The sequence below is a fragment of the Phyllobates terribilis genome, unplaced genomic scaffold (genome assembly GCF_046119375.1).
Source record: "Phyllobates terribilis strain yellow unplaced genomic scaffold, ASM4611937v1 Scaffold_12__6_contigs__length_324123572, whole genome shotgun sequence".
NCBI classification, from domain to species: Eukaryota; Metazoa; Chordata; class Amphibia; order Anura; family Dendrobatidae; genus Phyllobates; species Phyllobates terribilis.
In genome coordinates this window covers 290,688,587-290,810,482 of record NW_027362772.1, presented here as the reverse complement: position 1 = coordinate 290,810,482, position 121,896 = coordinate 290,688,587, and the positions used below count along the sequence as shown (strand labels likewise).

General features: G+C 47.7%; 3 protein-coding genes across 8 annotated transcripts; 1 reads left to right on the top strand and 2 right to left on the bottom strand.

Annotated features, from left to right (window-relative positions):
* Window positions 1–5,316: 5,316 nt before the first annotated feature.
* On the bottom strand, window positions 5,317–17,134 carry SDHD (succinate dehydrogenase complex subunit D). Of its 2 annotated transcripts, XM_073657152.1 has the most exons (5): window positions 16,980–17,134; window positions 14,223–14,318; window positions 13,274–13,415; window positions 12,551–12,609; window positions 5,772–5,935 (listed from the first exon to the last, which is right to left on the bottom strand). In XM_073657152.1, the coding sequence occupies exons 1-5, from the start codon at window positions 17,023–17,025 to the stop codon at window positions 5,916–5,918; spliced, it is 363 nt and encodes a 120-aa protein (XP_073513253.1). In that variant the 5' UTR covers window positions 17,026–17,134; the 3' UTR covers window positions 5,772–5,915. The 2 variants fall into 2 exon arrangements, with proteins under 2 accessions (XP_073513252.1, XP_073513253.1); XM_073657151.1 differs by lacking the exon at window positions 12,551–12,609 and having other exon boundaries at window positions 5,317–5,935.
* An 88-nt stretch (window positions 17,135–17,222) lies between these two features.
* On the top strand, window positions 17,223–21,023 carry TIMM8B (translocase of inner mitochondrial membrane 8 homolog B). The gene is made up of 2 exons (XM_073657154.1): window positions 17,223–17,435; window positions 20,726–21,023. The coding sequence occupies exons 1-2, from the start codon at window positions 17,319–17,321 to the stop codon at window positions 20,888–20,890; spliced, it is 282 nt and encodes a 93-aa protein (XP_073513255.1). The 5' UTR covers window positions 17,223–17,318; the 3' UTR covers window positions 20,891–21,023.
* A 2,291-nt stretch (window positions 21,024–23,314) lies between these two features.
* Window positions 23,315–53,181, bottom strand: LOC141172704 (uncharacterized). Of its 5 annotated transcripts, none has more exons than XM_073657146.1 (5): window positions 53,048–53,181; window positions 40,499–40,629; window positions 30,242–30,332; window positions 26,841–27,329; window positions 23,315–25,290 (listed from the first exon to the last, which is right to left on the bottom strand). In XM_073657146.1, exons 2-5 carry the CDS (start codon window positions 40,619–40,621, stop codon window positions 24,599–24,601), a joined length of 1,395 nt encoding a protein of 464 aa, XP_073513247.1. In that variant the 5' UTR covers window positions 40,622–40,629; window positions 53,048–53,181; the 3' UTR covers window positions 23,315–24,598. The 5 variants fall into 5 exon arrangements, with proteins under 5 accessions (XP_073513247.1, XP_073513249.1, XP_073513248.1 ...); XM_073657148.1 differs by lacking the exon at window positions 40,499–40,629 and adding an exon at window positions 39,769–39,917 and having other exon boundaries at window positions 53,048–53,175; XM_073657147.1 differs by lacking the exon at window positions 53,048–53,181 and adding an exon at window positions 39,769–39,917.
* Window positions 53,182–121,896: the final 68,715 nt, after the last annotated feature.

The following is a 121,896-nucleotide window of genomic DNA, read 5'->3' as shown; positions in this document are numbered from 1 at the left end:
TGAAATTAAATGCGCAAAGAAAGATATTTGTGTGTCAAAGCACCACCGACAAGTGCGAGTTGATGTTGGACGGGCTGCCATTGCTTCTGCAACAAGCTGCATTAGAGGACTTCCTGGGAGAAATGACATGCAGGGTAGATACGGTTTCCCTCTATGCCAGTCCTTTCACCGAGCTAAATACAACTCTCAGCAAAAAAAGCTGTGGACTGGCTCCGTAACGTCCCTGGCCATATTCACCTGTCCACGTGTTTGTGGTTAGGCGGTCCTTCCCAGGAAGTGCACTGGGGAGGGCACAGGTAATGTTGTGGGACCCGTGCTTGTAGAAGGCGGAGACGATACCGGGAGAAATAGTGGCGGCTGGGGACCGAGTATGGACACCCGGTCGCCGCCGGCATGAGGTTGTGAAAAGCTTCCACCTCCACGAGCCTAAAAGACCACACTTCAAGTGAAAGCAGCTTTAGAGGACTTCCTGGGAGAAATGACAGCTGGGTAGACATGGTTTCCCAAATCCTTTCACCAAGCTAAAGAATATGGCTGTGGTGAAATACAACTCAGCAAAAAAAGCTGTGGACTGGCTCCGTACCGTCCCTGGCCACATTTACCTGTCCACGTTTTTGTGGTTAGGCGGTCCTTCCCAGTAAGTGCACTGGGGAGGGCACGGGTAATGTTGTGGGACCTGTGCTTGTGGAAGGCGGAGACGACACCGGGAGAAATAGTGGCGGCTGGGGACCGAGTATGGATACCCAGCCGCCGCCAGCATGAGGTTATGAAAACCTTCCGCCTCCACGAGCTTAAAAGGCCACATTACAAGTGCAAGCAGCTGTCAAAAATTTGCCAGTATAGTATTGCAGCCAGTGGGTGGGTGGGTGGCTGGGTGCATACTTGCGCTTGCATTCCAAGGAATGGGGTAGGGACAACTGAACGCTGCACTGGGACAAGGACGTGGACGGTGATTGTTGCAAGTCTGCAACGACAGGTGCATGGCGGGAGGCATCTTCGCATGCGCCAAGGATCACTTATGATGGGCACACTTTTAGGCAGTGACCTGGGAGTCAGAAATGCTTCCAGAGGTCTTCCCCATGCTGTTCCCATGTCTTTTCAGTGCTGTATGCATGTGTCTGATGATGTGTCACACACCACATGGCCAGATAAGGTTGTAAAATGTTAAAATGACATTTCATGGTGAATGCATTTGTCTTGGTTGAAAGCAATGCAAAAGTGCATCAAAAACGCTACGTGTGAACATAGCCCAAGGTGTGGAGGAGCATTTTTGTTTTCGGTTATTTATTTTGCCTTCTATACAAGTCATTACCCTGGAAAGGATGTTCCTTAACATATTTCCCAGGAGAATCCATTTTGGTTTCGTTTTTGTATGTTTTATTGTGAGTCTGTAAAAGTGGCATAATACTCTGACAACATTGTTGACAGCAGTGATCTGGGAGTCAGAAATGCTTCCAGGGGTCTTCCCCATGCTGTTCCCATCGATTTGGGCCCTCTGCAGACCGCCGGGGGAAGCCGCCTGAAAAATGCTCGGGTTTCCCATAGACTTACATTGGGCTCGTTGCTCGGGTCGAGCACCCGAGTATTCCAATTTGCTCGACCCGAGTAACGAGTACCCACTCATCACTAGTCTAAACTGTATTGTATATGGTAAAAGGTTGTTCCACCATGTTTATATTGATGATCTAGGGGCAGATCTGCAGTACTCAGCAGCGACCACTATACAGTTGACGAGGCTGTGCTATTCAGCTCCATAACTGCTAACATCCAGGCATTGATAACGGCCGATCGTTGGGGGTGCCAAGTGTCGGACACCCACTGATCTGATGTTGATGACCTATTCTAAAGGATAGGTCATCAATATAAAACTACCTATCTCTTTAAACCATTAATAACTTCATATTCTTTCCTTTGACAATCGCCGATATATTAAATAGGTCATCTCGAAAGAATTGACTTGCCTTCAAAATCCGCTCTGCTGATCGATTTATTGCAGGAAAAGGTTTTAAGATATATCTACTGTAGGAAAACCCACACCAAGTATTCTCTAATGTTGTGTGCATTTATTATCAAGTTTTATGGTTTCTATTAACATACGTAACAAATGTGCAAAAAGAAGCCTTGTTCAGTGACTTTCCAGAAAAAAAAGATCTATAAAGTGGCCAAAGCAATTTATTGGACATAAAAATTGGTTTCCCAGGGTCCAACAGTTCATATTGTCTGCTCATAGATAACGATTTGCATATAAAGAGAGAAAGTGAATGATCCATATAAAATGTAAAAAAAAAAATTTTCTTGAGTAGAAAAAATCTGTAGCCACCAACAAAAGCTTCGCAAGTTCCACACTATATTTGCTGTAGATGTCAAGATGGTATGCAAGGTGCTCCAAACCTACTGTAGAAAGTGGGAAATAGAGGAATTCAGTACATTAATATCACATTTGGTCCAAGGATATTCTTTTGTCAACTTTTCATGAAACTAAGAACATATTTATTTAGCAGCTGTGGATACTGAACATCTGACTAATAGATGAATACGGGAGAGACTTTGTGAATGAAAAATGACTGGAAGACTGAGTTTTCAAGGCGAGCTGTGTCCAGCTAGTTGTTTAGTGCTTGAGCTGCTCACATATGGTGACAAAGTTGTGCATCAATCTGGAATCGTTAAATTCTCTAGGACCAATCTGATGCAACATCTGATATGTCAAATGTCCATTTATTTTTTTTTTAATTTAACAGTTATCTATAGTGACGCTAGACACTACTCATGGACAAGCTGTGAGGCTGGGTAGTCAAGAGGTCCGGTGTGAGATACAGCTCGGCATAAATAAAGGGGTAAGACAAAGGTGTAGTCAGAGATCAGAATTCTGGAACGGCAGCAGATCAAGACAAAGGGGCAAGACAAATGGATTGTCAAGGCAAGGTCCAAGATCGGACAGCAAAGGTGAAATACAGGAAAACCGAGAACAGAGTAAGCACACACCACTTGATCAAAGCTACAACTGGCACTAATTGGAGGCAGAGAGCCAGCTAAATAGCAAGGTAATCACTCCAATAGCAGACACATGGAGGAAGGCACTGCACGTCCCGGCCCTGATTGGACTACTGAACTGTCACTCAACATACTGATAGCTCAGCATGCCCCTGTCCTATATTGGACGGCAGAACTGTCATTGACTGCGTCCAGACACACTGATAGGAAGAATCGTGAGGAATTGTGACAGATAAATCTTCTTGCAAAACATCATTCAAAACAACTAGTAGTGGAGTCAGAGGTTACATGGGGGGTAGAGTTCTTCTCTGTAGGTAAAGCATAAATTCATTTGAAAAAATAGTTGCAACATATTTAGGTCAATCAGATTGTAAGTAAATATCTTACTATATTGCTGCAAGATGATGTATTGTGGTGCTTTCCCCAACACCCTCATACACGAAATGGAGAAAAGCATAGACGACATTGAAGTCAGGTTTCTCTTTCAGTCCTGTCGCCCCCAGTATAAAAATCCAGCCTTAACTACCATGTGGCAGGACGGCTCGTGGTGCAGAGCTCACTGATACCAGCGCGGTCCTGTAATAGGAGCCACCGGGGTAACAAGTCCGTCCGTGACATTTCTTCCCTCCTGAATCTTCCCCATCACCTGTGAGTGATATTATTGAGAAGTGGAAGGAACCGCAGCAACTCAGCCACGAAGTGGAGACCCCGTAACATTACAGAGCGGTGGGCCGAGTGCAGAAAAGTCACCACCGCCCTGCTGACCCCATAACTGCAGAGTCCAGACCTCCTCGCCTCTGGGATTAAACTCAGCAATAAAAATGATGGAGATAAAGGTATCACCCCATGGAGAAGCCGCAGACTGAAGTGACACATTTGGGGTGGGGGGGCATGCTCTGAATTTGCTGTGCATTGCAGGCATCACCGCTTGCATATATGACAGGAATACAAATAATACTTTTGGTTCACTGCCCAGTTATGGTAGATCAGGACAAACATGATGTCAATAATTCTTGTTTCTTCCCATATGACCCAGCCCTACTCTTTGCTTCTTCATCCCTCCCTGATGTTTCTCCTATATATTTCCAAATCTGGGTGGGCTGAGTGCTCTCCCACCTATATGACTGCCGAGCAGAGGAGTCGTTGGACCAGATGGGTCAGCAGTGTTGCCTCCATCACTGTGAGGCAGAGGGACCGGGGCGATGTGCGAGAGGCGGAGGGACGCCACTGAGTCTGTATCGTTTATTTTAAGGACAGTTATCGCCACCTTCAGTCTTTCATTTTTAATGGATTCCTTAAATGCAAAAAAAAATTGAATAAAATTAAGAGATAATGATTAGACGTGATATGGGGCGGTGCACGAGAGGCGGAGCGACCGGGGGGGCGGTGCACGAGAGGCGGAGCGACCGTGGGGGGGGGGTGTACGAGAGGCGGAGGGACCAGAGGGGGCGGTGCACGAGAGGCGGAGGGACCAGGGGGGGCGGTGCACGAGAGGCGGAGGGACCGGGGGGGGGGAAGCGTACGAGAGGCGGAGCGACCGGGGGGGGCGGTGTACGAGAGGCGGAGGGACCGGGGGGGCGGTGTACGAGAGGCGGAGGGACCGGGGGGGGGGGAGCGTACGAGAGGCGGAGGGACCGGGGGGGGGGGGGAAGCGTACGAGAGGCGGAGCGACCGGGGGGGGGGGGCGGTGTACGAGAGGCGGAGGGACCGGGGGGGGCGGTGTACGAGAGGCGGAGGGACCGGGGGGGGGGGGGAGCGTACAAGAGGCGGAGCGACCGGGGGGGGGGGGCGGTGTACGAGAGGCGGAGGGACCGGGGGGGGGGCGGTGTACGAGAGGCGGAGGGACCGGGGGGGGGGAGCGTACGAGAGGCAGAGCGACCGGGGGGGGGGCGGTGTACGAGAGGCGGAGGGACCGGGGGGGGGGGGGGGGCGGTGTACGAGAGGCGGAGGGACCGGGGGGGGGGGGGGGGAGCGTACGAGAGGCGGAGGGGCCAGTGTACGAGAGGCGGAGGGGCCAGTGTACGAGAGGCGGAGGGGCCAGTGTACGAGAGGCGGAGGGGCCAGTGTACGAGAGGCGGAAGGGCCAGTGTACGAGAGGCGGAAGGGCCAGTGTACGAGAGGCGGAAGGGCCAGTGTACGAGAGGCGGAAGGGCCAGTGTACGAGAGGCGGAAGGGCCAGTGTACGAGAGGCATTCGCTGGATGAAGCATTATATCCCGGCTGGGTGCAGCAGATACAGAAGTGGTTTGCTCGATCCCGATTTGAAGACCTTAATCTGTGACGCTGTGTTGTCAAAACACGAAAAAAGGAGTTTCATGGACGCCACTGAGTTTGTATGGTTTATTTTAAGGACCGTTATCACCACTTTCAGTGACCGTCATTCATTTTTAATGGGTTCCTTAAATGCAAAAAAAAATTAAACAAAACTATGAGATAATGATTAGACGTGGAACCAGACGCCGACATGACGTTCATCAGTCTGGTCGATTGGAAATGTAACTTTCTGCAGAGCTGGAACAATAACGCCCAAAATGTAAGAGAATGAATCCCGGTGGCTGGCGGCGTCTCTCCGGGTCTCACACGGCGCAGTTCATGTACTGGACATACTAATACATAGTAAATGGCTGCATTAAGTGCTTTTACAGATCGCCATTTCTGCAGAAATCACATTGGTACAAACCAAACTGGACGGAGTGTCCTGCACCAGAGGCGGCGAATATCCCCAATCCTCCTCCACCTTCCCGCCGCCCCTCGTGTCCTCCTGCGTGCGGCGGTACATTCATAGACTCCACAGCATGGCCACTGCTTTGCAGATGCCCACGTCGTGGTAGTTGAAATAGCAAAGACCAGCGAATGTTAAGGAAGAGAGAGCCAGCAGTCCAGCGGTGGCCAGCTTTACCTTCGCCTCTCCGTGAACATAGTCCGTCAGCACCTGCCCAAGACCCCTGAGAAAGAAAGAACTAGAGATTAGGCCAAAGGCAATGCCCCTGACAACACATAAGACCCCACTCGTGTGCATACACCCAGCGTGCTGCATTACTTTATGTTTCTGTATCGCCCAAAAGCCGAGAGGTTTTAGTACAGTCTCAGCCTATGACCACGTTCACACATCCGCTGTACACATACGAGTTTTTCTCTGACTGATAGATTTTCCCCGATCCATGAGATTCGGGGCAGGCCCTACACTCATCTGTTTTTTTCGGATCAGACTCCACCATTAAATTCTATGGTGATCCGTACTAAACTAAAACTGTAATAATATAATAAAGTAGCCTTAACCCCTTAAGCCCCGCGGGTGGTTTGCACGTTAATGACCGGGCCAATTTTTACAATTCTGACCACTGTCACTTTATGAGGTAATTACTCTCGAACGCTTCAACGGATCCCCCTGATTCTGAGATTGTTTTTTCGTGACATATTGTACTTCATGATTGTGGAAAAATTTCTTCGATATCACTTGCGTTTATTTGTGAAAAAAACGGAAATTTGGCGAAAATTTTGAAAATTTTGCAATTTTCAAAATTTGAATTTTTAAGCCCTGAAATCAGAGCGATATGTCACACAAAAGAGTTAATAAATAACATTTCCCACATGTCTACTTTACATCAGCACAATTTTGGAACCAAAATTTTTTTTTGTTAGGGAGCTATAAGGGTTAAAAGTTGACCAGCGATTTCTCATTTTTCCAACAAAATTTACAAAACCATTTTTTTAGGGACCACATCACATTTGAAGTCACTTTGAGAGGTCTTTATGACAGAAAATACCCAAAAGTGACACCATTCTAAAAACTGCACCCCTCAAGGTGCTCAAAACCACATTCAAGAGCTTTATTAACCCTTCAGGTGCTTCACAGGAATTTTTTGAATGTGGAAGAAAAAAATTAACATTTAACTTTTTTCACAAAAATGTTAATTTAGACCCAATTTTTTTTATTTTCACAGGGGTAACAAGAAAAAATGGACCCCAAAATTTGTTGTGCAATTTCCCCTGGGCACGCAGATACCCAATATTTGGGGAAAAAATACTGTTTGGGCGCACGGCAGGGCTCGGAAGGGAAGGAGCGCTATTTGACTTTTTGATTGTAAAATTTGCTTGAATAATTAGCGGACGCCATGTTGTGTTTGGAGAGCCCATGTGTGCCCAAACTTTGGAGCTCCCCCACAAGTGACCCCATTTTGGAAACTAGACCCCCCAAGGCACCTTTCTAGATGCATAGTGAGCACTTGGAACCCCCAGGTGCTTCACAAATTGATTCGTAACAATGAAAAAGTGAAAAAAAAAAACACTTTTTCATTTTTATGAATCAATTTGTGAAGCACCTGAGTGTTCCAAGTGCTCACAATGCATCTAGATAGGTGCCTTGGGGGGTCTAGTTTCCAAAATGGGGTCACTTGTGGGGGAGCTCCAATGTTTGGGCACACAGCGGCTCTCCAAACGCAACATGGTGTCGCTAACAATTTGAGCCGATTTTCCGTTAAATTTGTTAGAGGACACCATGTTGCATTTAGAGAGTCCCTGTGTGCCCAAACATTGGAGCTCCCCCACAAGTGACCCCATTTTGGAAACTAGACCCCCCAAGGCACCTATCTAGATGCATAGTGAGCACTTGGAACCCCCAGGTGCTTCACAAATTGATTCGTAACAATGAAAAAGTGAAAAAAAAAACACTTTTTCATTTGTATGAATCAATTTGTGAAGCACCTGAGGGTTCCAAGTGCTCACTATGCATCTAGATAGGTGCCTTGGGTGGTCTAGTTTCCAAAATGGGGTCACTTGTGGGGGAGCTCCAATATTTGGGCACACAGCGGCTCTCTAAATGCAACATGGTGTCCGCTAACAAATTTAACGCAAAATTGGCTCAAATTGTTAGCGACACCATGTTGCGTTTGGAGAGCTGCTGTGTGCCCAAACATTGGAGCTCCCCCACAAGTGACCCCATTTTGGAAACTAGACCCCCCAAGGCACCTATCTAGATGCATAGCGAGCACTTGGAACCCCCAGGTGCTTCACAAATTGATTCGTAACAATGAAAAAGTGAAAAAAAAAACACTTTTTCATTTTTATGAATCAATTTGTGAAGCACCTGGGGGTTCCAACTGCTCACTATGCATCTAGATAGGTGCCTTGGGGGGTCTAGTTTCCAAAATGGGGTCACTTGTGGGAGAGCTCCAATGTTTGGGCACACAGGGACTCTCTAAATGCAACATGGTATCCGCTAACAAATTGAATGGAAAATCGGCTCAAATTGTTAGCGGACACCACATTGCGTTTGGAGAGCTTCTCTGTGCCCAAACTTTGGAGCTCCCCCACAAGTGACCCCATTTTGGAAACTAGACCCCCCAAGGCACCTTTCTAGATGCATAGTGAGCACTTGGAACCCCCAGGTGCTTCACAAATTGATTCGTAATAATGAAAAAGTGAAAAAAAAAACACTTTTTCATTTTTACGAATTAATTTGTGAAGCACCTAGGGGTTCCAAGTGCTCACTATGCATCTAGATAGGTGCCTTGGGGGGTCTAGTTTCCAAAATGGGGTCACTTGTGGAGGAGCTCCAATGTTTGGGCACACAGGGACTCTCCAAATGCAACATGATATCCGCTAACAATTTGAGCCGACAATTTGTTAGCGGATATCATGTTGCATTTGGAGAGTCCCTGTGTGCTCAAACATTGGAGCTCCCCCCACAAGTGACCCCATTTTGGAAACTAGACCCCCCAAGGCACCTATCTAGATTCATAGTGAGCACTTGGAACCCCAGGTGCTTCACAAATTGATTCATAAAAATGAAAAAGTGTTTTTTTTTTCACTTTTTCATTTTTACGAATCAATTTGTGAAGCACCTGGGGGTTCCAAGTGCTCACTATGCATCTAGAAAGGTGCCTTGGGGGGTCTAGTTTCCAAAATGGGGTCACTTGTGGGGGAGCTCCAAAGTTTGGGCACAGAGGGGCTCTCCAAACGCAATGTGGTGTCCGCTAACAATTTGAGCCGATTTTTCCATTCAATTTGTTAGCGGATACCATGTTGCATTTAGAGAGTCCCTGTGTGCCCAAACATTGGAGCTCCCCCACAAGTGACCCCATTTTGGAAACTAGACCCCCCAAGGCACCTATCTAGATTCATAGTGAGCACTTGGAACCCCAGGTGCTTCACAAATTGATTCATAAAAATGAAAAAGTGTTTTTTTTTTCACTTTTTCATTTTTACGAATCAATTTGTGAAGCACCTGGGGGTTCCAAGTGCTCACTATGCATCTAGAAAGGTGCCTTGGGGGGTCTAGTTTCCAAAATGGGGTCACTTGTGGGGGAGCTCCAAAGTTTGGGCACAGAGGGGCTCTCCAAACGCAATGTGGTGTCCGCTAACAATTTGAGCCGATTTTTCCATTCAATTTGTTAGCGGATACCATGTTGCATTTAGAGAGTCCCTGTGTGCCCAAACATTGGAGCTCCCCCACAAGTGACCCCATTTTGGAAACTAGACCCCCCAAGGCACCTATCTAGATTCATAGTGAGCACTTGGAACCCCAGGTGCTTCACAAATTGATTCATAAAAATGAAAAAGTGTTTTTTTTTTCACTTTTTCATTTTTACGAATCAATTTGTGAAGCACCTGGGGGTTCCAAGTGCTCACTATGCATCTAGAAAGGTGCCTTGGGGGGGTCTAGTTTCCAAAATGGGGTCACTTGTGGGGGAGCTCCAAAGTTTGGGCACAGAGGGGCTCTCCAAACGCAATGTGGTGTCCGCTAACAATTTGAGCCGATTTTTCCATTCAATTTGTTAGCGGATACCATGTTGCATTTAGAGAGTCCCTGTGTGCCCAAACATTGGAGCTCCCCCACAAGTGACCCCATTTTGGAAACTAGACCCCCCAAGGCACCTATCTAGATTCATAGTGAGCACTTGGAACCCCAGGTGCTTCACAAATTGATTCATAAAAATGAAAAAGTGTTTTATTTTCACTTTTTCATTTTTACGAATCAATTTGTGAAGCACCTGGGGGTTCTAAGTGCTCACTATGCATCTAGATAGGTGCCTTGGGGGGTCTAGTTTCCAAAATGGGGTCACTTGTGGGGGAGCTCCAATGTTTGGACACACAGGGGCTCTCCAAACGCAACATGGCGTCCGCTAACAATTTGAGCCGATTTTCCATTCAATTTGTTAGCGGACACCATGTCGCGTTTGGAGAGCCCGTGATGTGCCTAAACAGTGGAGCTCCCCCACAAGTGTCCCCATTTTGGAAACTATACCCCTCAAGGATTTTATTAAGGTGTATAGTGAACATTTTGAACCCAGAGGTACGGCACATTATTTGTTTACATTAGGTCATCATATTGAATAAGTTTTCATTATTCTTGAGCGCAAGTGCTCGCTACTTGAGTTTGCATCGGGTACTCAGGTATGCACCATGTACAGCGTGTGCTCGAGTGACATGCTCGAGTCCCTGCTCCGCATGTTTCACGGTTATTAGACATCCAAAAAAAAACATGCGGGGATCGCTCGTGCATGGCAGGCAATCCCCGTAAAGTTTTTTGGCCGCGAAGCATATGGGGCAGAGACTCGAGCATGTCACTCAAATACCCACGATACTAAATGCATACCAGAGCACCCGATGCAAACTCAAGTAGCGAGCACTTGCTCTCAACACTAGTCGCCATATCGTCATCTTTTTTTCTTACTTTTGAAAAAAATCCCAACCCCAGCCCTAACCCTAGCACAACCCTAGCCCCAGCACAACCCTAGCCCCAGCACAACCCTAGCCCCAGCACAACCCTAGCCCCAGCACAACCCTAGCCCCAAACCCAGCCCTAACCCTAGCCCAATCCTAACTCAAGAGTTTATTTTTGACGCCGTTCCTTGTGCGGTATAAGTGATTAGACGACTTTATTCTTCGGGTCGGTGTGATTACAGCAATGCCAGAATCATATGGGGTTTTTATGACTGACAGCTGTCACACACTAAAAGACGCATTTTTTGTAAAATCTAGTTTTTGCATCGCCATATTTTGAGAGCTATAATTTTTCCAAATTTTGGCAGACAGTCATGTGACGGCTCGTTTTTTGCGGGATGACTTGACGTTGTTATTGGTGCCATTTTCAGGCACGTGACATTTTTTGATCGCTTTCTATTCCGATTTTTGGGAGGCAGAATAAACAAAAACCAACAATTCAGGAATTGTTTTTTTTTTTTTTTTTTATTCTGTTCCGCGTGTGGTAAAATTGATGAGGCAGCTTTACTCTTCGGGTCAGTACGTTTACAGCGGTACCACATTTGTATAATTTTTCTATGTTTTGGCGCTTATACACAATAAAAGCTATTTTATAGAAAAAAATATTTTTTAGTATCGCTTTATTCTGAGAGCTATAACTTTTTTATTTTTCGGCTGATGGAGCTATATGGCGGCTTGTTTTTTGCGGGACGAGATGACGTTTTCAGCGGTATCATTTTTATTTATATGCGTCTTTTTGATCGCGTGTTATTCCACTTTTTGTTTGGCGGTATGGTGATAAAGCATTGTTTTTTGCTTGGTTTTTTTTTTTTTTTTTTTACCGTGTTCACTGAAGGGGTTAACTAGTGGGACAGTTTTATAGGTCAGGTTGTTCCGGACGCGGCGATACCAAATATGTGTACTTTTATTGTTTTTTTTTTATTTTTTTTATAATAATATTTATTGATGGGTACATTATATTTTTATTTTTGGTGTATTATTTTTTTTATTTTTTTATAATATTTTTGCACATTTTTTTTTTTTTTTTTTTTCCACTTTCACACAGTTTATACACTTTATTACTTTGTCCCACTCTGGGACTTTCACTTTTTTTTTTCTGATCGCCTGCATGGCACAGGAATGGAGCACCATCCCTATGCCATGAAGGCTGTCAGAAGTGCACAGTGTGAAGATTGCTTGGAGATGCACTGCGCATGTCCAAGCAATCTTCCTGCTCTCTGGTGACCCGGATGTTGTCATGACGACATCGGGTCGTCATGGCAACACCCGGGAAGCCTTTGCAGACTGCGCTGGAAGCCGGAAGAGGAGGTGAGTATCGGCGATCACCTCCCCTTGCCCCCGCAATGCCGCGATCGACTTCGATCGACTTCGATCGCAGCATCGCGGGGGTTAATGTGCTGGGAGCGGTGCGTGACCGCTCCCTGCACATAGTACCGGGTGTCAGCTGTGACAATCAGCTGACACCCGGCGGCGATCGCGCCCGCACAGCCTGTGTGCGCGCGCGATCGCCATGACGTACTAATACGGGTCTGGCTCTTAAGTCCCAGGGCACAGACGCGTATTAGTACGTCAGATGTTATTAAGGGGTTAAAAAAAAAAAAAAAAAGTAGCCAAGACTTCCATATACTTTTAACTTAAATGCATATATTTTGGGTTAAAAATTATTTTTGCAATTTGGCTTCATTAACCCCTTCACCACCTTGGGATTTTCCATTTTTTCCCATTTTCGTTCTTTGCTCCCTGTCTTCCCAGAGCCATAACTTTTTTATTTTTCAGTCACTATGGCCACGTGAGGGCTTGTTTTTTTGCAGGTCGGGTTGTACTTTTGAACGCACCATTGATTTTACCATATCGTGTACTGGAAAACGGGAAAGAAATTTCAAGTGCGGTGAAACTGCAAAAAAAAGTACAATTCCACAATTGTTTTTTTTTTTTTTACCACGTTCACTGAATGCTAATGCTTGTTATAGATACAATGTTTTGATCGCCCATTATTGCAATGTTGCGGCAACCAAAAAAAGTAATTCTGGCGTTTTGATTTTCGTTTCGCCATTTACCGATCAGATTAATTCTTTTTAGATTTTAATAAATCGGGCGTTTTGATTTTTTTTTATATCGTTTTATTTTGAGTGGGGCAAAAGGGGGGTGATTTGAACTTTTATATTTTTTACATTATTTTTAAAAACTTGTTTTTCTTTACTCGCTACAATAGTCTCCTTAGGGGACTTGAAGCTGCGATCGTTCGTGCTACACACAGCAGGGCTTCAGCTCGGCTATGTGTAGCAAAAATGACCATCTGCTATGAACACTGGCTAAGGGTCATGCCAACCCATCGGCACCCTGTCATCAAGTGACAGGGGCGCCAATGGGCGTGGTTTGTGACGCAGGGTGGGCCGGCAGAGACAGCAGTAGGGAGTTGATTGGCTGCAGTGGTCATATGGATGTACAGCACATGACTGCTGCAGCCAAAGAGACTGATGGGGAAACAAAACCCTGATCTCTGCATATGGCAGTGAATAGACACGCTGCCATCTGTGCTATATGGATTTATTTCTTACCAATGTCCATGAAGGGCGAGAGCTGCGGCAAGAGAATAGTCCATAGCGGCTCCAGGATACATATACGCCGCAGGTATAAGGCCTAGCAGAACCACGCTCACCGCTCTCTCACCAGTCCAGTGCAGGGAGGCTTTGGTGGAGGCTGGAAAAAAGAAAAAAAAAATACTCTAGACCTAGTAATAAAATGTCAGTTCAAAAGAACATAGTATGACCCGGCCTAATGTGTAACTATTACCATCCAAAATAAGTTCAGAGGGTTTATAACGTAAAAAAGACAGCGCCACCATTGTATGTAGGTTGTGTGCGGTATTACATCTCAACTCCATTCACTTCAATGGAACTGATCTGTAGTACCAGACACAAACCACGGACAGGTGCGACGCAGTTTCTGGAAAGAAGTAGCCATGTTTTTCTATTACTCTACAATCTCTTTAACCAGTTTCCAAAGTGACGCAAGTAAATGTATAAAGCGGCTCTAGGGGGTCACTGACTCCGAACCCCTGAGATGTCGCGGTGAATAACCAGTGAATTACCTAAGCAGTTAGAACCAGTCACCCCCTGTCCCACCGTCCGTTTCGGGTCCCCTTGGATTATTATGGCTGCTTCGGCCATGACTTATTACAGATCCATACAGAGAACGGCGTCTATGATGCAGTGCGAGCAAAATTTTGTAAGTCTTCAACTCAAGACAATTTGAGCTCAAAAAATTTGCAAACAGCAGCACAGACCTCAGCTTTCCGTGGGTATAACAAAGAAAAAAAATAAACTCAATTTTCCAACATTTCCTTTGTTTTCTTTTCCAAACCCCATTCAGTAAAGCGGAGATCTGCATTAAAGTTTGCAAAAAAAAAAGTACTAAAAGTAGGAGTCAGCGTGGCGGCCTCAGGGCTGTATACAATACACTGTATATAGACACCATATGGTTACAGATATATGTGGTGTAACATACCAGGACGGCCTGGGGACGGGAATGCTGGTACAGAAGTTCTGTCTTGCGGGAATATGGCGGCCGGTCGGATCAGCAAAGATTTACTAAAGGGGAAAACTGAAAATAGAAAATACAGAAGAATAAATACAGGAGACACAAGATCGGGATCAATCATCACATCCTTATCAATGTGAGAGTGACGGGGCGGCCGCGCTGGTTTACTTACCACAAAAGAATTCATTGTTTAAAGGGTAATCCCCCCCTCACCGGGAAAAAAAATAATCTGCTCTATTTCTTGTCTATGATACTGTCCCACAGACAATAAATGGAGAGGAGGTTGATCACGATGCACATCCACTCCCTCCTGGACGGGGCTGCCAAGGGGCATCTGAAGCCCGATCTTGGGAGATCTGTATCACTGGAGGTCCCAGTGGTCAGACCCCCAAAGATCACCATGTTATCCCGCTTCATAGATTATTTTTTTTAGGAATAAAAGTGCAGATAAAAGTTCTGTAGAGTGAGCTGATCGGGATCGGGCCCTCGTGTTACATCCATTCCCCAGGGCTGCATTCTCCTCTACAGAGGACGAGGCCACGTGACGAGAACACAATGGTGTCGTCCGCTGTGCATGAAGCCACAGCCTCAATACATGCAAGACGACCAACGTACCATACACTACTCAGTACAGGGGGATCCCGATGTCAGCAGATTATTAGGATAAAACATTATTTCACCGGAGAATTTTTCTTTTCTTTTTTTTCTCCTTCCCTTCTTCCAAGAGTCATATTTCTTTTGTCCTGTCAACAAAGCCGAGTGAGGGCCTGTTGCTTTTTTCTCGGTCTTGATACAACTCGTCACATAATCATCATTTTACCATATAACGTACTGAAGAACAGGTGGGGAAAAAAATCCCAAATGGGGCGGAATTGAAAGGGAAAAAAAAAAACATTGGGTTTTATCTTTACATTTGCTTGGTTAACCTTTTTCTCACAGGTTGGCACAATTCTGGCGATACCAAATGTATTAAAGGGGTTGTCCACTACTTTATATTCCCCCCACAATGTATTCCCTCGGGGCCCCTAAGACTTTTTGTAAATACCTTGTGTTGCTGATAATGCCTGTGAGCGGTGCTATCGGTGGCCGCTTACAGGCATCACGACAAGTGAGGCGTGACTCAGCGCTGGGGTCCCCGCGGTGGCTTCTGGGTTGTGGGCGGGGTTATTTCCCTGCATCACACCCGGCATCCACCGAGCGCTTTACCAATGAATGGAGAGAAGCAGAGCGTGTGGTGGATGCCGGGTGTGACGCAGGGGGGGGGGGGGGGTGTTAACCCCACCCACAGCCTGCCATCCACCTGGAACGTGGAAGAGAGAGACCCCGGCTGCTGATGCAGACGGGGGTCACATGATGCCTGTGAGGGCCAGTGATAGCGCCTATCACAGGCGTCATCAGCAACAGAAGGTATTTACAAGAAGTCTTAGGGGCCCCGGGGGGATACATGGGGAAGGGGGAGAATATAAAGTAGTGGGCAACCCCTTTAAGGTTCTTTTCCTACCTTTAAAAAAATTTGGGGGGCATATTTTTTTTGGTTTTCACTCTCCATATTCCGGGAGCGATAACTTCTTATTTGTGGTTGATAGAGTTGTATCAGCGCTCGGTTATCAGCTTTTATTATTACCATTTTTAGGGTATGCTCTTTACACTCCATTTTTTTTGGGAGGGTGAGAAATGAGGTGGCCATCAACACATAGCAGGGGGAGGGGGGGGGGGCGAGGACTTCCTAACTGCATTAATGCTGCCATGATTGACAGTGGGATCGAAGCAGTAATCACAGCGGATTCTATGGGCGCCAGCTGTATAACACGACCGTCACCCACCCTGTATGGAGCAGGCTCAGCTCCTGAGCCCGGACAATACATGCAGTGAGCACAACCACCGCAAATGACGACAGGACGTTAAAGGAGCAATTTGGGTCCTTTTTATTTGAAGCTATTTTTTCTGGTCTTTACAAGGGGGTGGTGCTCCTAGGATCCTCAGGGGCATGTCTTTAGCCTGCTTTGCATAATTACCCCTATGAGCCACACCCCTTTAGCTAAACACCATAAAAGTCAGCAGTAAATAAAAAAAAAAGGGCCGTATCTCTGGAACCGTAATGTAGATTAATAGGAAGCGAATACTCACGGGAGCAGCGGGAAGAAAATAAGAGCAGGAAACAGACGTTTTTTCACCTGGTGACGGCTCCTCTTTAAAGGGGGTTTCCATTTATTTATTTTTAAGTGACAAAGGGGAATAAAATAAGACACAGACTTCCTAGAGGTAATGAGGTTTTTTTTTTTAACCCCTTTAAGGAACCCCACGATCCTGAGAATGAAGGGGCCGCCGCCATCACATATCAGAAGGGGATATCCCTTTAAATTCCGCTCTGTGGTCACCGGTGGGTCATGGTCACTTGGGCGACGCAGCAACGGGTCGTACCGGCCACTGGGCTACATGAAGATGCCAATGACACATACGAAGTCCACACTGGCCACAATTCTGGTGGTGCGAGGTCGCCATCATAGATCAGGATGTCAGTCACATGACACAGGGTGCAAGGGGTGACCGCACATCACAAGCCCACCCATAAAAGCCCAACCACCCTGCACCCACTAGGCTACACTGCAACTTCTGATACCTTTGTTAAGAACAATAAAGATATCTTGAAAACATTGAAAAAAAAAAGGCCAGCTAAGTTTAGTAAAGAGCTATTCGGCCGCAGCGTCCGGAGCCCGCGCTCACCTCTGCCTGCCCTGCACACAGCACCCGCTCTCACCAGAGCCGCCATCTTGCCTGACACCCAACCAAGGTGACACCGCGACCAGGAAGTGAAAGCGCGCGCCGCGGTGTCAGCAAAACTTTATTGCTACAAAATGTCAACTATAGCACCGGTCAATCAAACTTTATGAAGCGCAGATAAACAGGTAACCAATCAGGAAAGGGAAACACTACGCGCTCAGCCAATAGTAACTCGCCGCAGCGTTTCACGCCTCGGTTTGGGTTTTACGACTCAGAGAGGAGCTTGGTAGACACAGCGAGCAGCAGTTTACAGACTAGCGGGGGAGGCTGAAGGTCGTCAGCATGGAGGGCTTTGATTCTGACCTCGACTTGTCCGGGGTGGGCGCTAGTCCCGCGGAGACGGCGGAGCTGCAGAGGATGCTGGCGGTGGAGCAGCAGAAGGCGCAGTTCACATCTCAGGTGGGTGGCGGCAGCACGTGTACAGGCATGAGGCGACCAGTGCTTAAATCATCCGGGGAAAATACTTATTAAATACTGGATGAATGTAACCACGGCGATGCATAGGTTACGCTGTGGAGCTGCGTACACGAAACGGTAGAAAGGAACGCTGGTCACAAATCGCTGTCGGTGCTCAGAAGATTGATAAAGATAATGTCATAACGATGGACGCGTCCCTTTAAAGGGTTTTATATGTACAAGGGGCACCAGAAATATCAGAATTACTTATTTAGTTTTTTATATTCAAGGTAATATCTTGAAAACATGAATCCCCTTCACAGCCCGTCCATCAGATGATCTGCACTTGTCCTGACTGTTTCTCCACTATTGGAAACATTTTTTTATATTCTTCTGATCTAATGCAGTTAAAGAGGTCGGCCATCAGTGTCGGGCAGGCCATCAGTGTCGGGCAGGCCAGGGTCTTACACCCGACACTCCCGCCGCTCAGGTGTTTTTGATGTTGGCGGCTGCCTTAAATAGGATACTGCACATCCGCCTCCTATTGATATGAATACAAGGCAGATGTGCAGTACCCCGCCTCGGCCACTACCAGAAGACGGAGTGAGTGTTTCCAGCTACCGAATCAGCTGATCGACTGGGATGCCAGGTGTTGACCCCGGCCAATCAGACACTGATGACCGATCCTAAGGACAGTCCACCAATGAAAAAGTAGTGGACAACCGCTTTAATGTTTTCAAGATGTTATCTTGAATAAAAATATATAATTAATTCTAGTATTTTGGGGGGGGGGTATATGTATCAAAAAATGGGGCACCAATCAAATCAATGGTGCCCTTAGTTTTTGGAATGGGGCCCCTGACAAAGGCTCGCACTGAAATTGGGGCTGGCGCCATTCCAGCAGGACAAACACAATGAGTAAAGATGAATTTTGACTTTTGATTTACGGTACTTATTAATATCTTATCTGCAGCTTTATTCACTGACCTCATTCCTATTTGTTTACTTTGCTGAATTTGTTACTCATTCATTCCTGTTTTCTGTTTTGTTACATTGGACAATTGCCATCTTTTTCTTCTTTATGCAGGATCATTCCCAATTTTTTTTGTTCATTTATTTATATTCTTTAGTATGTAGTGTATGTAATTATATGTACCAAATGTCCTGCTGGGGGTCTTTATGTAGGGGAGACAGGGCAAAAACTTATGACAAGGATGAATCCTCATCGCCACACAATAAAAGAAGAAAGAATAGATCTAACTGTAGCCAAGCATTTTTGTTCCCCTGATCACAGCATCATGGACATGAAATTATTGGTATTAAAAGGTAACTTCAAATCTCAGAGAGACAGAAAAGTTTGGGAATATAAACTCATGGTGACCTTTGACACCTTCAGAGCAGGAATGAATGTGTCGCATGGATTTATGTCAATCTACATCAACTAAGTAATGTGGTCATCAGAACTGTGGGGTCATCACAACCCTGGAGCAGACCTCAGTCACAGGACAATAAAACTTTCACAGTCCTTATCTATGAACTAATCCAATATTTACAGCCAGAACTGTTAATCTCTCTCCCACAGTAATAACTCTGCTTTCCATCACCTGTCTCATTTATTACATTATTTGTGTCCCATTGTGTATAAATATGTGACTCTTCAGACTTCGTGTTATACTAGCCCAATGAAGAGACCTGAGTAGTCTCGAAAACTTGCATCTTGTTACCATCTTTCCAGTTAGCTATTAAAAGGTATCAACCACTGAGGACTATCAAATCTAAATATTTTTTGATATTCTTTTTATTTAATCCCATTCACCATCTCCTCCTGCTCTTTGTCGCCCTCTAGTGTTATCCTTATTTTAAACATTGTCTTTTATCTAATTTCTTTCAATAACCTTTACATTCCTCCCTTTTGTGGCTGCACATTCTTTGTAGGCTTATCCATGTATGTATATAATCGACCTCTCCAGTCCCCGTTTACTCCTGGGCAGCTGATGACGTGACCGGGCGGTCAGCAGTGACCACCTAAAATCTCGTCATTGGCAAGTACTGTTGATCAGTCCCATACTCATTCGATCGTCTGCCCCCTGGGATGCAACAGCGGTGACTTAAAGGGTTATTCCAATTATTAAAGATGAGACAAGCAACTTTCTAATTTACTATGAATTAAAAATCTGATCTTTTGAGAAATTACAATTTTCACCTCTTTTGTTTACTGCTTGTTGTCTAGGAAACCAGCCGTCTCTGGTCCAGCAGTAGTGGCCGAGCACACACAGCACTTAGGCTGTGTGCCCACGATGCGTTTTTAAGCGTTTCCGCAGCGGCAGAAACGCTTAAAAAATGCTTGCTAGAAGGTCTGCCATGTTCCCCAATGATAATCCGCATGTGCTGTGCACATGCTGCGGAAATTTCCGCTGCGGATTATCATTGCGGAAAAAAACGCAGCACTACCAATTATTTTGCGGAAGCGCTGCGTTTTCGCCGCCATTGACTTGCATTGGAACGCATGGAATCCTCATCACTGCATCTGTACATGCAGAATACATGCGTTTTAATGTGCGGATGGTACCCGGGTGTGGAGGACAGGAGACTCTCCTCTGGACCCGGGTACCATAAGACCTGTAAAAAAAAAAAAAGAATGAAATAAAAAATAAATATTATACTTACCTTCTTATGGCCCGCGGTGTTCTCGTCTTCCCTTGCCGGCAGATCGCGGTGGACTGAAGGACCTCCGCTGACGTCATAGTCATGTGACGGCAGGCCCTTCAGTGTACCGCGATCTGCCAGCAAGGGAGGATGGAGCGAAGCAAGACTCCGGGGGCCATCAGAAGGTAAGTATAGATTTATTTTTTTATTTTTTACCATTCTTTCGGTCACACTATATAAATCCATGCCAGTTGCATGGATTTATATAGTGTGACCAAGTTTGCAAGCACTTTCCAAGTGATGCTAAAATCGCTTGGAAAAGCGCTTCACTTCCGCATGTCCCTGGCAGGAAAAACGCTTGTCAACCCGCATGCGGAAATGCATGTGAAGAACACTTCACATCCGCATGTCCCTGGCAGGAAAAACGCTTGTACAATCCGCATGCGTTTTTTCTGCCAGGGGAGATGCATAAACGATCAGGAAAAGTCCGGAGCATTTCTGCATCGAGGGCACATAGCCTTATAAGCTCTACTCTTGTTAGCTTTACTCTGAATTTGGCCAGGAGCGCTCTGGTAACTCCCGATCCCGTCCAGCTTGTAATTAACGTCTAATCACCTCTGTTGTGTTTTTTTTATTTTTCCCTCCAGGTTCACAAATTCATGGACGTTTGCTGGGACAAGTGCATGGACCGGCCGAGTACAAAGCTGGACTCCAGGACGGAGGGCTGCCTGGTCAGCTGCGTGGAGCGCTTCATCGACACCACCCTGTCCATCACCAATCGCTTCGCTCAGATTGTACAGAAAGGAACCTAGCGACTGACACACCCGGAGTCCTGACCCCAGAGACTGCTCCCCCTGCTGCTCTAGTGCTGATGATTCTTCCGTACGACCGCGTTTAATTTTGTTCTCATATTTGTATAAATCTGCGATAAAATCCTAAACCTCACGGTGTGCACTGCTCCTCTCCTGGGTGCTCATGTCATTGCTTTTCTAGGACTTTCTGATGTTGCTTGGAAGAAAATCTGTAAGTTGATGGCTTTCTCACTCTCCGCAGGTCCAGCGCTAAGTCTCCACCACTGATCCCGGTGTTTATTTGTGCTGTTCTGATGTCACATTAACAGTCGTTGAGCTCATCAGCTCACGCCATCACCTTAGGTGGAGCCACTGAGCTCCGTTATTAGAAGCAGCAGTGGAGACTTAGAGCCGGTCCGGGGAAGGGTGAGGAAAGTGCAGATTATTATTTTTTAAACAAATTCCAACAAAATTATAGTTTTATTCCAGCTCCATTCACATCCACCTGTAGATCGTGCACATGTCAGCAGGTATCACTAGACGTGGTGTCACTGAGCGAGAGAGCAGAGCTGAAAAAGCCCTTTAATGGGAACTTTTATACCTGTAAATGCAATACTTAAATACCTACCTGGGGTCATTAGGGAGGTGCATTTTAATTGGCAATCTGTGGGCCACTGTTGTGCGAAATCCTGCATATACTGCTCTTCTCCAGCCAATATGCTCCTAAGCCTAAAGCCTCATTCACACGTCCCTTTTTCCTGGATAGAACGTGTACCCATTATAGTCTGTGATGCTGTCCACATGTCCGTGTGCTTTGTGGATCGAGTATCCATTAAAAAAAAAAAAAATATCAGCGTGCAAAACGTAAATGGGCGAGTTTAGATGAGAATGATTGTTTAAAAAAAAAAAGGTAAAAAATTACACAGAGAAACAAAATCAGGTCATTTATTATTTTTAATTGTACAGGTGGAAAATGATTATCAGTAATGGATGATTTTTCATGCGCTCATCAGCCATGTCGGCGCACGGGAGAAGTACAAAGGAGGCGATGCGGGAAATGGTTATTATATGATGAATTAGCTTTAATATCCGTTTAAAAGGGTTCTCCGCTTTTAGATAAGTGGATCCCAAGTGTTACTAGTCATATATAATAATTAAATCAGGCCTTTCTCACCCTCATCAGGTCCAGTACCACCTCACTGCCGCTGCTGTGGTCTCTGATTAGCTGCAGTGTTGATGTGCACCAAATCACTGACGTCAGCGGCTCATATATAGGTGGCATGAGCCTCCGAGCTCTGTGATCGGCTAGCGTCCGGAGAGGTGGTACTGTCTGATTTCATTGACCATGTATAACACCCGGACCTTATATAATAATGCATCAAAAGAAGTCACACAATCTTCCCTGGTATTAGCAGGATTATAATCCGTCCACAGATCCATATATTCCAGTTTATAAATCTTGAGAGGATGAGGATTCTGATAAATTACACTGCACTGAGTAAAGTGTTACCATCTTCCCAGTCCTTGCAGTGTCACTACCGGACAAGCACAGGATATCATAGGAAATGCGTTCAATATCCATAAAAAGCAAAGGACGATATACAGAGTGATGCAAAAAAAAATCTCTTATCCATAAAAAGCTGAAGCAGACCTACACTGGGTTTCCCAGAATGGACACTGATCCGTTCCTGCAACGTATGTGTGAATATCACCAATGGATTATACGGGGCCCTCTGCTGGTAGTGAGGTGAAAAGCATCTGTTCCTACTGGATAAAGCTCAGTCCATTCTGTGGTCTGTGTTTATGGCAGTAGGAAGCAGCAGCAGTACCACTGCAACCTATGATTGGGCGCAGTGGCCAGGTGCCATCTTGATGCCCTGCGAAAGTCCCCTGACCTTGGTGGCTAATCACAGGCTGCAGCGGTCATGCTGTTTGGACGTCTCCCACCATGAACATAGACCATGGAGTGGCCTAAGCTAGATCCAGGTAAGTGCAGAGGTTTAATATACGAAGCTGTCGGAAGTTTTTTATTTTTCTTGGACAACCCCTTAAAGATATATTAAATACAAAATTGTAATATATCCCAGAACCTCTATTCTTAATCCCCTTTGTCATGAACGACACCGGCGGGACCATACAATATCCCACCACTGCCACCAATTTGTCAGGTACATCAGGAATTCGGCACGTGCACGATCTCGATTACTCACTACGTAGGTATTGTCAAGCGAAAAGTGAGTGTATGGCGTACACACCTCCAAATTCCAACGCATGGAATATGTGTATATGCCCCCGTACGATCACTGCCAGCTTCACAATAGCCCAGTTAAGATTATTTGCTGCCACCACAGATCAGTTTTAAAATATAATACAGGCCTGATTGAACATTTGCTTTGTGGTAACTTATGGCTTCGGCGGAGGGACAATTACAGAGCACAAGAAACAGAACTATTACATTTTATATATAATCCAAAAGGGAGGCAGTGTTTATGAAAAATATGCAAAGATTTTACAAAGGGGGACAGTACAGTACCGAATATACAGTTACACAAAATAAATGGGAACAATTGAAGAACTTACTAGACAGATCGCAGAGACTATTCAGTTTAGCTGGAGGGGAGGCGCTCCAATAGACCGTTATGGAATGGGACCCATGGTTATAGAATATACAGTATAACTCCTGGCATGAGTATGGATCCATCTCCAGTTGGATCTATTATGCCGAAGGGTGGCCCTGCCCACACGCTCCCCCCCCCCCCCCACCTATGCTGACCTCACTTGGGCTGGGCTCCACCCTTCATGTTTTTATTAAAATCTCTTCTGCGATAACTTCTTGCTGGTTGATTGCAGAAGTTTGCAAGTGAACTTATGAATTTACCTTTCTGTAGAGACCAGATATGACATGGCTACTGTCCGTTATTTTGGTACTTTAGCGTCATAGCTCACCGGCAGGGCTCTCAGATATGGGAAAATATGCATATTGTTCCTTAGCTGACCTTGCCGCTAAAAATGTGTCACATTATTATCAGAAGTATAGAACTTACGATATTCCATATTTCGTGTTGGTGCCTGTGAGACTGCAGATTGAACAGATATGCAAATGAGAGTGACCCGGCTTTTGTGAGGAGTGTGGTAGATCCCCTTTGAAAGAAAGAGGAAACCGCTCATTAAACTTCAATCTCTGGCTCATATGCTGAGGTGTTTATCACAGGTCTCTGCTACTTACAAGCTCCATTTGTATGGTAATCAGCCTGGAGAATAGAGTTTGCCACCTCTTCTGTACACTGCTAATTTGCATAGAAGCAACTGGTTAGCCAGTTAGCTCTTTCTCCTTTGAGAAATAGTTTAGGGGAGGGGGGATGCGTGGTTTGGAGGAAGATAGAGAGATTTCACAGGGAGTGAGAGGTTCATAATATGTTCTATGACACTCTTCTTTTATTTATGACTATATTCTAGCACTTCCATCCTTAATCCCCTCCTTTTTTATGACTATATTCCACCACTTCCATCCTTAATCCCCTCCTTTTTTATGACTATATTCCAGCACTTCCATCCTTAATCCCCCCCTTTTCTATTTTTATGACTATATTTCAGCACTTCCATCCTTAATCCCCTCCTTTTTTATTACCTTATTCCCGCACTTCCATCCTTAATTCCCTCCCTTTTTATTACTATATTCCAGCACTTCCATCCTTAATCCCCTCCTTTTTTTATGACTTTTATTTTGATTTATTTTTTCTTTTTCATTGAATCCAGTGGTGAAGCGGACTGGTCCGATGGCCTCTTCCTTGCTTGAGTATTGGTAGGAGTATACATTGCTGCTGGCGTATATGGGCCAGTAGGAGTAGATCTGATCTCTTGTGTACCGCTCAGCTCGGACTCATCACTGGACATCATTTCTTGAAGCTGTTGGACTCGCAGGGCGCTATTCATGTCCTCCAGTTTAGCGTGGAGACTGTTCAGACTTAGTTCCAAGATCCCGCTGCGATCACGCGATGTCTTCTGACTGGATAGGAGGGTTTTCTGCAGCTCTAGAAAGCTGCCCTTCACAAAGTTGTACATTTTGTTCTGGACGTTCAGACTCTCGCTCACACTCTTCTGAATGCTTTTTAGCGTCTCCATCATTTCCTTTTGCTGAGCCCTTAACTGATCCACCTGAGTCTCCAATGGTAGTGGGGACTTGGTGGCGGTATGTGGTGGTTTGGGCTTATCTGCTGCCTTGGTTTTGTGAGGAGGAGCTCTTGGTTTATTCGCAGCCTGAGGCTCTTCATGAGATTGAGAAATGAACTTATCCTGGTGACTGGTACTTGGCAAGCAAGTCATTGGCAGAAAGGGAGTGTTTTGGCTGGGCATTATTTCATCTTCAGACTCGATAATATAGGAGGGGGGCAGCACAAAGTCATCAGATGAAACACATTCTCCTAAAGGAAACATAAGTAGGAAGAAGAAATATGGATTAACATCGCGTGCGGCTTTAAAAGAGCAGTAAACACCAAAAATATCCCTTCCCTTCCTCCATTAATCTCCTTTTCTTCAATCCTATTATGTCTCATTTGAGAATTAACAATATATAAAAAAAATCGTCTTGCTGGGTCTCAGGAGCTCGGCCTTGTCCCTCATTGTCTTTTTCACTGACCCATGTGTGGCTCTAAGACACCTGGCTGCAGCAGGAGCCTCCCCCCCACTGCCCAGTCTTCAGTTGGACAAACCATTGGCTAAGGTGCAGGACAACACCCAGTCACCAGTTAATATGGAAGTGATCAGTAGGGGTATGCCCTCTTTTTTGGGGGTGAGGTGGGGTGTATTACATTTCTTAGAGTTGAGTAAAAAGATTTGCAGGACCATAGTCCAGCGGCCATGTCGGTAGTCCGTAGCAGTCGAACCTGAGCTCAGTAAACCTACTACTACCTGCCGGCATTTCTGGTGCTTCCTCTTATATGTAGATCTGGCTCCACATCATGCTGCAATTATGATGTACAAATCAGAAGAGGTCGATGCCGCCAGGTTAGGACCAGGATCTGGTCCGGGAGTCACGGACGAAAATCCTTATGCACAAATCTAAGATGGATCATTTAATCTAATCATTCATGTCTAGATTTTGTGTTAGTTTAAGTGAATTATCTGAAAAAAGTTTCCTCTAAAATAAAAAAAAAAGAAGCTATGAAATATTTTTTTTATTATACTCTTTTGGAGTTACTTAAAGGGTTGCTCCACTACTCTTATATTAAGGACCTTTCCTCAAGATAGGTCATCAATATCAGATTGCGGGTGTCCCACACCCAGCACCCCCTACTGATCAGCTGTTCTTGATGCTGGCAGAACCAGGACATTAGCAGTTGTAAAGCTGAACAGTACAGCCCGTCAAATGTGTAGTGGTCACTGCCAGGTACAAAGGAGTGGATCTGTGGTACCCAGCAGCGACCATTATACAATAAACTGAGCTGTTCAGCTCAACATCTGCTAACATCCGGCCGCATCTGAAGCCAAAAACAGCTGATTGGTGGGGGTGCTGGGTGTTGGCCCCCACTAATCTGATATTAATGACCTACCTTGAGGAAAGGTCCTTAATATAAGAGAAGTTGAGCAACCCTTTAAGACCTATTTTAGGAGTTGTATAAGATTAGAAAAAAATATCAGAATTTTTTGAAAAATTGTGTTTCTACTGCCTTTGAGGATAGCCTGGCACAGAAAAACCGTGAATGGGACCCAGTGGTGAATCAGCGCTGCTGTACTATCATTGTCAGGAGAATTCGGACCCATAGGGAACAATAGTTGATGGCATATATTACCAAATGCCATCACTTATTGAGATTGGGATATCACTTTAAAGTGTATATATCAATAGAATTATGATAGATAAAACTGATGTCAATACAGCAGGTCAACGACTGTCTCAGTCCCGGACAACCCAACGCCTTCAATAGTTTGTCCTTGGTCATGATTGTGAGTGAGGATGTTATGATATATTTACCGGTATCCAATGAAGATGCGTGATGCAGTTTTTCATTTCTTGGGGCTTCGCTGGCATCCAATTTAAAAAACTTAGCGACCTTTAGCTGACGTTCAGTGAAGGCATCTGAAAGAGGCACCATCGGGCCACCCATCCTAGACTGCTCCTTCCAATTTTCAATACCTTGTTTGATTTTCCTCCTATAGTCATGCCATCTCTTCTTACATTCTTGGATCGTGCGCCTCATGCCACCTACTTTATTAACCTCCTTCACCACCTTATCCCAGATGGCCGCTCTGCCAGACGCGTTGACTGGCTTAGGCCCAAAGAGTTTCTGAACGTGCGCTAAGATTGTGTCTACAAGTTTCTGGTTCTCGGGGTCAGTAAACCTTTCCCTTTTTTTCCTGGGAGTTTGTATTGTGATCGTTCCACTGATCCCGGGGAGAGGCATACTTTCCTCCTCTTGTTCTGCGTTGTTGATGGCTGGGGTACAGATGGGTGATTCTTTTCCTACAGGATACAACAAATGGGTCATATAATGTGGCACAAAATTACAAATATATCCTCTAGGGCAGGGGCCCTCAAACTACGGCCCGCTTTTATCCGGCCCGCCGGGCTTTGAGCGGAGGAGAGGAGAGGAGAGCGGTGCCATTGCCCGCCCTTCCCCCCGCTTGGTCAGGGCCCCGGCAGGCGGATACTTACCTCTCCCCGTGCCTCCGCAGATCCGCTGTCTTCCTGCTCTGCGCTCCCTGTGACGTCTCAGGTCAGAGGGCGTGGTGATGTCTTTACACCGCGCCCTCCCGAGTGCCGTCACAGGCAGTGCAGAGCGGGACAACGCCGCCGCGACGCTGGAGTCCTGACCAGAGTAGAGCAGCGGCAGCAAGTGAGAAGTGAGTATTGGATTTTTTTTTTTTTTTTTTAATGTATGGAGGCATAGGTCATTATATGGGGGGGGGGGGGGTGACATCCTGCATAGGGTATAATATGGGGGGGTGACATCCTGCATGGGGCATGATATGGGGGGTGACATCCTGCATGGGGCATTATATGGGGGGGAAAGGGACATCCTGCATGGGGCATTATATGGGGGGGAAAGGGACATCCTGCATGGGGCATTATATGGGGGAGAAAGGGACATCCTGCATGGGGCATTATATGGGGGGGAAAGGGACATCCTGCATGGGGCATTATATGGGGGGGAAAGGGACATCCTGCATGGGGCATTATATGGGGGGGAAAGGGACATCCTGCATGGGGCATTATATGGGGGGGAAAGGGACATCCTGCATGGGGCATTATATGGGGGAGAAAGGGACATCCTGCATGGGGCATAATATGGGGGGAAAGGGACATCCTGCATGGGGCATAATATGGGGGTGTGTGACATGCTGCATGGGGCATAATATGGGGGGGTGACATGCTGCATGGGGCATTATATGGGGGGGTGACATGCTGCATGGGGCATTATATGGGGGGGTGACATGCTGCATGGGCCATTATATGGGGGGGTGATATGCTGCATGGGGCTTATAAAGACGGGAGTGATATCCTGCATGGGGCATTATATGGGGGGTGGCATCCAGCATGGGGCATTATAATGGGGGAACAGCCTGCATGGGCCATTATAAGGGGGGGGGGGGCAGCCTGCATGGGGCATTATAAGGGGGGAACAGCCTGCATATGGCATTATAAGGGAGAAACAGCCTGCCTATTGGGAACATTTACCTGCCCATTGAGGACCTATGCTGCCTATTAGAGACCTATGCTGCCTATTGGGGACATTTACCTGCCTATTGGAGACCTATGCTGCCTATTGGAGACATTTACCTGCCTATTGGGGACCTATGCTGTCTATTGGGGACATTTACCTGCCTATTGGGAACATTTATTTGCCTATTAGGAACCTATGCTGCCTATTGGGGACATTTACTTGCCTATTAGGAACCTATGCTGCCTATTGGGGATATTTACCTGCCTATTGGGGACATTTACTTGCCTATTGGGAACTCTCGCACCACACCAGTCTGAGCTTGAGGTAATTTGTTAAAGAATGCCTTCTTTCTGTTCTCCAACCAGATCCAGACTAACTGATGCACACTTGCATCACTTGTTACGACTAGCAGTGACAAATATGGAACCGGACATTGACCATCTCATTAGCCAAAAGCAGGCCCATAGTTCCAATTGAAATACCGGTAAGTTTGTTGATTTAACTTTACTTCTTCTTCATTTTAAATATTATATTTGTTCCTGTTTTGTTTTTTACTTCAAAATAAGATATGTGCAGTGTGCATAGGAATTTGTTCATAGTTTTTTTTAAAACTATATTCCGGCCCTCCAATGGTCTGAGGGACAGTGAACTGGCCCCCTGTTTAAAAAGTTTGAGGACCCCTGCTCTAGGGATTCACGCTCTCAGGTAAGCATTAGGTAGCGCTCACACAGGCAATGAGCTGTGATCCTACCGGTCTCAGTATCACCTTCAGCCTGAGCTCCAGCAGCTTCCAGCGCCAAACAGAAGTCTTCAACTCCGGGCACATTTCACACTGAACAGGCTTCAGCTTCCACACGTTACTCTGCGGCTCCATCACACAGACTGCTCAGCTTTTCTAGCTGCCCCATGCAGTCTCCATTCACAGAGAGACCCTGGCAAGTCTCTCTCAGCTACAGCTCACATTTTGACTGGTCACTCACCAGCAGGACACTCGACTCTGCTCCATCCAGCAGACTGATACACCTAGTGAACACAGGCCCTACGTCTAGTAAAAAGCTAAGCAGGTGCGTCTAATCAAATCCTGCAGAGCTATGACTTAACCCTGTCATACCTGGTTTTGCTACAATACATATAGCAGTAATAATAGTTAATGGCACAGTTGGTATTCACTGAGCACTACAGAGAGAAGCATGCCATGCTATTTGCCGAATTGCTATACTTTCTTGGTGGATTTTGCCCCAAATTTTTATAGAATCAAGTGAAGGAAAGAGCCCTACGCAGAATAGCAATTCTCAAAACAGTTCATCTTCTCTTCCTCTCAAGAGGACTCTATATTTTCTCACCAGTCCTTGGTAAATATCTACTTTCATTCTAAGTTTAGAATTTTTCTTAGTTTTGGTTGAAGGATGTGATCTGCAAGGTTTGTACCAATCTCTCTGCGCATGCGCGGCTCTCTCCATTCATCTATATAGAAAAGTGCAGAACAAGTGTGCTTAGCACAATATTAAGAGCTTCCATACTAATAAATAGGGAGAGCGGTACATCCGCGGCCAACACTCGATAAAAGAAAGGTAACGCTGATCAGCACTGCCCCATAGAATAACATTGGTCCGAGTGCTATCCGATCTGATTTATCTGCTCGTGTGAATGAGCCCTACATGTTAAAGTGATGAAACCAGGCTGATAACAAAACATGTGGTTCAGCACTTACCTTTGTTGCTGAAGGGTTTTGAAGATTGGAAAAAATCAGTAATTTTCATCAGTCTCTTCGCCCCAAAATAAATTGCACAAAGACCTGATAGCTTAGAAACAAAATAAAGTGAATGAAGTAAATGAAAAGTAACAAGAATATAATTGTTATAGTTACATGCTTTGTACACCTTTGCTTAGAATTCTTCTTATTGCTCATTTTCTTTCTAAATGTAAAGTTCTGCAACTTTTTAAATATTGTAGTTTTCATTCAAATTGTATGCTTTGACTGTTGCAGAGCGTCTGTATGTCCTTTAGCTGAGCGCTCTGCAAACATTACAAATCTATTGGAGCTCCTGACCTCTCTTTGCTCCCTCTTCCTTCTCTTAAGGCCCCGTCTCACATAGCGATATCGCTAGCGAGATCGCTGCTGTGTCACGGTTTTGGTGACTCACCAGCGACCTCACCAGCAATGTCGCTACGTGTGACACTTTGCAACGATCAGGCCCCTGCTGTGAGGTCGCTGATCGTTGCAAAGTGTCCTGGACCATTTTTTGGTCGTTGGCCTCCCGCTGGCCAGCACACATCGCTGTGTGTGACCAGCGGGACCAACGATCTGGCTGGTAACCATGGTAAATATCGGGTTACTGGGGGCACGCGCGCACTTAGTAACCCGCTGTTTACCATAGATACCACTCTGCTACGGTGAGCGGAGGCTCCAGCGCACCGTAGCAGAGTGGTATCCATGGTAAACAGCGGGTTACTAGGGGCACACGCGCACTTAGTAACCCGATATTTACCATAGTTACCAGCCTGCTCCTGCTTCAGCAGGCTGGTAACGGGAGCAGGACATCGTGGAACGATTCTTTCCACGATATCGCTGCTCCCCTCATCGCTGGTGAGCCTGCCTGTTTGACAGCTCACCAGCGATGTATTAGCGATGCAGCAACGATCCCTGACAGGTCGTATCGTTGTCGGGATCGCTGCTGCATCGCTTAGTGTGACGGGGCCTTTAGTGTTAGAGATAGCAGCATGGAGGAGGAGAGGGTTGTATGCAGATATGTAGTGGACAGAGGGGAAAGCATCTCAATGGGCACAGAAAACAGGCTATATAGAAAAGGAGGAAAGCACATAAAGAGTACATTATTGGAGCTGTGCTGATACATGATAGCAAATAAAAATAGTACACCCAGAGCTCATATCCAGCCTATATTACACAAATATCACATCCAGCCTATATTACTGGGACACACAAATAACATATCCAGCCTATTTTACAGGGAAAGACACAGAGCTCACATCCATCCTATAATACTTGGAAAGACAAAGAGATCTCATGTCCAACCTATATTACTGGGAGAGACACATAGACCTCACATCCAGCCTATATTACTGGGAGAGACACATAGACCTCACATCCAGCCTATATTACTGGGAGAGACACATAGACCTCACATCCAGCCTTTATTACTGAGAGAGACACACAGACCTCACATCCAGCCTATATTACTGGGAGAGACACATAGACCTCACATCCAGCCTATATTACTGGGAGAGACACATAAAGCTCACATCCATCCTGTATCACTGGGTGAGACACACAGAACTCACATCCAGCCTATATTACTGGGAGAGACACACAGAACTCACATCCAGCCTATATTACTGGGAGAGACACACCGTGCTCACATCCAGCCTATATTACTGACAGACACACAGAGCTCACATCCAGCCTATATTACTGGGAGAGACACACAGAGCTCACATCCAGCCTATATTACTGGGAGAGACACATAGAGCTCACATCCAGCTTATAAGCTTATATTACTAGGAGAGGTACACAGAGCTCACATTCAGCCTATATTACTGGTAGTGACACACATAGCTCACATCCAGCCTATATTACTGGGAGAGACACGTAGAGTTCACATCCAGCCTATATTACTAGGAGGGACGAGTAGAGCTCACATCCAGCCTATATTACTGGGAGAGACGCATAGATCTCACATCCAGCCTATATTACTGGGAGAGACACACAGAGCTCACATCCAGCCTATATTACCGGGAGAGACACATAGAGCTTACATCCAGCCTATATTACCGGGAGAGACACATAGAGCTCACATCCAGCCTATATTACTGGGAGAGGCACATAGACCTCACATCCATGCCTATATTACTGGGAGAGACACATAGACCTCACATCCAGCCTATATTACTGGGAGAGACACATAAAGCTCACATCCATCCTGTATTACTGGGTGAGACACACAGAACTCACATCCAGCCTATATTACTGGGAGAGACACACAGAACTCACATCCAGCCTATATTACTGGGAGAGACACACCGTGCTCACATCCAGCCTATATTACTGACAGACACACAGAGCTCACATCCAGCCTATATTACTGGGAGAGACACACAGAGCTCACATCCAGCCTATATTACTGGGAGAGTCACATAGAGCTCACATCCAGCTTATAAGCTTATATTACTAGGAGAGGTACACAGAGCTCACATTCAGCCTATATTACTGGTAGTGACACACATAGCTCACATCCAGCCTATATTACTGGGAGAGACACGTAGAGTTCACATTCAGCCTATATTACTGGGAGGGACGAGTAGAGCTCACATCCAGCCTATATTACTGGGAGAGACGCATAGATCTCACATGCAGCCTATATTACTGGGAGAGACACACAGAGCTCACATCCAGCCTATATTACCGGGAGAGACACATAGAGCTCACATCCAGCCTATATTACCGGGAGAGACACATAGAGCTCACATCCAGCCTATATTACTGGGAGAGGCACATAGACCTCACATCCAGCCTATATTACCGGGAGAGACACATAGAGCTCACATTCAGCCTATATTACCGGGAGAGACACATAGAGCTCACATCCAGCCTATATTACTGGGAGAGGCACATAGACCTCACATCCAGCCTATATTACTGGGAGAGACACGTAGAGCTCACATTCAGCTTATATTACTGGGTGAAACACACATCGCTCACATCCAGACTATATTACTGGGAGAGACACACAGAGCTCACATCCTGCCTATATTACTGGGAGAGACACACAGAGTTCACATCCAGCCTATATTACTGTGAGAGACAAGTAGAGCTCACATCCAGCCTATATTACCGGGAGAGACACATAGAGCTCACATCCAGCCTATATTACTGGGAGAAACACACAGAGCTCACATCCAGCCTATATTACTGGGAGAGACACATTACTGGGAGAGATGAGTAGAGCTCACATCCAGCCTATATTACCGGGAGAGACACATAGAGCTCACATCCAGCCTATACTACTGGGAGAGACACATAGATCTCACCTCCAGCCTATATTACTGGGAGAGACACAGAGCTCACATCCAGCCTATATTACTGGGAGAGACACACAGAGCTCACATCCAGCCTATATTACTGGGAGAGACACACAGAGCTCACATCCAGCCTATATTACTGGGAGAGACACACAGAGCTCACATCCAGCCTATATTACTGGGAGAGACACACAGAGCTCACATCCAGCCTATATTACTGGGAGAGACACACAGAGCTCACATCCAGCCTATATTACTGGGAGAGACACACAGAGCTCACATCCAGCCTATATTACTGGGAGAGACACACAGAGCTCACATCCAGCCTATACTACTGGGAGAGACACATAGACCTCACATCCAGCCTATATTACTGGGAGAGACACACAGTGCTTACATCCAGCCTATATTACTGGGAGAGACACACAGAGCTCACATCCAGCCTATATTACTGGGAGAGACACACAGAGCTCACATCCAGCCTATATTACTGGGAGATACACACAGAGTTCACATCCAGCCTATACTACTGAGAGAGACACATAGACCTCACATCCAGCCTATATTACTGGGAGAGACTCACAGAGCTCACATCCAGCCTATATTACTGGGAGAGACACACAGACCTCACATCCTGCCTCTATTACTTGGAGAGACATACAGAGCTCACATCCAGCCTATATTACAGGGACAGACTATTTTTTGACATATTTTTTCCATGTTCAAGGTGTCGATAGCCTTTGAAGATGTATGAGTTACAATTCCAAATGTGCCCGCTGTCCACCACCTTTAGTACATATGCAAACATTACTTATGGATGTGAACTGGCCTGACAAATGCAGTGATCTTACAGGTTGTACCAAATATGCTGGGTTGTGCACGCGTCTTCTTGTGCAAAGTGGCTTCGGAGATAAGTGGCAGTTATTTCAGAGGCAGTTAGTCAGGGCAGGAGTCAGGTAACCAACACTTTGACCACTTACTCTCTTTAAACTATGTTTCTGTTAGCTCTCACTTTTTCCCCTATAGTCCTCCACTTTCTAGTAACCCCTCAAATCCCTACACCTAGTAAGAAACTCTTCATCTCTCCCTCCATCCTCCCCATTCATCTCACCTCCTCCTCCGAATTAGTCCTCAACATTCAATCCTCGATCTCCAAACACAGACAGCCACCTCATGCTCTCTCTTGCTCCCACCTGCTAACAATTTCTCTGCTCCTCCTCACTGCTGGAGAAATCTCTCCAAATCCTGGTCCTCCTCGCTATATCCCCACAGTTACTTCCACCTCCTATCCACGACCTTCCACAAACTGTCGCAACCCTTCTAACCTCATACCCATCCAACTAATCCCCACTTCCTCAGTTGCATTAACAGGAGCTCTATGGAACGCTCGCTCCGTCTGCAACAAACTTTCCTACATCCATGACCTTTTCATTACTAACAAACTTTCCTTCCTCGCCATCACTGAAACCTGGCTCACCCCCTCTGACACAGCCTCTCCAGCTGCACTTTCATATGGCGGGTTCCACCTTTCCCACACCCCCCGCCCCAACGGCAAACATGGCGGAGGAGTAGGTTTTCTCCTGTTGGATACCTGCGCTTTCACCCAAATACACTGCCACTGTTACGCTCGCGCCTGGACTGACTGGATTGAGTGTGATTAGTGATCCCACTGTACCATGAACCGAGGAGTGCCTGGAGGGGCGGAACTAAGTATCAACCCGGTCCGACCAAGGTCGCATGGCGGCTCAGTCGACTCCTTGAACCAGGGAGGAACCGAGCAGAGGGACCAGGTGCTACTCCAGGTCAGACCCCAGTCACAGCTGTTGACCCACACCGGGGAATGCAGGAACAGGCAGGTTAGCTGGTATGCAGACAGGTGGTTACTGGCAGGCACGGCTGGTGATGGCAGATGGTTACTCAGCAGGCACGGCTGGTATGTAGGCAGGTGGGTACTGGCAGGCGTGGCTGGTATGCAGATAGGCGGGTGCTGGCAGGCGCGGCTGGTATGCAGACAGGCGGGTGCTGACAGGCACGGCTGGAATGCAGACAGGCAGATACTGGCAGGTATGAACGCAGGCTGGATAGGGACCAGTACAGACTGGGATACAGGAACAGAGCCGCAGGTGCGGTGGACTAGCGGAGCAAAACCGCAGGAGCGGTGAACAAGCAGAGCGGAGCAAAACCGCAGGTGCGGTGAACAAGCAGAGCGGAGCAAAACCGCAGAAGCGGTGAACAAGCAGAGCGGAGCAAAACCGCAGAAGCGGTGAACAAGCAGAGCGGAGCAAAACCGCAGGTGCGGTGAGCAAGCAGAGCGGAGCAAAAGCGCAGGTGCAGTGAACAAGCAGAGCGGAGCAAAACCGCTGGTGCAGAGAACAAGCAGAGCAGAGCAAAAACCGCAGGTGCGGAGAACAAGCAGAGCGGAGCAAAACTGCTGGTGCGGTAAGCAAGCAGAGTGAAGCAAAACCGCAGGTGCGGTGAACAAGCAGAGCGGAGCAAAACCGCAGGTGCGGTGAACAAGCAGAGCAGAGCAAAACCGCAGGTGCGGAGAACTAGCAGAGCGGAGCAGAACCGCAGGTGCGGTAAACTAGTGAAGCAGAGCGGAAGCTCCGGAGCGGTGAACAAGCAGAGCAGAACAGAACCGCAGGTGCGGTAAACAAGCGGAGCAGAGCGGAACCGCCGGAGCGGTGAACAAGCAGAACAGAACTGCAGGTGCGGTAAACAAGCGGTGCAGAGCGGAACCGCTGGAGCGGTGAACAGGCCAAGCAGAACAGAGCAGAAGGTGAAGGCAGACAGGACAGGGCTCTGTTCACATGGAACAGACTGGAAAATACAGGAAGATGGTTAGAACACAGGAGGTAGATACGGAGGCAGGGAAAGGGGACAAGCAGAACCAGATACACACAAGGTACTTACAATGAAGTAGCGAGTGGACACAAAACTCACAAACAGAAGTACAGAGACAACGAATTGGAGTTAGGTGCGGGTTCAGACACTGCAGGCAAAGGGAAGGTACGGACATAGAGAGAAACAACTAACTGGCTAGGACACTGTTCAGACAGGAACTGAACTGGGAACAAGATACAGGAACGAGCCTGGGAACTCAGCCCCCAGGGTGGCGGAAACAGACTAGAAGTCACAGGTACAGGAAAAGGCCCTGGGTACTCAGCCCCCAGGGTGGCAGAGAGACAAGAGTCAGGACAGGACCCGGCACCTCAGTTTCAAAAGACAAACTGAGTGAAAGTGTTGCTCAGGCACCTCCTACTGGGTGGAGGGGGTTTAAGTATCCAGTGACTCACAGCAATAGGCTGGGGATGCATTAGGACTGCGCACACAGTAGCTATAAAAAACAAGCAGAAAGCCGCGCCGACGCCCTAAGCAATCAGACAAGAGACATGGACAGAGCAGGTACCGGAGCAAAGAGTGCAGCATGGACTGACAGGTAAGATTGCGGTCTTGCATGGTGGGAGGTGGTGCACCATGCAAGCACGCCGCCAGGGATGTTACAGCCACACTCCGTTACACTCCCCTCTTTTAAGGTGCACTGTGTGCACATCTATTCCCCCTCTGACCTCCAACTGGCCGTCATTTACCGACCCCCAGGGCTAGCCACCAATTTCTTAGACCACTTCACCACCTGGCTGCTTCACTTCCTTTCCGCTGACATCCCCACTATCATAATGGGTGACTTCAACATTCCCATTGACACTTCCAACTCGTCTGCTCTAAGTTCCTATCCCTCACTTCCTCCTTCGGCCTTGCTCAATGGTCTTCTGCAGCTACTCATAAAGATGGCCACACACTGGACCTCATCTTCACCCGCTTCTGTTCGCTATCTAAGGTCTCTAACTCACCACTCCCTCTCTCTGACCATAACCTCCTCATATTCTCTACCCTCTCCTCTCCAGGTGCACAATCCCCACTCCACAAACTTACACACGCTCGCAGAAACCTCAAACACCTTGACCTACACTCACTCTCTGAATCCCTCCTCCCTCTTACAGACATAAATTCCTTACACAATGCAGATGTTGCTGCCGCTTCATATAACACCACAATAGCCGCAGATCTCGACTCGATCACCCCTCTCACACATACCAAATCTCGCACAATCAACAGGCAACCCTGGCACACCAAACTTACTAAAGAACTGCGACAGGCCTCCAGGGTGGCGGAGCGGAGATGGAAAAGGTCTCACTCCATCGAGCACTTCATCACATTCAAACAATCCCTCACTATTTTCAAGTCCGCACTCTCTACAGCAAAACAAACCTACTTCTCATCTCTCATATCCTCCCTGTCTCACAACCCTAAACAGCTATTTAACACTTTCAATTCTCTCCTTCATCCCCCAGCACCTCCTCCCTCTTCTCTCATCTCAGCCGAAGACTTTGCCTCATTCTTCAAGCAGAAGATTGACACCATCAGACAAAGATTTTGCCTAAAGTCCGCACAACCCCTCCTCATATCTACTCAACCTTCCTCCTCCAAACCCCACTTTTCCACCATTACAGAATGTCAAGTCTCCTCTTTACTCTCCAAATCATACCTCATCACCTGCGAACTTGACCCAATCCCATCCCACCTCATCCCTAACCTTACCACAGTCTTCATCCCAACCCTAACCCACCTCTTCAAGCTGTCACTAACAACCGGTGTCTTCCCCTCATGTTTCAAACATGCCGCAATCACACCCATCCTCAAAAAGCCCTCCCTTGACCCAGCCTCTCTGACTAGCTACCGCCCCATATCACTTCTCTCCTTTGCCTCAAAACTACTAGAACAACATGTCCACCTTGAACTGTCCTCCCACCTCTCCTCCTGTTCCCTCTTCGCCTACAGTCTGGCTTCCGACCGCATCACTCGACTGAAACTGCCCTGACCAAAGTCACCAACGACCTACTAACCGCCAAATCCAAGCGACAATACTCCATCCTCCTCCTTCTGGACCTGTCATCTGCCTTTGACACAGTGGACCATTCCCTCTTACTACAGATTCTCTCATCTCTTGGCATCACGGACTTGGCCCTATCTTGGATCTCCTCATACTTAACAGACAGGACATTTAGCGTCTCCCACTCACGCACCACCTCCTCATCTCGCCCCCTATCTGTCTGTGTCCCCCAAGGTTCAGTTCTAGGACCTCTGCTCTTCTCCATCTACACCTTTGGTCTGGGACAGCTCATAGAGTCTCACGGCTTTCAGTATCACCTCTATGCTGATGACACACAGATCTACCTCTCTGGACCCGATATCTCCTCCCTACTAACCAAAATCCCACAATGTCTGTCCGCCATCTCATCCTTCTTCTCTGCCAGATTTCTAAAACTGAACATGGATAAAACAGAGTTCATCATCTTTCCACCCTCTCATTCATGTCCCCCATCTGACCTATCCATCAACCCTGGACTCGGATCTCTCCTTGAAACAGCATATCCAAGCCCTTTCCACTTCCTGCCGACTCCAACTCAAAAATATCTCCCGGATCCGTGCATTCCTCAGCAAAGACTCTGCAAAAACACTAGTGCATGCCCTCATCATCTCCCGCCTTGACTACTGCAACCTCCTGCTCTGTGGCCTCCCTTCCAACACTCTTGCGCCCCTCCAATCTATCCTAAACTCTGCTGCTCGACTAATCCACCTGTCCCCCCGCTATTCCCCGGCCTCTCCCCTCTGTCAATCCCTTCACTGGCTCCCCATTTCCCAGAGACTCCAGTTCAAAACCCTAACCATGACATACAAAGCCATCCACAACCTGTCTTCTCCATACATCTATGTCCTAGTACTCCACCTCCGATCCTCACAAGATCTCCCCTCTTGTCTCCTCTTTCCACAATCGCATACAAGATTTCTCCCGTGCATCCTCCCTACTCTGGAACTCTCTACCCCAACACATCAGACTCTCGCCTACCATGGAAGCCTTCAAAAGAAACCTGAAGACCTACCTCTTCCGACAAGCCTACAACCTGCAGTAACCACCGCTCCACCACATTACTGCATGACCTCCTCTACCCTCACCTACTGTATCCTCACCCATCCCTTGTAGACTGTGAGCCCTCAAGGGCAGGGTCCTCGCTCCTCCTGTACCAGTCGCTGACTCGTTTTGTTAAGATTATGTAAATGTTTTTGCTATGTATATCCCTATCACATGTGAAGTGCCATGGAATAAATGGCGCTATAATAATAAATAATAATAGTATATACCTGTATTGTTCAGAGCATTGTTCTATCACTTCTAGCCAAATCAATCAATAAGTGATATCTCAGGAGACCGGAAACAGAGAGGCGGGGGATATGTGAAGTTTTATGCCTTTAAAATGTTGTTTTCATTCCCTCTTGTTTCCTTTCATCTGCTGAGATGAACATAGGAATATAACCAAGTCATGGCACAATACCGAGGAATGCAGCTAAAAGTTCACAATAATCATCATTTTTTTTTATCACTTTTACAAAGTTTTGATTTGATTTTCACCACTTAAAAAAAAAAAAAAAAAAACCCCACAACTTTGTTATTGCTGTACTCGCACTGCTTGGGGAATCGCGCTACCGGGTCATTTGTATCATACAATGAACGCTGTAAAAATAAAACCTAAGAACAATGTCGTAATTGCGTTTCTTTTTTCATTATTTTACTCCATTTGGAATTTTATTCTTCTTTTTCAGAACATCATATGTTAAAATGAAGGGTGTTACTCAAAACGACAACTCCAGGAGTTCACAGGCCTAGGGGCCTCAGAAAAGCTGATCCCTCACCGGCGGGAATTCTGACGTTCAGTGTCCAGGGAGTTCTGACATCTGATAACAATACATGTCATTGAGTAGCTCGCTATATGACAGCGTGCAATGTTGGGGGTTGTAGTCCATGTACATTCACACGCTCCCACCCCTCATTTAAATAAATAAAGTCATAATCCACAATCCAGACTAAATTTACATGGTCGCTGCTTCTTGGAGCTGGAGGAAAACCCTTTGCTTTCACTTTCGGTGAGAATGAGTCATGGATGTAATAAGTGTCTCCACCCAGCGCAGAGGATTCTCCTTCACTTCTCACATGCATATTGTACTCTTATCATGTTTGCAAAGAAAATATTCTCTTTAACCGCGTAATAAAAGAACGTTTTTATTCTTAATACAGACTTTAATTTTTTTCTTACACATTTTTTTTTTTTTTTACTATTCATGTGTTCACCAAAAATAAAACATAATTACATCCGTCTGTGCTCGGCTTCAGAACATTCACATTTCCAGACGTTTATTCAAAGAGCCAGAACTTTTTTTTTCCCCGCAGACATAGACGTATCAGGGTTTGTTTTTCTGCAGGATGAGTTACTCTGATTACATCTTGTATAGCTTTTTGTTTTTTAAACTATTTTAGCAGCTTATGTTTGTGCCACCATTTTCAGGAACTTTTTTATTTTTCCATCAATGGAGCTGTTTGTAGGCTTGTTTTTGGCGTTGTGAGATGGGGTTTCTTCAATTTGTACCATTCTATGTTTCGAGTAATTTTTATAGCATTTTCTGTGGGAGGTGCAGCGGCAAAATTTTTATTTTTTATTTTTAATGATATTTAACGTGCAGATTAAACAATTTTATATTTTGAAAGATCAGACATTGTGATACCAGATTTAAGGTAATATACATATACACTGCTCAAAAAAATAAAGGGAACACTCAAATAACACATCCTAGATTTGAATGAATGAAATATTCTCATTGAATACTTTGTTCTGTACAAAGTTGAATGTGCTGACAACAAAATCACACAAAAATCATAATGGAAATCAAATTTATTAACCAATGGACGCCTGGATTTGGAGTCACCCCCAAAATTAAAGTGGAAAAACACCCTACAGGCTGATCCAACTTTGATGTAATGTCCTTAAAACAAGTCAAAATGAGGCTCAGTATTGTGTGTGGCCTCCACGTGCCTGTTTGACCTCCTTACAACGCCTGGGCATGCTCCTGATGAGGTTACGGATGGTCTCCTGTGGGATCTCCTCCCAGACCTGGACTAAAGCATCCGCCAACTCCTGGACAGTCTGTGGTGCAACGTGACGTTGGTGGATGTGTGGCACCCTGCTACCACATGTACCACAGAACCCAAAAGGGTGCATGGATGTGTGACGCCCAGCTGCGCTTGGTATCACAGATCCTAGAAGAGTGCATTGATGGATTCCTCCACAAGAGGCCCCCATAAACATTCACACATCTCCACCTTCCACCTCAGACCAGCAGAGGGAGCCCGTTAGGGATATAAATAGGGAAGGTGGAGCCAGGCAGAGTAGTTCCTCTGGAGAGTTCAGCAAGTGCAGGTCTGAATGCAGAGTTGAGCTCAGTTGAATTGTAGCTCAGAATAGTGAGCTTTAGGTGTGCCGGCGCCATAAGATCAGTGAAGCGCGGCAGGCTGCCGTTAGTGTGTATAGCCTAGTGAGGGCCCGAGTAGGCCGAAGGCGAGTGGAGAGTTAGTACGTAGGGGGCAGAGGAGCTTAACCGGCTCACCCCGAAGAAGTAACCGGACACCGGGTCCGAGCTTACTTGGATCTCTATGACCCAGTAAGGCATAACCGGAATCCCTGGAGAACTACAGGTCCCAGGATCGCTAAAGTGCTGATACGTAACAGAGCCGGGAGACACATAGGCCCCGCAAGCTGAGGAGCGTGTATTCCAAGAGAAGGCCCTACCACAAAGTCAGCCAGCGCAGGACAGAGACAAAGTTAGGCCTAGCTCCAGGCAGGTCAGAAACTTACTACGCAGAGGCAAGAAACAGGAGGCCCTACACCCGCTCAATGGGGAGGATCTTGATATGCACCCTTCACCCTATAGTGCTCCGGGATGTGCCTGAATTTCCACCAGTAAAAGGTACTGAAGTGACTATCGTGTCCGTCCCTGTTCTTGCTCTGACCCGGCTGGGTCTCGCCTGTCCTGCATCCCCCTTCCCGTACACTGCCCTGAGGCCTAGCTCCACCGGTGGGGAGCTATACCATTGATCTGCCTTATCACCGGCCTCAGTGGACTGCGCAGCGCTGGTGATTCTCACCAGAAGCCACAGGTGGCGTCACAAACTTTCATAAAACTAAGAAACCTATTAGCCCCTTTTTAAAGAGTGACCACAGGGTACAGGCCCGGGAGCCGACCACCGCGACATCCCCAAGGCCAGGCAAAGGCCCGGGTACCGAGTCATCCCCATCCCCTGGGCTGGTCATCTCTTCCTGGCGTCACGAACAGGATACGCGTGCCCGCTGCAACGACGAAGTGTTATGCCCGTTGCCACCGGGTACTGTGCGCCTTTAATCAGTGAACTGTATATTTGACTGTGGTGAAGAGTGCCGCCATAGCTGGGCCGCCGAGCGAGAAGAAGGGCGTAACCACTGGAAACTGAGGGGCGTACCTGCAAAAGAGCGCGAAGCCCCGGACACGCCCCACGCCTCGACATCAAACCAAGAAGCGCCAGGTCCTGGAAGGAGCGTCGCTGAACGCCCTGACATAGGACGCAAGCGACGCAAGGTCCTGAAGACAACCGTCACCTGCGGAGCTGCGGCCTACCGGAAGAAAAACTAGAAGGTAGGCCACGGTTAGTTAGGGTGGCGCCAGAATGTCCGACGAGCAGCATAACGCCGGAATACCGGTCAATGGCCCTGATGTCCAACCCGCGCCCGACGCCGAGCAGGCCGAGGCGGCCGCTCCACCAGCAGTGCCTGTAACTCCTGTTATTCCCATAACTCTACCGTACATTCCTGGAGCAAAGTGGCTCCCCCAGTACAGCGGCAAACCAGATACCCTGTCTGGATTCAAACGGAAGATATGTGGTATCTTGGACATGTACTCTATGACAGGCAAACAAAGAGCTGCCGTTGTATTAGGACAACTGACCGGTGCTGCGGAACGGGAAGTGGAAACATGGTCGGCTGCAGACCAGGAGTCAGTGTCCGCAATCTTTCAAAAGCTACAGACTGTCTTTGAGGATCTTACTGAGGCGGACCTCCGCATGAGGTTCTACAACTGTTCCCAACAGCCGGAGGACAATGTTCGGGACTATGCCTGGCGTCTACAAGGGGCCCTGCGGGCTCTGAAACAAGTTAGTCCGACCAGCATCGAAAACGAAAACAAAATGCTGAAGGGACAGTTTGTCCGGGGACTGAGGTCTCCAGAGGAAAGCAGGACTGTGCGTTGGTGGTCCCTGGATCATCCAGATGCCACCTTTGACAAGCTTAAGGACATGGCTATAAAAGGACTGCAGCTCCTGGAAACAAATGCCATCCAATGTTACCAGGGTGGGGCTACCCCAGTGCCTGCTACACCTACCTTTTTCCCAGTGGCTGCTGAAGCTAAAGTTCCAGCAACGTCCCCTAGGGAGCTGGACAGTCTGCGCTCTGAAGTGCCTCAGTTGAGCAAAACCCTGACCACTGTGCTGAGTGCCCTGCAGCTGCGGACGGAACCCGAGGAAGGAGGGAAAATCCTGCTAGCCGATAGCCCTGAGGATGTCCCCTGGATGGGAAGGAGTCGGAGGCCAACACCACCCTCTACGAGGACCAGTGACCAGCGCCGTCCACAAAAGGACCCTACCTGCTACCGCTGCCGCAAGACCGGACACACCGCCCAGAATTGTCCTTTAAACGAGAAAACCCTGGGGCTGAGGGCCGACACCCAGGAGTAAACTTCCCAGGCCCATCAGACTGGTACAACAGGTTCGTCGGAGGAAGACCTTTCCTGTCCATTGTGTTGGACGGGATCCCAACGCACGCTCTGCTGGACACAGGATCTCAGGTAACCATCATGCCTGACGTCCTCTACAAGAGGTTCTGGTCCATGGACGACCTACGTCCGCCAGCTCCAAATCTTTCTGTTTATGCCTCAAACGGACTCCCCCTTAACCTAATAGGGGTTAAGAATGTGACTGTAAAGGTGGGGAGAGTGGAGCTGAAGGACCAGGGGCTAATTGAAGTAGAGACTAATCCTGATGACATCAATCCATATATGGTACTTGGCACTAACATTGTTGGTAACTGTTTGGGAGAAGTTGTGTTCTTGCTCCAACAGATAGCTGATACTGCCAGACCAAGGCAGAGGAGGGCACTGCAGAAGGAGATCCGAGTCCTGATGTACCAACAGCAAGTAAGGTTAACAGAAGGTTAAATCAGTAATGTGCGGGTAACAGACCCCATACCCATTGTCATCCCCCCAATGAGTGAAATGCTCATCTGGTGTAGAGTTGCTATAGGTCTTAGAGGACAGAGCTACCAGGCGGTAGTAGAACCCCTTTGCTCCGAGCACAGACCCACGCTCTTAACCGCCAGAGGAGTGGTAGATGTACGCAATGGGAGGGTGCCCGTCCGTCTTCTCAATTGTGGGGAAGATGAGGTCAGATTGACCCGTTATGCCACTGTTGCCAAATTACATGCTGTAAATAACAACTGCATTAACAAGGCGGAGTCATTAACCTCACCAGATGAAGTGGAGCATAATGACCCTGCAACCCAGGTGGAGGATTGGTGTCAACAGCTCCATGTTGGGACAGACACCACTCCTGCCCATCAGAAACAGGGTGTACACTGGGTGGTTCAAGAATACTTGCAGGTGTTCAGTAAACATCCACTTGACTTTGGGAGGATTAAGGGGGTTCAACATCATATCCCCACAGGTGACCATCCACCCATCAAAGAACGTTACAGGCCTATACCACCAGCTCACTACCAGAAGGCTAAGGAAATGTTGCACGACATGAGAAAGGAGGGGGTAATAAGGGATAGTTGTAGTTCCTGGGCAGCTCTCCTAGTGCTAGTTAGGAGAAAGGACGGGAGAATGAGAATGTGTGTAGATTACCGACAAGTAAATCGCATTACACATAAAGATGCATACCCTTTACCACGCATAGAGGAGTCCCTAGCTGCCTTAAAGTCTGCAAATTACTTTTCCACCCTTGACCTCACTAGTGGTTACTGGCAAGTAGCTGTGGCTGAGGAGGATCGGGAGAAGATGGCCTTCACTACCCCGATGGGACTCTGCGAGTTCAACAGTATGCCATTTGGACTCTGCAATGCCCCTGGAACGTTCCAGAGATTGATGGAGTGCTGCCTGGGACATCGCAACTTCGAGACTGTGTTACTTTACCTGGACGATGTAATCGTGTACTCCAGAACGTACGAGGACCACTTGAAACACCTGGCAGAGGTATTTGAGTCACTGTCCCGGTACGGGATGAAGTTGAAACCCTCAAAGTGCCACCTGCTCAGGAGAAAGATACAGTACCTGGGGCACATTGTCAGTCCGGAAGGGGTAGCACCAGACCCGGAGAAGGTCACTGCCATCCAGAAGTGGCCGGAGTCGAAGAACCTCAAGGAGGTGCGTCAGTTCCTGGGACTAGTAGGATACTACCGGAGGTTTGTAAAAGACTACACCAAGAAAGCAGCTCCTCTGCAAGACCTCCTGGTAGGGCAGTCCCCCAAAGGCAGAAATCCCCCATTCCACTGGGGTAAGGAGCAAGCAAAGTCGCTTCAGGAGATGAAGGAGATCCTGACAGGTGATGAGATCCTAGCCTACCCTGACTACAGCCAACCGTTCCTGCTGTATATAGATGCCAGCAACGAAGGGCTGGGCGCTGTTCTAAGTCAGAAGCAGAATGGCCAAGAGAAAGTGATCGCATACGCAAGCAGGAAGCTCTGCCCGACCGAGAGGAACCCAGAGAACTATAGCAGCTTTAAGTTGGAGTTCCTGGCCTTGGTCTGGGCCATCACTGAAAGGTTTAAGCACTACCTGGCCTCCAGCAAGTTCACTGCCTTCACTGATAACAATCCATTGACCAATCTTGAAACAGCTAAGCTCGGGGCACTGGAACAACGATGGATGGCTCGGCTGTCAAACTACCAATTTACAATTAAATACCGGGTGGGCCACAAGAACGCCAATGCCGATGCCCTGTCCAGGATGCCTCACCAGTCAGACACAGAAGAAGAAGTGGATGACCTGGAAAAAATAGAGCTACCTACCTTTCATCGGAATGGAATGATCCACGAGCAACGAGCCTCCAGGAGGCAGCGTGAAAAGACGTTAAACCCCCTGCCTCACCACAGCTGGAAAGAGACTCAGGACAGTGACCCAGTTGTCAGCCGCATCAAGGAGCTGATAACCCAAGAAGGGTCCTCCCTGGAAAAAGACGCGTCTCTGCAAGCAAAGCAGCTGTGGAATGAGAGAAGCCGACTGTTTATTTACCGTGAGAAGCTGTGCCGGAGGTACGTTAATCCAAAAACCCAGGAGATGGTATGGCAGATAGTGGTCCCGAAGACAGACATCCAGATGGTATTAGAAGCTTACCACGATGAGGCAGGGCACTTTGGCTGGAAAAAGCTAGAGACCCTGCTGAAGTGTCGATTCTACTGGGTAGGAATGCGCAGCTCCATTGAGCAGTGGTGCCGAGACTGTGGACCCTGTGGCCTCAGAAGAAAAGACTACAGCAGCCAGAAGGCACCCCTGCAACCCATCAAGATGACTCGACCCCTGGAGATCGTGGCCCTGGACCATGTCAAGCTGTCCCCCAGCAGGTCACGGTACTCTTATGCTCAGACCATGGTGGATCACTACTCACGTTTCCTGGTGGTCGCCCCTGTCAAAGACCTGACGGCAGAGACAGCAGCAAAGACGTTCCAAGCGTATTTCTGTAGACCCCATGGATACCCTGAGCAGGTACTGATGGACCAAGGCCCGGCCTTTGAGGCTGAGTTGTTCAAGGAGTTCAGCCATCTCTATGGGTGTAAGAAGATAAGAACTACACCGTACCACCCACAAACCAACGGTCTCTGCGAAAAGATGAACAACATCATCATGGACCTGCTAAAGACCATACCACTTGAGGAGAGAAACCAGTGGCCAGACCTACTACCTGACCTAGTGGATCTGTGTAATCATATACCAGTAAGTTCCAGCAATTGCACTCCGGCATATCTCATGCGGGCAAGGCCAGGAAAGCTGCCCATGGACCTGGAGCTTGGTGTTGTTGAGCCTGAAGCTGATATGACCACTGAGGACTGGGACACGACCAGACAAGAGCAGTACAGGAGGGTACAAGCCTGTGTCGAGGACAGTCTCACTCGGGTGAGAGAAAAGCAGGAGGCGCACTACAACAAAAACGCACCCGCAGAATCCTTCACACCTGGTGAAACAGTATTGAAAAGGAAAAGACGAAACCACAAACTTGATGACCAGTGGGAGAGAGAACCCTACACTGTGTTACCTTCAAGGTTTGATAACAAGAAGACTTGCATAATCAGTCAAGATGGAGGAAGAACGTCTACAACAGTGTCCAGGGACCACCTAAAGTTGTGTCCAGACTTACTGAAACCCCAAGAAGAAGTGCCTCTCACCAAACCAGAGGAGCCTAAAGAAACAGTGACCCACACTGACTTAGGAGATTTCCCGGCAGATTGGCCTCAAATAGGAGAAGCAGTAGTCATCCCTGTAATTACCTTCTACCCACAGCAAGAAGAACCTATAAGTGCTGCAGAAGTGCCTGCTCAAGCAGAATCCCCAGAAGAAGGATCCCCGGTAGGAACAGAGCAAGAAGGCCCAGCCAATGGTATGCTTGCTAGTCCAGTAGAGAGGTCAATACAGTCATGTAGCCCCTCCACACCTAGTACTAACACATTGGGAGGTAGTACACCTACTAGTACTTCACGCATCCCGGTACTACGCAGATCAACACGTAGCACGCGAGGTAAACCCCCTGTCAGGTACACTCAGTAAAATAGTCAAATTCCTGAAAATGTAGATAGTTACCCCTGGGGTATTAAATTGTAATGTACTGCATTAATTGTGTACTTTCTTATATGTATGTCTTTATTAATTTGTGCTTTGCCTTGTAAGTAGACAATTCAAGTGATATGGACACCTTACCTTATTAATCCCTTTATTGTTTACCTAAGAACTCAGTGGCTGAGGACTTTGTGCAGCCCAAAAACTGCTTTTTGTATATATTTGCACTCCCTGGAGTGCCCCTTTTAGGTGACCTCAGAAAGAAAACCTGTCTGGAGTGGCTCTATTGGAGGTCCAACTCGGGATCTTCATGCCCTGCAGCCACCCCAGGGCCTATGTTGAGGGTTTGTGACAGGTCCCTCAAACCACCAAGTACTCTACCCTGTGAGATGGACATCCTGTCTGGGAACCTCACCACAAGAGACTTGAATCCTGAGGACGCTTTGTACTTGTTAATATTGTTATGCAACGTTTAAGCTTGGTGCCTCCCATAAAGGGAAGATTGTTCATGCTTCTTATTGTTGTTTTAAAATGTACTTCAGCCCGGGAGTGTTGAGCTTTGCTAGGGGAAAATGTGACGCCCAGCTGCGCTTGGTATCACAGATCCAAGAAGAGTGCATTGATGGATTCCTCCACAAGAGGCCCCCATAAACATTCACACATCTCCACCTTCCACCTCAGACCAGCAGAGGGAGCCCGTTAGGGATATAAATAGGGAAGGTGGAGCCAGTCAGAGTAGTTCCTCTGGAGAGTTCAGCAAGTGCAGGTCTGAATGCAGAGTTGAGCTCAGTAGAGTTGTAGCTCAGAATACAGAGCTTTAGGTGTGCCGGCGCCATAAGATCGGTGAAGCGCGGCAAGCTGCCGTTAGTGTGTATAGCCTAGTGAAGGCCCGAGTAGGCTGAAGGCGAGTGGAGAGTTAGTACATAGGGGGCAGAGGAGCTTAACCGGCTCACCCCGAAGAAGTTAGCGGACACCGGGTCCGAGCTTACCGGGATCTCTATGACCCAGTAAGGCATAACCAGAATCCCTGGAGAACTACAGGTCCCAGGATCGCTAAAGTGCTGATACGTAACAGAGCCGGGAGACACATAGGCCCCGCAAGCTGAGGAGCGTGTATTCCAAGAGAAGACCCTACCACAAAGTCAGCCAGCGCAGGACAGAGACAAAGTTAGGCTTAGCTCCAGGCAGGTCAGAAACTTACTACGCAGAGGCAAGAAACAGGAGGCCCTACTCCCGCTCATTGGGGAGGATCTTGATATGCACACTTCACCCTACAGTGCTCCGGGATGTGCCTGAATTTCCACCAGTAAAAGGTACTGAAGTGACTATCGTGTCCGTCCCTGTTCTTGCTCTGACCCACCTGGGTCTCGCCTGTCCTGCATCCCCCTTCCCGTACACTGCCCTGAGGCCTAGCTCCACCTGTGGGGAGCTATACCATCGAGCAGCCTTATCACCGGCCTCAGTGGACTGCGCAGCGCTGGTGATTCTCACCAGAAGCCACAGGTGGCGTCACAAACTTTCATAAAACTAAGAAACCTATTAGCCCCTTTTTAAAGAGTGACCCCAGGGTACGGGCCCGGGAGCCGACCACCGCGACATCCCCAAGGCCAGGCAAAGGCCCGTGTACCGAGTCATCCCATCTCCATCCCCTGGGCTGGTCAGATGGACTTCTCCACAAGAGGCCCTCACTACAAACAGACACCTCCACCCTTCCACCTCAGACCACCAGAGGGAGCCCTGTTAGGGATATATATACTGGAGGGTGGAGTTAGTCAGTCAGGGAGTGTGCTGGCACTGAGACCAGTGAAGAAGCAGTACGTCTGCTGCTGTACTGAGGGCCCCCGAGTGTGGCCGAGGCAAGGAGAGAGGAGTTAATGGGGCAGAGGAGCATCTGAAGCTCACCCCAAGACACAAGTCGGACATCGGGTCCACGCCTACAGGGTTCTCTACACCCAGTAGGAACAACCGGCATACCAGGAGGCTTCCAGACCCCTGGTCATCCTGAAGCTACCATCAATTACAGGACTAGGAACCACGAAGGCCCCAGCATCCAGGGATAGTGGTTGCCAGAGAAAAGTCTTACTACCAAGCCGACAGGTGAGAGAGTGAAACAGTATAGAAGCTACGCCAAGTTCCAGGCTGGCCAGAAGCTTTAGGGAGAGGAAGAAATGGATCAGGAGGCCTTATACTCGCTCACTGGGGAGAGTCCTGAAGTGCACCCTTCCTATCAAGTACCCTGGACCGTACCTGCCTTTATACCAGTAAAGGTACTGAAGCGAATCCCCTGTGTGCGTGTCCGTCATTCCCCTTGACCCGACCGGGCCACCTCTCACCTGCATCCCTTCCATAAACTCTGCCCCGGGGGGCCCGCTCCGCCTGTGGGGAGCAGAAGCATCCCAGCTGCCATCCCATCACCCCCAGAGGTCTGCAGCAGCGCTGGTACCCATTACCGGGAACCACAGGTGGCGTCACGAGACAAAAACTGTTAACAAACCCCTTTTAAAGAGTGACCCCAGGGTACAGGCCCGGGAGCCGACTGCCGTGACATCCCACAGAAGGTCAAGGCCCGGGTACCGAGTTTCCCCCATATCCCCCCTGGACGCGTCAGATGGAGCGAGACATGATGTCCCAAATGTGTTCAATCAGATTCAGGCCTGGGGAACGGGCAGGCCAGTCCATAGCTTCAATACCTTCATCTTGCAGGAACTGCTGACACACTCCAGCTACATGAGGTCTGACATTGTCCTTCATTAGGAGGAACCCAGGGCCAACCGCACCAGCATATGGTCTCACAAGGGGTCTCACAATCTCACCTCGGTACCTAATGGTAGTCAGGCTACCTCTGGCGAGCACATGGAGGGCTATGCGGCCCTCCAAAGAAATGCCACCCCACACCATTACTGACCCACTGCCAAACCGGTCATGCTGAAGGATGTTGCAGGCAGCAGATCGCTCTCCACAGCGTCTCCAGACTCTGTCACGTCTGTCACATGTGCTCAGTGTGAGCCTGCTTTCATCTGTGAAGAGCACAGGGCGCCAGTGGCGACTTTGCCAATCCTGGTGTTCCGTGGCAAATGCCAAGTGTCCTGCACGGTGTTGGGCTGTGAGCACAACCCCCATCTGTTGACATCGGGCCCTCATACCACCCTCATTGAGTCGGTTTCTAACCATTTGTGCAGACACATGCACATTTGTGGCCTGCTGGAGTTCATTTTGCAGGGCTCTGACAGTGCTCCTCCTGTTCCTCCTTGCACAAAGGAGGAGGTAGCGGTCCTGCTGCTGGGTTGTTGCCCTCCTATGGCTCCCTCCACATCTCCTGGTATCTGCTCCATGCTCTGGACACTCTGCTGACAGACACAGTTACCCTTCTTGCCACAGCTCGCACTGATGTGCCATCCTGGATGATCTGCACTACCTGAGCAACTTCTGTAGTTTGTACTGTAGACACCGCCTCAAGCTCCTGCACCTCTAGGGGTGAGAGCAATTGTAAAATGAAAAAGTGACCAAAACAACAGGCAAAAAGGATGAGAACAGAGAAATGGTCTGTGGTCACCACCTGCAGAACCACTCCTTTATAGGGGGTATCTGGCTAATTGCCTATCAATTCTACCAGTTGTCTATTCCATTTGCACAACAGCAGGAGAAATTGATTCACAATCAGTGTTGCTTCATAACTGGACAGGTAGATTTAACAGAAGTGTTATTTACTTGGAGTTACATTGTGTTGTTTAAGTGTTCCCTTTATTTTTTTGAGCAGTGTATTTTTTTTTATTATTTATTTATTTTATATATTTCCTTATTTTTAATTGGGGAAAAGGTGGATGATTTAATTTTTTTTTTAACTTTTCACTTCTTTTTTAGGTCCCCTTAGTGGTCTTGAACCTGAAATCGTTAAATTGCTTATACTATATGTAGCAATACTCCGGTATTGCTGTATATAGTAAAATCATGGTCTCCTATGATGCCCATCCTATAGCTGAATGTCACAGGAGGATTAACATGACAGGCACGGGGGTCTTCAGGAGGCCACCTGCTATCACGACAACCCATCAGCTTGCCACAATTACATCGTGCTGGTGGGATCTATGGGCCCTGACCAAATCGTGGTAATTGACAGCAGCATTTAAGAGGTTAACAGCAGCGCTTGTCGGTAGTGTTTATGTCAGCAGTGTAGTATTGTGATAGATCGGATTTTGATGGATGCGGCGATAAAAAAATATCTTCATGATTTTATTTTTTAAATTGGGGAAAAAAGGGATTAATTTTCCCACCATTTATCGGTGATTGACAGCAGCACATAAACGGTTGAGCTCAGCTCTGATCACTGCTAGCATCAGTCCGGTATGAAGCAGACCCCATACACGCACCATGACATAATAGTACGCCATCGTCAGGGTGCGTGAATGAGGTACACTGCTTTGGAAAAGTGAAAGCCACGCTGTAATTGGTTGCTATGGGCAACAAAGGTAGTTTTCCCAGCTTTGATAAATGAGGCCTAGATGTTAACAGAACGAAATCATCTGTCATGGCGAGATTCACGGGGATAGGGGTGTATTCTCAACCCAGAAAGGCGTATCCCTTGCCATTTTGTAGTAAAACCTGCAGCCGCATGTACAGTATCTGGGAAGTCCTGACATCCAAAAAAGAAAACATTTCCATATATAACTTTCTATATTAAAGCATCAATGTTGGGAGTTGTAGTTCTTGGACATTCACAGGCTCCTACCCCCCATTTACTTACGTGGTCGTCTTCTTCAGAGACCCCACGGAGAATCGAGGCCTTTACTTCTGCTTTCAGTCAGAACGAGTCATGGAGTCACTGACCGTTCACCCGCAGCGCGGAGCGATTCTCCTCCAATTATCTCATGTACTTTGTACTCTGAGATATTTCCAGTTCAAATATTCCCTTAATAAAGGTCCACAGACTCTTTTTTATTTTCTACTTTTTTAATTTTTTTGTTTTCTTTTTACATTTTTATGCATTTTTCATTATTTGTACCAAAAATAAAACACAATTACGGTACATCCATTCGTTCATTAGTTTTAGGCTGTTCACATTTTGGGGTCTGAAGTATGTCAAAAGAGTGTTACCTATCCCGGCACTGTACCTTTTTTAACCAGTTAAAAACCAGGCCATTTCCCCAACTCCCCTCCTCCATTTTACGACCGGGCTCTTTTTGGCTTTTTTCTCGTACATACATTTTTACGAGCTCTAGAATTTTTTTCTCATTCAGATATTCAAATAATTTTTGTCTTTTTTTTGTGATACAATTGGACCTAATTTTTTATATCATTTTTATATTCATATTTTTTTTTTTTAAGGAAAATGTAAAGTAAAAGGAGGTGCCTGTCTAATTTTCTATTTTCACATTATTTTAAGCCCACTAATGGCCACCAAAATACATAAATGTAATGTTTTACATTGTGATTATCTTTCTACCTTTCTATATATACAGTATTTTATATATTTTTTCTTATTTGGGTTGTAGCCAGAAACAGCAGTCTGGATTGACAGTGACTTTTTATTATTATTATTATTATTATTATTATTTTGTTTTATTTATTTACTTATATATATAATTTATTTCACACATTTTGACATAAGTTCATAAAAGACCTTTGAGGGGCATTTCAACCTTTAAAGAGGACATGTCAACAAATCATCAGTGTACGGTTTTTGCTCTTCTTTTATTCCCGCTGGTCCCCTGAGTATTTTACTTTTTGTTATTTTTAAACCCCTTCATGACTTTTGACGTACATTTACGTCAAAGGTCATGTCCTTGACTTTGATGTGGGCTCGCACGCATCTTTCCTTGTGACGCGCCCCCTGGGCCGTGGGGTACCCGGTGCCGGGCCGGTAGATGCTGGGGGTTGTAGTCACAGTGGCGGTAAATCAGTCCGTGACCCAGGGCGGTCAATCCAAGGGAAATTATATGTATAGGTTTTATTAAAGAGTCTGACTACGCCACCTGTGGAATGCGGCTAAAGGGGGCCGCCACTGCGGAACAGCTGGTGGTGTTGCAGCAAGGATGTTATGACTTCCCACAGGAAGAGTTAGCTTCAGGGCAGGGTGTGGATGTTGGTGGTTGTGCAGGGTGTCGTAGTGCAGTCCCAGGGTCTTTACTGATGACAATTAGGCAAGCCTGGATTGGGGGTACTGGCTAGAGGTAAGAGTCTGGTCAGCCTGGAAGCAAACATTGAGTCCTCCTTGCCAGGTGAAGTTGTAGGCCTCCCCTTCTCACTATACTCTTTGGCTTTGCTGCCTGTAGCGGTGCTATTGTGACGCTCGCAAGCCCTGCCCTGGGAAGATGGGGTACTCGGAGCCGGGTCAGATGTTGAGGACGGGGATGCAGTCGTGGCCTCGACCTGTTCCGTGCCCAGGGCCGTCACATTGAAAAATGATGTTAGGGCTTTCCGGGTTGAGTGGTAATTGTCGACTACGCCACCTGTGGTGTTTGGTGATGCGCCACCAGCGCCGCTAACAGTCCGCTGAGGCCCGATGTCATGGCGGCTAAAGTTCTCGCTGCTCCCCACAGGCGGAGCGCGGCCTCAGGGCAGGCAAGGCAGGATAAAGGGGGGTAGTAGTGTGGGAGTGCGGGCACCGTGTCGCGTGGTATGGCGCGTAATGAACAGTCCGGAGGCCATAGGGATGAATTTCCAAGGCTTTACTCACAGTTCTCATAAGCAGCGCACGGCTTCTCCCTGCTCCTCGCGGAGTCCTGCGGCCACCAGGGACGGGGGTCCGACTACCTCCGAGTAAGTCCAGTGTGAGGTAGCATCCCTACACCAGAGTGTTCCTGCACTACAGACTTTACCCTTTCCCGTCTGTGCGTGTGTAGATAGGCCAGGTCTCCCTCTGAGCTCCTCTCAGGTGTACGGCTCGGGTGGCAATTCCTCTCCATCCCAAGCCCGGCGGGATCCTCAAGGCCTAACCGGGCTTTCCCGTCCTGGACATAGAGTACGAGGTCGGGTGTCGGGGGCCGGTACCCCTCTTGCAGCCGGAATCCCTCTGAATAGATCAGGTAGAAGAGGACAGGTGGCGTGCTCCGCTCCGTCTGCATCCTCCTCGGGACCCATTTGCTAGGGAGCCACACTCTAAAGCTCCCGGGCCTTCTTGATCCTGGTCCTTGGCCGGGTTGAGACATTCCTTGTCTGCAACCTCCCTCTCGTCCCATAGATCGGTGTACGAGGGCTGTGTCCCATGCCGGTGCAGGCCCACACAGGATCTGCGCTCCCGGAGGGAAGTCACTTAACACACAGTATTTTGACAGCACAGTGCGACCACTTGACAGACACACCGTCGGAGACCACACGGGTCTGAAGGGCTGGACAGGTCCACACAGGACCAAAAGGACCAGCGAAGAACTAAGATCAAAGATGGCATACTATTAAATATGAAATTAGAAGTGTCACTAACTAACTGTTCCTCCACCCACACCCACTAACTGATTCCTACCACTTTGTGTTCCCCAGTCTCCCTGTAACCAGGGGAGCAGCACCTAGTGCATACTAGCTCCCTCTGGTGGAGAAATGTGGTGTTGGATGCAAAAACTAGGTAACTACCATCGCACCGGACTTACCTCAGAGGAGGAACACCACACTCCAATAAAGAAGTGCAGCATTCCTGTGGCGGCCGAACCCTCAGGGGCGCCACACTATAGCCCATGTCCCTGAGTGTAACGTACGGTGCTCAACCATATGGCTTGCAGCTCGGGCCTTACTCATGCGTTGCTCCCCCGTAGCGGTGCTGGTCCCTCTGTGCTGCTGAGCCTCCGGGCATCTGATGGGGCCAGGAGACCTTCAATCCCCTGCCCTACGGTATCTGCTGCTGGACCTTCAGTGCCACACAGCCTCGGACTCCGGTGTCCGGTCCTCTGTGCTTCTCTAGCTAGGACGAGCTACCTCAGCTCCAGTCCCTAGCTCTTGTCTCTTCCACGTCCTAAACTCAACTCCTCACACTAAGACTAACTAACTCTGCCCCCAGATCCCAGTTACCAAGGGGAGGGGACTCCCCTTGCTGGTCTGGAGCCAGGAAAGTGTTGCATGTTTAGTATCCCTGACTCAGGGACCCCTGCTTGCTTCCAGGCATGGCATTACCTCTTTTTAGGGAGGCAAAGCCACTGTGGCAACCGGACCCCTGGTGTGCCACATTCCCCCCTAGTTAATTTCAGTACTCTCGGACTGAGAATATTTTTCAAAAGTAACAAATAACAATAACAAGGCACACAGAAAATTATTAACATTACAGTCTTTAACAGGTTACAGTATAATCTGCAACCAGGTGTCCATTCCACTGAGGAAGGTGCAATTTGAACATGAGGGACCCGTCCGCAAACCCTCAACGTAGGCCCTGGGCGTGGCTGCAAGGCACAGATGATCCAGGTGTTGGACCACGTCTTCGGCCACGCCAAACGGGTTTTTGTTCTGAGGTCGTTTGTTATAATCATAAAACCAATAAGGGGGGTACTCTAATAAGTGCAACTATTTACAATGGAAAGTTTTTTGGTTATTCACCATCCATAACCTACAAGTCTTACCCTTTACAGCATACATTTTAATATTCTTATACTTTAAACTTTACATTTTAATTTCTCCAACGAGCAGGGAGCTGACCTTTTGTACTCCTGGTCGACATACGTAGTACACTGGTGGTCACTGCTCTACCCTGGTCCCTTGTGTCTACCCCTGGTGTGGTGAGTTCAGTGTGAACTACACTGCAGGTAGTCTGAGGTGGTACTGGTAGGCTGGGTAATCTCCTTCGGATTCTGTGGCTCACCATGGGTACGGCAGGTTCACTACTAGCAGAGGGTTGATTCTGCTGATAATGAAACTTCTGTCTCTGGGGCCGACTGGTCTTCCAGCTGTTCTGGGACTTCTGCAGCTTCCGGTGAGGCGGCTTGGAGAAAGGTAAGGACCGGTACTACAATTGCATTGTTCACCTGTGTCCACGATCGGGGAAATTCTCCGTGTACTGTTTGGACCACTTCCTCCACTTCTTCTGTGGGCTGAGGGTTGTCTTGATTTTCTTTAGTGTGTTTTAACTGCTCAGGACATATCTTCAAGTGGTCTCTTGAGACTGCTGCTGAAGTTTCTCCTCCATCTTTGCTGATGAGGCACACCTTGGTGTTATCGTAACTCGAGGGTAGGATGGTGTATGGCTCTACCTCCCACTCATCATCTAGTTTGTGGAGTCAACTCTTTCTCTTAAGGACTTATTCTCCTGGTAACAAGGGGACAGCAGGTGCGTGTTGATTATAAGTTTTCTCTTGCTTTCGTCTTGCCTGGGACAAGCTTCTTTCAACACTCTCTTGCACTTTGCTGTATTGTTGCTGCCGCTCGGTATCCCAATCCGCATCTGGTGAGGTTGTCTCTGGTGTTAGGACTCCCATGTCCAAGTCGATGGGCAGCTTACCAGGTCTTGCCCTCATCAGGTAAGCAGGTGTACAATTGGTGGAGTTCACCGGGATGTGATTATATAGATCCACCAGATCTGGCAACTTCTCTGGCCACAGGCTGCGTTCTTCCAGGGCAATGTCTTCAACAGGTCTATCACCACCTGGTTCATCTTTTCACACAACTCGTTGGTCTGGGGATGATACGGCGTTGTCCTGATTTTCTTGCAGCCGTACAGGTTGCAGAATTCCTGGAACACCTCCGCTTCGAAGGCTGGACCTTGGTCAGTAAGCACATGGTCAGGGCGACAGAAGTGCTGTTGAAATGCCTTGGCTGCCGTCTGAGCCGTCTGGTCTTTCACTGGCACTACTACCAGGAACCGGGAGTAGTGGTCTACGATGGTGAGAGCATAGACATAGCCTGACCTGCTTGGGGCTAGCTTCACGTGGTCCAAGGCTACCAGTTCGAGTGGCTGTTTGGTGATGATGGGCTGCAGGGGAGCCCTCTGGCTGTCATGGTCTTTTCGTCTCAGGTTGCATGGTCCGCATTCTTGACACCATCTCTCGATTGCTTTCCTCATGCCAGCCCAGTAGAATCGCTCACGTAGCAAATCTTCCAACTTCTTCCATCCGAAGTGTCCCGCTCTTTCGTGGTGCGCTTCTAAGACCATTGACGCATCCCGCCTCGGGACTACCACCTGCCAGACCAGTTCATGTGTCTGGGGGTTGATATTCCTTCGACACAGCTTCCCTTCATAGATGAACAGCTTGCCCTTCTCCTTCCACAGCTGTTTGGTCTCCTGTGGAGCATCTGAATCAGGGCGCGAGTCAGCCTGTGTCAGCAACTCCATTACCAGGCGGACAGCCGGGTCGCTATCCTGTGTCTCTGCCCATCCATGGTGGGGCAATGGGTTGAACGTGACCTCTCTATTGGCGTAGCACCTGTTCTTCACACAATGGGAGCACTGGGTCACCCCATGACGATGGAAAGCGGGGATCTCTATCTCTTCCAGCTCTTCCAGGTCTTTACCCCCATCTGGCAAGTTGGGCATCCTGGACAGCGTGCCAGCATTTGCATTTTTGTGCCCAGCCCGATACTTGATGGTGAACTCGTAGTTAGATAGTCTTGACGTCCATCGTTGTTCCAGGGCACCGAGCTTCGCAGTTTCCAGGTGCGTCAGCAGGTTATTGTCCGTGGAGACCGTAAATTTGGAGGAGGCGAGATAGTGCATGAAGCGCTCTGTAGTGCCAGCGTCCCTGCCCTCTGCTAGGCAGGGACGCTGCTCCCCTCACCGCTCTGCCCCGTGCCCGGCGTCCCTCTCCCGCTCTGCTGTCAGCGCGCGCTCCTTCCCGGCGTCCTCCTCCCGCTCTGCTCTCAGCGCGCGCTCCTTCCCGGCCCCTGTGCTTAGGGCGCGTGCGCGCGCGCTCCCCTCCTCTTAAAGGGGCCGCGCGCGCCGTCCTAAGGAGTCCCCGGCCAATGGCCGGAGGACTTCATCATATATAAGGCACCTCCTCCAAAATGGAGGTGCCCGAGCAATGTTGTTTGCACCTGTGTCTCACCTGTGCTTCAGCCCTCAGGTCCCGTTGCCAGTTACCTGCCAGTTACCTGTCAGATTCCTGCCTGATTACTTGCTACCTGTCTGCTAGTCTGAGGTCCGACGGTCTGCCTTACTACTCCTGTCAGTCTGTCTAAGGACCAGCCTGCCCGCTCACCTGAGAGCGCACATCAGCTACCTGCCTGCTTGCCTGAGGTCCGACGGTCTGCCTTCAACTCCGGTCAGTCTGTCTATGGACCAGCTTGCCCGCTCACCTGGGAGCGCTTCTCCGTTACCTGCCTGCTTGCCAGCCCGGAGGCTCCGCTGTCACGTGCTGTGACCACCAGCTACTCCAGACTCTTGCCCGCTCACCTGGGAGCGCTTCTCCGCTACCTGCCTGCTTGCCTGCCCGGAGGCTCCGCTGTCACGTGCTGTGACCACCAGCTATTCCTGAGACTCTTGCCCGCTCACCTGGGAGCGCTTCTCCGCTACCTGCCTGCTTGCCTGCCCGGAGGCTCCGCTGTCACGTGCTGTGACCACCAGCTATTCCTGAGACTCTTGCCCGCTCACCTGGGAGCGCTTCTCCGTTACCTGCCTGCTTGCCTACCTGGAGGCTCCGCCGTCACGTGCTGTGACCACCTGCTATTCCAGAGACTCTCGCTTGCTCACCTGGGAGCACACATTCTTCATCTGCCTTGCTAGCCTACCTGGAGGTTCAGCCATCACAGGTCGTACCTACCCTTTATCCAGAGACTGCCCCGATCACTTGCCGTGTCCTCCTGCCCGTACACCCAGAGACTGTCCTGGTCACCTCCTGTGACTACCTGCCTGGTCGCCACCCGCTCCCTTACAAGGACCGCCCCCTTGTATTGTAGCCCAGAGGTTCCGCCTCCCAGACCCGTTACAGTTTGCTCGGGCCATGGAACCCGGTGGCACCCAAGCTCCCTCGCTCTCGGACCTCTGTCTTGAACTGTCCCGTCAGAGGTCCCAACAGGAGTCCATCCTGGGTCACCTGCGGAATGTCAATACTCGCCTGAACACTCTGTCTGATCCACCAACAACCTCCGCCAGTGCCATATCTTGCAATCCGGCAGCTCCGCTGCCCACTAATACCATGGTATCCTACCCCGGACCCCGGCTTTCTGCACCTCCTCGCTTCGGAGGCGACTCCGTCCAGGCTCGGGGCTTCTTAAATCAGTGCACCCTGCACTTTGAACTTTTGTCCCACCAGTTTAACTCCGACCGGGCCAAAATTGCCTTCATCATGTCCCATCTCACCGGGGAGGCCCTGGCCTGGCTAAATCCTCTATGGGAGAGAGGAGACCCCCTGGTGTCCAACTTGCCTGCTTTTCTCACGGCTTTCCGGAAAGTCTTCGACGAACCCGGACGGAAGACCTCATCTGCATCATCGTTGCTACGCCTCCGTCAGGAGAGTCTCACCGTGGGCCAATATGCCATACGGTTCCGTACCCTTGCCTCGGAGCTGGCCTGGGATAACGACGCTCTGGTTTCCGTCTTCTGGGAGGGTCTGTCCGGCCGTATTAAAGATGAACTTGCCGGTCGGGACATTCCTACCACTCTCGATGACTTAATAACTCTTGCCACCCGGATTGACCTACGGTTCCAGGAGCGTGCCAGAGAGGTCACCCGTGAGAGGAGGTTACCACGTCTAGCTCCTACTTTTCAGAAACCCGTCACTCCTTCTGTCTCTAACCAGGTACACCCTCCTGAGCCTATGCAGGTCGACCAGACCAAGATGGTCAAGACCCGTCAGGACTTACGCCGTGCCGAGGGGACCTGCTTCTACTGTGGCAGTAAGGAGCACCGGATCCGTGCCTGCCCGGAGAGGTCGGGAAACGCCTGTGTCTAGGTTCGCTCAGAGAGGTCCACCTAGACAAGAATAAATCCTCTCCATCCCTGCTGTTGTCAGTTTCAATCGTCTACGGGGAGAACCGTTATTTCGAACTAGCCCAACTGGACTCTGGAGCAGCCGGGAATCTTATTTCACAGTCCCTGGTAGAGAAATACCGCATCCCCACCAAACCTCTGGCTGTACCCTTGTCTGTGGCTGCCGTGGATGGGGGGCTCTTACCACGCCCCATCCAACTCATCACCGAATCCATTACTCTGCAGGTGGGAATGCTGCATTCTGAAAGTATCTCCTTTCATGTTCTGCCTGGACTCTCTCACGCCCTCTTGCTAGGTCTGCCTTGGCTCCAGAAACATGCACCCGTGCTTGACTGGCAAACCGGAGAAGTCCTTCGCTGGGGACAAGACTGTCATAAGACCTGCCTGGTTCCCGTCCATCCCGTCCGTCCCTCTCCTACCCCAGCTAATCTACCTGGACTTCCAATTCCTTATTGGTCTTATGCTGATGTCTTTAATAAAAAGGAGGCAGAGACATTACCCCCTCATAGACCATACGACTGTCCCATCGACCTGTTACCCGGTACTACTCCTCCCCGTGGGCGTATTTATCCTTTATCCGCTGCTGAGACCCGGTCGATGTCCGAATATATTGAGGAGAATCTGGCCAGGGGATTCATCCGGAAATCTACCTCCCCGGCGGGAGCAGGCTTCTTTTTCGTCAAAAAGAAGGACGGCTCTCTCCGTCCCTGTATAGACTATAGAGGCCTAAACCAGATCACGGTGAAGAATAAGTACCCCCTTCCGCTCATTCCAGAATTATTTGATCGTCTGAGGGGGGCTAGAATCTTCACCAAACTAGACCTCCGTGGGGCGTACAACCTGGTTCGTATCCTTCAAGGGGATGAATGGAAGACGGCATTCAACACCCGGGACGGCCACTATGAATACCTGGTAATGCCCTTTGGTCTCTGTAACGCTCCTGCCGTCTTTCAAGAGTTGGTCAATGACATCTTCCGGGACCTTCTCTACTCCTGCGTAGTGGTGTACCTGGACGACATCTTGGTCTTCTCTCCGGATCTCCAGACTCACCGGAGGGACGTTCGTCAGGTCCTGCTCAGGCTCAGGCAGAATCACCTCTTCGCTAAATACGAGAAGTGCCTCTTTGAGCAGACCTCGCTTCCGTTTTTGGGCTACATTATTTCTCAGACCGGCCTACGAATGGATCCAGAGAAACTGTCTGCCATCGAGAAATGGCCCCGACCAGAGGGGTTGAAGGCCATTCAGCGGTTCCTGGGCTTCGCCAACTACTACCGCCTCTTCATACCACACTTCTCTTCCCGGACTGCCCCAATTTCCGCGCTCACCCGTAAGGGTACTAATCCCAAAGAGTGGCCGCCCGAAGCAGAAGAAGCCTTTCTTTCCTTAAAACAGGCCTTCTCTTCCGCCCCGATGCTGCATCGCCCGGACGGCAACAAGCAGTTCTTCCTGGAAGTGGACGCCTCCTCCTCTGGAGCTGGAGCGGTACTTACTCAAAAATCTTCTTCCGGGAGGATGGTAACTTGCGGCTTCTTCTCTAAACTCTTCTCCTCCTCTGAGCGCAATTATTCCATAGGAGATCGAGAGTTATTGGCCATCAAACTGGCATTGGAGGATGTGGCGTTACCTGCTTGAGGGGGCTCTTCACCCGGTAATAATTTACACTGACCACAAGAACTTGGCTTACCTCCAGCATGCCCAGAGACTTAACCCGCGCCAAGCCCGGTGGTCCTTGTTTTTTGCTCGTTTTGATTTTGTCCTTCATTTTCGCCCGGCTGACAAAAACTTCAAGGCGGACGCCTTGTCTCGATCCTTTCTGGTATCTGATCTCGAGGAAGATCCGAAACACATCATCGATCCCGCCAGAGTAATGCAGGTGGCTCCCGTGAGTCTAAATCGTCTCTAGTGTTGAGCCACCCCCGTAGTGTTCGAGTTCGGTTCGGTTCGTCGAACACCCGTGTGTTCGCCGAACTGTTCGTCGAACTGTTCGTCGAACACCTTCGAACACCGTTAAAACCAATGGCAGGCAAACAAAAACACATAGAAACACATAGAAAACACCTTCAAAGGTGTCCAAAAGCTGACAAACTGCTCAGAAGACACAACTAACACATGGAAAAGTGACAAGTACATATAGTCATGCGAAAAGAAAAGAGGTGGAGGAGTAAAAGGAGGGGGAGACACAGATATAGGCATGTCATGCCCTTCTAAAATCCAAAAAGTGAGAAGCCGAGACGGCCAGTCCGCTCCTGCCCGTGCCACCTCCGTGTCGCCAGGTTTGTGCCAGAGCCGCGGTGAACCCTGACGGCCAGCCCCCCTCTCCCAATACTGGTGCCTGTCCGCTGGTGGGTCGAGAGAGCCCCCCTGTGGTGGAGGCAGCTCTAAGCTTTTTAATTTAAATTGTCCCTCTAATTTGAATGAATACACTTTAAATCCATTTACAAGGATCTATTGGAGGGCAAGTCTCATGCCAGCAGCCGCGTAATTCCAGCTCCAGTAGCGTCCACTAAAGCTGCTGCAGTTAAAAAGCTTTTATAAGGATCGAGCTCGGCTGTCCACCGCAAGGCATCCTAGTGCCAGTCCCAGCCCCTATGCCTTGGGGTGCCTCCTGATGCTCTTCACTGAGTATCCCGTGGTCCCGAAGCATTTCCTTTGAAAAAATTAAGTGTCCAAACTACAGGTGGTGTAGCTTGCTTAACAGCCGGGATAATCCGCTGACTAGCAGACACTGCTACTAGGCACAAAGTATTTCCTGGGCTAGATGCAGTTAAAAATTTGTAAGTAGATACTCTCGTTGGATGCTGAGAAAGCATTCCATAAGGTCTCCTGGCACGCCATATATGATTCTCTTAAAAAGCTTGGGGTAGGGGTCTAGGGGACCCTTTTATAGCCAAAATCACGGCCCTGTATCACAATACGTCACCTAGGCTGAAGATAAATGGAACTGTAGCACCGAGGGCTCGGTTGCTACAGACGTATTGCACCTCACCCAGAGGTGTGATATCTCACTCTCAGATAAGGATGGAGTGTGGATCAGGACCCGACACCTGCATGCATTACACCACATTGCCGTGGGGCAGGGCGACCAATATGCCCCTGAGATGGGCACGACAGTCCCTGTCCCTGGCTGGAGTGGGGGGAGGGAACACTGAGGAAGGGGAACCCTGCAGTGCAGGAGCAGGGAGGAAGCAGTTCCTGGGTGCATTGAGAAGGGAGTATAAAAGGTGGGCACCATCTTAGTTCAGTGCAGAGAAGTCTGAGCAGAAGTGGCAGGGAGCAGGGGCTCTGCATGAGCTCTGCTCCGGAGGCGGGCCTAGTAACAGAGGCCCAGGCCTGCAAGAGGGAGAAGGAAGGAAGAGGAGCGGAGAAGGCTCCAGGAACGAGGAATGAAGGGATCCCAGGGGTGCGGACGGGCGAGTCGCCACCGCACGCCCGAATCCACCTGCGTGGAGGGGTCAGGCCAAAGGGGGAGACCGGTCCCCGAACTAGTGGAGGCAGGAAACGACCCTCAGCTAGAAACCGGAGGCTCTGACATTTTATGTGGCGCAGCCCCTTGCTCCACCCGCTAGGAAGGCACCACATAGGGTCAGGGAAACTGGCGCCAAGTTTACCAAGAGGAGGCCCGAGGCAGCCGGACAGAAGTGTTGGTAAGAAAGGCCAGACAAAGGACACACAAAGGGGGTCCTGTGAAGCGCTCCAAAGTTATCTGGGAGTTGTCTGAGCCCCTCACCTGGTGAGCACAGTACGACGTGGGCAGCCGTTACCTGCAGACGTGGTCTGGATAATAAGAACTGTGAGTAAAGGCCCTGAACTGCATCACTGACTCCGTGTCGTTACTGCTGCTGCCCTGCACCATCACCCCCATCCTCCACATACACTGCCCTGAGGCTATACTCCTCCCGTGGGGAGTTATGCTACGCTCTGCTGCACCCACAACACCAGCCTTAGCGGTCTGCCCTGTAGCGGCGGTTCACTCTGACCGCAATCCACGGGTGGCGTAGTCGGACATTTAAACATCAAAACCACATAAATAGTTCCGCCACTGGTTTGACCGCCCTGAGCCACGGAACCGGATCGCCGCCACGAAGACTACAACCACCAGCATCCACCAAAAAGGGTCCGGCTCCGGGTGTCCCAAGGCCCAGGGGGTGCGTCAGAACATTTTCATCACCTTTCACAATCACCAATGGGACAAGGCAGGGATGTCCTCTGTCCCCTCTCTTATACATCCTAGTGACGGAGCACCTGCTCTCATCAATTCGCCATAACCCCAATATTAGGTGGATTGAGGTGGGAGGCACCGAGTACAAGTGCTCTCTATTTGCTGATGATGTCCTAGTATATATCACTCAATCACATATATCCATCCCTGCTGTTATGGCTGAAATAGATCACTTTGTTACATGGTAAAATTTTAAAATCAATGCAGCGAAGTCTGAGGCCCTCGATGTCTCCCTCCCTAAATCCATATAGGATTCCATCCAGTCCAACTTTCCCTTTGCCTGGCCCTCACAGGGTATCAAATACTTAGGAATTCCTATTCATAGAGACCTCTCCCATCTATGTTATCTTAATTTTGGGCCCTTTATTGAACAATTCCATACAGACCACGGTTGGCAAGTTGGAACTGTGAGATTCACTACGTGCACCACTGGTATTTTGTGGAAAAGCACATGTAAGATTCTGCAACAGTCTCTGCTGATACTCCTGCATGCGTGCATCCCTTTCTATGGCAGGAATAATTTCTGCAAATTTACTTTTGTACCGGGGATCTAACAGTGTGGCAACCCAGTAGTCAGGATTATTTCTAATTCTCACAATTCGAGGGTCATGTTGCAGGTAGTGCAGCAAGAAGGCACTCATGTGTGTTGCGCATCCAGGAGCACCAAGTCCCTGTTGTGTTGGTGGCGAGGTAACAATCATGCTTCCTTCCTCTGTCCTCTCCCCCCAACCTCGCACAACAGAAATGTGATCAAGGTCTCCCTCATCTGATGAGTCTTCCATCAGTTCGTCCTCCACTTCTTCCTGGGCTCCTGCACCTTCCTCACTAGTTTGGCTGCTACCATGCGCCCTGGTAAAATCATCTCCCCCACCCTCACATGCCTGCCGCCCTGGTGCTGCCGACCGTCTGGACCTTGCAGATGTTAGCCCTTCCGCATACAACTCCTCCTCCTCTACTTCCTCCACCTCCTCTTGTGCCACCACCTGACTCCGAATTCTGTTTAACATGTGCTCCAGCATGTAAATCACCGGAATAGTCATGCTGATAATGGCATCGTCAGCACTAAACATCTTCGTCGCCATTTCAAAACTGTGCAGAAGGGTGCATAGGTCCCTGATCTGAGACCACTCCTCCAGCGTGATTTGCCCCACCTCTGAATCTCGTTGGCCCAGGCTATACGTCAGAACGTATTGCACCAGGGCTTGTCGGTGCTGCCACAGTCGCTGCAACATGTGCAGAGTTGAATTCCACCGGGTAGGCACATCGCATTTTAGCCGGTGAAGTGGCAGGCCCAACGACTTCTGTAGAGATGTAAGTCGCTGAGCTGCGGGATGCGAACGGCGGAAGTGAGCACACAGCGACCGTGCCCTCTGCAGAAGGCCATCTAGTCTGGGATAGTGGGCTAAAAATTGCTGGACAACCAGGTTCAACACGTGAGCCATACAAGGCACGTGTGTGACATTGCCCCGGCGAAGGGCCGCACCCAGGTTTGCAGCATTGTCGCACACGGCCTTCCCTGGTTTCAGGTCCAGTGGAGACAACCATTCATGAAATTGGTTCTCCAGAGCTGACCACAACTCCTCAGCTGTGTGACTCACATTTCCCAGACATTTCAATGTAAAAACCGCCTGATGACGTTGAGCCCTACTGCCAGCATAGTAAGGAGGTGTGCAGGATCCCTTCTGCGCAGTTAGAAAGCTTGTGGCATGACCAGACAGGCTTTGGGTGCAGGTGGAAGACCGAGAGGAGGTTGAGGAGGCAGAAGCAGTGGAGGAAAAATGACATAAAGAGGATTGACGCACAACTCGTGGGGACGGCAAGACTTGGACAGCAGCCCCTTGTCCTGCTGTCACCATAGTTACCCAGTGCCCAGTCAGCGACATGTAACGCCCCTGTCCATGCCTACTCGTCCAAGTGTCTGTGGTGAAATGCACCCTGTCACACACAGAGTTTCTCAAAGAAGCGGTGATGTTGTGTGCGACATGCTGGTGGAGCGCAGGCACACCTTTCTTTGAGAAGTAGTGCCGACTGGGCATCTGGTACTGGGGCACTGCGACGGACATAAGGTCTCGAAAATCCTCTGTGTCCACCAGGCGGAAAGGCAGCATTTCTGTAGCCAAGAGCTTGCAGATGGTGAAATTCAACCTCTTAGCTTTCTCATGGCTAGGAGGAAATGGTCTTTTACTTGTCCACATCTGAGGGACCGAGGGCTGGCTATTGTGCTTAGACGGGGTTGATAAGGGTGTCCCCGGCAAACTGCCGGTCTGTGAGGAAGATGCAGGCGGACATGTTAGGTTGCCTTGATCCAAAGGTGGTGCTATCGATGTCGGACAGCGCTCAAGACCAGCTGGTGTTACCACCTCCAAAGAAAATGATGACCTGCCAATCACGCTGGCTGTTGCGGGTAAAGAGGTGGCAGGTCTGCGCCCCAAAACAGGTGTGACTGCTGTCCCCCCAGTCACAGAGGATGAAGAGGCCGCGGATGCACAAGATATGGCAGACGGTGGTTGGCCCGGCCGGCTAGACCGCATTGTAGCACACTGAGCTTCCCACTGCAACTTATGCTTCATGTCCATGTGCCGGTTCATGCATGAAGTACTCAAACTATGTATTTTTTGGCCTCTACTTAGCTTTTGCTGACAAATGTTACAGATAACACGAGTTGGGTCATCTTTATCGATCTGAAAAAATGCCCAGGCTATGCAAGGCTTAGCACCCATGCGACCTGAAGAGCCACCACGACTTGTGGTGAGAGGCAGAGTTGTGTTTGAGGATGCAGTTGTTGACGTGCTTCCAGTACTACGTCTCTGTCCAGGAAGGCGCAACCTGACCTCGTCGTCACTAGCATCTTCCTCCACCTCCTCTGCTGACCTCATCTCTTGGCTGACTGTGGGTTGACAGTAAGTGGGATCTCCGACCTCATCATCATCACCCTGTGCGTTATCACACCCGTCGTCCTCAGAGCCAACCTGTTCCTGCCCTGACAAAAAACTAAAGTTGTCGCTCCAATCAGGTATTTGAGTCTTATCATCGTCTTCCTCATTGTCTCCACCAACAGGAGTTACAGTTTGGGAATGAGGGTCTACATTATGGTCAGAACCTTCTGCGTCTGGTCCTGGATCCGACTCATAAAGATTCTGGGCATCAGTGCAGATCATTTCCTCGTCTGGATTCACAGAAGCGCTGGAGTCGACCTCTGATTCCCAGGCTATAGTATGAGTAAACAGCTCTGCAGACTCAACCATCTGTTCTACCTCATACTCAGACGGGCAGCTGGAGATTTGGGAGCTGTGAGGAAGCAAGTGCGATTTGGGTGACACCTTTGAGGACTGGAGTATTTGTGATGTTGAAGTTGATGTGGAGGAGAGCCCACTTAAAGGAGCACTTGATATCCGTTGAAGCACCTGCTGTTTTTGTGCCTCATCTGGAATTTGTAGCGATTGGCGTGGCCGTAAGAAAGGGATCTTATCACATTGTCCGCTAAAAGAAGTAGACATTTTAGTTTGGCTGGAAGATGGTCTTTCTTCTGCACCTACCCCACGGACACAACCTTTTTTCCCCTTCCCAACACGCCTATTCCCCTTTCCACCAGCAGCAGGCCTTTTTCCACTCATTTTGGTGGTTAACTAATTCACAACTCTGGAGTTGTTTGCACAAAAAAACAATGGATGGTAACCGAGCAGAGCTGAGTGGCCAAACTGTGGTATTAGGCCAAAACTATTGGCTGGGTTAGATGCAGAAAAAAATTATTTTTAATTTGCAACCTGATGGAGGTCAGTATAGATGGACTAATAGACCAAGTCCCACACACTGCTAGAAGCCCAAATATTTTTTCAGAGCTAGATGCAGAAAAAAATTATTTTTAATTTGCAACCTGATGGAGGTCAGTATAGATGGACTAATAGACCAAGTCCCACACACTGCTAGAAGCCCAAATATTTTTTCAGAGCTAGATGCAGAAAAAAATTATTTTTAATTTGCAACCTGATGGAGGTCAGTATAGATGGACTAATAGAACAAGTCCCACATGCTGCTAGAAGCCCAAATATTTTTTCAGAGATAAATGAAGAAAAAAATTATTTTTAATTTGCAACCTGATGGAGGTCAGTATAGATGGACTAATAGACCAAGTCCCACACACTGCTAGAAGCCCAAATATTTTTTCAGAGCTAGATGCAGAAAAAAATTATTTTTAATTTGCAACCTGATGGAGGTCAGTATAGATGGACTAATAGACCAAGTCCCACACACCGCTAGAAGCCCAAATATTTTTTCAGAGCTAGATGCAGAAAAAAATTATATTCAATTTGCAACCTGCTGGAGGTCAGTATAGAAGGACTAATAGAACAAGTCCCACACACTGCTAGAAGCCCAAATATTTTTTCAGAGCTAAATGAAGAAAAAAATTATTTTTAATTTGCAACCTGATGGAGGTCAGTATAGATGGACTAATAGACCAAGTCCCACACACTGCTAGAAGCCCAAATATTTTTTCAGAGCTAGATGCAGAAAAAAATTATATTCAGTTTGCAACCTGATGGAGGTCAGTATAGATGGACTAATAGAATGATGCTATGCCCAAAAGATTTTACTTCACTAGGTGCAGTAAAAAAATTGGTATTCTATACACAGGTGGTATATCTTGCAACACAGATAGGCTACTCCACTGACTAACACACTCTGCAATAGGCCAAAAAGGATTAGCTTTGCTAGATTCAGCCAAATGCTGTGAAAAAAACTTGCACAGCACTGGCACAGACCTGCCTGGCAAAAACTGATAGGAACTGATGTAACCTAGTCCTGAAAAGGACTCCAATTACAATTAGTCTTTACTCCCACAATCTATCTATTTAAGAGCACAGACCTGCCTGATAAAAGTCGTAGGAAATGCTGTAACCTAGTCCTTAAAAGGACTGCAATCACAACTCTTCCCTACTCCCAAGCTATCTGTATATTTGTGTGAAATTTGGCTTGAAATTAACAAGGTATAGCACACACAGCAACAGCGGTGCCGTCTAACACGCAGCTGCAGCAGTGAGAAAATGGTGGCGACGGGGAAAATGGCTTGGTCTTATAGGGCAAGGACATGTGACATACACTGCCAATCACACATGCCCTTGCTTGTGTGAAAAAAAGCACTTCGCTCCGTGTGTGCGCTGCTGATAGGCTGACAGATTGCACCTCCCCACTGCAAATGCGGGAAAGAGAAAAAAAAATGGAGATCTTCATTGTTCCTGCAGAGATCCATCCCCTGCCCCTCCCCCCGCCCCGCTGTACACTCAAACTGCGTATTAACATTAATTTTCATCATTACTGAGAAAAAATCCAGTTATGATTTTGGTGCACGAACAGTTATCGAACATAACCTCGAACAGCCGAATTTTTCTCAAATTGTTCGTGTTCGCCGACCGGCTCGAACACCGCCCAAAACAGCTCGAATTTGAGATTGGCGAACAGTTCGAGTAGAACAACGCTCATCTCTAATCGTCTCCCTCCCGGAAAGACGTTCGTATCAGTACCTGATCGGGAGAAGATCCTTCACTGGGGTCACTCGTCTAAACTGGCTGGCCACGCTGGTCAGAAGAAGACCCTCCAGCTTATTTCCCGGCACTACTGGTGGCCTACCCTGCACAAGGATGTAATAGACTTTGTTTCTGCCTGTGTGTCCTGCGCCCGCAACAAGGTTCCGAGACATCTGCCAGCCGGTCGCCTCCTTCCGCTCCCAGTACCTGCTGCCCCCTGGCAGCATATTGCAATGGACTTCATAACTGACCTCCCACTCTCTGCCGGTTGTACGGTCATTTGGGTGGTCGCTGACCGCTTCTCCAAGATGGCTCATTTCGTTCCCCTGCCAGGCCTCCCGTCTGCACCCGAGCTAGCTAGAGACTTTATTCGTCACATCTTCCGTCTTCATGGCCTGCCCCTCCACATCGTGTCGGATCGTGGGGTACAGTTCACCTCACGCTTCTGGAGAGCCACTTGTAAACTACTAGACGTCACCCTGGACTTCTCTTCCGCTTACCACCCACAGTCCAATGGTCAAGTGGAGCGGATCAATCAGAACCTGACCAGTTACCTCCGGCACTTCGTTAATGCCCACCATTCTGACTGGGTGGATCTCCTACCATGGGCCGAGTTCTCTTACAATAATCACGAGAGTGAATCCTCCTCCAAATCCCCGTTTTTTGTAGTCATTGGTCAGCATCCTCGGATTCCTTTTCCTGTCTCCACCTCGGTGGACAACCCGGCTGCGGAATCTCTCGTTAGCAAATTTTCCTCCATTTGGGAGAGTACCCGATCCGCACTCCTTCAGTCGTCCGAGCGGATGAAAAGACACGCTGACAAAAAACGCCTGGATCCTCCTCAATTTCGTCCAGGAGATAAGGTCTGGCTCTCATCTAAATATGTTCGACTCAAGATACCCTCTTACAAGTTAGGGCCTCGGTTCATCGGACCTCTGGAGGTCACCAGTCAGATCAACCCGGTGGCCTATAAATTGAAACTCCCGGCCAACTTACGGATCCCTAACTCCTTCCATGTATCTCTCCTCAAACCTGTGGTACTTAACTCTTTTTCCAAGTCTACAGGTACGCCTCCTGCTCCGGTTTCTGCTGAGGACGAGTTTGAGGTAGAGAACATTCTTGCCACCAAAAGGGTAAGAGGAAAGACCTTTTTTCTGGTAGATTGGAAGGGGTTTGGTCCTGAGGAGAGAACGTGGGAGCCCCGGGAGAACATCCATGCCCCTCTCATCCTAGCTAAATTTCTGTCTGGCCTAAAAAAGGGGGGGCCTAAAGGGGGGGGTACTGTAGTGCCGGCGTCCCTGCCCTCTGCTAGGCAGGGACGCTGCTCCCCTCACCGCTCTGCCCCGTGCCCGGCGTCCTCCTCCCGCTCTGCTCTCAGCGCGCGCTCCTTCCCGGCCCCTGTGCTTAGGGCGCGCGCTCCCCTCCTCTTAAAGGGGCCGCGCGCGCCGTCCTAAGGAGTCCCCGGCCAATGGCCGGAGGACTTCATCATATATAAGGCACCTCCTCCAAAATGGAGGTGCCCGAGCAATGTTGTTTGCACCTGTGTCTCACCTGTGCTTCAGCCCTCAGGTCCCGTTGCCAGTTACCTGCCAGTTACCTGTCAGATTCCTGCCTGATTACTTGCTACCTGTCTGCTAGTCTGAGGTCCGACGGTCTGCCTTACTACTCCTGTCAGTCTGTCTAAGGACCAGCCTGCCCGCTCACCTGGGAGCGCACATCAGCTACCTGCCTGCTTGCCTGAGGTCCGACGGTCTGCCTTACAACTCCGGTCAGTCTGTCTATGGACCAGCTTGCCCGCTCACCTGGGAGCGCTTCTCCGTTACCTGCCTGCTTGCCAGCCCGGAGGCTCCGCTGTCACGTGCTGTGACCACCAGCTACTCCAGACTCTTGCCCGCTCACCTGGGAGCGCTTCTCCGCTACCTGCCTGCTTGCCTGCCCGGAGGCTCCGCTGTCACGTGCTGTGACCACCAGCTATTCCTGAGACTCTTGCCCGCTCACCTGGGAGCGCTTCTCCGCTACCTGCCTGCTTGCCTGCCCGGAGGCTCCGCTGTCACGTGCTGTGACCACCAGCTATTCCTGAGACTCTTGCCCGCTCACCTGGGAGCGCTTCTCCGTTACCTGCCTGCTTGCCTACCTGGAGGCTCCGCCGTCACGTGCTGTGACCACCTGCTATTCCAGAGACTCTCGCTTGCTCACCTGGGAGCACACATTCTTCATCTGCCTTGCTAGCCTACCTGGAGGTTCAGCCATCACAGGTCGTACCTACCCTTTATCCAGAGACTGCCCCGATCACTTGCCGTGTCCTCCTGCCCGTACACCCAGAGACTGTCCTGGTCACCTCCTGTGACTACCTGCCTGGTCGCCACCCGCTCCCTTACAAGGACCGCCCCCTTGTATTGTAGCCCAGAGGTTCCGCCTCCCAGACCCGTTACACGCTCTATCACAGCCCAGACTACGGCGAGGAACTCCAACTTGAAGGAACTGTAGTTATCGGGGTTCCTTTCCATGGGCCGGAGCTTCCTGCTGGCATAGGCAATTACTCTCTCTCTGCCCTGCTGTATCTGGGACAGCACCACTCCTAACTCCACGTTGCTCGCGTCCGTATGGAGTATGAAGGGTTGGCCATAGTCGGGGTAGGCAAGGACTTCGTCTCCCGTGAGGGCCATCTTTAGTCGGGTGAAGGATTCGTCTTCTGGCTTATCCCATTTGAACAGAGGCTTCGGGGTTTTGGCCTTCCTGGACTGGCCTACTAGGAGGTCCTGCATGGGTGCCGCTATCTTAGTGAAGCCTTTGATAAACCTTTGGTAGTAGCCTACCAACCCGAAGAACTGCCGCACTTCCTTAATAGTGGAGGGTCTTGGCCAGTCCTTAATTACGGTGACCTTTTCAGGGTCTGGTGCTACACCTTCGGCGCTTACCACATGACCTAGGTACTGTACCTTGGGCTTCAACAGGTGGCATTTGGACGGCTTCACCTTCAGGCCAAACTCAGCTAGGGCTTCAAACACCTCTGCCAGGTGCTTCAGGTGGTCTTCATAGGACTTGGAGTAGACAATGATGTCATCCAGGTACAGCAGGACAGTCTCGAAGTTCTTGTGTCCCAGACAGTACTCCATCAACCGCTGGAAGGTTCCTGGGGCATTGCAGAGCCCGAATGGCATGCAGTTGAACTTGCTGAGGCCCATCGGCGTTGTAAATGCGGTCTTTTCTTTATCCGCCTATGCTACAGGAACCTGCCAATACCCACTGGTTAGATCCAAAGTAGAGAAATAATTAGCAGATTTTAATGCAGCTAGGGACTCTTCAATTCTGGGTGTTAAAGGGCGGGATTCCCTCCAAAAATATCAGTAATTAATGGGGAAGCTCTCCTACACTTCTATTGAGGTCCGATATTAACTATTAACATCAAACTTGATTATTAATAATTAATACCCACTAACGTTATCTGTGCCTTATACTATACACCAACTGAGACAAAACCGTGTGCTAATAAAAGGTTTACATAGTTTACATAGTTTATAAGGCCGAAAAAAGACAAGCGTCCATCCAGTTCAGCCTATTTCTTGTGCACTGCAGCTATTCCGCAGCGTTGATCCAGGGGAAGGCAAAAAAAACCCATGCGGTATAGGCCAATTTACATCATTGAGGAAAAATTCACTTCCTGACACCAATCTGGCAGTCAGATTAAATCCCTGGATTAATTAACTAAGCATAAGATGTAATTTTATTGTTCTCAAGAAAGGCGTCCAGGCCTCTCTTGAACTCTTTAAGTGAGTTGGACATCACCACTTCCTCTCCCAGAGAGTTCCAGAGTCTCACGGCTCTGACCGTAAAGAATCCCCTTCTATGCTGGTGCAGGAACCTCCTTTCCTCCAGACGCATAGTGTGCCCCCTCGTCTTTGTCACCATCCTTGGTATAAACAGGTCATGGGAGAGATCTCTGTACTGCCCCCTGATGTATTTATACATGTTTATGAGGTCTCCCCTAAGCCTTCTCTTTTCCAACGTAAATAGGCCTAATTTTGACAACCTCTCTGGGTATTCTAGTCCCTCCATTCCCTTTATTACCTTAGTCGCCCTCATTTGTACCCTCTCTAGCTCCAATATGTCTTTCCTGAGCACCGGAGCCCAGAACTGTGCACAATATTCTAAGTGCGGCCTTACCAGCGCTTTATACAGAGGAAGAACAATGTTCTCATCATATGCACCTATTCCTCTTCTGATGCATGCCATGACTCTATTTGCCTTCGCAGCTGCTGCCTGACACTGGGCACTCCAATTTAATTTGCTATTAACCAAGACGCCCAGGTCCTTCTCCATGTCAGATTTCCCCAACGGTTTCCCATTTAATATGTATGGGTGACTGCTGTTTTTCTTTCCCATGTGCATGACCTTACATTTATCGGCATTGAACCCCATTTGCCATTTTTTGGCCCAACTCCCCAATTTATCTAAATCCTCCTGTAGCTGTGCCCTATCCTCATCTGTATTAACTACTTTACAAAGTTTAGTATCATCTGCAAATATTGCTATTTTACTATGCAACCCTTCCACTAGATCATTAATAAATATATTAAATAATATAGGGCCCAAGACAGACCCTTGAGGCACCCCGCTAGTAACCCTGACACACCCTGAGCTTACTCCATTGATAACCACCCTCGGCTTTCTATTACTCAGCCAGCTATTTACCCACTTGCACACATTATCCCCCAGACCAAGCATTCTCATTTTATATACCAACCTTTTGTGTGGCACGGTATCAAACGCTTTGGAGAAGTCAAGGTATACAACATCCACTGACTCTCCCTGGTCCAGCTGTGAGCTCACCTCCTCGTAGAAGGCGATCAGGTTTGTTTGGCAGGAGCGATCCCTCATGAATCCATGTTGATATGGAGTTAGACAGTTATTATCATTAAGATATTCTACAATAGCATCTCTAAGAAATCCTTCAAACAATTTACCCACAACAGACGTTAAGCTTACTGGTCTATAGTTCCCAGGGTCACTTTTAGACCCCTTTTTGAATATTGGTACCACATTTGCTTGGCGCCAGTCTAGTGGGACAGTCCCTGTCCATAAAGAGTGCTTGAATATAACATACAGCGGTCTGTCTATCACATTACTTAATTCCTTTAGTACCCGGGGGTGTATGCCATCTGGGCCTGGTGACTTGTCTATTTTGATATTATTTAGGCATTTCTGAACTTCCTCCTGGGTTAGGTGGGTGATATTTAGCGGAGGGTTTACTTTATCACTCTGCATTTCCTCCGATAAATTGTTTTCTTTTGTGAAAACAGTGGAGAAGAAGCTATTGAGTAGGTTCGCTTTACCCTCATCGCCCTCTATGATTTTACCCAGGTTATTCTTCAATGGGCCAACTCCATCAGTTTTAATCCTTTTACTGTTTATGTAGTTAAAGAACAGTTTGGGATTCGTTTTACTTTCCTTGGCAATTAGTCTCTCTGTCTCCTCTTTTGCTATTCTTATTTGTTTCTTACAGATTTTGTTTTTTTCCCTATAAGATATTAGCGCTTCCTCGCTGCCTTCTCGTTTAAGTTTACCGAAAGCCCTTTTTTTGTTTTTCATTGCCCTCTTGACTTCCTTATTTAGCCACATTGGCTTCCTCCTATTCCTAGCGCTTTTATTCCCATAAGGTATGTACCTTCTACAGTGACTATGTAGGACTGTTTTGAAAATTTCCCATTTTCTATCCATGCTCCTATTACTAAAGATACTATCCCAGTCTATAAAGTGAAGGGCATCTCTTAGCTGATCAAACTTTGCCCTCCTGAAGTTCAGTGTTTTTGTGACTCCCTTGCTGGGCACCCTACTGAAGCACATGTGGAATTGTATAATGTTGTGGTCACTATTTCCCAGGTGCCCCCCGACCTGCACCTCAGTTATTCCGTCTGGCCTGTTAGTTAATATTAAGTCTAAAAGGGCCGTCCCTCTAGTTGGTTCCTGCACAAGTTGTGACAAATAATTGTCTTTGATAATTGACAGAAACCTGTTTCCTTTCTGAGATCTACAGCTTTCGGTTTCCCAGTCTATATCGGGGTAGTTGAAGTCCCCCATAATAATCACCTCGTTATTTTTTGCTACTTCGTCTATTTGTCTCATTAATAGACTTTCCGTGGCTTCTGCTATATTTGGTAGTTTATAACAGACTCCTATGATAATTTTATTATTGTTTTTTGCCCCATGTATCTCCACCCATAAGGACTCGACCTCCTCATTTCCCTCCCATACATCCTCCCGTATTGTAGGCTTTAGACACGTCTTTACATATAGACAGACTCCACCCCCTTTCCGACTTCTTCGATCCCTTCTAAACAGACTGTAACCCTGTAAGTTAACTGCCCAGTCATAGCTTTCATCTAACCATGTCTCGGTTATTCCCACTATGTCATAGTTACCTGTAGATATTTCTGCTTACAGTTCATCCATCTTGTTTGTCAGGTTTCTGGCATTTGCTAGCACGCAGTTTACACGATTTTGTTTTGTTCCAATCTTCTCCCTGTGGATTGTATTAGAAATTTTCTTACCTCCTTTCCAAGTATCTTGTCTTGGACCTTCTTTGTCGCACTTCATATCTTTCATTAGTATGTTCTCTGGTTGCATGTTCGTGTCCGGCGTTTTTCTTCCCATCCCCTCTTCTTCTAGTTTAACGCCCTCCTGATGAGTGTTGTGAGGAGGGCTAGCCATGCTTGCAGATAAGTATACATGTATATATTGGCCCCCATCTCCTTATGTGTTTCAGTCTGCTTGCTGCTGTTGGGGGCAGGATCAACAAAATGTCCAGCCATGTACTAAAACAGGTTTTGCGAGTATGGCTGGACATGAACAAAGACCTTGGCCAGTGGGCGGGGAATAATACATCATTTCCTGTGCTGGACATAAAACCCCAGAGCACTCATGTGCTGGGCTCTTTGCTCTTGGGACACTTGGAGAGGATGGACACAACACATGGCTGAGTATCTCTCTTCCCCTGTAACTCTTTACTTCCTAGCCCTACATACCCTGTACTAAACCCCCTAGATCAGGGGTCTCAAACTCGGCTGGGTATATGGGCCGCACATGGAAAAAATTTGAATTTGGGGGGCCGCATTCTTTGTTCAATGTGACATTTTTAGTGATACCATTTTTTTTTGTATACACCTTTTGAACATTTTTTCCGTGTTTATTTTTTTATGGCTTGGGTCGTTATGGATGTGGAGATAATAAACGTGCACTTTTTTGTGTTTACTTTAGTTTACATATAAAACAGCATTTTTAGTGCCCAATATTTTTTCATGCTTTATTTTTATTTTTTGGATTTTTACAATTTTGTTTCCCCCAATTGGCCACATTCAGTAATATTGTCTTACAATTAGCATCATATAGTAATAATGGCAAACATCTTGTAGTAATGTTCCCCATCCAAGTCCCCATCTTGTACTAATGTGCCCCATCCAGGTCCCCATCCTGTGGCTATGTGCCCCATCCAGGTCCCCATCTTGTGGCTATGTGCCCCATCCAGGTCTCCATCTTGTGGCTATGTGCCCCATCCAGATCCCCATCTTGTGGCTATGTGCCCCATCCAGGTCCCCATCTTGTGGCTATGTGCCCCATACAGGTCCCCTCTTGTGGCTATGTGCCCCATCCAGGACCCCATCCTGTGGCTATGTTCCCCATCCAGGTCCCCATCTTGTGGCTATGTGCCCCATCCAGGTCCCCATCTTGAGGCTATGTGCCCCATCCAAGTCCCCTCTTGTGGCTATGTTCCCCATCCAGGTCCCCATCTTGTGGCTATGTTCCCCATCCAGGTCCCCATCTTGTGGCTATGTGCCCCATCCAGGTCCCCATCTTGAGGCTATGTGCCCCATCCAGGACCCCATCCTGTGGCTATGTGCCCCATCCAGGTCCCCTCTTGTGGCTATGTGCCCCATCCAGGTCCCCTCTTGTGGCTATGTGCCCCATCCAGGACCCCATCCTGTGGCTATGTTCCCCATCCAGGTCCCCATCTTGTGGCTATGTGCCCCATCCAGGTCCCCATCTTGAGGCTATGTGCCCCATCCAAGTCCCCTCTTGTGGCTATGTGCCCCATCCAGGTCCCCTCTTGTGGCTATGTTCCCCATCCAGGTCCCCATCCTGTGGCTATGTGCCCCATCCAGGTCCCCATCCTGTGGCTATGTGCCCCATCCAGGTCCCCATCCTGTGGCTATGTGCCCCATCCAGGTCCCCTCTTGTGGCTATGTGCCCCATCCAGGTCCCCATCCTGTGGCTATGTTTTCCCTGTGCTGTTCTTCACACACATAAAAAAAAAAAAAAGATGATTCTCACCTGTCCTCCGTTCCCTCGGCGTCCTTCCTGCAGATGTGGCCCGCAGGCACCACAGAGTCAGACCCCTTGACGATCCCGACCTGGTCCAGGAGGAGCCGCCGACAGCAGCGCTGCATTGCCGCACAGAGACTGTCTCCCAGCACAGCATTTCCAATGCCAGCCACCGGCCTATCAGAGGCCAGCAGCTGACATCTGCATATGGCAATGACGTCATACTCGCTGCGCTGACACGCAGATATCAGCTGCTGGCCTCTGATTGGCCGGCGGCTGGCATTGGAAATCAGTGCTGGGAAACAGTCTCTGTGCGGCAATGCAGCGCTGCTGTCGGCGGCTCCTCCTGGACCTGGTCGGGATCATCAAGGGGTCTGTGCCTGCGGGCCGCATAAAGCAGCCTCAGGGGCCGCATGCGGCCCGCGGGCCGCGTGTTTGAGACCCCTGCCCTAGATATTGATATCCTTGTATCTGTATACTGTATATATAGGGAAAGTTAGTATAGTTGGGTGGACCGCATGAGTGATTAGGAAACATTGGTGGAAAATAGGTAATTGGGAATTGTATATTGTTATTATTATTGTTATACTATGTTAGTGGGATAAATAGTAGTATATTAACTGTAGACTTTTGTGTAATAAATACCTTTCATTAGCACACGGTTTTGTCTCAGTTGGTGTATAGTATAAGGCACAGATAACGTTAGTGGATATTAATTATTAATAATCAAGTTTGATGTTAATAGTTAATATCGGACCTCAATAGAGGTGTAGGAGAGCTCCCCCATTAATTACTGATATTTTTGGAGGGAATCCCGCCCTTTAACAATGGTGAGCCAGGCCCAACTGTTGTGATTTTGTTTTTCGTGTTTTGCTCTGTGATTATCTGTCGTTTTTGTTTGTGAACTGATCAGGCCAGGGGGACATGGACAGATTACATTGATACAGAGTGAACTGTTGTGTAATTCTGTGTGTTCAGAGCGCTGAAAGTTCAGACGAATGACACAGCTTTTCAGCACGAGCCGTACACGGGACAAAAACTATAACAGAGAACAAAATCTTTTGTTTTCTTCTGATTTTAATGTTTTTCTGTTTGCTTTACAATCTTTGAGCATTTGGGGTGATCTATACCAAGGCATTCTTCCAAAGAGGCATAGTCGTTCTCAAGAGAAAGTCCAGCTGGTCAGGAAAAGGCGTTCTGGAGGTAAAAGGACCTTTTTCAAGCAGCACAGAACGGACAAGGAGGATGACCGTGATGGCTCCAGGAAGAGTGAGTATGGATTTATCCACCCTGAAATGCTTGGCAAAACAGTAAATTTAACCCAGTGCACCCCAGTATACCCAAATCTGCAGAATTGCTGTGGTGTGCTCTATTGGAGCAAGCATGTGCTCATGATAGCATGTGTATAGACAGACGGTCTGTTTTGAATAAAACAAGCAAACGGCTCCACATGTTAGCAAAACTGATTTGTGTATATGAGGACTCACTGTGTAAGGAAGATCCCCCAAAGTTTCACTGCCAGTGTTGTGTAACAAATTTGCAGAGAGTTTGTGCCTTACAGACAGAACTGGCAGAGAATGGTAAATGTGATATAGAGATAAGCAGATCTGCATGCTGGAATCGCAACTGCTTGAGATGAAAAATCATTGTGTTGATATTGGTGCACAGCTGACTTGGTCTGGGGCTGAGATCAAAGCTTTTAAGGACAAGGCAGCAGCTAGTGATGACATAATCAATCAGTTGAGTGTTGATCTTGATACTAGATCCCAACTGATTAAAAATTTGCAAAATATCATCAATGATTTTTCAAACATGGTGCCGGCCTTCTCTTTGTCTCTGAGACCAAGGCCAGATTCTCCACCAATTGTGCCCTGTGCAGGGCAAAAAGGGGGAGTGATGGATCAAATATTTCATCAAATTGTGATCCAATCAATAAATGTAACGATAAGTGTAAAATTATGAGAAAATTCAAATGTAAAATTGTTAAAAGTGCATCCCTAGTGATGGAACAGTTTAAAATATCCAGACAAAAGGAAGTATGTTCTGTTAGGGGCCCTACATCAAGCATGGCATCCAGTAGATGTTATACCTGTGATGGCTCAGGTCATATTGCCAGGTACTGCAAATTGTCAGGTGCAAGGAGAGAGAGGAAATATTGCTCTGTTAAATGTTTTAAATGTGGTCACTTTGGGCACATTGTAAGGAATTGTCATTGGAGAATTAATTGTGAGAAGTCCAGCATGGAGAACAGACATTTACAGAGACAAAATAGTATTTTCTCTCAGTCTCATGTGCCCCACCATGTGCAGATGTGTCAAAATGGCCGACTGCAAGCAAGGGATGAAAGGGTAAATTTTGCTCCCTAGTAATGCCTTGATTTATACTCTATCAGCAGAGTTTCTAACAGACCTGTACTGTTCTATATGTATACAGTTGTTTTGTCTTATTAGTTTATTTTACTGTTCTGTTGTTTACTAGGTTTGTTCTTTTACAGTTTAAATATATGGTTAGACCTGTGAGGCTCAGACAGGTGGCAGGAAGGCTTTATAGGAGTCTCAATGTGTATGTAATGTATAACAGAATTTGTTAGTATGCTAGTTGTTTTCTGTTTTCTATCAGACCCCCTGTCAAGTAGATGAGGTTTATTTGCTGGTACTTTTATTTTTAGCTCCAGTTTTTCCATAGGATTCATAAGGTTAGGAGTAGCACAGATCACAGGAATGTTTAGGGTATGTGCACACGATGCAGAAATGCTCAGGATTTTTTCCTGAGCATTTCTGCATCTCCCTGGCAGGAAAAAACGCATGCGGATTGTACATGCGGATTGTACATGAGGATTGTACATGCGGATTGTACATGCGTTTTCCTGCCAGGGACATGCGGATGTGAAGCGTTCTTCACTTTCATTTCCGCATGCGGGTTGACAAGCGCTTCCCAAGCGATTTTAGCATCACTTGGAAAGTGCTTGTCAACTTCACACTATATAAATCCATGCAACCGGCTTGGATTTATATAGTGTGTGAATGTCAAGAAAATAAAAAATAAATATATACTTTACCCTCTGATGGCCCCCGGTGTCCTGCTTCGCTCGGTCCCGGCTACCGGCAGCGAAGACTGAAGGACCTGCCGACGTCAGCGTCACGTGACCCGTCACATGACTCTGACGTCAGCGAAGGTCCTTCTTCATTCAACCGCGAAGTGCGGTTAACCAAGCAGGAGCGCTGCGCCTGCCGTCAGAAGGTGAGTATATATATATATTTTTTATTTTATTCTTTTTTTTTTAATGGTACCTGGGTCTGGATGAGAGTCCTCTCATCCACACCCGGGTACCATCCGCACATTAGACCGCATGAAAAGCGCATCAACATATACAGTGATGCGGATTCCATGCGGTCTAATGCAAGTCAATGGCGCCAAAAAAGCAGCGTTTCCGCAAAATTAATTGACATGCTGCGGATTTTTGAGCGCAGCGTTTACGCTGCGGAAATATCCGCATCATGGGCACAGCACATGCGGATTTCAATTGGGGAACATTGCTGCCCTTCTACCATGCGTTTTTCATGCGTTTCCGCGGCGTTTACGCAACTGCAAAAACGCAGCGGAAACGCATTAAAAACGCATCGTGTGAACTCAGCCTTATGATACTTTTTTGTTTTCATTTGGTAATAGAGCCACATCCGTGGATGAGCTGGTTTTGCTGCATGGACTAAGATAGGTAGAAAGGTGTGGACAGGTATATATTGTGCACCTAGGCCTTGAAGTTCAGGCGGATAACTTGTTAATGGTTTGTTTTTTTTTGTTTTCTGTGCATTTTGGATTGAATAAAGGGTGTATTACGTGAGCTAAGACAGGCAGAGAAGCATGGACAGGTAACTGACGTACATGATGGAGTGTCGTGTTATACTGTGTGCTTAGACCTTGAAGTTTGGACGGATAACCTGGTTTTGCTTAAATCTTGATGCAGGATACAACTTAAAACAGTGAACCTTAGTTTGACGTTTAGTCTTCCTAAGTGTATTAACATTTTCCCTTTGATAATAGAGCCATATCCACGAGTGAGCTGGTTTTGCGGCATGGGCTAAGATAGGTAGAAAGGTGTGGATAGGTATATATTGTGCACCTAGGCCTTGAAGTTCCAGCTGGTTGTGGTTGCCTACATATCTTAATCGGTAGTATGTGGCAACGGGGAGTACCGAACCCAGGGATGGGCAGTTTCATGATGAGGCATGAGGCTGGCAAACTGGGATGTTACTCCAGAAATCCTGAATTAGTTCAAGCCAACTATACACGATGAGCTTTTGTCTCTGTGTAGTCTGTTTGAAGCTATGTATAGGAGAATAAGTAGCTGCGAGGGCTGTGTGTTACTCTTTTGTATTGTGAAAAACTGGAAGGGGTGTCTGTATGGGAAGCAGAAGCAATTGACTAGGAGCATACTAAAGAAAAATTGCATTCATTTTGTGGGGTTCAAGAGAGTCAAGGCATTACCTATGAAATAGGAACTTGCTAGGCAGCTGAGGAAGGTTAACAGGGGGAGGTCACCCTAAAGGAACGGGAGTTTGATGGGACAGGGAAGATCAAAATAAGGAAGGTTATCCAGTGCCAGGATGTTGAATAACTGCACCGGGAGAACTCCCAGGAGCGTAGTGTTCCCTTAATCCCATTTTAGGTGTCGATGTAGAAGAGCATAGTGCTGAAGAACACCTATCACTCCTGAGAGAAGTCTTGACCTTCACCCAGATACCCCTGAGAGACGCCAGAAGACCCCTCTTGTGTTTGTCACAGAGCTGAAACATCTCCTCTCATATTTCAGCCATGAGGAGGAGACTGTAATAAAGCCCCAAAACTGCCTCTTCCGGTCATTGCCTCCTGGTCGTAATCTTATATATTGGACTGTTTCTGATTTGCAGGAGGATCTGACGCGCCCCCTGGGCCATATTCTTTAGGGGAATACCCGGAGCCGGATCAGATGGGGGTTGTAGTCTCCGAGTGGCTGTGACCCGGTCCGTGCCCAGGGTGTCAAGCTCAGTGTGTGGCAGTCCTTACTGATGTTACTAAAGTTCTTTATGTCGACTACGCCACCCGTTGAATTGCGGTCACTACGGCCGCCGCTGCAGCAGGGTCCGCTGAGGCTGATGGTGTTTGTGCAGCTTAGGTAGTATAACCCCCAACGGGAGGGGTATAGCCTCAGGGGGTCAGGTGCAGAGGATGGTGGTTGTGGAAGTGCAGGGATGATGGTAATGAGAGTCAGAGTCGGGTTGTGCAGTTCAGGGTTCTTTACTTACTGCAGATGTTCCGGTCACTCCGGCCTTGAGTGACCACCCGAGCTGTGCTGCGTCCACCAGGTCCTGGACTCGGCCAACCCCCAAGCAGTTCTGGAGCGTGGTTCTGAGCTCCCTTTCTGTCCTGTCCTCGTCTCTGGCCTTCCCCACCAGGGATCCACCTATGTCCGGCTCCCTCGGGCCTCTTGTTGGTGAACCCTTGTCTCTGGGTTCCCTGACCCTATGCGTGGTCTGCCTTCCGGGTGGATATGGTGGGTGGCCGTGGCAGATGTTGCCCACGGCCTCCGGTCTCTGGCTGAGGTATGCTGTAGCCCCCACCAGTTTGGGATCCGGTACCCTGTTGCCAACTCTTCACCCTGTGATTGTATTTGGGTTCTCAGAGTTCCTTCTTTCTCCCCCTCTGGGTCTTTCGTTCTCTCCTCTCTCACTCTGGCTCTGGGGCTGCTCTGCTCCTCTGCTCTCTTCCACTCCTCTGCAAAGACTGATGTCTCTCTGACTTCTCACAGACTGACCGTGGCTGACTGACCCTGATCTTAGATGGTGCCCACCTTAAATACTCCCTCTATGTGTGAGCTCAGGTGACCAGCACCCAATGAGCTCCTAACTTTACCCAGGCTGCTCCCCCTATCTGCCCCTACACTACTGGGATGTACCACCCCCCTCCCACTCCAGCCAAGGACAGACTCGATCGTACCTGCACATTTCTAAGTGGGAGTACCGTTGGTCTGCCCTCCGGAAATGGGATGTGTGTAGTGCATGCAGCTGACTGAGCTCAGTTCCACACTCCATCCTTACCCGGGAGTGGAATACCACACCTCTGGGTTGAGGTGCAATACCCCTGTAGCAGCCGAATCCTCAGGGTGCTACAGATCAAAAGACTGTCTGCCCAACTGCACAGAAGTCAGGCTGAGCACTATGAGCTCAGCCAGAGACGGGGGTTAAGGACTTAAGACAAACACAGTTCTTTACCCCAAATCCAATATATATTGTGTATATATAATTTAATGTAAATTTGAGTTTTACTGTATACTGAAATTCCATATGTGTACATACAGACACTTTAGGTGTAAGTGCAGAACTACCTGTGCATGGACATACTCAGTCCACAGTAAGTGTGTTCATGTGACGGTGTTCAAGCATTTGCAGACGGTAGTGAACTCCAATTGCACATGGGTCAATGATCAGCATGTGCTCTGTGGATCAGTTAGAATACATGCTATTTTAGCTCAAGTCTTTATATGCATTCAAACCAAAAGCTTATTTTGGAATGGAATTGTAATGTGTGTTCTGTGTGAATTGGGGAATATAGTTAGGTTTCTCTAGGGACAGGTCCCCTCACTTTATAAGGTATTTGCCACTTCAACCCTAGCTATTGTGAAGTTCGTAAGGGATGGATTGAATGTCTGTTAGAATCAGACGGTGTTTCTTCCCGCAGTCAACTTAGGTATTGTGACATCACTCCCTACTCGAGAAATTCTGACCTGCCTAGTAAAGATTTGCGTATCTATCCATGGAAGAAACTCTCAACGATCTTCAATCAAGACTACAGGAAAATTGCCTGATGAAAGTCGTGCCTGAGGGATGTCGTGCCTCTACTGAAAGACCACGATTGACCATACCCCAAAAAGAAGGAGGTGCTCTAAGAAACCACGTGGTGAGGCCCAACTACAGACTGTGACACCCAGCAGTCTCATCATGCCAGGAGTACTCATAACCCTGCAGAAGCAAGCTGCGGGAGAGGACTAGAAAGACTGGCAGGGTGAGAGGTGTACATAGGATAGTGACTCGGGCCAACCTATACACTGAGGGTAAAGCCATTCCAGAGTCTGACCAGCAAGACGACTTTGGGGTAGGCAGATACCTGAAGACTGGCAACGACAGGACCACAGCAAAAAGACTTTAACAACAAAAAGACTTTGATTAAAGATCCAAGAAAGAAGCAGAGTGTATTCTGTGGAGGGATACGTTGGATTACGGTGAAAGGCAGGGAAGAACTGATGGCCACGTGGCTGATGTCTAGGTACCTAAGTGCAGTATTATACTTCATTCCATCCTGAACTGTCACAACTTATAAATGGGGCTTGAGTAGGCAAATATATCCCAGTACAACACTTCCCTCAAATTTCATTGTCGTGTTCTCGACAACAGGGGGATTGTAAAGGGAAGTGTCCTAGGTTGTACATGTATATATGTATCTACATACTAGCCATGCTTGCAGATAAGTATACATGTATATATTGGCCCCCATCTCCTTATATGTTTCAGTCTGCTTGCTTCTGTTGGGGGCAGGATCAACAAAATGTCCAGCCATGTACTAAAACAGGTTTTGCGAGTATGGCTGGACATGAACAAAGACCTTGGCCAGTGGGCGGGGAATAATACATCATTTCCTGTACTGGACATAAAACCCCAGAGCACTGGGCTCTTTGCTCTTGGGACACTTGGAGAGGATGGACACAACACATGGCTGAGTATCTCTCTTCCCCTGTAACTCTTTACTTACTAGCCCTACATACTCTGTACTAACCCTATCCTTGTATCTGTATATATATATATATATATATATATATATATATATATATATATATATATATATATATAGGGAAAGTTAGTATAGTTGGGTGGGCTGATATTGCATGAGTGATTAGGAAACATGGGTGGAAATTAGGTAATTGGGAATTGTATATTGTTATTATTATTGTGTACTGTGTTAGTGGGATAAACAGTAGTATATTAACTGTAGACTTTTGTGTAATAAATACCTTTTATTAGCACACGGTTTTGTCTCAGTTGGTATATAGTATAAGGCACAGATAACGTTAGTGGATATTAATTATTAATAATCAAGTTTGATGTTAATAGTTAATATCGGACCTCAATAGAGGAGTAGGAGAGTTCCCCCATTAATTACTGATATTGTTGGAGGGAAAATCTCGCCCTTTAACACTGGGTAACGGGTAGGCATCCTTATGTGTAATGTGGTTAATTTGCCTGTAGTCAACACACATTCTCATTGTACCATCCTTTTTCCTGACGAGAACTAATGGAGCTGCCCAGGGGCTACAACTATCTCTTATCACCCCAGCCTCCTTCATCTCCCGTAACATTCCTTTGGCACATTGATAGTGAGCTGGGTATACAGGCCGGTACCGCTCTTTAATGGGTGGATGATCTCCCGTGGGGATATGGTGTTGTACCCCTTTTACCTGCCCAAAATCTAGTGGGTGTTTGTTGAAGATCCGCTCATACTCCTGGACCACCCGGTATACTCCATGTTTTTGGTGCTGAGGGGTGGAGTCAGTGCCCACGTGTAGCTTCTGACACCAATCCTCCATCTGTCCCTTAGAGCCATTATCCTCCGCCGGTTTGGATGGAGGCAAGGGTTCTACTGCCTTTATAGAGTTGTTACTAACTGTGAATAATTTAGCAAGGGTAGCATACCGGCGTTGATGGACCTCTTCCTCCCCACAATTCAGGATGCGGACTGGCACTCTCCCATTGCGGACATCAACCACCCCCCTGGCTGTCAAAATGGTGGGCCTACTGTCAGAGTATACGGGCTCTACCAGAGCCTGGTAATCTCGACCCCTGAGAACGATTGCTGCCCGACACCATATCAGCATTTCACTTCTAGGGGGCATGGCAATAGGGAATGGGTCACTCATCCTGACACTGCCAATTTCACCACCAGACAGTTCTACCTGTTGTCTTCTCATCAGGACTCTGATTTCTCTCTGCAGAACCCGCTGCTGACTGGAACTGGCAGTTTCCGCGACCTGCTGTAATAAGACAATAATTTCTGAAAGACAATTTTCTATAACATTAGTGCCTAAGGTTATCATGGGATGACTTTCTCGGCGATCAATATCAACAATTATCATTCCTTGCAATGGCAACTCTACTTTGCCGACTTTTATGGTCACCTCTTTATACCCCACCTTAGGCAAGGGCTGACCATTGCTGGCATAGATGTTAAGATGTTCATCTGGACGGCAAGTAATGTTTGAATCAGTCCAGTATTGCTTATAAAGGACATATGGCATCGTGGTCACCTGGGACCCAGTGTCCAGCAACGCGTTCATTGGGATGCCATCAAGCACGACAGGTAGGACCGGCCGTCCTCCCATGTACTTGTCTCGCCAACTTTGTGGGCCTGGTCGCCTTACTCCTGGGGGTTGGCCCTCTGCCCCAGGTGTTGCTCATTTAAATTACAGTACATTGCGTAGTGTCCCGCCTTTTGACAGCGGCGGCAGATGGGTTGTCCGTTCTGGTCGTAGCAATCGCTGTTCCTCCCACTGATCGGTGGAATCCTTTTCTGTCATCGCCACAGGACGTCATCTGGACTGGAAGCCAGCTCGATCTTTTCCTGGGGAGACACTTGCAGGGCCTGCACGGTTTTGGTTAACGCGGCCACGCTTTTGGTCAGCTCTTGGACCTGAAGGCGCAAGTCTGCAGACGGGTCATTGTCCAGCGTCTGCGCATCAGCCTCCACAGGTGTTGGAGAAAAGGATGCCACCTCCTGGTGGTAGGTGATAGCTGGGCACCAGTGGGATGCAGCGCCTACTGGTGTTGATTCAACCAGCACCCTGATGGCTCTGTCTTTAAATTGTGCAAAGTCCAGATCAGGGTTTTGTAGAGCCATATTGCGCAGCTGAGTCCCTCAATAAACTGTTCAGTTAGCAATCTGTTCTCATCATGCACACTGTCAGGGTCTACCTTTTTGATGGCCTGCAGCGCCTCCTGCAGGTTAAGAGCATAGTCCCGTACACTGTCCTGTACTCTTTGTTTGCACCCATAAAACTTCATTTTAATTTCCGCTGCGGTGCGGGTGTCAAAGGTATCCTTCAACCGGGCCAGTATTTCTTTTACAGTGCCTTTGTCTCTGCCTGGCCAGGACTTCACTTCTCTCTGGGCTGCACCGATTAGCTGACCTATGAGGATGCTTACTTTCTGCTCCTCAGACACGGGGTACACTTTAAACAGACTGCGCAGTCCCGGTATATACGGCATCGATAACGGCATTACGGTGGCAGCGGCCGCGCTTGCGGCTGAACCCTCTTCCATGTTGGGCATCTTCCTCCCCCCTAGTGAACCGCGGCCTACCTTCCTGCTTGACGTCAGGGCGTACGCCTCCTGGCACGGCGGCCTCCTTCCAGGACCTGACGCTGCGTCAGTGCGTGAGGCGGGGCTTGGGCTTCGCGCGCTTCCAGCGGTTACGCCCCTCTTCTTCCCACGCGGCAACTCGGAAATGGCGGACAATGGCGGGAAACAGCGGCAATTGGCGCAAAACTTCACCACGGTATGCGACACAGTTCGCTAAGGTGCACAGTACCCGGTGGCAACGGGCACGAAATCCTGCCGACTACGCCAAAGTTGATGCGCCCCCTGGGCCGTGGGGTACCCGGTGCCGGGCTGGTAGATGCAGGGGGTTGTAGCCACAGTGGCTGTGACCCGGTCCATGACCCACAGCAGTCAATCCAAGGGAAATTATATGTATAGGTTTTATTAAAGAGTCCGACTACGCCAACTGTGGAATGCGGCTAAAGGGGGCCGCCGCGGAACAGTCCTCTGAAGCTCGTGGTGTTGCAGCAAGGATGTTATGACTCTCCACAGGAAGAGTTAGCTTCAGGGCAGGGTGTGGATGTTGGTGGCTGTGCAGGGTGTCGTAGTGCAGTAATAACCACAGAGTCAGTATAGTGCAGTCCCAGGGTCTTTACTGATGACAATTAGGCAAGCCTGGATTTGGGGTACTGGCTAGAGGTAAGAGTCCGGTCAGCCTGGAAGCAAACATTGAGTCCTCCTTGCCAGGTAAAGTTGTAGGCCTCCCATTCTCACTATACTCTTTGACTTTGCTGCCTGCAGCGGTGCTATAGTCCACGTCCCTGAGTCTAACGTTCTGTGCTCACCCGTATGGCTTGCAGCTTGGGCCTTACTCATGCGTTGCTCCCTCGTAGCGGTGCTGGTCCCTCTGTGCTGCTGAGCCTCCGGGTGGCTGATGGGGCCAGGAGACCTTCAATCCCCTGCCCTACGGTATCTGCTGCTGGGCCTTCAGTGCCACACAGCCTCGGACTCCGGTGTCCGGTCCTCTGTGCTTCTCTAGCTAGGACAAGCTACCTCCGCTCCAGTCCCTAGCTCTTGTCTCTTCCACGTCCTAAACTCAACTCCTCACACTAAGACTAACTAACCCTGCCCCCAGATCCCAGTTACCAAGGGGAGGGGACTCCCCTTGCAGGTCTGGAGCCAGGAAAGTGTTGCATGTTTAGTATCCCTGACTAGGGGACCCCTGCTTGCTTCCAGGCATGGCATTACCTCTTTTTAGGGAGGCAAAGCCACTGTGGCAACCAGAACCCTGGGGTGCCACACTTGAACATGATGGCTGATTTAATCAGCCATCATGTGCCTTTAACAGCCGAGGGCTCTGCTCTACCCGCAGCTGTTAACCAGTTAGTCTCTGACAGCGGCATTTAACACACACTGGTAAGGGGGCGCATCATTACACGCTCCAATTGATGCGCCTGTGATGCTGATTGGTTGTCATGACAGCAGAGGGTCCACTTATGACCCCCGGGCCTGTCATTATGGATCTCCTGTGAACGCCAGCCTGTAGCCCGCGGTCATAGGAGATCGTGATTTCAGCTATACGTATCAGTATATTTATTAGTCCTTAAGGGGACTTGACAAAAAAATACCTTGATCGTACTGGTAGTACTCTGTATGCATATATAGTTCAGCGCATTACCCAGCATAACAGGTAGCCTACTAGAGTGTTTCTGAGGCATGTCTATTAGGCTTTGATATACAATAGAATCCGAAGTTCATCCTTAGGTCTCCTGATTGCCATAGCAAACATCATCTCTCTGCTATCACATTACAGAGAGCCACCGGAGAGATCAGAGGGAGCTTTTCTCTCTGTCACACCTTATACCTGCTGCAGTCTCTTTGACCGTGACAAGTAAAGATTTAATGGAGCTGTTACAAATACTGGTAGCACTCACTTTCCTCTGCTACATCTCCACAAGCAGGGCTAATTGAATGCTGCTAAGCTGCATTCACCTGGGAATCAGGATTCCTAGGTGAATAATTACTGCCCTTTCACATACTAATGGAAAGTGGCACGTCCATTAGGATGTGAGCGGGCAGTACAAAGTCTTTAAATCCCTCTGCTCCTCCTCACTGCTGGTAATATCTCCCCAAATCCCAGACCCCCCCACCACATCCCCACATTCACTTCTACCTTTCATCCTAGATCTAGCACACATTTCCGCAACCTCTCTAACCTTATACCCATCCTCCCAGCCCCGTTTCCCCAGTCCCACTAACAGGAGCTCTATGGAACGCTTGCTCCATCTGCAACAAATTTTCCTACATCCATGATCTTTTCATCACTAACAAACTTTCCTTCCTCGCCATCACCGAAACCTGGCTCAACCCCTCTGACAAAGCCTCTCCAGCTGCACTTTCGTATGGCGCACTCCACCTTTCCCACACCCTCCACCCTAGCGCCAAGCATGATGGAGGAGTTGGCTTTCTCCTGTCAAACAACTGCTCCTTCTCACATATCCCACTGCCACCCTCCATTACTCTCCCCTCTTTTGAAGTGCACTGCGTGCGTATTTTCTCCCCCTCCAACCTCCAACTGGCTGTCATCTACCGCCCCCCAGGGCCCGCCACCACCTTCTTATACCACTTCACCACCTGGCTACTTCACTTCCTTTCCGCTGACATCCCCACTATCATCACTTCAACATCCCCATTGACACTTCTCACCTGTCTGTCTCTAAGCTTCTATCCCTCACTTACTCCTTGGGCCTTGCTCAATGGTCTTCAGCCCCCACTCATAAAGATTGTCACACTCTGGACTTCATCTTCACCCACCTCTGTTCCCTATCCAACATCTCTAACTCTCCTCTCCCTCTTTCTGACCACAACTTACTCATATTCTCTCACCTCTCCTCTCCAGGTCCACAATCCCCCATCCAGAAACTTGCACACCCTCGCAGAAATCTCAAACACCTCAACCTACATTCACTCTCCGAATCCCTCCTCCCTCTTACAGACATAAATTCCTTACACGATGCAGATGCTGCTGCTGCTTTATATAACACCACAACAGCTGTAGCTTTTGAATTGGTCTCCCCCCCTCATACATACCAAAGCTCGCACAATCAACAGGCAACCCTGGCACACCAGCCTGACTAAAGAAATGAGACGGGCTTCCAGAGTTGCTGAGCGGAGATGGAAAAGGTCCCACTCCAACGAGCACTTCATCGCATTCAAACAAGCTCTCACTACTTTAAGGTCCACACTCACTGCAGCAAAACAAACATACTTCTCATCTCTCATATCCTCCCTCTCTCACAACCCTAAACAGCTATTCAGTACTTTCAATTCTCTCCTCCATCCCCCAGCACCTCCTTCCTCTCCACTCATCTCAGCTGAAGACTTTGCCACATTCTTCAAGCAGAAGATTGACACCATCAGACAAAGCTTTTGCCATAAGTCCCCACTGTCCCTCCTCATATCTACTCAACACTCCTCCTCCAAAACCAGTTTCTCCGCCATCACGGAAGATCAACTTTCCTCTTTACTCTCCAAGTTACATCTCACCACCTGCGAACTTGACCCAATCCCGTCCCACCTCACCCCAAACCTTGCCGCAGTCTTCATCCCAACCCTAACCCACCTCTTCAACCTGTCACTATCAACTGCTGTCTTTCCCTCATGCTTCAAACATGCCTCAATCACACCCATCCTCAAAAAGCCATCCCTTGACCCTTCCTCTCTGTCTAGCTATCGCCCCATATCTCTTCTCCCCTATGCCTCAAAACTACTGGAACAACACATCCATCTGAGCTGTCCTCCCACCTCTCCTCCTGCTCCCTCTTTGACTGCCTCCAATCTAGCTTCCGACTGCACCATTCTACTGAAACTGCCCTGACTAAAGTCACCAACGACCTACTGACCAGCAAATCCAAGCGACACTACTCTATCCTTCTCCTTCTGGACCTGTCATCTGCCTTTGACACAGTAGACCATTCCCTCCTACTACAGACTCTCTCAACTCTTAGCATCACAGACTTGGTTCTATCTTGGATCTCCTCACAGAGGAGACTAACAGACCGGACATTCAGTGACTCCCACTCACACACTACCTCTTCATCTCGCCACCTATCTGACGGTGTTCTCCAAGGCTCAGTTCTAGGACCCCTGCTCTTCTCCATCTACACCTTCGGCTTGGGACAGCTCATAGTCTTACGGCTTTGAATATCACCTCTATGCTGATGACACACAGATCTACCCCTCTAGACCAGATATCACCTCCTTACTAACCAGAATCCCACAATGTCAGTCCGCTATTTCATCTTTCTTCTCAGCTAGATTCCTAAAACTTAAAATGGATAAAACTGAATTCATCATCTTTCCACCATCTCGCTCAATTCCCCCATCTGACCTATCTATCAAAGTCAATGGATGTCCACTCTCCCCAGTCCCGCAAGCTCGCTGCCTCGGGGTAACCCTTGACTCTGATCTCTCCTTCAAACCTCATATCCATGCCCTTTCCACTTCCTGCCGACTCCAGCTCAAAAATATTTCCCGGATCCGCACATTGCTCATCCACGAATCTGCAAAAACACTAGTACAAGCCCTCATCATCTCCTGACTCGACTACTGCAACCTCCTGCTCTGTGACCTCCTTTCTACCACTCTCGCACCCCTCCAATCTATCCTAAACTCTGCTGCCAGACTAATCCACCTGACACCCCGCTATTCCCCGGCCTCTCCTCTCTGTCAATCCCTTCACTGGCTCCTCCAGTTCAAAACACTAACCATGGTATATAAAGCCATCCACAACCTGTCTCCGCCATACATCTGTGACCTAGTCTCCCGGTACTTACCTGCACGCAACCACTGATCCTCACAAGATCTCCTTCTCTACTCCCCTCTTATCTCCTCTTCCCACAATCGCATACAAGATTTCTCCTGTGCATTCCCCCTACTCTGGAACTCTCTACCCCAATACATCAGACTCTCGCTTACCGTGGAAACCTTCAAAAGGAACCTGAAGATCCACCTCTTCCAACAAGCCTACAATCTGCATTAACCATCGCTCCACCATACCGCTGCACGAACAGCTCTACCCTCACCTACTGTATCCTCACCCAACCCTTGTAGATTGTGAGTCCTCATGGGCAGGGTCCTCTCTCCTTCTGTACCAGTCGCTGACTCATTTTTGTTCAAATCATTGTACTTGTTGTTTGCTATGTATACCCCTTTTAAACATGTAAAGAGCCATGGAATTAATGGCGCTATAATAATAAATTATAATAATAATAATAATTATAAATAATAATAATTAGGAACTTTGTATACAATGCAGAGCGAGTGTCAGTCAGGGTCGGGGGGTGTGGTTACAGCCGCTGCTCTGTATTCTCAGTGGTGACTAAACCCGCGCTGGCACCGCCCCGTGACTGAAACCGGAACTCTGCGGGGAATAAAGTTATTTTTCTCCCCACTGCGTTTGGCTAAGTGTCAGGTTAATAATGCTATTAACCTGCCGATTAACCCCATATCTGCAGGTTAATAGCATTTTGTTCTGGTGACAGGTACCCTTTACTCTTACACAAATTTTGTGGAAGGACCTCAAGGAGGCAGTTCATTTTAGAAAACCCACCAACATAACAGAATTGAAGCTGCTTTGAAGAGATGTGCAGGGCAAATGAACAATTATAGGAAATGATTAGTTGCAGTTATTGTTGCACAAGGTGCCACACCAGTTAGTGAAAGCAAAGGTTCAGTCATGCAAGGTGAGGGAAGGAACAAGTATACAACGACGGGAATAGGGGGAAGGGAGCCCAACAACTAGGGAAAGGGGGAGTGGAGACTCCTAGGCAGATCTAATATCACCCTGCCTACCCTATCGTCCCTAAATAGGTTCCGAACCTATCACCGAGCAGGAAACCTAATCCCTGAATGTCCCTAGAGCTAGGCCCTAGGTAGGGAGGGAACAGGGTGAACACTAGTCAGACCTCACTGAAACTAAAGACAACAAGTTAAACAAACAAAGTGGGATACACTTAGTTTGAGAAGACACCAGAGAGATAATGCCAACTGTCCTGCAAGGGAAGTCCAAGAAGAAACTAGCCGGCTTCTAGTACTCCAAGCATGGACAGAGGAACATAGAACTATCACCAGCGACTCTCTGGAAACACTGAGAGTTTTTAACTACCAAGCAACGGTGTGTCAATTAGCAGCAGAAGGTGGAGGTTGCTGCTGGGTCCTAAAGGAAGAAGGATATCACTACACTACAGAGATAAGAGGATCAAGAAGGTGTCTGCAATGCCAAGTGCAGTGACCTTCTACAGCCGGATCCAGAGCGACTGTCTGTCACACTTGATACACACCTTGACAGGTTCACGTACTTTTTCCACTCACACACATGTAATATTGGATCATTTTTCTCAATAAAAACATGACAGTCTGATATATTTCACTCAGTTGTTTGATTTGGTTCTTTTTTATCTACTTTTAGGACTTGTGTGAAAACTCAAGTCTTCACAAAAATGACACTGGAATCTCTCTTAAAGTTATGGACCCTAGAGGGAAGCTAGAGCTGGTTTCAAATGCCACAAACATAGACAATTAAAGAAATACTGCATAACATGGAAGCAGAAGAACAAAAGCAATTTCCAAAAGAGACCAAACAAGAGGTGACAACTACAATCTCTAACTCTTAGTCGAGAAATTGACATGGCACCTTTTAACAAGACCTTTTACCAGGTCAAAAGTGGCCAGTTTTATGTCTTGAGTTTTTACACGTTGATCTCCTCAGTATTTTTTTTTTCATTTCTTCCTGGAATTCTCTATGTATCTGATAATGAATCTAATGGTTGCTGTATGTGCCAAATGAAACAGTTTATTCTCCCCCAATTTTCAAGTTCTGACACTTCTGCTGAAAGCTAAAATCTACAACACAGACAGCAATTACTCAGCATTTCACACAACAGCTCAGTGTGTTAACTTTTTATGCTCTGCATTCATAACTTCATGCATCACTTTTTCTACTCAGTGACATCCAGTCTGGGCATGTAAGAGCTCGGTCATATCTCCTACAAAATGTATTGATGCACACAATACCAACCCCTCACATACATATAAATAGGTGGTATAGTATAAACTTTGTATTGCATATGACAAAAGATATTAACATGACATGATCTCAATCCTGGACAGTTATAAAAGGAAGCAATGGGGGTTCGCATAGTAAAAGTGTGAGATATTTGTAAGAGGGTGGCAAACACATTTTCAACACTCTAACATGTACATTTTTAATATAAAGTAGAAGCTGCTCTCTGCATTACTTTGGCTTCACCCTATTAACTTTAAAATTAATCTTTATAAAGTGAAATCAATTTTTTATGATGTTCAAGGCTTTGTTTTTTTTAAAAAATGTTCCAAATTTGCTGTACAGCTGTAGATGTAAAAACTAACATGCTACTGCCTGTAGCCGCCACAATAGGGTGAATTACAGCTTACATATACTACTTTATTATTAAAGGGGTTGTACAGGATTGGGATGAAAGTCTGTAGTTACCCCCATAGCATGCGCACCGCACACTGTTAGGATTCTCCAGTGCCTGCGGCGAGAGTGGGCAGTCATGTGACCGCAAGTATGAGAATTTCATATTTCTGACTAATGGTGTGCATCTTCACCCAATTCACTTGTCTTGAATGAGGCTGCGCACATCTAGTTGGAATGTGGCTGGAAGTATGCAAATCACTCGCTCTCATCGCCGGCATCAGAGAATCCTGACAGTGCACAATGCACGCACTGTGAGGATTCAGAAGTCTTCAGACACATAATTACTTCAGACTTTCATCACAAACCTGGACAACCCCTCTAAATGGAATTTGTCACAGTTTTTTTTTTTTACGCCAAGTGAGAGCAGAATGATATAGGAGCAAAGACCCAGATTCCAGCGATATATTACTTACTGGGTTGCTTGCTGCAGTTTTAATAAAATCTCAGTTTTATCTGCTGCAGATCTACCAGTTTTCTAACTGCTTTGAATCTGAGTGATTCTCTGAATTCTATGATTTTTATACTGACTGTATAGCGGTATTGTACACACAGACACTGGCAGACATAGTGTGCATGTGCTGTGTGTATTCTGGCAATGATCAATCACTTTTTTATACTTCTCAAGAAGCTCATTCAGATATCTGAAGTTTTTGGTGGGGAATTGGCAATTCCTATCAATTTGATCCTTTTTAGTTTCCAAACGCATTCTTCCTCTAATCCAATTTTAACCCTGCCGCAGTACGCAAACTCCCAGGCAGAATCATACCCTTCATTCTGCCATGTTTTTCATGATGGATGGTCTTGGCAATATATTGTCTTTACTTTACCCACATTTACTCTCAAATTTAGGATAAGCTGAGCTTTTGAAGGCTATAATTAAACTTTCTGTACATCTCTACTGACATAGACACCTGCACCTAACATGCTATTGTGTAATGTCTTACAACCTTTGAATGCAAAAAGTGGTAACAAAGAGAGGGGACTTGACCTAAACTGTGAGAGTGAGCTGAACTGATAGCGACACAGGGACTATGACAGAATAAGCTGCTGAAGAGATTGCCAGCAGACTGTGACAACTCTCAGTAAAGTATCACATCTGTTACTAACTCTCTAACCCTGTGCAAGTCCAGTTGTTGGCTCTTGAGAGATTGTTGAAACTTCTAAGCCCATTGTCTCTTCTAAAACTTTATAACAATCAAGCTTGCTGCCTTTTGAAAGTAAAGTTATATAGCTATCTTTTGTATACACCTTCATTACCTTCGCCATCCCTAAGTGGGGGAAATACTCTACCATCTTGAACTACTCTACTACCTAGTGTCATTGTACTCTACCATATATTTAAAGGGGCTCACCACTAGTGTTGAGCCACCCCCGTAGTGTCCGGGTTCAGTTCGTCGAACACCGGCATGTTTGCCGAACGGTTCGTCGAACACCATTGAACACCGTCGAACACCGTTAAAACCAATGGCAGGCAAACAAAAACACATAGAAACACATAAAAAACACATAGAAAAGACCTTCAAAGGTGTCCAAAAGCTGACAAACTGCTCAGAAGACACAACTAACACATGGAAAAGTGACAAGTACATATAGTCATGCGAAAAGAAAAGAGGTGGAGGAGTAAAAGGAGGAGGAGACACAGATATAGGCATGTCATGCTCTTCTAAAATCAAGAAAGGCTGGAGTAAAAATCTAAAATCAGCCTTCCAACACCCAGACGTTGTGACAAGAAAATTAAAAAAAGAAATATCTTTAGGTAGAATGGCGGTTCCATTCAGAACACTTTCCTTACAGGACGTAGTGGTATCCCCGTTGGGAGTCGTGCCAAAAACGGAACCCAATACATTCGGACTAATCCACCATTTGTCATATCCAATGGGCAGGTCAGTAAACGACAACATCGACGCGGAACCAAGTACAGTAGTATATACTGTACCTCCTTTGACAAGGCAATCAGGCGGGTCAAGAAGTTGGGAAGGGGCACCCTAATGGCCAAAACAGACATTGAGGGGGCGTTCCGGTTACTTACTACCTGTGCCTCCGAATAGTGTCCGCCTATTGGGCTGCTTTTGGGAAGGAGCATAATATATAGATCGCTGTTTGCCCATGGGGTGCTCCATTTCCTTCTCACTATTTGATGCGTTTAGTTGCTTCCTCGAATGGGTTGTCATGGGTGTTTCTAACGGGGCACATATTATCCATTACCTCAACGACTTCTTATGCCTGGGCCCAAAAGATTCGCCACAGTGTGAATACACGTGGTAGTCCACCTATGAGAAGGAAAGAGCTGGAGGGAGAGCGGACACCACAGAGCCGAGGGGTTAGATGGAGAACGGAAAAAGGAAAGAGGGTAAGGGAGGTAAGGGAGTACGGTGGAAGGCCGACCTGAGCTCCCCCACGTTCCTGCTGGGTGGAGAACAGCCCTGGGAAGAAAAGCCGCTTGCGCATCCCTTTGAGGTTACGGGCGCGAGCGGGCAGAGGGACTACGCTGGAGTGCGGAGCCGACACGGCCAGGCTGTTATGATCTGCAACAAGAACTAAGGAAAGATAGGGGAAAGCTGTCCCTACAGTAAGACTAAACTGAATCCCTACGATGTAGTGGGCTGCCTGTTCCTAGTGAACAGACCCGCCTTAGTCCTCAGCTAGTCTGAACGAAGACCTATAGAATTAAGGGAGGGGTCCCTAAAAGAACTAAGGACAGGGACAAAAATGGGACACCTCCTAAACAGAAATTTCTGTAGAACACAAAAGACAAACTGACAAAAAGTACTAGAGGTCCCAGAGGACCAAGCAAACTGACAGAGATAGGCACCGAAGCACCAGGCTAGCAAAACAGTCAAACAACACTGAAGTCCAGCAAAGCCAGAAGGGCGGAGCTGGAATATATAGGCAGATGGTCACGTGACCGCAAAACACAAGATAGAAAAAACTAACAGGAGGGTTCTAACAGTACCCCCTCTTTTATGAGGATCCTCCAGATCCTCCAGGCCCAGGCCTATCCAGAAACCTCCTGTGGAAAGCTTTAACAAGCCTAGGAGCAGAGACATCATCCGTCCTTACCCAGGAGTTGTCTTCGGGACCGAAACCCTTCCAGGAGACAAGATACTGTAATCTCCCTCTATGCCATCAAGAATTCAAGATACGCGAAATTTCATACTCGCCGTCTTCCACCACAGGAGGAACTGTGACAGTGACGTCCCTATCAGATACGTCAGCCTTTTTCAACAAGGAAACATGAAACACAGGATTAATCTTCCAGGAAGTAGGGACATCCAACCTAACAGCAGACTGGTTAACAACCTGAAGCACTTTAAATGGACCCACAAACTTAGGACCCAGTTTGTTAGAGGGAATCCTCAACCGCAGGTTCTTCGAGGACAACCAAACCATGTCACCCACAGTAAACAAAACCTCTTTACGTTTCCTGCCAAAATGCTTCTTGGACTTTTTGTTAGCCTCTTGAAGGTTACAACGTACATTAGTCCAAACTCTCTCCAAATCACCGGAAAAATTCTCCTCCTCCAGCAGCGCCGACCCCAATTTGGAAAATGAACCAAAAGATGGATGTCTCCCAGTACAACAAAAAAAAGGAGAACATCCTGCAGAGGAGGATGTATGATTGTTAAGAGCAAATTCTGCGAGAGGCAGAAACTCCGACCACACCTCTTGATTGTCCGCCACAAAGCAATGCAAAAACTGTTCAACATCCTGGTTCTTCCTTTCAGTCTGTCCATTAGACTCAGAATGATAACCAGACGAAAATGACAAATGGACTCCCAACCTGTCACAAAAAGCACGCCAAAAGCGAGCCACAAACTGAGGTCCTCTATCAGAAACAATATCTGTGGGAACGCCATGGAGCTTGACAATCTCCTTAACAAACGCCTTAGCGAGTGTGTTGGCGCATGGCAACTTAATGAATGGAACCAAAGGACACATCTTACTAAAACGGTCCACGACCACCCAGATGACAGTAAATTCCTCGGACACAGGAAGATCAGTAATAAAATCCATAGTGAGATGCGTCCAAGGCGCACTAGGAACCTCCAGAGGGAAAAGCAACCCCACAGCAGGAGTATGTGAAGCCTTTGACCTAGCGCACACAGTACACTGACGCACCCACTTGATAACTTCCTTCTGCCATCCAGGCCACCAAAAACTGCGACTGATCAGTCTCTTAGTCTCCAAAATTCCTGGATGATCTGCCAACAGAGAGTCATGACACTCCACAAACAAATCTCTCCTAAAGGCTCTAGGCACGAACAACCTCCCATGGGGAGTGTTAGATGGAGCATAATCTTGAGCTTTCAGAATCCCATTCTCAAAAACGGAGTCCAAAGCCGCCACCACAACTCCTTTCTGTAAAATGCTCTCCTCCTCCTCGGCACCGACCGTAGGAGAGAAGCTGCGAGATAAAGCATCGGCTTTAACATTCTTAGTACCAGGGATATAGGTAACAGAAAAATGAAACCGAGAAAAAAAAAGTGCCCACCTAGCTTGACGGGCATTCAAGCGCTTGGCAGCATCCAGATAGATCAAATTCTTATGATCTGTGAAAACCTGAATAGGAAATCTAGTGCCTTCCAAAAAATGACGCCAATGTTCAAACGCGAGTTTAATAGCCAGCAATTTCCGATTTCCAACATCATAATTCAGCTCGGTTTCTGAAAATTTTTTCGAAAAGAAGGCACAAGGATGTACTCCACCCTTGTTCTCCTGAGACAAAACTGGTCCGACCCCCACCGATGAAGCATCGACCTCGACCAAAAAGGCTTGGCCTCATCAGGCAGCATAAGGATAGGGGCAGAACTGAACCTCTCTTTGAGATACTCAAACGCTTGAATGGCCTCAGTAGTCCACTGGGCCGTACTCGCACCTTTCCTGGTGAGATCGGTTAGAGGTTTAACAATTACAGAAAAATTCTTAATGAATTTCCTGTAATAATTGGCAAAACCCAAAAATCTCTGTATAGATTTCAAACCAATAGGCCTAGGCCATTCCTGCACAGCCTGAACCTTCACAGGGTCCATCTCAAAGCCCTCGCTGGAGACAATGTAGCCCAAAAAACAAATTTTCTGCACAGCGAACTCACATTTCTCCAGCTTAGCAAAGAGTGAATTATCACTCAATAACTGCAAAACTTCACGTACACTCTGCCAATGGGACTCCAGATCTGGTGAATAAATAAAAATGTCATCCAAATACGCAACCACATTCTTACCAATCAAAGGTCTCAGGATGTCATTAATAAAGTTCTGAAAAAATGCAGGTGCATTGGTAAGACTGAAAGGCATCACCAGATTCTCAAAATGACCTACCGGAGTGTTAAAAGCAGTTTTCCATTCATCACCCTCCTTCACACGTAACAAATTGTATGCCCCCCGGAGATCAATTTTGGAGAACCACTTGGCTCCCACTAACTGGTTAAACAAGTCAGGAATTAAAGGTAATGGGTAGGAATTGCGTACGGTAATCTTATTAATTTCATGAAAATCCAGACATGGAGGTAAACCGCCGTCCTTTTTTTTATCAAAGAAGAATCCAACTGCCACAGGCGACTTAGAAGGTCTAATGTGACCAGCAGCCAGGCTAGTCTCTATGTACTCCTCCAAAGCCTTTCTTTCAGGGATAGTCAGATTAAACAAGCGACTTTTGGGAAGAGTAGCTCCCAGAACAAACTCAATGGCGAAATCATAATCCCTATGAGGAGGTAAAACTTGCGACTCCTCCACTGAAAAAAACCTCCAAAAATCTTGAATAGGTACAGGTAATTCCCCTTTTTCCATAGCTGCAATGCGACCATTACAACATTTATCATAGCACTTCGGACTCCAAGGCTTAATCACATTAGTAGACCAGTCCAATAAAGGATTGTGCAGTTTTAGCCAAGGCAATCCTAGAACAACTGGAGAGGGCAAATTATCCAAAACAACTAAGTCCAAAATTTCTTGGTGAACTCCATTGATAGTGAGGGACAATGCAGCAGTCTTGTGAGTAATACATTTCAAAGGAGTGTTATCAATTGCAACCACAGAAATAGGTGATGACAAAGGTTTGGATTTCAATTTAAGGTTTTCCAAAAATCCTTTATCAATCACATTAAGTGTTGAACCACAATCCACAAATACCTGAAACTCAATCAAATCTCCCTGCAGAGTAGTACTCCCAGAAAGAAACACTCCTGCAGAGGGTAAACAAGCTATACGGGCGTAACTGACCTTTTTTTTTTCTTTACTTAAACGATGCTCACAATACTTAATCAAATGGTCAGCTTTACCACAATAAAGACATAACTCCTCGGCGAATCTCCGGTCTCTTTACTGAAAGCGGAGTGACATTGCCCCCACCTCCATTGGTTCTCCGCTGTCAGTGCAGATTTTCTGGGAACTAGGACCTGACGTTACAGGAATTTTTACATCATTCACCCTGGACCTCCGTCTCCTGTCCACTAGAGATGAGCGGTGTTCGACTCGAACTGTTCGCCAATCTCAAATTCGAGCTGTTTTGGGCGGTGTTCGAGCTGTTCGACGAACCCGAACGATTTGCAAAAAATCCGTCTGTTCGAGGTTATGTTCGATAACTGTTCGTGCACCAAAATCGTAACTGGATTTTTTCACAGTAATACTGTTAATCAATTTTAATAGACAGTTTCAGTGTAGAGTGGGCGGGGGGAGGGGCAGGGGATGGATCTCTGCAGAAATTTTGCCGATCTCCATTTTTTTTTTCTTTCCCACATTTACAGTGGGGAGGTGCAGTCTGTCAGCCTATCAACAGCGCACACACGCAGCGAAGTGCTTTTTTTTCACACAAGCAAGGGCATATGTGATTGGCTGTGTATTTCACATGTCCTTACCCTATAAGACCCCGCCATTTTCCCCGTCGCCACCATTTTCTCACTGCTGAGTGTTAGACGGCACCGCTGCTGCTGTGGGCGCTATACTTTGTAACTGTGTGAATTGCAAGTGAATTTTCTCTTAAATAGACAGATAGGTTTAGGGAGTAGGGACTAGTTGTAATTGCAGCCCTTTTGAGGGCTAGGTTACAGCAGTTCCTAGCACTTTTTGCCAGGCAGGTCTGTGCCAGTGCTGTGCAAGTGTTTTTCACAGCATTTGGCTAAATCTTGCTAAGCCAATCCTTTTGGGCCTCTAGCAATGTGTGTTGGTCAGTGGAGTAGCCTATCTGTGTTGCAAGCTACACCACCTGTGTATCTAATACCAATTTTTTACTGCACCTAGCCAAGTAAAACCTTTTGGGCATAGTAGCAGTGTCTGTTACTCATTGGAGTAGCCCATCTGTACCAAGCTACACCACCTTTGTATTTAATAACAATTTTTTACTGCATCTAGACCAGTAAATACTTTTGGGCCTGTAGCAGTGTCTGTTACTCATTGTAGTAGCCCATCTGTACCAAGCTACACCACCTTTGTATTTAATAACAATTTTTTACTGCATCTAGCCCAGTAAATACTTTTGGGCCTGTAGCAGTGTCTGTTACTCATTGTAGTAGCCCATCTGTACCAAGCTACACCACCTTTGTATTTAATAACAATTTTTTACTGCATGTAGCCCAGTAAATACTTTTTGGCCTGTAGCAGTGTCTGTTACTCATTGGAGTAGCCCATCTGTACCAAGCTACACCACCTTTGTATTTAATAACAATTTTTTACTGCAACTAGCCCAGTAAATACTTTTGGGCCTGTAGCAGTGTCTGTTACTCATTGGAGTAGCCCATCTGTACCAAGCTACACCACATTTGTATTTAATAACAATTTTTTACTGCATCTAGCCAAGTAAAATCTTTTGGGCATAGTAGCAGTGTCTGTTACTCATTGTAGTAGCCCATCTGTAGCAAGCTACACCACCTTTGTATTTAATAACAATTTTTTACTGCATCTAGCCAAGTAAAACCTTTTGGGCATAGTAGCAGTGTCTGATACTCATTGTAGTAGCCCATCTGTACCAAGCTACACCACCTTTGTATATAATAACAATCTTTTACTGCATCTAGCCCAGTAAATACTTTTGGGCCTGTAGCAGTGTCTGTTACTCATTGTAGTAGCCCATCTGTACCAAGCTACACCACCTTTGTATTTAATAACAATTTTTTACTGCATCTAGCCAAGTAAAACCTTTTGGGCCTGTAGCAGTGTCTGTTACTCATTGGAGTAGCCCATCTGTACCAAGCTACACCACCTTTGTATTTAATAACAATTTTTACTGCATCTAGCCCAGTAAATACTTTTGGGCATAGTACCAGTGTCTGTTACTCATTGTAGTAGCCCATCTGTACCAAGCTACACCACCTTTGTATTTAATAACTATTTTTTTACTGCATCTAGCCCAGTAAATACTTTTGGGCCTGTAGCAGTGTCTGTTACTCATTGTAGTAGCCCATCTGTACCAAGCTACACCACCTTTGTATTTAATAACAATTTTTTACTGCATCTAGCCCAGTAAATACTTTTGGGCTTGTAGCAGTGTCTGTTACTCATTGTAGTAGCCCATCTGTACCAAGCTACACCACCTGTGTATCTAATAAAATTGTTTTACTGCATCTAACCCAGCCAATCCTTTTGGGCTAGTACCACAGTTTGGCCACTCAGCTCTGCTCGGTTTCCATCCATTGTTTTTTGTGCAAACAACTACAGAGTTGGCAATTAGTTAACCACCAAAATGAGTGGCAAAAGGCCTGCTGCTGGTGGAAAGGGGAATAGGCGTGTTGGAAAGGGAAAAAAAGGTTGTGTCCGTGGGGTAGGTGTTAAAGCAACAGTAACATCTGCAGAAGAAAGACCATCTTCCAGCCAAACTAAGATGTCTACTTCTTTTCGTGGACAATGTGATACGATCCCTTTCTTACGGACACGCCCATTGCTACAAATTCCAGATGAGGCACAAAAACAGCAGGTGCTTCAACGGATATCAAGTGCTCCTTCAAGTGGGCTTTCCTCCACCTCAACTTCAACATCACAAATACTCCAGTCCTCAGAGGTGTCACCCCAATCGCACTTGCTTCCTCACAGCTCCCAAGTCTCCAGCTGCCCGTCTGAGTATGGGGTAACACAGACCTGTTTACTCATACTATAGCCTGGGAAACAGAGGTCTGCTCCAGAGTTTCTGTTAATCCAGACGAGGAAATGATCTGCAGATGCCCAGAATCTTTATGAGTCGGATCCAGGACCAGATGAAGAAGGTTCTGAGCATAATGTAGACCCTCGTTCCCAAACGGTAACTCCTGTTGGTGGAGACAATGATGAAGACGATGATGAGACTCAAATACCTGATTGGAGCGACAACTTGACTTTTCGGTCAGGGCAGGAAGAGGTTGGCTCTGAGGACGACGGGTGTGAGAACACACAGGGTGATGATGTCGAGGTTGGAGATCCCACTCACTGTCAACCCACAGTCAGCCAGTCGATGAGGTCAGCAGAGGAGGTGGAGGAGGATGCTATTGACGACGAGGTTAGGTTGCGCCTTCCTGGACAGAGACGGAGTACTGGAAGCACGTCAACAACTGCATCCTCAACCACAACTCTGCCTCTGACCACAAGTCGTGGTGGCTCTTCAGGTCGCATGGACTCTAAGCCTTGCATAGCCTGGGCATTTTTTCAGATCGATAAGGATGACCCAACTCATGTTATCTGTAATATTTGTCACCAAAAGCTAAGTAGAGGTCAAAAATCCATAGTTTGAGTACTTCATGCATGAACCGTCACATGGATATGAAGCATAAGTTGCAGTGGGAAGCTCACTGTGATACAATGCGGCCTAGTGGGACAGGCCAACCACCATCTGCCCCACCTGTGTCATCCTGGGGAGACTAAAAGCTTGAGGATTTTGGAAAATCACCTCACCAACCACTTTAAGCAGCTCTGGCACAATTGATGCCACTTAAGTGGTGTCTGTGCCACAATTTTTGGAAAAAATGGAGACTCTTTTTGGAGTCCCCTTGCTGTGTTTTACATGACGTTGGCATCGTCAATTCCAGGTGCGTCGGGTCTCTCCCCCCCCTTTTAACCGTAAGAAACTACATACACTATGGCTTGGGGTAACACAGATGGTTGAGTCTGAAGAGCTGTTTACTCATACTATAGCCTGGGGATCAGAGGTCTGCTCCAAAGCTTCAGTGTCTGCTAGTCAGTGGAGTAGCCACCGCCTGTACATCTAATTACAAATTTTTAACTGCATCTAGCCCAGGCAATACTTTGGGCCTAGTAGCAGTGTCTTCTAGTCAGCGGAGTATCCCAGCTGTTAAGCAAGCTACACCACCTGTGGTTTGGACACTTAATTTTTTCAAAGGAAATGCTTCAGGCCCCCGGGACACTCAGTGAAGAGCATCGGGGAGGCGCCCCAAGGCAAGGGGGCTGGGACTGGTGGTAGCACGCCTTGCGGTGGACCGCCAAGCTCGATCCTTATAAATGCTTTTTAACTGCAGCAGCTTTAGTGGACGGTACTGGAGATGGAATTACCGCGGCTGCTGGCATCAGACTTACCCTCCAATAGATCCTTGTAAAAGGATTTAAAGTGTACTCATTCAAATTACAGAGCCAATTTAAATTACAGAGCTTAGACCTGCCTCCACCGCGAGGGGGCTCGACCCACCAGCGGACAGGCACCAGTATTGGGAGAGGGGGGCTGGCCGTCGGGGTCCACCGCGGCTCTGGCACAAACCCGGCAACACGGAGGTCGCACGGGCAGGAACGGACTGGCCGTGTCAGCTTCGCACTCCAGCGTAGTCCCTCTGCCCACTCGCACCCGTAACCTCAAAGGGATGAGCAAGCGGCTTTTCTTCCCAGGGCTGTTCCCCGCCCAGCAGGAACGTGGAGGAGCTCAGGTCGGCCTTCCACTGTACTCCCTTACCTCCCTCGCCCTCTTTCCTTCTACCGTTCTCCATCTAACCCCTCGGCTCTGTGGTGTCCGCTCTCCCTCCAGCTCTCTCCTTCTCACAGGTGGACTACCGCGTGTATTCACACTGTAGCAAATCTTTTGGGCCCAGGCATAAGAAGTTATCGAGGTAATGGATAATATGTGCCCCATTAGAAACGTCCATTACAACCCATTCGAGGAAGCAACTAAACGCCTCAAATAGTGAGCAGGATCTGGACCACCCCATGGGCAAACAGTGATCTATATAGTATGCTCCTTCTCAGAAGCAGCCCAATAGGTGGACACTATTCGGAGGCACAGGTAGTAAGTAACCGGAACGCCACATCAATGTCTGTTTTGGCCATTAGGGTGACCCTTCCCAACTTCTTGATCCGCCTGATTGCCTTGTCAAAGGATGTACAGTATATACTACTGTACTTGGTTCCGCGTCGATGTTGTCGTTTACTGACCTGCCCCTTGGATATGACAAATGGTGGATTAGTCCAAATGTATTGGGTTCCGTTTTTGGCACAACTCACAACGGGGATACCACTACGTCTTGTAAGGAAAGTGTTCTGAATGGAACAGCCATCCTACCTAAAGATATTTCTTTTTTTAATTTTCTTGTCACGACGTCTGGGTGTTGGTAGGCTGATTTTAGATTTTTACTCCAGCCTTTCTTGATTTTAGAAGGGCATGACATGCCTATATCTGTGTCTCCCCCTCCTTTTACTCCTCCACCTCTTTTCGCATGACTATATGTACATGTCACTTTTCCATGTGTTAGTTGTGTCTTATGAGCGAGCAGTTTGTCAGCTTTTAGACACCTTTGAAGGTGTTTTTGTTTGCCTGCCATTGGTTTTAACGGTGTTCGACGGTGTTCGACGAACCGAACTGAAAACGAACACTATGGGGGTGGCTCAACTCTACTGTCCACACGAACAGCTTCCTGCAGAGTCTCAGGTGCAGGGAATGCAATTAGCAAATCCTTAACCCTTTCACTCAGACCAGCAAGAAATAAACATCTCAGCGCAGAATTATTCCATTTAACTTCTGAGGCCCATCTCCTGAAGTGTGTGCAATAATTTTCTACATCATCAGACCCCTGCTTCAAACGTCTAAGTTCTGATTCAGCAGATGAGATTCGATCAGGCTCGTCATATAATAGCCCCATAGCAGAAAAAAATTCTTCAACAGAACTTAAACACGGATCATTAGGCTGGAGAGAAAAGGCCCAACCCTGTGGTTCTTTGTGCAAAAGTGACATAATAAAACCAAGGCGCTGTGATTCATTCCCAGAGGATCTTGGTCTCAAATGAAAATATAACAAACAAGCATTTTTAAGGAAAAAAAAGCTTGCTGTTTACCAGAAAAAACATCAGGCAGTCCTACCTTGGGTTCGACAAAATGCGCTCCAGGACAGCTACTCACGTGTTGCTGATGCTCGGCCACCTCCAGAGACAATCCCTGCAGGCGTTGAGCCAACTCCTGGATGGAAACCATACTGATCCCCAAATTTCTTTCCTTTTAGCTTTTTGGGCTGGACTTACTGTTATGATCTGCAACAAGAACTAAGGAAAGGTAGGGGAAAGCTGTCCCTACAGTAAGGCTAAGCTGAATCCATGCGATGTAGCGGGCTGCCTGTTCCTAGTGAACAGACCCGCCTTAGTCCTCGGCTAGTCTGAACGAAGACCTATAGAATTAAGGGAGGGGTCCCTAAAAGAACTAAGGACTGGGACAAAAATGGGACACCTCCTAAACAGAAATTGTTGTAGAACACAAAAGACAAACTGACAAAAAGCACTAGAGGTCCCAGAGGACCAAGCAAACTGACAGAGATAGGCACCGAAGCACCAGGCTAGCAAAACAGTCAAACAACACTGAAGTCCAGCAAAGCCAGAAGGGTGGAGCTGGAATATATAGGCAGATGGTCACGTGACCGCAAAACACAAGATAGAAAAAACTAACAGGAGGGTTCTATCACAGGCCGTTCCTGGCCGTGCAACCTCCGTGTTGCCGGATTTGTGCCAGAGCCGTGGTGGACCCTGATGGCCAGCCCCCCTCTTCCAATACTGGTGCCTGTCCGCTGGTGGGTCGAGACCCCCCGCGGTGGAGGCAAGTCTAAGCTCTGTAATTTAAATTGGCTCTGTAATTTGAATGAGTACACTTTAAATCCTTTTACAAGGATCTATTGGAGGGCAAGTCTGGTGCCAGCAGCCGCGGTAATTCCAGCTCCAGTAGCGTCCACTAAAGCTGCTGCAGTTAAAAAGCTTTTATAAGGATCGAGCTTGGTGGTCCGCCACAAGGCGTGCTACCGCCAGTCCCAGATCCTTTGCCTTGGGGCGCCTCCCCGATGCTCTTGACTGTGTGTCCCGGGGACCCGAAGCGTTTCCTTTGAAAAAACTAAGTGTCCAAAGCACAGGTGGTGTAGCTTGCTTAACAGCTGGGCTACTCCGCTGACTAGCAGACACTGCTACTAGGCCCAAAGTATTGCCTGGGCTAGATGCAGTTAAAAATTTGTAATTAGATCTACAGGCGGTGTAGCTTGCTTAACAGCTGGGCTACTCCGCTGACTAGCAGACACTGCTACTAGGCCCAAACTATTGCCTGGGTTAGATGCAGTTAAAAATTTGTAATTAGATCTACAGGCGGTGTAGCTTGCTTAACAGCTGCGATACTCAGCTGACTAGCAGACACTGCTACTAGGCCCAAAGTATTGCCTGGGCTAGATGCAGTTAAAAATTGTTATTAGATACAAAGGCGGTGTAGCTTGCTTCAGATGGGCTACTCTGCTGACTACGAGACACTGCTACTAGCCCAAAAGGATTTTCTGGGTTAGATGCAGTAAAAAATTGTTATTAGATACACAGGTGGTGTAGCTTGCTTCAGATGGGCTACTCCGCTGACTACGAGACTCTGCTACTAGCCCAAAATGATTGGCTGGGTTAGATGCAGTAAAAAATTGTTATTAGATACACAGGCAGTGTAGCTTGCTTCACAGCTGGGCTACTACGCTGACTAGCAGACACTGAAGCTTTGGAGCAGACCTCTGATTCCCAGGCTATAGTATGAGTAAACAGCTCTGCAGACTCAACCATCTGTGTTATCCCAAGCCATAGTGTATGTAGTTTCTTACGGTTAAAAAGGGGGGAGGGCGACCCGACCCACCTGGAATTGACGATGCCAACGTCATGTAAAACACAGCAAGGGGACTCCAAAAAGAGTCTTCATTTTTTCCAAAAATTGTGGCACTGACACCACTTAAGTGGCATCAATTGCCCCAGAGTTGCTTAAAATGGTTGATGAGGTGATTTTCCAAAATCCTCAAGCTTTTAGTCTCCCCAGGATGACACAGGGGTATAAAAGTCCTTGCGGATCCATGATTTGTTCATTTTTATGAACCTGAGTGTGTCTACATTCTCAGTGGACAGCCGCGTGCGCTTATCAGTCAGCACACCACTAGCAGCGCTGAACACACGTTCAGAGAGAACGCTGGCTGCGGGGCACGAGAAGATCTCCAAGGCGTGAGTGGCGAGCTCAGGCCATTTTTCCAGATTGGAAGCCCAAAATGAGCAAGGGTCCAGTGACACAGTCATGGCTTCGATGTTCACTTGGAGATACCCCTGTACCATCTTCTCTAGGCGTTGACTATGTGTCAGACTTCTTGTCTCCTGTGGCCTTGCAAAGGATGGTCTAAAAAATTGGTGAAACGATTCCACAAAATTGCTGTTACCAGCAGATACGGTGTTACTGTTACAGTTTGAGTGATGAAGACTCGACAGTCCCACGGTTGGCAAGTTAGAACTGTGAGATTCACTACGTGCACCACTTGTTATGATCTGCTACAAGAACTAAGGAAAGATAGGAAAACTGTCCCTACAATAGGACTAAGCTGATTCCCTACGATGCAGCGGGCAACCTGTTCCTTGTGAACAGACCCGCCTTCGTCCTCAGCTAGTCTGAACGCAGACCTATAGATATAAGGGAGGGGTCCCTAAAAGTACTAAGGACTGGGACAAAATTGGACACCTCCTAGCAGAAGTTGTAACGGAGCAAAAAGACAAACAGACAAAAATACTTAGCGGTCCAAGGACCAAGCAAACTATAGAGATAGGTACAAAAGCACCTGGCTAGATAGAGAGTCAAATAACACTGAAGTCCAGCAAAGCCTGAAGGGCGGAGGTGGAATTAATAGGCAGCAGGTCACGTGACCACAAAATAGAAAAAAACTAACAGGAGGGTTCTAACAGTACCCCCTCTTCTATGAGGATCCTCCGGATCCTCCGGGCCCAGGCCTATCAGGAAACCTCCTGTGAAACGCTCTGATAAGTCTAGGAGCAGAGACATCATCTGCCCTTACCCAGGAGTTATCCTCAGGACCGAAACCTTTCCAAGTGACGAGATGCTGCAATCTCCCTCTATGCCTTCTGGAATTCAGGATACGAGAAATTTCATATTCACCGTCTTCCACCACCGGAGAAACTGTGACAGTGGCATCCCTATCCGATACATCAGCTTTTTTCAACAAGGAAACATGAAACACCGGATTAATCTTCCAGGAGGAGGGAACCTCCAACCTAACAGCTGACTGGTTAACCACCTGAAGCACCTTAAATGGTCCCACAAACTTCGGACCCAATTTCTTAGAAGGAATCCTCAACCACAGATTCTTTGAGGACAACCAAACCATGTCACCAACCGTAAACAAATCCTCTTGACGTTTCCTGTTAAAATACTTCTTAGACTTTTTGTTAGCCTCTTGAAGGTTACAACGTACATCAGTCCAAACTATCTCCAAATCACCGGAAAAATTCTCCTCTTCCGGCACAGCCAACACCAATTTGGAGAACGAACCAAATGACAGATGTCTCCCAGTACAACAAAAAAACAGAGAACACCCAGCAGAAGAGGATGTATGGTTGTTAAGAGCAAATTCAGCAAGTGGCAGAAACTCAGACCACCCCTCTTGATTCTCTGCCACAAAACAACGCAAAAACTGCTCAACATCCTGGTTCTTTCTTTCTGTCTGTCCATTAGACTCAGGATGATACCCAGATGAAAATGACAAATGGACTCCCAAGCTGTCACAAAAGGCACGCCAAAAACGACCCACAAACTGAGGTCCCTTATCAGAAACAATGTCGGTGGGAACGCCATGGAGTCTGACAATTTCCTTGACAAAAGCCTTAGCGAGTGTCTTAGCGCAGGGTAGTTTAATGAAAGGAACCAAGTGACACATCTTGCTAAAACGGTCCACGACCACCCAGATGACAGTGAAACCCTCGGACACAGGAAGATGCGTCCAAGGTGCACTAGGAACCTCCAGAGGGCAAAGCAACCCCGCAGCAGGAGCATGTGAAGCCTTTGATCTAGCACACACCGTACATTGACGCACCCATTTAATGATTTCCTTCTGCCATCCAGGCCACCAAAAACTGCGACCTACCAGTCTCTTTGTCTCAGAAATTCCTGGATGACCTGCCAACCGAGACTCATGATACTCCACAAACAACTCTCTCCTAAAGGTTCTAGGTACAAACAACCTCCCATGGGGAGTGTTAGATGGGGCATCCTCCTGGGCTTTCAGAATCCCATCTTCCAAAACAGAGTCCAATGCTGCTATCACAACTCCTTCCTGTAAAATGCTCTCCTCCTCCTTGGTACCAACCATGGGAGAAAAGCTGCGAGATATAGCATCAGCTTTAACATTCTTAGTACCCGGGATGTAAGTAACAGAAAAATTAAACCGCGAAAAATAAGTGCCCACCTAGCCTGACGGGCATTCAAGCGCTTGGCAGCATCTAGATAGATCAGATTCTTATGATCAGTGAAAACCTGAATGGGAAATTTAGCACCTTCCAAGAAATGACGCCAATGTTCAAATGCGAGTTTGATAGCCAGCAATTCCCGATTACCAACATCGTAATTAAGTTCAGTTTCAGAAAAAAATTTCGAAAAAAAAGCACAGGGATGAACCCCATCCTTGTTCTCCTGAGACAAAACCGCACCGACCCCCACCGAAGAAGCATCAACCTCGACCAAAAAAGGCTTGGTCTCATCAGGCTGCATAAGGATGGGGGCAGAACTGAACCTCTCCTTGAGATATACAAAAGCTTCATTGGCGTCAGTAGTCCACTGGACAGTAGTCGCACCTTTCCTGGTGAGATCGGTCAGCGGCTTAACAATTATAGAAAAATTCTTAATGAATTTTCTGTAATAATTGGCGAAACTCAAAAATCTCTGTATAGATTTTAAACCAATAGGCCTAGGCCATTCCTGCACAGCCTGAACCTTCACCGGGCCCATCTCAAAGCCCTTGCTGGAGATAATGTAGCCCAAGAAACTAATTCTCTGCACAGCGAACTCGCATTTCTCCAGCTTAGCAAAAAGTGAATTGTCACTTAATAACTGCAATACCTCACGTACGCTCTGCCAATGAGACTCCAGATCTGGCGAATAAATCAAAATGTCATCCAAATACACCACCACATTCTTACCAATCAAAGGTCTCAGGATGTCATTAATAAGGTTCTGAAAAAACGCTGGTGCATTGGTAAGACCAAAAGGCATAACCAGATTCTCAAAATGACCCACCGGAGTGTTAAAAGCAGTCTTCCATTCTTCACCCTCCTTCATTCGCAACAAATTGTATGCCCCCCGGAGATCAATTTTAGAGAACCACTTGGCCCCCACTAACTGGTTAAACAAGTCAGGAATTAACGGCAGTGGGTAGGAATTGCGTACGGTAATTTTATTAATTTCTCGAAAGTCCAGACATGGACGTAAACCGTCGTCTTTTTTTTTTACAAAAAAAAATCCAACAGCCACAGGTGGCTTAGAAGGTCTAATGTGACCAGCAGCTAAGCTCGTCTGTATGTATTCCTCCAAGGCTTTTCTTTCAGGGATAGTAAGATTAAATAAGCGACTCTTGGGAAGAGTAGCTCCAGGAACAAACTCAATGGTGCAATCATAGTCCCTATGAGGAGGTAGAATTTGCGACTCCTCCTCTGAAAAAAACTTCCAAAAATCTTGAATAGGTACAGGTAATTCCCCTCTTTCCACAGCAGCAATGCGACTGTTACAACATTTATCATAACACTTAGGACTCCAAGATTTAATCTCATTAGTAGACCAGTCCAGTAAAGGATTGTGCAGTTTTAACCAAGGCAAACCGAACACTACTGGAGAAGGTAAATAATTTATTACCACTAAATCCAAATTCTCTTGGTGAATACCATTAACAGTGAGGGGAAATTCAAAAACCTTGTGAGTAACACATTTCAAAGGAGTGTTATCAACAGCAACCACAGAAATAGGAGATGACAAAGGTTTAGGTTCCAATTTAAGTTTTTCCAAAAATCCCTTATCAATCACATTCAGTGTAGAACCACAATCCACAAATACCTGAAATTCAATCAACTCCTCCTACAATGAGGTACTCCCTGAAAGAAATACTCCCTTAGTGTTTAAACAAGCAATATGGGCGTAACTGACCTTTTTTTTTTCTTTGTTTAACAGAAGCTCACAGTTCTTAACAAAATGGTCAGATTTACCACAATAAAAACACAATCCCTTGGAAAACCTCCGGTCTTTTTCCTGAGAGCGGAGTGACATCGCCCCAATCTCCATCGGTTCTCTGTCGTCCGAGCAGACCCTCTGATGACTAGGAGCTGCCATAGCAGGAGTTTTCTCCTCATTAACCCTGGCACGCAGTCTCCTGTCCACCCGTATAGCTAATTGCATGGCTTCTTGCAAGTTTCCAGGTGCAGGGAAAGCAATCAGCAGATCTTTAACCCTTCCACTTAGACCAGCAAGAAACAAACATTTTAACGCCGAATCATTCCATCTCACTTAAGAAGACCACCTTCTGAAGTGTGTACAATAATTTTCAACATCACCTGACCCCTGCTTTAAATGTCTCAGTTGTGTCTCAGCAGAAGAGACTCGATCAGGATCATCATACAACAACCCCATAGCAGAAAAAAAATCTTCCACTTATCTAAAACATGGATCATTAGGTTGGAGAGAAAAGGCCCATCCCTGTGGTTCCTTGCGCAAAAGTGACATGATAAACCCAATGCGCTGTGATTCATTCCCAGAGGACCTGGGTCTCAAACGAAAATATAATAAACAAGCATTTTTAAAGGAAAAAAAATCTTGTTGTTTACCATAAAACAAATCAGGCAGTCCTACCTTCGGTTCAACAAAATGTTCTCAAGGACAGCTACTCACGTGTTGCTGGAGCTCGGCCATCTCAAGAGACAATCCCTGTAGACGTTGAGCCAATTCCTGAACAGACACCATGCGGATCTCCGGATCTCGTTCCCCAGGATTTTTTCCTTTTTCCTTTGATTTTTGGGCTGGACTTACTGTTATGATCTGCTACAAGAACTAAGGAAAGATAGGAAAACTGTCCCTACAATAGGACTAAGCTGATTCCCTACGATGCAGCGGGCAACCTGTTCCTTGTGAACAGACCCGCCTTCGTCCTCAGCTAGTCTGAACGCAGACCTATAGATATAAGGGAGGGGTCCCTAAAAGTACTAAGGACTGGGACAAAATTGGACACCTCCTAGCAGAAGTTGTAGCGGAGCAAAAAGACAAACAGACAAAAATACTTAGCGGTCCAAGGACCAAGCAAACTATAGAGATAGGTACAAAAGCACCTGGCTAGATAGAGAGTCAAATAACACTGAAGTCCAGCAAAGCCAGAAGGGCGGAGCTGGAGTAAATAGGCAGCAGGTCACGTGACCACAAAATAGAAAAAAACTAACAGGAGGGTTCTAACACCACTGGTGTTTTGTGGAAAAGCAGATGTAAGATTCTCTAACAGCCTATGCTGATTCTCCTGCATGCGTAAATCCCTTTCTATGGCAGGAATTATTTCGGCAAATTTACTTTTGTACCGGGGATCTAAGAGTGTGGCAACCCAGTAGTTGGGATTACTTCGAATTCTGACAATCCGAGGGTCATGTTGCAGGTAGTGCAGCAAGAAGGCACTCGTGTGTCTTGCGCAACCAGGAGGACCAAGTCCTTGTTGTGTTGGTGGCGAGGTAAGAATCATGCTTCCTTCCTCTGCCCTCTCCCCCCAACCTCGCACAACAGAAATGTGATCAAGGTCTCCCTCATCTGAAGAGTCTTACATGCCCATCGCCAGTTCGTCCTCCACTTCTTCCTCGGCTCTTGCACCTTCCTCAACAGTTTGGCTGCTACCATGCGCCCTCGTTAATCCCTCTTCCCCACCCTCCAATGCCTGCCGCCTTGGTGCTGCCGACCGTCTGGACCTTGGAGATGTTATCCCTTCCGCATATGACTCCTCCTGTACTTCCTCCCCCTCCTCTTGTCCCACCACCTGACTCTGAATACTGTTTAAAGTGTGCTCCAGCATGTAAATGACCGGAATAGTCATGCTGATAATGGCATCGTCAGCACTAAACATCTTCGTCGCCATTTCAAAACTGTGCAGAAGGGTGCATAGGTCCCTGATCTGAGACCACTCCTGCAGCGTGATTTGCCCCACCTCTGGATCTCGTTGGCCCAGGCTATACGTCATAACGTATTGCACCAGGGCTCGTCGGTGCTGCCACAGTCGCTGCAACATGTGCAGAGTTGAATTCCATTGTGTCGGCACATCGCATTTCAGCCGGTGAACTGGCAGGCCCAATGACTTCTGTAGAGATGTAAGTCGTTGAGCTGCGGGATGCGAATGGCGGAAGTGAGCACACTGCGACCGTGCCCTCTGCAGAAGGCCATCTAGTCCGGGATAGTGGGCTAAAAATTGCTGGACAACCAGATTCAACATGTGAGCCATACAAGGCACGTGTGTGCCATTGCCCCGGCGAAGGGCCGCACCCAGGTTTGCAGCATTGTCGCACACGGCCTTCCCTGGCTGCAGGTTCAGTGGAGACAACCATTCATGAAACTGGTTCTCCAGAGCTGACCACAACTCCTCAGCTGTGTGACTCACATTTCCCAGACATTTCAAAGTAAACACCACCTGATGCCGTTGAGCCCTGCTGCCAGCATAGTAAGGAGGTGTGCAGGATTCCTTCTGCGCAGTTAGAACGCTGGTGGCATTACCAGACAGGCTTTGGGTGCAGGTGGAGGACCGAGAGGAGGTTGAGGAGGCAGAAGCAGTGGAGGAACTTCTAGATAAAGAGGATTGAAGCACAACTCGTGGGGACGGCAAGACTTAGACAGCAGCCCCTTGTCCTGCTGTCACCATAGTTACCCAGTGCCCAGTCAGCGACATGTAACGCCCCTGTCCATGACTACTCGTCCAAGTGTCTGTGGTGAAATGCACCCTGTCACACACAGAGTTTCTCAAGGAAGCGGTGATGTTGTGTGCGACATGCTGGTGTAGCGCAGGCACAGCTTTCTTTGAGAAGTAGTGGCGACTGGGCATCTGGAACTGGGGCACTGCGACGGACATAAGGTCTCGAAAATCCTCTGTGTCCACCAGGTGGAAAGGCAGCATTTCTGTAGCCAACAGCTTGCGGATGGTGAAATTCAACCTCTTATCTTTGTCAAGGCTAGGAGGAAATGGTCTTTTACTTGTCCACATCTGAGGGACCAAGGGATGGCTGTTGTGCTTAGACGGAGTTGAGTAGGATGTCCCCGGCAAACTGCCGGTCTGTGAGGAAGATGCAGGTGGACATGTTATATTGCCTTGATCCAATGGTGGTGCTCTCGATGTTTGAGAGCGCTCAACACCAGCAGGTGTTTCCACTTCCAAATGAACTGACGACCTGCCAATCACACTGGCTGTTGCGGGTAAAGAGGTGGCAGGTCTGCGTCCAAAAACATGTGTGACTGCTGTCCCCCCAGTCACAGAGGATGAAGAGGCCGCAGATGCACAAGATGGGGCAGACGGTGGTTGGCCCGGCCCGCTAGGCCGCATTGTAGCACAGTGAGCTTCCCACTGCAACTTATGCTTCATTTCTATGTGACGGTTCATGCATGAAGTACTCAAACTGCGGATTTTTTGGCCTCTACTTAGCTTTTGGTGACAAATGTTACAGATAACAAGAGTGGGGTCATCCTTTGCGATCTCAAAAAATGCCCAGGCTATGCAAGGCTTAGAGCCCATGCGACCTGAATAGCCACCACAACTTGTGGTCAGAGGCAGAGTTGTGGTTGAGGATGCAGTTGTTGACATGCTTCCAGTACTCCGTCTCTGTCCAGGAAGGCGCAACCTAACCTCGTTGTCACTAGCATCCTCCTCCACCTCCTCTGCTGACCTCATCGACTGGCTGACTGTGGGTTGACAGTGAGTGGGATCTCCAACCTCGTCATCATCACCCTGTGTGTTCTCACATCCGTCGTCCTCAGAGCCAACCTCTTCCTGCCCTGACCGAAAAGTCAAGCTGTCGCTCCAATCAGGTATGTGACTCTCATCATCATCTTCCTCATTGTCTCCACCAACAGGAGTTACAGTTTGGGAATGAGGGTCTACATTATGCTCAGAACCTTCTTCATCTGGTCCTGGATCCGACTCATAAAGATTCTGGGCATCAGTGCAGATCATTTCCTCGTCTGGATTCACAGAAGCTCTGGAGCAGACCTCTGATTCCCAGGCTATAGTATGAGTAAACAGGTCTGCAGACTCAACCATCTGTGTTACCCCATACTCAGACGGGCAGCTGGAGACTTGGGAGCTGTGAGGAAGCAAGTGCGATTGGGGTGACACCTCTGAGGACTGGAGTATTTGTGATGTTGAAGTTGAAGTGGAGGAGAGCCCACTTGAAGGAGCACTTGATATTCGTTGAAGCACCTGCTGTTTCTGTGCCTCATCTGGAATTTGTAGCGATGGGCATGTCCATAAGAAAGGGATCATATCACATTGTCCACGAAAAGAAGTAGACATCTTAGTTTGGCTGGAAGATGGTCTTTCTTCTGCAGATGTTACTGTTGCTTTACCACCTATCCCACGGACACAACCTTTTTTTCCCTTTCCAACATGCCTATTCCCCTTTCCACCAGCAGCAGGCCTTTTGCCACTTATTTTGGTGGTTAACTAATTGCCAACTCTGTAGTTGTTTGCACAAAAAACAATGGATGGAAACCGAGCAGAGCTGAGTGACCAAACTGTGGTACAAGCCCAAAAGGATTGGCTGGGTTAGATACAGTAAAACTATTTTATTAGGTACACAGGCGGTGTAGCTTGCTTCACAGCTGGGCTACTCCAATGACTACGAGACACTGCTACTAGGCCCAAAAGGATTTCCTGGGTTAGATGCAGTAAAAAATTAGAATTAGATACACAGGCGGTGTAGCTTCCTTCACAGGTGGGCTACTCCGCTGAATAACAGACACTGCTACTAGGCCCAAAAGGATTTCCTGGGTTAGATGCAGTAAAAAAATTTAATTAGATACACAGGCGGTGTAGCTTCCTTCACAGGTGGGCTACTCCGCTGACTACGAGACACTGCAAATATGCCCAAAAGGATTGGCTGGCTTAGATGCAGTACAAAAATTGTTATTAGATACACAGGTGGTATAGCTTGCTTCAGATGGGCTACTCCACTGACTACCAGACACTGCAACAGGCCCAAAAGGATTGGCTGGCTTAGATGCAGTAAAAAATTGGTATTAGATACACAGGTGGTATAGCTTGCAACACAGATAGGCTACTCCAATGACTAATAGACACTGCTACAGGCTCAAAAGGATTGGCTGAGCTACATTTCGCCAAATTCTGTGAAAAACACTTGCACAGCACTGGCACAGACCCGCCTGGCAAAAAGTGCTAGGAACTGCTGTAACCTAGCCCTCAAAAGGTCTGCAATTACAACTAGTCCCTACTCCCTAAACCTATCTCTCTATTTAACTGCAAATTCGCTCGCAATTCACACAGTTATACTGTATAGCACCCACAGCAGCAGCGGTGCCGTCTAACACTCAGCTGCAGCAGTGAGAAAACGGTGGCGACGGGGAAAATGGCTGGGTCTTATAGGGCAAGGACATGTGACATACACAGCCAATGACGCATGCCCTTGCTTGTGTGAAAAAAAAGCACTTCGCTGCGTGTGTACGCTGCTGATAGGCTGACAGACTGCACCGCCCCACTGTAAATGCGGGAAAGAAAAAAAAAATGGAGATCGGCATTATTTCTGCAGAGATCCATCCCCTGCCCCTCCCCCACCCACTCTACACTGAAACTGTCTCTTAACATTGATTAACAGTATTACTGTGAAAAAATCCAGTTACGCTTTTGGTGCACGAACAGTTATCGAACATAACCTCGAACAGCCAAATTTTTTGCAAATCGTTCGAGTTCGTCGAACGACTCGAACACCGCCCAAAACAGCTCGAATTTGAGATTGGCGAACAGTTCGAGTCAAACACCGCTCATCTCTACTCACCACCACCTAACCACTCTTTCCACAGTCTAACCTTACAGATCACAAAATGAAAAGGAGAGATGTCTTCCTGGCCACCCATTGTGCAGGGAACTATAAAATCTTTGACCTCATCACCCTTCTATTCAAGCAAAGATTGAAGAGTTGTAGTTCCTTGCATCTGGTGGTTGGGTATCAATATGCATGAAAAAACTGTGTAAGAACAGCAGCATTAGTTAAAATGTAATCTTGATGGTCACTGGAGGTCTCAGCTATCTGACCCCCTTTGATTAAGTGGTGATGACATAATATAGAGTTATGCTATCACTTGTAATGGTGAAAAAACCCACAATGGGGCGATTAATTGAGACTGGCGTAAGTTACGTCACTTTAGTGGCATAACTTATGATGAATTTGATGGGCAGGCATGACCACGCCCTGTCCCGCCCAATCTACATCTTTATTAGTCGGGACTGATGTGTAAACGCTAAAAGTTGTAATATGTTTGCGCAACTTCCAAGTTGCACAAAAATATTGAGACTTATTAAGGTGTTTATGACAGATTTCAGAAGGTATCATCTGATGGCATGTTTTCCCAGCAGATATGGTACACCTGTCCTATTAGTCAGAATAGCA

Bases quoted from the DNA above. Each gene is read 5' to 3' on its own strand.
- SDHD (XM_073657151.1), bottom strand. From the start codon at position 17,025: ATGGCGGCTCTGGTGAGAGCGGGTGCTGTGTGCAGGGCAGGCAGAG. The intron at 14,319-16,979 runs GTGAGCGCGGGC...TTCTATTTTCAG, and splicing joins TGTGTGCAGGGCAGGCAGAG to TTTTCCCCTTTAGTAAATCT. The intron at 5,936-13,273 runs GTAAGAAATAAA...TTTCTTTCTCAG, and splicing joins CTCGCCCTTCATGGACATTG to GGGTCTTGGGCAGGTGCTGA.
- TIMM8B (XM_073657154.1), top strand. From the start codon at position 17,319: ATGGAGGGCTTTGATTCTGACCTCGACTTGTCCGGGGTGGGCGCTAGT. The intron at 17,436-20,725 runs GTGGGTGGCGGC...TTTTCCCTCCAG, and splicing joins AGGCGCAGTTCACATCTCAG to GTTCACAAATTCATGGACGT.
- LOC141172704 (XM_073657146.1), bottom strand. From the start codon at position 40,621: ATGCATGTGAGAAGTGAAGGAGAATCCTCTGCGCTGGGTGGAGACACT. The intron at 30,333-40,498 runs GTAAATTTAGTC...TTTGTTTCTAAG, and splicing joins CTCCAAGAAGCAGCGACCAT to CTATCAGGTCTTTGTGCAAT. The intron at 27,330-30,241 runs GTAAGTGCTGAA...TGTATCCTGTAG, and splicing joins AAAACCCTTCAGCAACAAAG to GAAAAGAATCACCCATCTGT.